The 127,193-nt window shown below is 50.1% G+C and overlaps 1 protein-coding gene across 1 annotated transcript; it reads left to right on the top strand.

Annotated features, from left to right (window-relative positions):
* Nucleotides 1-44,560: 44,560 nt before the first annotated feature.
* On the top strand, nucleotides 44,561-115,564 carry LOC144487692 (ras-responsive element-binding protein 1-like; the record flags this gene model as incomplete). The annotated part of the gene is made up of 6 exons (XM_078205774.1): nucleotides 44,561-44,582; nucleotides 56,383-56,520; nucleotides 60,999-61,201; nucleotides 70,586-70,675; nucleotides 72,932-73,095; nucleotides 115,420-115,564. Coding segments are annotated over exons 3-6 (507 nt in total), but the record flags the coding sequence as incomplete, so codon positions are not given.
* Between the last annotated feature and the right edge of the window lie 11,629 nt (nucleotides 115,565-127,193).

A 127,193-nucleotide genomic window follows, 5' to 3' on the forward strand; every position in this document is an offset into this window, starting at 1 on the left:
TGTTGTTCTGGGAGAGAGAGAGAGAGAAAGTTGTACTCTGCTGGCAAGGGGCTGGGTGTGAGGGTGGAAAGAAGGTTGCCTCTTTCCATTTGAACCTACAGCCTGAGGCAGACAGGTTCTTGAGGGAGACTTGCGACTCCTTGAATCACCGGCTGCAGATTCTGCCGCTGTCCGCTGAGAAAGCGCTAATCCCGGGTTGTGCAGCTGCGGGGGGGGGGGGGATAGGAACGTGGTCTTTTTGAGCTGGTTGCTCCTGTCTGCAACATGAAGCTTCAGCGAGCTCTCCCGGGGAAGGTGTTAAAAGCTGGCGGTTTGACAGTCTCTGCAAAAGGCCTAACAGCCGATGAGGAGAGGACCGGTTCCACTGGTTCATTCTCTCCGCCCCCTCTTCACCGAGGTGCAGCGTTGACGTGTTGCGTGGCTCCTTCTGCTGAGGGGATCTTAGAGAAAAGAGCCCATAAATGCAGAAATTCTGAGTGCCATTACCCAATCCCCCCCTCTTCCTACCCCATTTAACAGACAGGGACCCCCCCCCCCCCCCCCCAACTCCCTCGCTTCCCCAACCCCCTTTGCGGCAAGCGAGGGAGACTTAACTCGGTTTAGACAAACCCAACAGCAGCCCAGAAAATAAAATGGGTTACAGACGTCTTCATGGAGGCAAAGGTCAGCTTCTTTGTCTGTCCTTGAGGGTGAGGAGGCCTGTTTGCCAACAGCTGTACTCCTCTTAACCAACCGAGCAGAAACTTCCTTTGATTTGATTGATTCTTGTCACATGTGTTAACACACAGTGAAAAGTATTGTTTCTTGCGAGCTACACAGACAAAACATACCGTTCATAGAGTACATTAGAGAGAAGGAAAGGAGAGAGTGCAGAATGTAGTGTTACAGTCATAGCTCGGGTGTAGAGAAAGATCAGCTCAATATATTAGATTTATTATTGTCACATGTATTGGGATACAGTGAAAAGTACTTTTTCTTGCGTGCTATACAGACCGTTCATAGAGAAGGAAAGGAGAGAGTGCAGAATGTAGTGTTACAGTCATAGCTAGGGTGTAGAGAAAGATCAACTTAATGCGAGGTAGGTCCATTCAAAAGTCTGACGGCAGCAGGGGAGAAGCTGTTCTTGAGTCGGTTGGTACGTGATCTCAGATTTTTTTCCCAATGGAAGAAGGTGGAAGAGACAATGTCCAGGGTGCGTGGGGTCCCTAATTATGCCGGCTGCTTTTCCCGAGGCAGCGGGAAGTGTAGACAGAGTCAATGGATGGGAGGCTGGTTTGCGTGGTAACGGTGATTGAGATTTAGGTAGTAAGCTCGGAGGGACGATGGTGGGTGAGGGTTTGGTCTATCTGAACCGTCAGCGCAATTCCAGCTCTCGGGGGCTCAGGAACATCAACTGTTTTTATTTATTTTCCACAGCAGGGCACTCCGTTGTCATGTGGAAAGCTGCGCTGTAAAGTTTACTCATCCATTGTGTTGTACATTTTCACCTCTCGCTGGCCACGCCAGCATCCTGAAATTAAATTCAGTTCGATTTCAACTGTCAAGGGCTAACCTTGCTTCCTTTGATCACAAGACTGGAACTCAAGTCTCGGTTGCCTCTCCTGTATTCAGAGCACAGCAAGTTGCCATGACAGCCCTTCCACCACCCCCACACCCCCCCCCCCCTCCCCCACTCGCAGGTAAACCAGGCGAGGCTCCTATTTCCTGTGTATCACTTGTGGTACCTGTAATGTAACTGAAACCAGAGGTTGACTGGGACATCGCCACGACATTGTTCGGTCATAATAAGGGGTGGGGCAGGGGGGCCAGGGGAGATGGGGGTCCTAGTAAACGAGGCAGGGTAATAAGGGATCAATAAGGTGAAAGTACGGCCATTCAAATAGAAAGATCGCTCGTACAAACAAAGGAAGCCATGGTGGCACAGTGGTTAGCACTGCTGACTCACAGCGCCAGGGACCCGGGTTCGATGCTGTAAGGGAGAATATAGCACTGCCTATCCATCTAACCTTTGACTTGATTTATTATTGTCACATGTATTAGCATACAGTGAAAAGTATTGTTTCTTGCGCGCTATACAGACAAAGCATACCGTTCATTTGAGTCGGAAAGGGGAGAGTGCAGAATGTAGTGTTATGGTCATAGCTAGGGTGTAGAGAAAGATCAACTTAATGCGAGGTAGGTCCATTCAAAAGTCTGACGGCAGCAGGGAAGAAGCTGTTCTTGAGTCGGTCGGTCCGTGACCTCAGACTTTTGTATCTTTTTCCCGACGGAAGAAGGTGGAAGAGAGAATGTCCGGGGTGCGTGGGGTCCTTAATTATGCTGGCTGCTTTGCCGAGGTAGCGGGAAGTGTAGACAGAGTCAATGGATGTGAGACTGGTTTGCGTGATGGACTGGGCTTCGTTCACGACCCTTTGTAGTTTCTTGCAGTCTTGGGCAGAGCAGGAGCCATACCAAGCTGTGAACCTGCGATTCTTTTGATTGTGGGAAGAAATCGGAGCACCCGGAGGAAACCCACGCAGACACGGGGAGAATGTGCAGATTCCACACAGACAGGGACCCAAGCCGGGAATCGAACCCGGGTCCCGGGCACTGTGAGGCAGCAGTGCTAACTCTGTGCTGCCCTTTGAAGATGCTCCTTAACTGACGACCTAGAATATTATCTTAGTATCACATTCCTTTTGGCGTTTCAGGTACTCTTGTCGGAGGTTGCTTCCAGTCGCCATCAGAGGATGTTTTCTTCATTGAATCCCCACAGTGCAGAAGGAGGCCATTCGGCCCCTTGAGCCTGCACTGACCACAATCCCACCCAGGCCCTATCCCCGTAACCCCACATATTTATCCTGCTAATCCCCCTGACATTCGGGTCAATTTAGCACGGCCAATCAACCTAACCCGCACACCTTTGGACTGTGGGAGGAAACCGGAGCACCCGGAGGAAACCCACGCAGACACGGGGAGAACGTGCAGACTCCACACAGACAGTGACCCGAGGCCGGAATTGAACCCGGGTCCCTGGCGCTGTGAGGCAGCAGTGCTGACCACTGTGCCACCGTGCCGCCCTCATGTTTTTTTAAATGCTTAAGACTGTATTCCAGTGTGACACCCCATCCATCTGCATCCAACGACACCTCTTTAATAGAGTATTCTCAACACTGTCTCTCCCACGTGGACATGCTTCTTCTCATTGCTCCCTATTGGAGTGAGCTTTCCTTGCGAGTGCAGACGTGTGGGAAGCCTTGGGCGTTTAATATCTGTTCGCTGTCGGGGCAGAGCAGGCTCTTATTCAGTCAGCCCAGTTGTAGCTGTTCTGCTGAATAAGCTTTTAACGTCTTCTCTGTTGAGACAATGGCAGCTGGTAGATTGTAGGCAAGATCTGCTCAGAGTACGTCGTGGTGCACTGGCCTCTTTGTAAATGAATTTATGAGCAATTTATTTATCTTCTCTACTGATCTGATAATAGTTTGGATTGACGCATAAAACTGCCAGAGCACTTCAGGGGAATGACAAATGGTGCACTCAGACTCTAAAGGGAATCCTCAGCTCCCCCGATGGCTGCGTCAGTTTATCTGGCCAGTAGCTGACACGTGTCGTCTTGAATGTCGGAGCTATGTCCATGGGAAGTGCTGCGTACCTGACCTCAGTGCCCAGGGGAGGCAATAGGAGCAGGAGTAAGCCATTTGGCCCCTCAAGCCCGCTCCGCCGTTCGATAACGTTGATTGTGCCCTTAACTTCACTTTGCTTGTTCCTTTTAACCCTCGATTCCCTTGTCGATCAAAAATCTAACTCAATCATGAATAAATTCACTCCCCGGGGTGGAGAATTCCACAGACTAACCACCCTCGGAGAGAAGAAGTTCGTCCCCATCTCCGTCTTAAATGGGAGGCCCTTTAGTTTTAAACTGTGTCACCTTCATTTGAGATCTGATTTGATCTATTATTGTCACATATATTAACCTACAGTGAAAAGTATTGTTTCTTGCGCGCTTTGCAGACAAAGCATACTGTTCAGAAAGAAGGGAGTGCAGAATGTAGTGTTACAGTCATAGCTAGGGTGTAGAGAAAGATCAACTTAGTGCAAGATAGTTCCATTCAAAAGTCTGACAGCAGCAGGGAAGAAGCTGTTCTTGAGTCGGTTGGTACGTGACCTCAGATTTTTGTATCTTTTTCCCGACGGAAGAAGGTGGAAGAGAGAATGTCCAGGATGCGTGGAGTCCTTAATTATGCTGGCTGCTTTTCCGAGGTAGCAGGAAGTGTAGACAGAGTCAATGGATAGGAGACTGGTTTAAGTGATGGACTGGGCTTCATTCACAACCCTTTGTAGTTCCTTGCGGTCTTGGACAAAGCAGGAGCCATACCAAGCTGTGATACAACCAGAAAGAATGCTTTCTATGGTGCATCTGTAAAAGTTGGTGAGAGTCGTAGCTGACATGCCAAATTTCCTGAGTCTTCTGAGAAAGTAGAGGCGTTGGTGGGCTTTCTGAACTATAGTGTCAGCATGAAGGGGCCAGGTTGTTGGTGATCTGGACCTCTAAAAACGTGAAGCTCTCAACCATTTCTACTTCGTCCCCGTTGATGTAAACAGGGCCTCTCCTACGCTTCCTGAAGTCGATGACAATGTCCTTCGTTTTGTTGACATTGAGGGAGAGAGTATTGTCGTCCCACCAGTTCACCAGATTCTCTAGATTCCTCCCCAAAAGAGGAAACATCCTGTCTATTCCCTCAGAATCTTACATGTTTCAACTAGGTCACCTCCCATTGACCTGGAGCACCCGGAGGAAACCCACGCAGACACGGGGAGAACGTGCAAACTCCACACACACAGTGGCCCAATTGGGAATCGAACCCAGGTCCCTGGAGCTGAGAGGCAGCTGTGCTAACCACTGTGCCACTGTGATGCCCCCATAGGCCCAATCTGTCTGCCTTTCCTCATGACTTTCCTGTCCCAGACTTGAAACGTTAGCTCGATTCTCTCTCCACTGACGCTGTCAGACCTGCTGAGACTTTCCAGCACTTTCTGTTTTTAACCGCACAGTGGCACAGTGGTTAGCACTGCTGCCTCTCAGCGCCAGGGACCCGGGTTCAATTCCCGCTTGGGTCACTGGCTGTGTGGAGTTTGCACATTCTCCCCGTGTCTGTGTGCGTTTCCTCCGGGTGCTCCGGTTTCCTCTCTCAATCCAAAGATGTGCGGGTTAGGTGGATTGGCCAGGCTAAATTAACCCTAGTGTCAGGGGGATTAGCAGGGTAAATATGTGGGGGTTACGGGGATAGAGCCTGGGTGGGATTGTTGTCAAGGCAGACTTGATGGGCCGAATGGCCTCCTTCTGCACTGTCGGGATTCTCTGACTTTCACAGTAACTGTGTTAATGTAAGCCTACTTGTGAAAGTAATAAATAAACTAATAACTCAACTTAAACTAATCCCAGAGACTGATTCAGTGAGGCCTAGCTGTGTCACCTCCGAGTATATCCCTCCTTGAAATCGGGGGTGTGGTCGGGCTACAGAACTTTGCTCTTACCCATTGGTTTTGAGGGCTGCTTCGCCCTGTCTGTAGCCTGTCGCTGTCGGCCTGCTGTTGCCGCGTCTTGTAGGTTGGCGTCTGATTCTAATGCCTGGAGCTGCTGTTTCTGTCAGTTGTTGGGAGCTGCGGGGGATTGATGCACGTTGATGTGGGTAATCTTTCGACCTCTGTTTGGGAAGTTAGGGATGGTTGAAGTGCCTCATGGGAGTAAAGGGAGGAAGGGAGAACAAAATTCCTTCCACCGAACACTCTTCACACACAAAGGCCGGGGGTGGGGGGGTGCCGTGTGTAAATAATGCTTCACGTTTCTGAGGAAGTATCAGCAGCTTTTTCCTGGGTTTTGAAGGTGGCCGGAGAGGTGAAACAGAGCTGGGACGAGGAACAAAGAAAATTACAGCACAGCAACAGGCCATTCGGCCCTCCAAGCCTGCACCGACCATGCTGCCCAACTGAACTAAAACCCCCTACCCTTCCGGGGACCATATCCCTCTATTCCCATCCTATTCATGTATTTGTCCAGACGCCCCTTAAAACTCACTATCGTATCTGCTTCCACTACCTCCCCCGGCAGCGAGTTCCAGGCACCCACCACCCTCTGTGTAAAAAAAACTTTCCTCGTACATCTCCTTTAAACCTTGCCCCTCACACCTTAAATCTATGTCCCCTGGTAATTAACTCTTCCACCCTGGGATAAAGTTTCTGACTATTCACTCTGTCCATACCCCTCATAATCTTGTAGACTTCTATCAGGTCGCTCCTCCCTCATTCCAGTGAGAACAAACCAAGTTTCTCCAACCTCTCCTCATAGCTGATGCCCTCCATACCAGGCAACATCCTGGTAAATCTTTTCTGTACCCTCTCCAAAGCCTCCACATCTTTCTGGTAGTGTGGCGACCAGAATTGAACACTATATTCCAAGTGCGGCCTAACTAAGGTTCTATAAAGCTGTAACATGAAAGGAGAGTGACTCGGTGGGGGTGATGGTGGCGGGTGGGTGGGGGGGCGAGGGGGAGGTGTTGTTACATCTGGGTGCTGTCAACCGTTTTCCAGCTTTAAGACACAGGGGGGAAATTAGTTCTCCGACCGATTATCATCTTTTGGCTTCTAAAATAAAATATATGAAATGAGGTACGTTAGGTTATGGGTGGCACAGTGGGATTAGCACTGCTGTCTCCCAGCCCCAGGGATCTGGGTTCAATTCCAGCCTCGCGTCACTGTCTGTGTGGAGTCTGCACGTTCTCCCCGTGTCTGCGTGGGTTTCCTCCGGGTGCTCCGGTTTCCTCCCACACTCCAAAGAAGTGTCGGTTAGGTTGATTGGCCACGCTAAATTGCCTCTTGGAGTCAGGGGGACTAGCTAGGGTAAATGCATGGGATTATAGGGCCTGGGTGGAATAGTGGTGGGTGCAGACTAGATGGGCCAAATGGCCTCCATCTGCACTGTAGGGATTCTATATGAAAAAAAAAGATGCTGAGATATTGAACATAATCCATTCTGGACGCCACCATCAGCATCAAGGCTTCCCTCTGGGGTAGATTGCAGTTGAAAACAGATGACGATTCCTCGCACCCCTATTCCATCAGCGACGTATTGCAATGTTGGGCCCATGCTGGGGCAGTCGCCGTGCGCCCACACTCAGCGCGGTGACGTTTTGGGCTCCACCATTTGGCCTGTGTTGAGGCTGTCCACAAACTCACTTTCCGAAGGGCCTTCCCACTGGCCAGAAAGGGGGTTTTCTCATGCTGTCCTTTGCTGAAACATTGCCCCACCCGCCAGAAAAATGAATTCTCCCATGGTCCCGCTGGCGGGGTCGACGGCGGGGTGGGGAGCAGAATTGGGCGGGAGTGCAGAAATCGGTTTCACTCCGGATTCCCCACGATATCTTCCGCTGGTGCCCACGATGGCGGATCGCGAAACCCGCTGGAGGCCGGTGTGTAACTGATTCGCATTCTGCTCATGGGATGCTGATCAAAGCCCAACCAGAATCTTCCCCCACACCTGATTCTCCGCAACGCCAGTGGGAAAGCACGCCAATCCGAAACGAGTCTGGAACAACGTGGTGCGCAGATGCCGGGAGTCACCTGAACAATGCCCGGGGCTGCCGCTGGAGTTTGGGGGGGGGGGGAAGCATCTACTGATGAGTTTTCCAGATTCAGTATCCTAGAGCCAATCCATCGCCCAGCCGCAGAATGTTCCTGGAGATCCTCTTCACTTCCAGGGGTTCATCTTCTTTCTTCAATAGTGGGTCAGTGATGTTGGGGTCCTTTCAATATGGCGTCCAGATACGTCAGCCAACTACATGTTGGCGTAGCCCGCCATGGAATATGGTGCAAAACACCCAGTTGCATAATTACATAGACTTACATTGAATCCCTACAGTGCAGAAGGAGGCCATTTGGCCCATTGAATCTGCACCAACAACAATCCCACCCAGGCCCTATACCTGCAACTCCTGTATTTACCCTACGTGTCTTCCTGACACCAAGGGGCATTTAGCATGGCCAACCCACCTAACCCATACATCTTTGGACTGTGGGAAGAAACCTGAGCACCCGGAGGAAACCCACACAGACACAGGAAGAATGTGCAAACTCCACACAGACAGTGACCCGAGGCTGGAATTGAACCTGGGTCCCTGGTGCTGTGAGGCAACCGTGCTAACCACTATGCCACCGTGCCGCCCTGTTAATGAGGTCGGGCCTGGAAGATATGGCTTTGCAGCAGGAAAGCCCCCACGCTCCCGCTCCGGCCACGGGACTTGGCCGCAGGTGGGAAAATGTTTTGTCCATAGTCTTCGTTTAAACAGAATTCCTGTAGGTAAGGAATTGTTTCTAGTCTGCCTCAAGTGTCGTGGGTTGTTCTACGTATGAGTCTTTAGCACAGACAGTGGAAAGCAGGGGCCTCCTTGTGTGCCTGAATGTTCTATCAGAGTGACAGTGTACAATGGTGATTGGAGAAGTTACAGGTGAGATGATGGGGGTTGGGGTAATGTTAACTGGTGGGTGGTGCAGCAGCCTAAGAATTTAAATTGTTATTCAGGATTGAGTACGCACTCCTTATAGTTCCGGGAGCAGAATTTGAACTTTGGAGCTTACGTTATGACAAAAGTTGAGATGTGAAGCTTTCTTTTCTTACAGCCTACATGCTATCCCAGCCATGCCCAGATTCAATGTAGGGTCTGTATATATTAGTGTGTGTGTGGATGTGTGTGTAAAAAGGAGAGATAGAATGTGCGTGCGTGTGTAATCTTTGCTGTTTGCAATGGACGGAGGAGGATCCACAGTAAATAAACAGGCCTTCAATTCAGTATTAACAGCATTCTTGTGTAATATCTGCCGTACTGTGTGTGTCGGCTGCTGTGAAGTGTGCATAATGTCAACTGAATTACACAAAGTGAAACTCCCGAGGAACTTTCTGCATCTCACAGACCAACAACCGATGCATGAATCCATCGTAAACCCCCGCCCTACTAAGCAGCTAAATGAGTTTATGACTAAATATTTAACAGCAACTATAATATATTTGTCAATTAAATGACAAATTGCAGTCACCACAGCTGCCCTGCAAAGCGATGGAATGCACACGAGAGACTTCAGTCACGTCGTGCACGTCATATCAAAGAAAGGGTTGAGAATTTTATTAAATACTTTTTCAGTCGAGTCTAAATATAGATGAGCCGAGTGATTGAAATAGGGATGCTGCCTCTGATTAGTGAACAAGCTGCTCCTTGTTGTTCCCCGGTCCAATCAGTGCGGCCTTGTGATTTATTTTCCCCTTTGCTTTCCTTCGTGGGATGGGGGCATCGCCGGCATGGCCAACCTTTGCTGCTCTTGAGTGGAGTGGCTTGCGGGGCCAATTCAGAGGGCAGTTGAGAGTCGACCACATTGCTGTGGGTCTGGAGTCACAGGTAGGCCAGACCAGGTATATATAGAATATACAGATCAGGTACATGATGTTTAAGAAAGCCCACCAATGCCTCTACTTTCTCAGGAGACTAAGGAAATTCAGCATGTCCGCTACAACTCTCGCCAAGTTCTACAGATGCACCGCCGAAAGCATTCTTTCTGATTGTGTCGCCGCTTGGTATGACTCCTGCCAAGAGCGCAAGAAACTACAAAGGGTCGTGAATGAAACCCAGTTCATCGCTCAAACCAGTCTCCCATCCATTGACTCTGTCTACGCTTCCCGCTACCTCAGCAGAGCAGCCAGCAGAATTAAGGACCCCACGCACCCTGGAAATTCCCTCTTCCACCTTCTTCCGTCAGGAAAAAGATACAAAAGTCTGAGGTCACGTACCAACCGACTCAAGAACAGCTTCTTCCCTGCTGCTGTCAGACTTTTGAATGGACTTACCTCGCATTAAGTTTCTCTACACCCTAGCTCTGACTGTAACACTACATTCTGCACTCTCTCGTTTCTTTCTCTATGAACAGTATGCTTTGTCAGTGTAGAGCAGAAGAAAGAATAGTTTTCACTGTAAACCAATACATGTGACAATAATAAGTCACATCAAGGCAGGGATGGCAGATTTTCTTCTGCGAGTAAATGGGTTTTCCCAGACATCAATGATAGGCTCCTGGTCACTGAGACAAGCTGTCAATTCCAGATTTATTAATTCATTGAATTTAAATTCCTTCAGCCGCTGCCGTGATAGGAATTGAATCTCTAGGCCTTTGGATTATTAGTCCAGGGAAACTTGCGACTTCATCTCCTTCTCTCCATTAGATCTGAACTGCATCTCCAGTGCCATAAAACTCTTGTACATATTATGTTGTTACATTGAGTACTTGTAGTACATATGGACATTAGGTTGATTGGCTGTGATAAATTACCCCTTAGTGTCAGGGGGATTAGGACTGCAAATATGTAGGGTTATGCGGATGGGACCTGGGTGGGATTGTTGCCGGTGCAGGCTCGATGGGCCAAATGGCCTCCTTCTGCACTGTAGATTATATAAAATCACTTTGAGTGAACAATTGAAGCAATCCAAAAACAGAAAATGCTGGAAAAGTCTCAGCAGGTTGGCAGCATCTGTGGAGAGTCAACGTTTCAAGTCTGGATGACCCTTCGTCAGAGCTGCTTAAAACATTGGCTCTATTCTCTCTCCACAGGTGCTGTCAGACCTGCTGAGACTTTCTGTTTTTATTTCAGATTCCAGCATCCGCAGTGTTTTGCTTTTAACTTGAAACGGTTCCTCAGCTTCTGTTGAGATACTGTACTCACTAACAGAGTGGTTTTAATCCTAAACCCTGCATACTCATAGAATCCCTACAGTGCAGAAGGAGGCCACTTGGCCCATCACGTCCGCACCGACTGCAATCCCACCCAGGCCCTATTCCCGTAACCCCACACATTTACCCTGCTAGTCCCCCTGACACAAAGGGGCAATTTAGCATGGCCAATTAACCTAACCCGCACATCTCTGGACTGTGGGAGGAAACCGGAGCACCCGGAAGAAACGCACGCCGACATAGCGAGAACGTGCAGACACGGCATGGACAGTGACCCGAGGCCGGAATTGAACTCTGGTCCCTAGCACTGTGAGGCAGGAATGCTAGCCACTGTGCCACCCAAACATTTACCATGGCTAATCCATCTAACCTACACATCTTGGGACACTAAGGGACAATTTAGCATGGCCAATCCACCTAACCTGCGCATCTTTGGACTGTGGGAGGAAACCGGAGCACTCGGAGGAAACCCACGCAAACACTGGGAGAACGTGCAGACTCCGCACAGGCAGTTAATAAAACGTTATTAATTTGAGTCAGGAGTATTATGTAAGTTTTTAAAATGTCCATTGTAAACAAAGACTCTTCAGTGTTAGTTAAGTTGACCATCGGTTACTAAGGGAAATTGTAGAGCTTCCTTAAGGTTTCTGTAGTAGTTGCAAGTGTGTCCCAGTGAACTTAGCCGGTGGCCTCTCATTTTCCATCTGATTATTTTCTCCTTATCCCGTTCCCTCCTGCCCAGTGTCGACACTCCACCCCATGTACCTGCTTGCTTGTTGGGATTGACGGGTGTCAGACCAGTTGGAATGCGGGACTGTTTTGAAGGGCTGTGAGGATCACTCAGGTGTTTGGAGAACGAGACCTTGATCAGACCTGAACAACCGGAGTTCTGTGTGGACTCTGTACCAAGTTCAGGCACTTACTTGGGCGGCACGGTAGCACAGTGGTTAGCACTGCTGCTTCACAGCTCCAGGGACCTGGGTTCGATTCCCGGCTTGGGTCACTGTCTGTGGGGAGTTTGCACATTCTCCCTGTGTCTGCGTGGATTTCCTCCGGGTGCTCCGGTTTCCTCCCACCGTCCAAAGATGTGCGGGTTAGGTTGATTGGCCATTCTAAATTGCCCCTTAGTGTCCTGGGATGCGTAGGTTAGAGGGATTAGCGGGTAAGTATGTAGGGATATGGGGATAGGGCCTGGGTGAGATTGTGGTTGGTGCAGACTCGATGGGCTGAATGGCCTTTTTCTGCACTGTATGAAAGTTTGTTTATTCGTGTCACAAGTAGGCTTACATTAACACCGCAATGAAGTTATTGTGAAAATTCCCTAGTTGCCGCTCTCTGGCACCTGTTCGGGTACACTGAGGGAGAATTTAGCATGTCCAATGCACCTAACCAGCACGTCTTTCAGACTGTGGGAGGAATCCGGATCACCCGGAGGAAACCCACGCAGACACGGGGGGAACGTGCAGACTCCGCACAGACAGTGACCCAAAGCCAGGAATCAAACCCGGGTCCCTGGCGCTGTGAGGCAGCAGTGCTAACCACCGTGCCACCTCGTTTTAAAGATAAGCAGATGGTTTCTGATGCTTGAAGGTTATGGGCTGACTTATTTAATGCTGATTCTTAAACAACTTGTGTAAAAAGACAGCTGTGGAAAAGAAACTTGACTTACCTCAACAGGAGCTGTCTGAGACACACGAGATATGTTCCCATTCTACCCCTCCCCTTCTTTATTTCCTCATCTGAACACAGGAGAGGAACCGCGTGGGTGCGCAAATCATGATTTTCTTTGTACAAATTTGTTAAATAGTCATAAAATTGTCACTGGTCTGACCTATTTGGGGCGGCACGGTAGCACAGTGGTTAGCACTGCTGCTTCACAGCTCCAGGGTCCTGGGTTTGATTCCCGGCTCGGGTCACTGTCTGTGTGGAGTTTGCACATTCTCCTCGTGTCTGCGTGGGTTTCCTCCGGGTGCTCCGGTTTCCTCCCACAGTCCAAAGATGTGCGGGTTAGGTTGATTGGCCAGGTTAAAAATTGCCCCTTAGAGTCCTGGGATGTGTAGGTTAGAGGGATTAGCGGGTAAATATGTGGGGGTAGAGCCTGGGTGGGATTGTGGTCGGTGCAGACTTGATGGGCCGAATGGCCTCCTTCTGCACTGTAGGGTTTCTATGATTTCTATGATAACCCTCCATCCTATTAAGCTCCATGTACTCATCCAGGAGTCTCTTAAAAGACCCTATTGAGTTTGCCTCCACCACCACTGACAGCAGCCGATTCCACTCGCCCACCACCCTCTGTGTGAAAAACTTACCCCTAACATGATTTTCTTTGTACAAATTTGTTAAATAGTCATAAAATTGTCACTGGTCTGACCTATTTATGCAGGACAGAGGGAACTGCTCTGTCGGTGGGGGAGTCCATAACTAGGGGTCACAGTTTGAGGATAAGGGGCAAATCTTTTAGAACTGAGGTGAGGAGAACTTTCTTCACCCAGAGGGTGGTGAATGTGTGGAATTCACTACCACAGAATGTAGTTGAGGCCAAAACATTGTCTGATTTCAAGATTAAACTAGATAGGGTGGCACAGTGGTCAACACTCCTGTCTTGTTCAGCGCCGGGGACCTGGGTTCCACTGTCTGTGTGGAGTCTGCATGTTCTCCCCGTGTCTGCGTGGGTTCCCTCTGGGTGCTCCGATTTCCTCCCACAGTCCAAAGGACCTGCTGGATTGGCCATGCTAAATTCTCCCTCACTGTACCCAAACAGGCGCCGGAGTGTGGCAACTAGGGTATTTTCACAGTTACTTCATTGCAGTGCTAATGTAAGCCGACTTGTGATACTAATAAATTAACTTTAACTTTTTTATGTAACTCTTGGGTATAAAGGGGACGAGGGATATGAGGGGAAGGGGGGAATCTGGATATTGAATTTGATGATCAGCCATGATCAAGCTGAATGGCGGAGCAGGCTCGATGGGCTGAATGGCCTACTCGTCCTTCTAGTTTCTATGTCTCATACTGTCGTTCTAGTGTGTAGGCTGGCTCTCTCCAAGCCTGACGCTCGGAAGAATATGTTACGTGCCTTAATTGAAAGTTTCCTGTCAATGCAGTTGCCGCTAATATCCCGGTTTTGGAAGTAAAATAGGCAGTAGGCTTGTGATGATGATGTAGTTATCTTAAAATTACAACAGGGTGCTCCTATGTGGGGTGTTGCCGCTGAATGTGATTGCGATGTGTAAAAAGGATCCCTTACTGAAGGAATGATGGCTCCGGCTGGATTCTGTAACTTTGTGAAATCTGTTTTCAGTTTGCTAATGAGTGTGCAGCCTTTTGTTACCATGGCAGTGACCATCCGGAACTTCCCACAATGTTCGACCTGTCAAGATCCAAGGAAAATAGCTGGGAGAGGAGTTAGGATGATAAATGAGCCTTCAATAGATCACAAACCCTGGATTAGAGAGTGCCAGTCACAACTCACCTGAGAACACAATCTTTCCAGTCCTGTGCCTGCTTTACTCACCAAAGTTAGTTTTTATTCTTAAACCATTGACGTGCTGGATTGTTTTTTAAAATCGTTCCTGGGATGTGAGTGTCGCTGGCGAGGCCCAACATTTATTGCCCATCCCTAATTGTCCTTGGCTTTGAGAAGGTGAGCTGCCTTCTTGAGCCACTGCAGTCCCTGTGGTGTAGGTACAGCCTCTCTGACCCAGCGACGGTGAAGGAATGGCGATATAGTTTCCAGTCAAGATAGTGTGTAACTCGGAGGGGAACTCCCAATGAGTGGTGTTCCCACCCCTCTGTTGCTCTTATCTTCTAGGTGATAGATTTGATTTATTATTGTCACATGTATTAGTACACAGTGAAAAGTATTGTTTCCTGCAATTCTAGACAAAGCATACCTCTCATAGAGAAGGAAAGGAGAGAGTACAGAATGTAGTGTTACAGTCATAGCTAGGGTGTAGAGAAAGATCAACTTAATGCGAGGTAGATCCGTTCAAAGGTCTGACAGCAGCAGGGAAGAAGCTGTTCTTGAGTCAGTTGGTATGTGTCCTCGAACTTTTGTGTCTTTTTCCCGACGGAAGAAGGTGGAAGAGAGTATTTCCGAGGTGCGTGAGGTCCTTAATTATGCTGGCTGCTTTGCCGAGGCAGCAGGAAGTGTAGACAGATTCAATGGATGGTAGGCTGGTTTGCGTGATGGATTGGGCTACATTCCCGACCCATAGTAGTTTCTTGCACTCTTGGGCAGAGCAGGAGCCATACCAAGCTGTGATACATAGAACATAGAACAGTACAGCACAGAACAGGCCCTTCGGCCCACGATGTTGTGCCGAGCTTTATCTGAAACCAAGATCAAGCTATCCCACTCCCTACCATCCTGGTGTGCTCCATGTGCCTATCCAATAACCGCTTAAATGTTCCTAAAGTGTCTGACTCCACTATCACTGCAGGCAGTCCATTCCACACCCCAACCACTCTCTGCGTAAAGAACCTACCTCTGATATCCTTCCTATATCTCCCACCATGAACCCTATAGTTATGCCCCCTTGTAATAGCTCCATCCACCCGAGGAAATAGTCTTTGAACGTTCACTCTATCTATCCCCTTCATCATTTTATAAACCTCTATTAAGTCTCCCCTCAGCCTCCTCCGCTCCAGAGAGAACAGCCCTAGCTCCCTCAACCTTTCCTCAAAAGACCTACCCTCCAAACCAGGCAGCATCCTGGTAAATCTCCTCTGCACTCTTTCCAGCGCTTCCACATCCTTCTTATAGTGAGGTGACCAGAACTGCACGTAATATTCCAAATGTGGTCTCACCAAGGTCCTGTACAGTTGCAGCATAACCCCACAGCTCTTAAACTCCAACCCCCTGTTAATAAAAGCTAACACACTATAGGCCTTCTTCACAGCTCTATCCACTTGAGTGGCAACCTTTAGAGATCTGTGGATATGGACCCCAAGATCTCTCTGTTCCTCCACAGTCTTCAGAACCCTATCTTTGACCCTGTAATCCACATTTAAATTAGTCCTACCAAAATGAATCACCTCACATTTGTCAGGGTTAAACTCCATTTGCCATTTTTCAGCCCAGCTTTGCATCCTATCTATGTCTCTTTGCAGCCTACAACAGCCCTCCACCTCATCCACTACTCCACCAATCTTGGTGTCATCAGCAAATTTACTGATCCACCCTTCAGCCGCCTCCTCTAAGTCATTAATAAAAATCACAAAGAGCAGAGGACCAAGCACTGATCCGCTAGCAACCTTCCTCCAGTCCGAAAATTTTCCATCCACCACCACCCTCTGTCTTCGATCAGATACAGTAAGAAGTTTAACAACACCAGGTTAAAGTCCAACAGGTTTATTTGGTAGCAAAAGCCACCTTTTGCTACCTTTTGCTACCAAATAAACCTGTTGGACTTTAACCTGGTGTTGTTAAACTTCTTACTGTGTTTACCCTAGTCCAACGCCGGCATCTCCACATCATGACTTCGATCAGATAGCCAGTGAGAACCAGAAATACAACCAGAAAGAATGCTTTCTATGGTACATCTGTAAAAGTTGGTGAGAGTTGTAATGGACATGCTGAATTTCCTTAGTCTTCTGAGAAAGTAGAGGCGTTGGTGGACTTTCTTAACTATTGTGTCGGCATGGGGGGACCAGGACAGGTTATTGGTGATCTGGACACCTAAAAACCTGAAGCTCTCGTCCATTTCTACTTCGTCCCCATTGATGTAGACAGGATCGTGGTTAGAGGTCGTGGGTTTAGGAGGTGCTGTCAAAGGAGCTTTGGCGAGTTGCAGCAGTGCATCTTGTAGATGGTACAGACTGCCGTGCATCATTGTTGGAGGGAGTAAATGTTTGAGGTGGTGGATGGGGTGCCAATCAAGCAGGAGTCACTCTGTCCTGGATGGTGTCGAGCTTCTTAAGTGTTGTTGGGGCAGAACCCATCCAGATAAGTGGAGAGTATTCCATCACACTCCTGACTTATCACTCGTAGATGGTGGGGAACGCAGTTAATATCTCTCAGAGCCAGAGAGCTTTAGAACACAGAAAGTGGCTAAGGTTTTCTTTTGATTTTTGACTCCTTCTTTTCCCTCCTGAAGCTATTTAAAAATAACAATTGTTTGATTGAAATAACTCCATCTCTGTTTTTCATTCTGGAGGTGGATTGGTTCGGCTCAGGTTAGTTTCCTCACAGCAGGGGGGAACCTGACCGAGGTGTACAAAATTATGAGGGACACAGGGTAGATTGGAAGAAGCTTGCCCCTTAGTAGAGGGGTCAATAATTGGGAGGCACGGATTTAAAGTAAGGGGCAGGAGATTTAGAGGTAATTTAAGGAAAATCTTTTTCATCCATAATCATAGATTCATAGAGTACAGAAATGGTCCTGCAGTCCATCGAGTCTGCTCCGACAAACTGCACTAAATGTACACTAATCCCACTTGCCAGCACTTGGCCCGTAGCCTTGAATGTTACCGTGCTACCTTGAGGGCGGCACAGTGGTTAGCACGGCTGCCTCACAGCGCCAAGGACCCGGGTTCAATTCCTGGCTTGGGTCACTGGCTGTGTGGAATCTGCACGTTCTCCCCGTGTCTGCGTGGGATTGCTCCGGATGCTCCAGTTTCCTCCCACAGTCCAAAGATGTGCAGGTTAGGTTGTTGGCCGTGCTAAATTGCCCTTTAGTGTCCCGGGATGTGTAGGTTAGAAAGATTAGTGGGGTAAAACATAAGAACATAAGAAATAGGAGCAGGAGTAGGCCATCTAGCCCCTCAAGCCTGCTCCGCCATTCAATAAGATCATGGCTGATCTGATAGTGGGTTCAGTTCCACTTACCCGCCCGCTCCCCATAACTCTTAATTCCCTTGTGTGGGGTTGTGGGGATAGGGCCTGGGGTGGGATTGTTGTTGGTGCAGACTCGATGGGCTGAATGGCCTCCTTCTGCACTGGAGGGATTCTATGTTTCTATGTTATGGCATTTCAAATGATCATTCGGGTATTTTTTTCAAGGTTGTGAGGTTCCCCACCTCTGCTACCCTCCCAGACAGCGCATTCCAGACTCCTCTGGGTGAGCATTTTTTTCTCAGGTCCCCTCATTACCCCTCACCTTAAAATTATGCCAATCGTTATTGAGGTGAGCATGTGGAACTCGCTGCCTGTAAGGGTGGTAGAGGTGGGAACCCTCACATGTAAGAGGCATTTAGGTGAGCACTCAACGCCATGGCATACAAGTCTAAAGACCAAGTGCTGGAAAATGGGATTAGACTAGATAGGTGCTTGTGAGTCAGTGCAGTCTACTGAGGTAGTATGGGCTGAGGTAGAAACAGGAAAGGAGAGGTCACCCTGTTGGGAGTTTTCTATAGGCCTCCAAAAAGTTCCAGAGACGTAGAGGAAAGGATTGCAAAGATGATTCTGGGTAGGAGCGAAAGTAACAGGGTAGTTGTTATGGGAGACTTTAACTTTACAAATATTGACTGGAAAAGCTATAGTTCGAGTACTTTAGAGGGGTCAGTTTTTGTCCAATGTGTGCAGGAGGGTTTCCTGACACAGTATGTAGATAGACCAACAAGAGGCGAGGCCACATTGGATTTGGTATTGGGTAATGAACCAGGCCAGGTGTTAGATTTGGAGGTCAGTGAGCACTTTGGTGATAGTGACCACAATTCGATTACGTTTACTTTAGCAATAGAAAAGGATAGGTATATACCAAAGGGCAAGAGTTATAGCTGGGGGAAAGGAAATTATGATGCGATTAGGCGAGATTTAGGATGCATTGGTTGGGGAAGGAAACTGCAGGGGATGGGCACAATTGAAATGTGGAGCTTGTTCAAGGAACAGCTACTGTGTGTCCTTGATAAGTATGTACCTGTCAGGCAGGGAGGAAGTGGTCGAGCGAGGGAACCGTGGTTTACTAAAGAAGTTGAATCTCTTGTGAAGAGGAAGAAGGAGACTTATGTAAAGATGAGATGTGAAGGCTCAGTTAGGGCGCTTGAGAGTTACAAGTTAGCCAGGAAGGACCTAAGGAGGGAGTTAAGAAGAGCCAGTAGGGGACATGAGAAGTCTTTGGCAGGCAGGATCAAGGAAAACCCTAAAGCTTTCTATAGGTATATCAGGAATAAAGGAATGACTAGGGTAAGATTAGGGCCAGTCAAGGACAGTAATGGGAAGTTGTGCGTGGAGTCTGAAGAGATAGGAGAGGCGCTAAATGAATATTTTTCGTCAGTATTCACGAAGGAAAAAGACAATGATGTCGAGGAGAATACTGAGATACAGGCTATTAAATTAGACGGGATTGAGGTTCATAAGGAAAAGGTGTTAGCAATTCTGGAAAGTGTGAAAATAGATAAGTCCCCAGGGCCGGATGGGATTTATCCTAGGATTCTCTGGGAGGCTAGGGAGGAGATTGCAGAGCCTTTGGCTTTGATCTTTATGTCGTCATTGTCTACAGGAACAGTGCCAGAAGACTGGAGGACAGCAAATGTTGTCCCCTTGTTCAAGAAGGGGAGTAGAGACAACCCTGGTAATTATAGACCGGTGAGCCTTACTTCTGTTGTGGGCAAAGTTTTGGAAAGGGTTATAAGAGATAGGATTTATAATCATCTCGAAAGGAATAATTTGATTAGGGATAGTCAACACGGTTTTGTGAAGGGTAGGTCGTGCCTCACAAACCTTATTGAGTTCTTTGAGAAGGTGACCAAAGAGGTGGATGAGGGAAAAGCAGTTGATGTGGTGTATATGGATTTCAGTAAAGCGTTTGATAAGGTTCCCCACGGTAAGCTATTGCAGAAAATACGGACGCATGGGATTGAGGGTGATTTAGCGGTTTGGATCAGGAATTGGCTAGCTGTAAGAAGACAGAGGGTGGTGGTTGATGGGAAATGTTCATCCTGGAGTTCAGTTACTAGTGGTGTACCGCAAGGATCCGTTCTGGGGCCACTGCTGTTTGTCATTTTTATAAATGACCTGGATGAGGGCGTAGAAGGATGGGTTAGTAAATTTGCAGATGACACTAAAGTCGGTGGAGTTGTGGACAGTGCGGAAGGTTGTTGCAGATTACAGAGGGACATAGATGAGCTGCAGAGCTGGGCTGAGAGGTGGCAAATGGAGTTTAATGCAGAAAAGTGTGAGGTGATTCACTTTGGAAGGAGTAACAGGATTACAGAGTACTGGGCTAATGGTAAGATACTTGGTAGGGTGGATGAGCAGAGAGATCTTGGTGTCCATGTGCATAGATCCCTGAAAGTTGGCACCCAGGTTGATAGGGTTGTTAAGAAGGCGTACGGAGTGTTAGCTTTTATTGGTAGAGGGATTGAGTTTTGGAGCCAGGAGGTCATGTTGCAGCTGTACAAAACTCTGGTGCAGCCGCACTTGGAGTATTGCGTACAGTTCTGGTCACCGCATTATAGGAAGGATGTGGAAGCATTGGAAAGGGTGCAGAGGAGATTTACCAGGATGTTGCCTGGTATGGTGGGAAGGTCTTATGAGGAAAGGCTGAGGGGCTTGAGGTTGTTTTCGTTGGCGAGAAGAAGGTTAAGAGGTGACTTAATGGAGGCATACAAGATGTTCAGAGGATTAGATAGGGTGGATAGTGAGAGCCTTTTTCCTCGGATGGTGATGGCTAGCACGAGGGGACATAGCTTTAAATTGAGGGGTGATAGATATAGGACAGATGTCAGAGATAGGTTTTTCACTCAGAGTAGTAAGGGCGTGGAATGCCCTGCCTGCAGCAGTAGTGGACTCGCCAACATTCAGGGCATTTAAATGGTTATTGGATAAACATATGGATGATATTGGAATAGTGTAGGTTAGATGGGCTTTAGATTGGTTTCTCTGGTCGGCGCAACATCGAGGGCCGAAGGGCTTGTACTGCGCTGTAATGTTCTATGTTCTATGACATGATGGGCTGAAGGGCCTCTTTCTGTGTTCTAAAACTTTGAGATGTTAAACTTGAGTCCTGCGTAAAAGATCGCCTGGCGTTACCTGGAAGAAGAGCAGGTCTCTGGACCAATGTTATCTCTGAACCAACATCACAAAAAGCCGGTTGTCGGGTATCACGTTGCTGATTGTGGGATCTTGCTGTGCACAAATTGGCTGCCACATTTCCTACATTACAACAGGACTACACTTCAAAGACAAAGCCCCTCGCTGGTTGGGGAGTGTCTTCAGGTGTTTGGTGGTTGTGAGAGGGCTTTATAAATGCAACACTTAATTTTGCCTTTCTCTTTCGCCGTTGGAATAGTTGCAGTTTGATATTACAGCCGAGTGTGTGTGACCAGTTATTAACGTGGGGGCAGGGTTGATGGCAGCTTGAGACTTGACCCTCTTTGGGTATTTACTTGGGCCTCACTCCACATGGCACAGCGTGACTTTCCCACAATCTCATGGCTGGAGTAGGGAAGGGTTTGCATAGCTCGGTGGTGGGCTGCAGGTCAGGGGTGGGGGTGTGGGATACTATGACAGCACCCGAAGCCAAGATATCCTTGTTGAGTGCCCCCCAACCTCCCCCTGCCCCGCCAACTGTGCCAGGTGGTGATTTAAAAAAATTCTCTGCAACTTTGGTGGCATCAGCTGGCGTTGAGATGGCTTCTCACTGGAAACTCACCTTCCGGGCAGGCCAGGTGAACCTCACTGGAGGTGGGCATGGCTTTGCAAGGGGTTGTGGTTGGGGGGGGCTGACAGAGAGGGTTTGGGATGGGGTGGGTTGTGTTGTAGAGTGAGGGAGGGGGTTTGGAATGGGGTGGGCGGCGATTCCGGCGCGGCGACTTGCTGTCTACCCAATGGGACAGCTATAAATCATGGCTGCTCGGCTGTAGGGTGGATGTCCGAGTGGGAGTTGCCCTCCCCCCCTCGCTGCTATCAGCTGAGCGCTGTTGAGTTGAAATTCCACCCCCCCGCCTTGTCCTCTTCCCCCCACCTCGACCCATTCCTCCCCTCCTTGTCCCCTTCCCCCCCCTCGTCCCCTTCCCCCCCTCCTCGTCCCCTTCCCCCCTCCTCGTCCCCTTCCCCCCCCTCCTCGTCCCCTTCCCCCCCTCCTCGTCCCCTTCCCCCCCTCCTCGTCCCCTTCCCCCCCTCCTCGTCCCCTTCCCCCCCCGCCTCGTCCCCTTCCCCGCCTCGTCCCCTTCCCCGCCTCGTCCCCTTCCCCCCCCTCCTCGTCCCCTTCCCCCCCTCCTCGTCCCCTTCCCCCCCTCCTCGTCCCCTTCCCCCCCTCCTCGTCCCCTTCCCCTCCTCGTCCCCTTCCCCGCCTCGTCCCCTTCCCCCGCCTTGTCCCCTTCCCCCGCCTCGTCCCCTTCCCCCGCCTCGTCCCCTTCCCCCGCCTCGTCCCCTTCCCCCGCCTCGTCCCCTTCCCCCGCCTCGTCCCCTTCCCCCGCCTCGTCCCCTTCCCCGCCTCGTCCCCTTCCCCCGCCTCGTCCCCTTCCCCCGCCTCGTCCCCTTCCCCCGCCTCGTCCCCTTCCCCCGCCTCGTCCCCTTCCCCCGCCTCGTCCCCTTCCCCCGCCTCGTCCCCTTCCCCCGCCTCGTCCCCTTCCCCCGCCTCGTCCCCTTCCCCCGCCTCGTCCCCTTCCCCCGCCTCGTCCCCTTCCCCCCCTCCTCGTCCCCTTCCCCCCCTCCTCGTCCCCTTCCCCCCCTCCTCGTCCCCTTCCCCCCCTCCTCGTCCCCTTCCCCCCCTCCTCGTCCCCTTCCCCCCCTCCTCGTCCCCTTCCCCCCCTCCTCGTCCCCTTCCCCCCCTCCTCGTCCCCTTCCCCCCCCCGCCTCGTCCCCTTCCCCCCCCCGCCTCGTCCCCTTCCCCCCCCGCCTCGTCCCCTTCCCCCCCGCCTCGTCCCCTCCTCCCCCCACCTCGTCCCATTCCCCCCCTCCTCGCCCCCTTCCCCCCCCTCGTCCCCTTCCCCCGCCTCGTCCCCTTCCCCCGCCTCATCCCCTTCCCCCGCCTCGTCCCCTCCTCCCCCCGCCTCGTCCCATTCCCCCCCCGCCTCGTCCCCTTCCCACCCGCCTCGTCCCCTTCCCCCCCGCCTCGTCCCCTTCCCCCCCGCCTCGTCCCCTTCGCCCCCCCCCATGGCACTGGGCTGGCTTTGTGCAGGCTGAAGTCTGTCTCCTCTCTCATTGAAGAACAGGAGGCTCTGTTTAGTTGGCAGGCAGTTCCTAAAAGTCTGCCGAGTGAAAGGGAATGTCAGCGATATCTGGAGTGGTCGCCCCTTTTCCGCTCCCCAGTTTGACTTTAGGAACTAAGCCTGTCGGGCTGTGTTCATATCCAACACAATCTCGCTCTGAAATCCTCTCCCTCCCCATCGCTGATGAATGGGGTAGAGTTTCACCATCTGCGTATCGTCATGTTCCTGAACTCCCGCACTATCCCTGAGCAGATACAGACCCCCCCCCCTCCCTCCCTCACTCTGCCTCTAGGAAAGGTACCCGGGAGGAAGGAGTGGTGATGGCGTCTCCCTTACGTGTTTCCCTTGCTCCCTGAAAGGGCAGGTGGACAACCCCGAGTGTGACGGGAGGGGGGAACGCGACACCCGTTAGCCTGGATGCAAGTCACTCCTGCTCGATATCTTGCAGCATTTGTTGCGAAGGCGGTTTGAAAGGGTGTCGAGGAGTTGCCTTGTCTGGGCAGCTCTCCAACACTCTCCGCGCTCATCCAACTGAGTGAACTGACCTCTAAACTGACAGCAGTAAATCTAGAAAGTTCTGCTGCAGCTCGGCGAGCAAGAGATGCCGTATTCTCGAGATGTGTAGGTGTATGCATACCTGCCTGTACTTTGTTGTTGATCTTGAGGGCACTTTAGGGTCATCATTGGATACTGAAGCAGGCCATTCGACCCTAACAGCCCATGCTGGCGTTTGTTCCTCCATCTTTCTTTTCTCATCCGTGTACACCATTGTAACCCACGGTAAGTAGTCTCACGACACCAGGTTAAAGTTCAACAGGTTTATTTGGTAGCACAAGCTTTCGGAGCGCTGCTCCTTCATCAGGTGAGTCAAGGAGCAGCGCTCCGAAAGTTCGTGCTACCAAATAAACCTGTTGAACCTTAACCTGGTGTTGTGAGACTACTTACTGTGCCCACCCCAGTCCAACGCCAGCATCTCCACACCGTTGTAACCCTTAACCGCCTCCTCCCTCAAATACGTATCTAGCTTCCCATTAAATGCATCAACCCTTGTCTGAAGTAGTTCGCACCACATTCTCACCACACTTCACCGAAGAGATTAAGCAGAAAGGAGCAAGGATCATATTCCCACATTCCAGGGAGAGGGGTGGGAACTTCTGGAGGCTCGGCATCCAGGCCTACTCTAGGCCCTGTTTTCCACACTAAACCTCTCCAGGGTCAACTGTAACTGGTTTGGCCATTCTAAATTGCCCCTTAGTATCAGGGGGATTAACAGGGTAAATGCATAGGGTTAGGGCCCAGGTGGGATTGTTGTTGGTACAGTCTCAATGGGCTGAATGGCCTCCTTCTGCACTGTAGGGATTCTGTGATTCATACCTTTGATAGGGAAACAGCACTCCTCCCATCGCACAAAGAAAGATCTTGACAAAAACGGCAGTGTTAAATGTTTAAGATGTTGTTAAAAGTACAAAAGACACGTCTAACTTTACAAACTGTAATCCATTGGGATAATCAATGAACCGGCTCACAGAAAACTAAGTCATGAGTTTATTGGAGGGTGGTTAGATTCTGTCCGTCCTAACCCCCCATCCCGCCCCACTTGTGGACATTACGCTGAGAGAATAACTTGAATTTATATAGCGCCATTCACAACCCTTGGCACTTTGCGGCCAGTGAAGTCGTTTTTGAATTGTAGTCATTGTTTCGATGCAGGAAACGCAGCAGTCAATTTGCACACAGCAAGATCCCACTACCATTGCGGCATGGTGGCACAGTGGTTAGCACTGCTGCCTCACAGCGCCAGGGACCCGGGTTCAATTCCGGCCTTGGGTCACTGTCTGTATGGAGTTTGCACATTCTCCCCGTGTCTGCGTGGGTTTGCTCCGGCTTCCTCCCAAAGGTGTGCGGGTTAGGTGGATTGGCCATGCTAAATTGCCCCTTAGTGTCAGGGGGGACTGGTAGGGTAAATATGTGGGGTTGCGGGGATAGGGCCTGGGTGGGATTGTGGTCGGTGCAGACTCGATGGGCCGAATGCGCTCCTCCTGCACTGTCGGGATTTACGATTGCGTTGTGAGCTATTCAGAGGAGGTTCACTCGACTAATTCCTGGGTTGGAGCGGGGCGTTGTCTTATGAGGAAAGACTGAGCAGGCCGAGCCTGGACCCACTGAGAATTTAGAAGATTGAGAGGTGACCTTTGTGAAACATTTAAGATCCTGAGGAGACTTGACAGGGTGGGGGCTTCGAGGATGTTTCCCCTTCTGATGGAGTCCAGAACCAGGGCACACAGGTTAAAAATGTGGGCGTCTCCCGTTTAAGACTGAGATGAGGAGAAATGTTTTCTCTCAAGGTTGTTAATCGATAGAATTCTCATCCTCAGAGAGCAATGGACACTGGGTTATTGAATATATTCAAGGCTGAGTTATATATTTTGATTTGATTTATTATTGTCACATGTATTAAGATACAGTGAAAAGTATTGTTTCTTGCGCGCTATACAGACAAAGCATACCGTTCATAGAGAAGGAAACGAGAGAGTACAGAATTTAGTGGTACAGTCACAGTCATAACTCGGGTGTAGAGAAAGATCAACTTAACACGAGGTAGGTCCATTCAGCAGTCTGACGGCAGCAGGGAAGAAGCTGTTCTTGAGTCGGTTGGTTCGTGACCTCAGACTTTTGTATCTTTTTCCCGACGGAAGAAGGTGGAAGAGAGAATGTCCGGGATGCGTGGGGTCCTTGATTATGCTGGCTGCTTTGCCGAGGCAGCGGGAAGTGTAGACAGAGTCAATGGACGGGAGGCTGGTTTGTGTGACTGGGACTGGGCTTCGTTCACAACCCTTTGACTGACAAGGAGTCCAAATTTATTGGTGGGTTGGCGAGGGGGGTGGTGGGTTGGGGGGGGGGGGGTGTGGGGGTAACTGGAAAGTGGAGTCGAAGCCACAATCAGATCAGCCATGATCCAGTTGAACAGTGGAGCATTCTCGATGGGCTGAACGGCCTCCTCCTCTTTCTTTGTGACACAGTGTGCCTCACACTGCTTGGAACGGTATCAAAAAGAGGCAAAACAAAACATTTAAAATGTGGTTGGTGAAGGAACCTGCCTTTCTACTTCAGTTTAGTCAGTTTGGTTGGGTGTGTGGGGGGCGGGGGACCTTACTGAGGGGATCTGTTTGCTGATCTTTTTCTAATTGGCTGGCGTCTGAATGAGCATACCTGCCTCCTCTGAATCCAATGCCAATTCTTAGCAGACAACTTGACTGTTGACTTTCTGCAGACAATATTGTCAGTCTGTGTTTGAGTTTGAGCACAATATGTTTCCCTCTTGCTCCACCCTACAAAGTTTCCTCCAAACAAAACACCCATCAGCACAATTATCATCACTTATGAAAATCCGGCGCTGCGACTGCTTTGTGTCTTCAAAAAAAAAAAGGTGCTTTTATATTTATTCAGTCCTCCAGTGGGCCTGGTGCCTATTGGTCCAGGATTTTATGAGGGACATGGATAGAGTGGATAAGAAGCAGCTGTTCCCTTTAGTTGAAGGGTCAGTCACGAGGGGACACAGGTTCAAGGTGAGGGGCAGGAGGTTTCGATTTTGATTTGGTTTATTATTGTCACGTGTTTTAACATACAGTGAAAAGTATTGTTTCTTGCGCGCTGTACAGACAAAACATACCGTTCATAGAGAAGGAAAGGAGAGAGTGCAAAATGTAGTGTTACAGTCATAGCTAGGGTGTAGAGAAAGATCAACTTAATGCAAGGTAAGTCCATTCAAAAGTCTGACAGCAGCAGAGAAGAAGCTGTTCTTGAGTCGGTTGGTACGTGACCTCAGACTTTTGTTTCTTTTTCCCGACGGAAGAGAGAATGTCCGGGGTGCGTGGGGTCCTTGATTATGTGAGCTTGAGGCAGCGGGAAGTGTAGACAGAGTCAATGGACGGGAGGCTGGTTTGCGTGATGGATTGGGCTACATTAGGATGGGTTTATGAGGAAAAACTCTTTTACCCAAAGGGTGGTGACGGTCTGGAATGCGCTGCCTGGGAGGGTGGTGGAGGCGGGATGTCTCACATCCTTTAAAAAGTACCTGGATGAGTACTTGGCACATCATAACACTCGAGGCTACGGGCCAAGTGCTGGCAAATGGGATTAGAAGGGAGTTCAGGTGTTTCTATTGTGTCGGTGCAGACTCGATGGGCTGAAGGGCCTCTTCTGCGCCGTATGATTCTATGATTCTCTGATTTTCTGTCAGAATGATGTTGAGGCCAATGATGTATGTGTCTGTGGAAGGGACGGCAACTTCAGGTGAAGCTCAAGACACGAGATTAAATGCGAAATGCAGTTTCTATCCTCCGTGTTTGCTCACTCCGTTATTAGTGTCACGAAATCTGCATAATGCTGCCCCATATACGCAGAGAGTTTTATAAAGTTTATTTATTAATGTCACAAGTAGGCTTACATTAACACTGCAATGAAGTTACTGTAAAAATCCCCTAGTCGCCACACTCTGGCGCCTGTTCGGGTACACTGAGGGAGAATTTAGCACGGCCAATGCACCTAACCAGCACGTCTTTTGGATTGTGGGAGGAAACCAGAGCACCCGGAGGAAACCCACACAGACATGGGGAGAACGTGCAGAGTCCGCACAGACAGTGACCCGAGGCCGGAATTGGACCTGGGTCCCTGGCGCTGTGAGGCGGCAGCGCTAACCACTGAGATGCCCAGAGGGTATCAGGGCCTTGTTTAATATCTCATCCAACAAACGGCACCTGCGACAGCCTCTGGCCGGATGTATGTTCTGGGAGACGCTGGGCGGAAGTGGCATCACTGAACCGGGAGGTGTGGCGCGAGTGGGTTCCAAGAGGTGGCCACCAACAGAGGTGCAGCAACCTGACACCTCGGAGTTGTTGGTGAGGAATAAAGGGGCGGGAAAGGAGAGACTGGGAACATTGGCGCCAAGAACATCTCAATCTCAACTGAGCACCCGGCCCTCTGTCAAATGCGTACCCAGCCGCTAATCTCACCCGGTATCTGAACAGCCGCCATTTCACTCAAAGTCACGTCGCCAAGCTCCTCCCCCACCCCCAGTGTCCTCTGGGATATGTCAGCTGCGTGCTGCCCAGTTTCCTGCTTTGTCTTCACGCACAGATAGAGACTCCCAGCCAGTAAGACGGGGACTTTAATTCCTGGTTTTGGTGGGGGGGGGGGTGGTTTATTGGGAGGGGAGGGGCTGGTGATGTGATGATATTTGTGGCCCAACTCACTCAATGACGTTGACATACATAAATAGAAACATACATCGAAACTAGAAGCAGGAGGAGTCCATTCGGCCCTTCAAGCCTGCTCCACCATTCATTATGATCATGGCTGATCATCAAATTAAAATTCCGAACCCCCCCTTCCCCATATCCCTTGATCCCTTTAGCTACAAGAACATTATCTATTTTTTGCTTGAAATCACGCTGTGTTTTGGCCTTGACTACTTTCTGTGGTGGTGAATTCCACACATTCACCATCCTCTGGGTGAAGAAGTTTCTCCTCACCTCAGTACTCATCTGGGTGAAGAAAGTTCTCCTTCCCTCAGTCCTAAAAGGTTTACCCATTATCCTGATGGTGAACTACTGTTTTCGGATTCCCTGCGAGGCTTTATTTGGCCGCTGGGTGATTGATGCTGAATCCAGGAGGCTCCTGGCCATTCTGAGAGGGGTTGGAAATCCCAGGCAGTGCTGCCCTCCCTCAGTACCGCGCTGGAGTGTCGGTCTAGATTTTTGTGCTCACATCGTTGGTCTGGGACATGAAATTAGAAGCGTCTGATTCAGAGATGAGAGTGCCACTGATTGAGTCTCTGCTGAATCATGTACCAACCTGTCGACTAAAAGGAAGAGTAAGCAGTTACGGAAGAGGTAGTTGGCAGCTTGAGAAGTTCTGAGTGTCTGGGATGGTTGTCTGCTGCTCATTGGTGATTCATCAGGAATTGTGTCTCAGATCTGCTCTCTCGCCTTCCCACTGGGTCCAGTGCCAGGATTTCCATCATGGCCGACTCATTCAATGAGTGGCGTAGTAGATTTGTCACCAGACTCATAACCCAGACACCCAAGGGAATGTCCTGAGGGGGTCATAGAGTCATAGAGGTTTACAGCATGGAAACAGGCCCTTTGGCCCAACTTGTCCACGCTGCCCTTTTTTTAAAAACCCCTAAGCTAATCCCAATTGCCCGCATTTGGCCCATATCCCTCTATACCCATCGTACCCATGTAACTATCTAAATGCTTTTTAAAAGATAAAATTGTACCCGCCTCTACTACTACCCCTGGCAGCTTGTTCCAGACACTCACCACCCTCTCTGTGAAAAAATTGCCCCTCTGGACACTTTTGTATCTCTCCCCTCTCGCCTTAAACCTATGCCCTCTAGTTTTAGACTCCCCTACCTTTGGAAAAAGATATTGACTATCTACCTTGTCTATGCCCCTCATTATTTTATAGACCTCTATAAGACCACCCCTCAGCCTCCCACGCTCCAGAGAGAAAAGTCCCAGTCTGTTCAGCCTCTCCTTATAACTCAATCCATCAAGTCCCGGTAGCATCCTAGTAAATCTTTTCTGCACTCTTTCTAGTTTAATAATATCCTTTCTATAATAGGGTGACCAGAATTGCACACAGTATTCCAAGTTTGGCCTTACCAATGTCTTGTACAACTTTAACAAGACGTCCCAACTCCTGTATTCAATGTTCTGACCGATGAAACCAAACATGCTGAATGCCTTCTTCACCACTCTGTCCACCGGTGACTCCACTTTCAAGGAGCTATGAACATGTACCCCTCGATCTCTTTGTTCTGTAACTCTCCCCAACGCCCTACCATTAACTGAGTAAGTCCGGCCCTGGTTCAATCTACCAAAATGCATCACCTCGCATTTGTTTAAATTAAACTCCATCTGCCATTCGTCAGCCCACTGGCCCAATTGATCAAGATCCCATTGCAATTGGAGATAACTTTCTTCACTGTCCACTATGCCACCAATCTTGGTATCATCTGCAAACTTACTAACCATGCCCCCTATATTCTCATCCAAATCATTCATATAAATGACAAATAACAGTGGGCCCAGCACTGATCCCTGAGGCACACCGCTGGTCACAGGCCTCCAGTTTGAAAAACAACTCTCTACAACCATCCTTTGGCTTCTGTCAAGAAGCCAATTTTGAATCCATTTAGACACCTCACCCTGGATCCCATGAGATTTAACTTTATGCAACAACCTACCATGCGGTACCTTGTCAAAGGCCTTGCTAAAGTCCATGTAGACAACATCAACTGCACTGCCCTCATCTACTTCTTGGTTACCCCTTCAAAAAACTCAATTAAATTTTTGAGACATGATTTTCCACTCACAAATCCATGCTGACTGTCCCTAATCAGTCCTTGCATCTCTAAATGCCTGTAGATCCTGTCTCTCAAAATACTTTCCAACAATTTACCCACCACAGATGTGAGGCTCACTGGCCTGTAGTTCCCAGGCTTTTCCCTGCAGCCCTTTTTAAACAAAGGCACAACATTTGCCACTCTCCAATCTTCAGGCACCTCACCCGTGACTATCGATGATTCAAATATCTCGGCTAGGGGACATGCAATTTCCTCCCTAGCCTCCCACAACGTCCTGGGATATACTTCATCAGGTCCCGGGGATTTATCTACCTTGCTGCGCTTTAGGACTTCTAGCACCTCTTTCTCTGTAATGTGTACACTCCTCAAGACATCACTATTTATTTCCCCAAGTTCCCTAACATCCATGCTTTACTCAACAGTAATACTGATGAGAAATATTCATTTAGGATCTCACTCATCTCTTGTGAATCTGCACATAGATGACCTTGTTGATCCTTAAGAGACCCTACTCTCTCCCTTGTCACACTTTTGCCCCTTATGTATTTGTAGAAGCTCTTTGGATTCTCCTTTGCCTTATCTGCCAAAACAATTTTGTGTCCCCTTTTTGCCCTCCTGATTTCTCTCTTAAATACTCCTACACCCCCTATACTCCCAGCTGCCTATGCATGTCATGTGTCTCTTTCTTCTTCTTGACCAGGGCCTCAATATCCCGAGTCATCCAGGGTTCCCGACTTCTGCCAGTCTTGCTCTTCACTCTAAGAGGAATGTGTTTACCCTGAACCCTGGTTAACACACTTTTGAAAGCATGCCACTTACCAGACGTCCCTTTGCCTTCCCACAGACTCCCCCAATTAACTTTTGAAAGTTCCTGCCTGATACCATCAAATTTGGCCTTGCCCCAATTTAGAAATTTAACTTTTGGGCCAGACCTATCACTCTCCATAGCTATCTTAAAACTAATGGAATTATGGTCACTGGTCCCAAGTGATCCCTCACTAACACTTCTGTCACCTGCCCTTCCTTATTTCCCAAGAGGAGGTCAAGTTTTGCCCCTTCTCTAGTCGGGCCATCCACATACCGAATGAGAAATTCCTCCTGAGTACACTCAACAAATTTCTCTCCATCCAACCCTCTAATACTATGGCTGTCCCAGTCAATGTTGGGAAAATTAAAATCTCCGACTTTTTCCACCCTATTGTTCTTGGAGCTATCTGTCATCTCCTTACATATTTGCTCCTCAATTCCCCGCTGACTATTTGGGGGCCCATAGTACAACTCTATCAAAGTGATTTCTCCCTCCTTATTTCTCAGTTCTCCCCATATAGACTCAGTGGCTGAACTCTCGGATATATCCCCTCTCAGGTCACAGGTTTGAATCCCACCACGGCAGATTGTGAAATTTGAATTCAATAAAAATCTCGAATTAAAAGTCTAATGATGACCATTGTTATAAAAACCCATCTGGCTCAGTAATGTTCTTTAGGGAAGGAAATCTCACCCAGTTTGGCCTACATGTGCCTGTAGATCCACAGCAATGTGGTTAACTCCTAACTGCCCCCGCAAGGCCAACAAATGCTGGCCCAGCCGGTGACACACATGTCCAATGAACAATTCTTTTTAAAAACGCAGTTATAGAATAAACCCTGCCCATTCAAAATACAGGACTGGCGCACATACATCCCTGAGGGAACACGGCAAGCTCACATAACAGATGGTGATTGCTTTGAAGTTTTTAAGTTTATTTATTAGTGTCACAAGTAGGCTTACATTAACACTGCAATGATGCTACTGTGAAAATCCCTTAGTCGCCACACTCCGACGCCTGTTTGGGTACACTGAGGGAGAATTTAGCACGGCCAATGCACCGAACCAGCGCGTCTTTCAGACTGTGGGAGGAAACCGGAGCACCCGGTTAAAACTAAAACATGCTACCGTGCAAAGGGACCTGGGGGTCCTTGTGCATGAGACGCAAAAGCCCAGTCTGCAGGTATAACAGGTGATCAAGAAGGCAAATGGGATGTTGGCCTATATTGCGAGGGGGATAGAATATAAAAGCAGGGATGTCTTGATGCACCTGTACAGGGCATTGGTGAGGCCGCAGCTGGAATACTGTGTGCAGTATTGGTCCCCTTATATGAGGAAGGATATATTGGCATTGGAGGGAGTGCAGAGAAGGTTCACCAGGTTGATACCGGAGATGAGGGGTTTGGATTATGAGGAGAGGCTGAGGAGATTGGGTTTGTACTCGTTGGAGTTTAGAAGGATGAGGGGGGATCTTATGGAGACTTATAATCCTCAATGCCAGGAGGAGGGGTAAGAAGCAATCGGGAAGACAATCCCCTGGGGCGGTTCCCCTCCATAATAGGTTTTCGGTGCTGGAGGCTACAGTTGAGGAGGAATCAACTGAGCATAGAGAGCAGATCTCTGGGGGTGAGCCGAGTGAGAAAGCTCAGGTGGTTAGGGGCTGTAAAAGACTGGGCCTTGTGATTGGGGACTCCACAATTAAGGGGACAGATAGGAGGGTCGGAACTAAAGGTAGGGACTCAGGGTTGGTGTGTTGCCTACCAGGGGCTGGGGTCCGGGATGTGTCTGACAGGGTATTCAGGACTCTTAGGGGGGAGGGAGATAAACCACAAGTTATTGTACATGTGGGGACACACGACATAGGGAGGATAGGGGAAGGGGATATTAGGCAGGGATTTATGGAGTTGGGGTGGAAACTAAAGGCCAAGACTGACAGAGTGGTTATCTCTGGACTCTTGCCTGTACCACGGGATAGTTTAGAGAGGAATAGGGAGAGGGAAGGTTTGAATTCATGGCTGAGGGGATGGTGCAGGAGGGAGGGGTTCAGGTACTTAAGCAATTGGGGCTCGTACTGGGGAAGGTGTGACCTCTATGAGAAGGATGGTCTACACCTTAATCAGAAAGGGACCAATATCCTGGGGGGTAAATTTGCTAAGGCCATGCAGGGAGGTTTAAACTGATTCGGGGGGGGGGAGGGATCCTGAGTAGTGGGGCTGAAAGTGAGGGATGCATGGATGGGGTGGAGCAGGGTTTGAAATGTGTATACTTCAATGCCAGGAGTATTCGCAATAAAGTGGGTGAACTTGCAGCGTGGATCAGTACCTGGGACTTCGATGTTGTGGCTATTTCAGAGACATGGATAGAGCAGGGGCAGGAATGGATGCTGCAGGTCCCGGGGTTCAAATGTTTTAGTCGAAGTAGGGAAGGAGGTAGAAGAGGGGGAGGGGTAGCATTATTGGTCAGAGATTGTATCACAGTGTCAGAGAGGAGGTTTGATGAGGACTTATCTGTTGAGGTAGTATGGGCGGAGATTAGAAATAGGAGAGGAGAGGTCACCCTGTTGGGAGTCTTTTATAGACCTCCTAAAAGTTCTAGAGAGGTTGAGGAAAGGATTGCGGAGTCAATCCTGCTTAGGAGTGAAAGTAATAGGGCAATTGTTATGGGGGATTTTAACTTGACTAATATTGACTGGAATTGTTATAGCTCTAGCTCGTTAGAGGGGTCAGTTTTTGTTCAAAGCGTGCAGGAAGGTTTTTTGACTCAGTATGTAGACAGGCCAACTAGAGGTGAGGCTATATTGGATCTGGTGCTGGGAAATGAGCCAGACCAGGTGCTAGACTTGGAAGTTGGCGTGCATTTTGGTGATAGTGACCACAATTCGGTTACGTTCACCTTAGTGATGGAAAGGGATAGGCATGAACCTCGGGCCAATGGTTTTAGCTGGGGGAAGGGTAATTATGAGGCTATTAGGAGAGAATTAGGAAACATAGGTTGGACTAGGAGATTACAGGGACTGGGAACGTCCGACATGTGGAGTTTTTTCAAGGAGCAGCTACTGCGAGTCTGTGATAGGTATGTCCCTGTCAGGCAAGGAGGAATTGGTAGGGCTAGGGAACCGTGGTGCACCAAAAAAGTTTCTTTGTTGGTTAAAAAGAAAAAGGAGGCTTATGTTCGGATGAGACGTGAGCACTCGGGTAGTGCACTAGAAAGCTTTAGATTGGCTAAGAGGGAGTTGAAGAGCGAGCTTAGAAGGGCTAAAAGGGGACATGAGAAGACTTTGGCGGATAGGGTTAAAGAGAATCCTAAGGCGTTCTATAGGTATGTCAAGAACAGAAGGTTGGTTAGGGCAAGTTTAGGGCCAGTTATAGATGGCAGAGGGAAGTTATGTGTGGAACCGGAGGAGATTGGTGAAGCATTGAACCAATATTTCTCTTCGGTGTTCACGCAAGGGGACATGAATATAGCTGAGGAGGACACTGGGTTGCAAGGGAGTAGAATAGACAGTATTACAGTTGATAAGGAGGATGTGCAGGATATTCTGGAGGGTCTGAAAATAGATAAATCCCCTGGTCCGGATGGGATTTATCCAAGGATTCTCTGGGAGGCAAGAGAAGTGATTGCAGAGCCTCTGGCTCTGATCTTCAGGTCGTCGTTGGCCTCTGGTATAGTACCAGAAGATTGGAGGTTAGCGAATGTTGTCCCATTGTTTAAGAAGGGGAACAGAGACTTCCCCGGGAATTATAGACCGGTGAGTCTCACTTCTGTTGTCGGCAAGATGTTGGAAAAAATTATAAGGGATAGGATTTATAGTTATTTGGAGAGTAATGAATTGATAGGTGATAGTCAGCATGGTTTTGTGGCAGGTAGGTCGTGCCTTACTAACCTTATTGAGTTTTTTGAGAAAGTGACCAAGGAGGTGGATGGGGGCAAGGCAGTGGACGTGGTATATATGGATTTTAGTAAGGCGTTTGATAAGGTTCACCATGGTAGGCTTCTGCAGAAAATGCAGATGTATGGGATTGGGGGTGATCTAGGAAATTGGATCAGGAATTGGCTAGCGGATAGGAAACAGAGGGTGGTGGTTGATAGTAAATATTCATCATGGAGTGCGGTTACAAGTGGTGTACCTCAGGGATCTGTTTTGGGGCCACTGCTGTTTGTAATATTTATTAATGATCTGGATGAGGGTATAGTTGGGTGGATTAGCAAATTTGCTGATGACACCAAAGTCGGTGGTGTGGTAGACAGTGAGGAAGGGTGTCGTAGTTTGCAGGAAGACTTAGACAGGTTGCAAAGTTGGGCCGAGAGGTGGCGGATGGAGTTTAATGCGGAGAAGTGTGAGGTAATTCACTTTGGTAGGAATAACAGATGTGTTGAGTATAGGGCTAACGGGAGGACTTTGAATAGTGTGGAGGAGCAGAGGGATCTAGGTGTATGTGTGCATAGATCCCTGAAAGTTGGGAATCAAGTAGATAAGGTTGTTAAGAAGGCATATGGTGTCTTGGCGTTTATTGGTAGGGGGATTGAATTTAGGAGTCGTAGCGTTATGTTGCAACTGTACACAACTCTGGTGCGGCCGCACTTGGAGTACTGTGTGCAGTTCTGGTCCCCACATTACAGGAAGGATGTGGAGGCTTTGGAGAGGGTGCAGAGGAGGTTTACCAGGATGTTGCCTGGTATGGAGGGGAGATCCTATGAGGAGAGGCTGAGGGATTTGGGATTGTTTTCGCTGGAAAGGCGGCGGCTAAGAGGGGATCTTATTGAAACATATAAGATGATTAGAGGTTTAGATAGGGTGGATAGTGATAGCCTTTTTCCTCTGATGGAGAAATCCAGCACGAGGGGGCATGGCTTTAAATTGAGGGGGGGTAGTTATAGAACCGATGTCAGGGGTAGGTTCTTTACCCAGAGGGTGGTGAGGGATTGGAATGCCCTGCCAGCATCAGTAGTAAATGCGCCTAGTTTGGGGGCGTTTAAGAGATCCGTAGATAGGTTCATGGACGAAAAGAAATTGGTTTAGGTTGGAGGGTCACAGTTTTTTTTTTTAACTGGTCGGTGCAACATCGTGGGCCGAAGGGCCTGTTCTGCGCTGTAATGTTCTATGTTCTATGTTCTATGTTCTATAAGATAATGCGGGGGCTGGATAGGGTGGAGGCGGAGAGATTCTTTCCACTTAGTAAGGAAGTTAAAACTAGAGGACACAGCCTCAAAATAAAGGGGGGTCAGTTTAAGACAGAGTTGAGGAGGAACTTCTTCTCCCAGAGGGTGGTGAATCTCTGGAATTCTCTGCCCACTGAGGTGGTGGAGGCTACCTCGCTGAATATGTTTAAAGCGCAGATGGATGGATTCCTGATCGGTAAGGGAATTAAGGGTTATGGGGATCAGGCGGGTAAGTGGTACTGATCCACGTCAGATCAGCCATGATCTTATTGAATGGCGGGGCAGGCTCGAGGGGCTAGATGGCCTACTCCTGCTCCTATTTCTTATGTTCTTATGTTCACCCGGAGGAAACCCACGCAGACACAGGGAGAACGTGCAGACTCCACACAGACAGTAACCCAAGCCGGGAATCGAACCCAGGTCCCTGGCGCTGCGAGGCAGCAGTGCTAACCACTGTGCCACCATGCACAGTGGTTAATGACAACTTCATGCTAACTTTTATTTTCTTCACGCGCGTCCTCCCCCCACTATCATACTATAATGTATATTGTAATAGTCTGGAGTGAGGCTGAATCTCTGGATCCAGGTTCACACATTGCATTGAGGAGTGGAGGAATGATCTAATCCTCTTCATTAAAAGCTGTGTTACCCAATCCCAAACTTGCAGAGTACCTAACGTATTGTGTCATTAATAATTTTAAGAGCAATATATGACCATTTTAAGGAATGTGTGATGGCCGTGAGGTCTGATCAACATCTATAATGACAATACGCAGTCTTTGCCTCTCTGCGTTCTTCTGATTGGTTGGTGGGCAGAGCCAAGTGCATGAGGAGGTACGTGGGCTGCGCGGAGAACCTAGAGCGTGTGGCGCACACGGGACTGTCGACGGTGATGGGGACGGGGCGGTGGGGCGTGGGTAGTTGGTGGGGGTAGGGAGGGAGTCCACACATTGTTTCTCTGGTTGGAGGGATGAGGCAAGGGGAACGGCATTGGGTGGTATAGGATGTGGGGTGTGGACATGGGAATGGTATTAGGTGGTATAGGATGGTGGGGAGATGGCATTGGGTGTGGAGATGGGAATGGCATTGGGTGGTACAGGGTGGGGGGAGGGGAATGGCTCTGCACAGTACAGGATGATGGGGGCATTGGGTGGTATAGGAGGGGCTTGGGCTGGGTGCGGATGGCCCAGGAGGAAGGGTTGTGATATGCAGTTGGGATTGGGATGATAGAGGACGAATAACAGGAATGGAATGGGTGTGGTGTGTGGAACAGTTTGGGAAGATAGTACTGTTGCAATAAAGACACTAATTACTCACCAATGTTCGTGGCTCTCTGCTAGTGGAGACAGAACTTGTTTGAAGCTTGTAGTTATTTCTTTGTTCAAGAGCCGTCACTTTAGGATTGGGGAAGCAGTTCTTATCAGTTAAACCATCTGTCTTTGACTTTGCACTGACAGTGTTAGTAGCCTGTGTTCTAAACATAACTCGCCCCAGGTGTGCGTATTGCCACAGGGCTCCTTTGGGCTGTAGTCGTTTTTGGGCTGAGTGAGGGGCTCCCGCAAATGCCAGCTAGAAACCTGACATTGTTAAATGTCCGCTGCTGCAGGGCTGAGTTCTCTCCAGCCCCGTCTTGCCCCTCCAGCCCCTCCGCCCCCCCGCCGCGCCCCTCCGGCCCCCCGCCGCGTTCCTCCAGCCCCCGCCGTGCCCCTCCAACTCGATACTGTGGCTGATACTGGCCTCCAAACTAGTGAAGAGATTGAAATGCTTCAATTGGTCTTGGTGTCCAGGGCTGAGAAGGGGAAAGAGGGCATGGAGCAGACTCGATGGACCTAATGGCCCACTTCTGCTCCTTCGTCTTGCATCTAAAGATCACCGAGGATCTTCCTCCACCATCCACTTAATGGCTGGTTCCTCCTGAGGGAGACTGAGGGCTCTGACCCTCCCCCAGCTCCTCTGTGGGATAGCCTCCTGGTAGCCAGATCCAGGTTCAGACAGTACAGGGTGGACCCTGCAGTTCAAAGCCATTCAGCCCATCTTTGTTCCTCTACCCCGAAACAGAAACAATGTCTTGCATTTATATAGCGCCTTTAACTTAATTTTTTTTAAAAACTGTTTCACCGGAATGCTATTAAACAAAACTAGATGCCAACAACAACCTAGATTTATGGAGCAGCACCTTTAACATCATGAAATATCCCAAGGTGCTTCACAGGAACATGATGCAACAAAGAAAGGTACAGCACGGGAACAGGCCCTTCGGCCCTCCAAGCCTGTGCCGATTGTGATGCCCTGACTAAATTTCTTCTGCCCTTACTCGATCTATTCCCTCCCTCCCTATTCATGTACCCATCCAGATGCCTCTTAAATGTTGCCAATGTGCCTGGCAGCATGTTCCAGGCACCCACCATTCTCTGTGTGAAAAATACACATCTCCCTTCAACACTTCACCTCTCACCTTGAACCTGTGCCCCCTTGTAATTGGCACTTCCACCCTGGGAAAAAGCCTCTGACTATCCACCCTCTCATAATTTTGTAGACCTCTATCAGGTCTCCCCTCAGCCTCCATCTTTCCAGTGAAAACAATCCTAGTTTATTCACCCTCTCCTCATCGCCAACACCCTCGAGACCCAGGCAACATCCTGGTGAAGCTTCTTTGCACTCTCTCCAAAGTGTGACACCAAGGCACATAAGAAGATATTTGGTGAGGTGACCAAAAGCTCAATCAATGGGTAGGTTTTGAGCAGCATCTTAAAGGAGGAGAGAGGGAGAGAGGGGCAGACGGAGTGATATAGGGAGATGTAAGACATTGGACTTGGGGCCTAGGCAGCTGAAGGCACAGCCACCCATTGGTGGAGCGTCTGAAATTGGGGATGCGCAAGAGGCCGGAATTAGAGGAATGTTGAGCTCTCAGAGGGCTTTGGGGTCTGTGGAGATTGCAGAGATCGGGAGGGAGGGGGGAGAAGCCTGGGAGGGATTTAAAAACGAGGATGAGAATTTCAAACTTGCCATTTGCGGTCTCCGTCCCATGCCCAGTAGGAGCTCGTGTGTGGATAGTGACACTGTTAGCTGACTACCGAAACATTGCCGTGTTGCTGTTTGTGGGAGCTTGCTGTGCACAAATTGGCTGTCGAGATGCCCAAATTAAAACAGTGACTCCACTTCAGAAGTACTGAAGAACGTAAGAACTAGGAGTAGGCCGTCTGGCTCCTCGAGCCTGCTCCGCCACTCAATAAGATCATGGCTGATCTTTTCATGGACTCAGCTCCACTTACCCGCCCGCTCACCATAACCCTTAATTCCTTTACTGTTCAAAAATTTATCTATCCTTGTCTTAAAAACATTCAATGAGGTAGCCTCAACTGCTTCACTGGGCAGGGAATTCCACAGATTCACAACCCTTTGGGTGAAGAAGTTCCTCCTCAACTCAGTCCTAAATCTGCTCCCCCTTATTTTGAGGCCATGCCCCCTGGTTCTGGTTTCACGATGTGGAGATGCCGGCGTTGGACTGGGGTGAACACAGTAAGAGTTTTAACAACACCAGGTTAAAGTCCAACAGATTTATTTGGTAGCAAATACCATTAGCTTCCGGAGCGCTGCTCCTTCGTCAGATGGAGTGGAAATGTGTGTCACCCGCCAGTGGAAACAACCTCCCTGCTTCTATCTTATCTATTCCCTTCATAATCTTATATGTTTCTATAAGATCTCCCCTCAGTCTTCTGAATTCCAATGAGTATAGTCCCAGTCTACTCAGTCTCTCCTCATAAGCCAACCCTCTTCATTGGCTGCAAAGTACCATGGGGCATTTTGAGGTTGTGAAAGGGGGCTACCTAAATGCAAGTTTTTCCTCCCAGGCTCCGCATCGTAAATCAGTGTTCAGATAAGGTGCAGAGTATTGGCAATATGGGTTTAAACTCTCATGGGCCCTTTGAGTGAAATATCAGTGAGCAGTGCAGACTAAACGCTCGGGACAGCCCTGCATTGAGGCCAGTGGGTTTAATTGTTGTACAAGTGAAGGTTCAGGTAGATTAGAGTTTAACTGATGTTTGTCTGGGAACTTGGAGGATTGGAATGTGCTGGCTAGTTCCAGGCTGTACCTTGGAAGATCCCCAGCATCTTAAGAAAGTTTTGCAGTTGCAACGAGAGTTTGATAGTTGGAGTGTGATGTCTGCGTACACGTTAGACACATCTATTAATATATCCACAAAAAATGCATGCCAAGCCTGTGCGGACTTGCACCCCAGGTATCGCACTTCCTTACAGATGCTAAACAGCCTTCAAATGCTGGACACTTTGAAATCATAGAATCCCTACAGTGCAGAAGGAGGCCATTCGGCCCATCGAGTCTGCACCAACCACAATCCCACCCAGGCCCTATCCCTGTAACACCACGTATTTACCCTCACTAGCCCGCCCCCTGACACTAAGAGGGCAATTGAGCATGGCCAATCAACCTGACCCGCACATCTTCGGACTGTGGGAGGAAACCGGAGCACCCGGAGGAAACCCACGCAGACACGAGGAGAACATGCAGACTCCACACAATCACCTGAGGCCGGAATTGAACCCGGGCCCTGGCACTGTGAGGCGGCAGTTCTAAGCACTGTGCCACCCTGCATTTGCAACTTGCAGCTTAACAAAGTGTGGAGCAATTCATCAAATGACGGAACAACAATGAATACTTATTGACTGGATGTTTTTATTTGGTTTGATTTATTATTGTCACATGTATTAGCATACAGTGAAAAGTATTGTTTCTTGCGCGCTATACAGACAAAGCATACCGTTCATAGAGTACATAGGGGAGAAGGAAACGAGAGAGTGCAGAATGTAGTGTTACAGTCATAGCTAGGGTGTAGAGAAAGATCAACTTAATGCAAGGTAGGTCCATTCAAAAGTCTGACGGCAGCAGGGAAGAAGCTGTTCTTGAGTCGGTTGGTATATGACTCCAGACTTTTGTGTCTTTTTCCCGACGGAAGAAGGTGGAAGAGAGAATGCCCGGGGTGCGTGGGGTCCTTAATTATGCTGGCTGCTTTGCCGAGGCAGCGGGAAGTGGAGACAGAGTCAATGGATGGGAGGCTGGTTTCCGTGATGGATTGGGCTACATTCGCGATCCTTTCTAGTTTCTTGCGGTTTTGAGCAGAGCAGGAGCCATACCAAGCTGTGATACAATCAGAAAGAATGCTTTCTATGGTGCATCTGTAAAAGCTGGTGAGAGTCGTAGCGGACATGCTGAATTTCTTTAGCCTCCTGAGAGGCGTTCCTAACTATAGCGTCAGCATGGAGGGACCAGGATAGGTTGTTGGTGATCTAGACATTTCGGAACTTGAAGCTCTCGACTATTTCCTCTTCATCCTCGTTCATGTCGTCCTCTACGCTTCCTGAAGTTGATTTACTGAAGTGGCTATAACAACAGCTTGCATTTATGTAGCCTCTATAACAGAAATCATCCCAAGTTGCTTCAAATGTATGTTCAAAAGCAAATCTGAGCCACATAAAGTGATAAGCGAGGTAGATGATCAAAAACCTGCTCAAGGAGTCATACATAGAAACTGGAAGCAGGAGTAGGCCGTTCGGCCCTTCGAGCCTGCTCCGCCATTCATTATGATCATGGCTGATCATCAAATTCAAGATCCTGATCTCCCCTTCCTCCCTTTAGCCCCACGAACTATATCTAATTTATTCTTGAAATCACATAATGTTTTGGCCTCAACTACTTTCTGTGGTAGGGAATTCCACCACTGTCTGGGTAAAGAAATTTCTCCTCACCTCAGTCCTAAAATGTTTACCCCCTTATCCTCAAACTATGACCCGTAGTTCTGGACTCCCCTACAATTGGGAACATTCTTTCTGAATCTACCCTGTCGAACCCTGTTAGAATTTTATAAGTGTCTATGTGATCCCCTCTCACACTTCTGAACTCCAGTAACGCTTTGACAAAGTTCATCTGGACTCGAAACGTCAGCTCTTTTCTCTCCTTACAGATGCTGCCAGACCTGCTGACATTTTCCAGCATTTTCTCTTTTGGTTCCAGTGGATATAATCCTAACCAACTTAGTCTCTCCTCATATGACGGACCTGCCATCCCAGGAATCAGCCTGGTAAACATTTGCTGTACTCCCTCTATAGCAAGGACATCCTTCCTCAGATAAGGACACCAAAACAGCACACAACACTCCAGGTGTGGCCTCACCGACGCCCTATACAATTCCAGCAAAACATCCCTACCCTATACTCAAATCCTCTCGCTATGAAGGCCAACATACCATTTGCTTTCTTTACTGCCTGCTGTACCTGCGTGCTTACTTTTAGAGACTGATGTATGAGGACTCCAAAGTCTCGCTGAGTATCCACCTCTCTCAATTTAAAGGAGGAAGGCGGGAGAAACAGAGAGGCGGACTAGTTTAGGGAGGGAGTTCCAGAGCTGAAGGTGCGACCACTAATGGTGGAGTGAATAAAGTCCGAGATGCTCAAGAGGGCAGAATTTGAGGATAGCAGGTACCCCGGAAGAAGGAAGTTTCAGAGATGGGGGGAGGGGGGCGGGGGGGTTGTGGGCAGGGGTGCGAGGCCGTGGTGGGATTTGAAAAGGAGGTTTGAGTATTTCAAAATCAGGGGATGGGGGGTGTTATTTTAAACAGGAAGCAATGTAGTTTCAGCAAGGGATACATTGACAAATCAATATATCATTCATTATGTTGTTCAACATCCCTCCTCTGATAAAACTGAATACAAAGTGACTTGCCAGGAGCAATGCCACGTGAGATCTACTAATAGCATAATGGGCGGCATGGTGGCACAGCGGTTAGCACTGCTGCCTCACACGCCGGGGACCCGGGTTCAATTCCGGCCTTGGGTGACTGATTTGATTTCATTTAGAAAAGTATTGTTTCTTGCACGCTATACAGACAAAACATACAGTTCATAGAGAAGGAAACGAGAGAGCGCAGAATGTAGTGTTACAGTCATAGCTAGGGTGTAGAGAAAGATCTACTTAATGCAAGGTAGGTCCATTCGAAAGTCTGACAACAGCAGGGAAGAAGCTGTTCTTGAGTCGGTTGGTACGTGACCTCAGACTTTTGTATATTTTTCCCGACGGAAGAAGGTGGCAGAGAGAATGTCCGGGGTGCGTGGGGTCCTTGATTATGCTGGCTGCTTTGCCGAGGCAGCGGGAAGTGGAGACAGAGTCAATGGATGGGAGGCTGGTTTGCGTGATGGATTGGGCTTCATTCACGATCCTTTGTAGTTCCTTGCGGTCTTGGGCAGAGCAGGAGCCATACCAAGCTGTGATACAACCAGAAAGAATGCTTTCTATGGTGCATCTGTAAAAGTTGGTGAGAGTCGTAGCTGACATGCCAAATTTCCTTCGTCTTCTGAGAAAGTAGAGGCGTTGGTGGGCTTTCTTAACTATAGTGTCAGCATGAGGGGACCAGGACAGGTTGTTGATGATCTGGACACCTAAAAACTTGAGTTTGTATGTTCTTCCCGTATCTGTGTGGGTTTCCTGAGTGCTCGAGTTTCATTGAATCATAGAATCCCTACAATGCAGAAGGAGGCCTTTCGGCCCCTTGAGCCACAGTCCGAAAGGCATGCTGGTTAGGTGGATATGCCATGCTAACTTGCCTCTTAGTGTCCTAGGATGTGTAGGTTAGGGGGATTCGCCATGGTAAATGCGCGGGGTGACAGGGATAGGGTGGGGGAGAGGGGCTGGGTCAGATGCTCGGTCAGAGAGTCGGTGCAGACGCAATGGGCCAAATGGCTTCCTTCTGCACTGTAGGGATTCTATGATTCATGTACCACCCATGACATTGCCCCTTAGTGAGTTGGGAAACATTTGTTCCCTCCAGTGTCCATCATCCTCGTGTCATTAGAAGTGAATGGCATTCTGGGTATGCCATCCTTGCTGCGTGTGTCTATTTTACACTTTGTCTTTAACCTTTGAATATTCTCTTTGCTGATATTTTGAATATATTTGTCTCTTTTCTGCTTGTGCCTCTTGTCTCACCTCTCCAGCCTGGGGGTTGAGCAGGTCAAGAAGGTAGGGAGTATTTCACTGTTTGTGAAGAGCTCTCATCACTCTCGGGAACCATACCAACGAGGCTTGGGATAGTTTTGGTGCTGGAGCATCACTTACCTTCAAGCTAAGTGTAAAAGGTTAGAAGGCAGCAAATTGGACAAACAAACCAAGTGTGGTAGATCAGGCGTGACAAAGATGCACGAGATGTCTGAACTTTAACAGGAAGTTTGTGCGAAGTGTAATATTTTTAATACAGTGAAATCTGTCACACTTCAGATGTCATTCTTTTCCGCACCAAACACCAGAGAAAGACCTTGCACGTTTTTTTAATTTTAAAAAAGCAAGTTTCCAGAACGTGAGACGACTAAGTAGGTCACCGTTTATCTCGAGGTGCGTGTTACAATTTAGACCACCCTTGACCTCAGAATGTGCCTATTCATGCTCATGTAGACTGTGTAATCCCCCAGGGATTGGGGAGGTTAAGTGTGGCTCTAATTTAGCAGCCGGATAATACGTTGGGTGGGATTTCTCGGCTCTTCCTGCCGGTGGGATCTTTCTGCTCTCACTAACGGCGAGCCCCTGGCAGCGAGCAACGCAAATGGCCATTGACTTCGGCGGGTCTGGAAGACCCTGCCGTTGGCCAATGGCGCGCTGCCTCCCCTGCCCAGTGTGTGTACATTGAGGGGAGACGTACATGATTACAGCCGGAATTTTCCGACGGTTCATGACCCCCAGCGAGGATGGAGAACTGGGCGCTGAGGGAGAAGGAAGAGATTGTGATGATGATACGTTCCGGTGCAAAAAGATGGGAGCGGGCGGGGTGCAGCATAAATACCAGCACGGATTGGCTGGGCCGAATGGCCTGTTTCTTTCCAGCATGGATTGGCTGGGCCGAATGGCCTGTTTCTGTTCCAGCATGGATTGGCTGGGCCGAATGGCCTTGTTCTGTTCCAGCATGGATTGACTGGGTTGAATGGCCTGTTTCTGTTCCAGCATGGATTGGCTGGGCCGAATGGCCTGTTTCTATTCCTGTGCAGGTAATCTGGCCTCCGACCTTCAGCAAAGTTGAAGAAAGGTCATTAAGACAGAAGTGCTCGGTGACAGCACAAGACAGTTCCCAAATTCTGGGGTTTGTCCCCAGTGTATTGATGGTGTTGAGAGTAGTCGGGGTAATCAGTGCAAGGCGAGGCTCGTAAAATCCCACCCAAGGGCAACGGAGAATTCCGTTCTGCAAGCCTCGCTCGCCCCGGAATAGGTAAAACTCCGACCAATGTCGCCAGGGCGGCACGGGGGTGGCACAGTGGTTAGCACTGCTGCCTTACAGCGCCAGGGACCCAGGGTTCAATTCCGGCCTCATGTCACTGGCTGTGTGGAGTTTGCACATTCTCCCCGTGTCTGCGTGGGTTTCCTCCGGCTCCTCCAGTTTCCTCCCACAGTCCCAAGATGTGCGGGTTAGATGGATTAGCCATGTAAATGTGTGGGGTTACGGGGATATGATGGGTGGGCCCGGGTAAGATGCTCTGTCCGAGAGTCGGTGCAGACCCGTTGGGCCAAATGGCAGTAGGAATCTATGATCCTGAATTTCCCTGCTGGATTTCTGGGTGGGTATCTTAGAATCCTAGAATCCCGACAATACAGAAGGAGGCCATTCGGCCCACCGACTTTGCACCGACCACAATCCCACCCAGGCCTCATCCCTGCAACCCCACGTGTTCACCCCGCCAATCCCCCTGACACTAAGGGGCAATTTAGCACGACCAATCAACCTAACCCACACATTCTTGAACTGTGGGAGGAAACCGGAGCATCCGGAGGAAAACCACGCAGACACGGGGAGAACGTGCGGACTCTGCACAGACAGTGACGCAAGCTGGGGATTGAACCCGGGTCCCTGGCGCTGTGAGGCAGCGGTGCTAACCACTGTGCCACCGTGCCGCCCATCTTGTCTAATGTTGATGGCCTCTGGTCACGCTCTTCCCCACATTCGATGTGTGCGTCCATTCTCGCGAAACGTTTCCCAATTTTAAATATACCTGTTCGGTCCCAACTCGATTTCTCAGAGATCCAGCCTGCCAACCTTTTGAGTGATTTGATTTGATTTATTATTGTATTAGTATATAGTGAAAAGTATTGTTTCTTGCGCGCTATACAGACAAAACATACCGTTCATAGAGAAGGAAAGGAGAGAGTGCAGAATGTAGTGTTACAGTCATAGCTAGGGTGTAGAGAAAGATCAACTTAATGCGAGGTAGGTCCATTCAAAAGTCTGACGGCAGCAGGGAAGAAGCTGTTCTTGAGTTGGTTGGTACGTGACCTCAGACTTTTGCACCTTTTTCCCGAAGGAAGAAGGTGGAAGAGAGAATGTCCGGGGTGCGTGGGGTCCTTAATTATGCTGGCTGCTTTGCCGAGGCAGCGGGAAGTGTAGACAGAGTCACTGGATGGGAGGCTGGTTTGCGTGATGGACTGGGCTATATTCACGACCTTTTGTAGTTCCTTGCGGTCTTGGGCAGAGCAGGAGCCCCATACCAAGCTGTGATACATCCGGAAAGAATGCTATCGATGGTGCTATGTTTTCTATGGGTGATATGTCTACCTTCCAGACACTTCCATTGATTTTGATTTGATTTGATTTATTATTGTCACATGTATTAGTATACAGTGAAAAGTATTGTTTCTTGCGCGCTGTACAGACAAACCGAAGAAGAAAAGCCAGCGTGAACTGGATTAGGAGTTTTTAAAATGACCCAAACCAGCTAAATTCGGAGCTGCTGGGGGTTTTACTCTGTGGGTCTGATCCACACGGAACCTGCGCTGTACAGACTTGTCCTGGATTTTCTGGTTTTGGGCCTGGGTCACATGGCTGTCAAGGTGTCAGCCTTGTTGCTGCAGCTGATGAAGCGGATGCAGCCTTGCTGACATCCACGCCAGGGCTGTAAGAGATATTGTACAAGACATTGGTAAGGTCACACTTGGAATACTGTGTACAGTTCTGGTCACCCCATTATAGAAAGGATATTATTAAACTGGAAAGAGTGCAGAAAAGATTTACTAGGATGCTACTGGGACATGGTGGATGAGGAGAGTTATGAGGAGAGGCTGGATAGACTGGGACATTTTTCCCCTGGAGCGTAGGAGGCTCAGGGGTGATCTTACAAAGGTCTATAAAGTAATGAGGACCATAGATCAGTTAGATCGTCAACACCTTTTCCCAAAGGTAGCAGAGTCTAAAACTAGAGGGCATAAGTTTAAGGTGAGAGGGAAGATACAAAAGGGTCCAGAGGGGCAATTTTTTTCACACAGAGGGTGGTGAGTGTCTGGAACAAGCTGCCAGAGGTAATAGTAGAGGCGGGTACAATTTTGTCTTTTAAAAAGCGTATGGACAGTTACGTGGGTAAAATGGGTATAGAGGGATATGGGCCAAATGTGGGCAATTGGAACTAGATAGTGTTTTGTTAGAAAAGGAGTGGCATGGACAAGTTGGGCTGAAGGGCCTGTTTCCATGCTCTCTGACTATCTACAGTAAGAAGTCTCACAACACCAGGTTAAAGTCCAACAGGTTTATTTGGTAGCACAAGCCACTAGCTTTCGGAGCGCTGCCCCTTCATCGGGTAAGTGGCGCTTACCTGACGAAGGAGCAGCGCTCCGAAAGCTAGTGGCTTGTGCTACCAAATAAACCTGTTGGGACTTTAAGCTGGTGTTGTGAGACTTCTTACTGTGTTTACCCCAGTCCAACGCCGGCATCTCCACACTATGACTATCTATTCAGGCCTAGGCAAGGTCAGCAGCAAGCCAGGGCCCTGCCTTTTCCTGTGCACAATCCATGTACATCTCCCCCCCCCCCCCCACAACCCCTTTCAAAACAGAACAGATTAATGCGGGCAGGCTCCAATCCCATTCCAATCAATCTGAAGTAACTCTTGTTAAACAGTTCTCTCTTAACAAGGTGAGATAACCGCCCTGCAGAGCGTCTCATTTCAGACGTCTGTCTTTCTAAACGTCGTCTAGCCACCAAGAGATCAGTTCCATTCTCCTTTCTAAAGATCCGCTAATGACTGTGGGATCATGTATGGTAATTGTGTCGGAGATAAGACATTCAAGCATTTGAAGACAATCTATTTAACAGTTATCTCCTCCTTTTATGTAAAAAGAAAAGGATTGTGCTGTGCTTTCTGATTTGCTTTGAAAGCATCCTTTCCCTAAGAGCCAGCACAAAAGAATTTGAGTTTCAGAGTAAGTGTGTTCAGGATTCACAGCAGGGAGGCTGAGGAGTAGTTTGAACCTGTTAAAACAAGCCAAGAAGCACTGCGTGTGTGTGTGTGTGTGGGAGAATGGCATTCTCATCACTCTCCTGTATTTAAATACTGTGCTTTCAAGGGTGGGGTCGGGCTGGAATCGGCCTGTTTTTTTCAGTTTGTGATGGCAGAGATCTGATTTGCAACACAAGCCACTTTTAAACATATCTCGCCTCGCTACCTACTTCCACTGGTCTCTTGTTCCGTACATCTGTTTTATAGAATGCCTACGGTGCAGAGAGAGTCTGTTTGGCCAAAGGAATCTGCACCGACTGTCTTGCCCAACCCCACACCCACGCCCTAACCCCAAAACCCCACAAAGTTACCATGGCTGACCCACCTAATCTGATGGGACGGCACGGTGGCACAGTGGTTAGCACTGCTACCTCACGGCGCCAGGGACCCGGGTTCGATTCCTGGCTCGGGTCACTGTGTGTGCGGAGTCTGCGCGTTCTCCCCGTGTCTGCGTGGGTTTCCTCCGGGTGCTCCGGTTTCCTCCCATAGTCCAAAGATGTGCTGGTTAGGTGCATTGGCCGTGCTAAATTGCCCCTCAGTGTACCCGAACAGGCGCCGGAGTGTGGCAACTGGGGGATTTTCACAGTAACTTCTTTGCAGTGTTAATGTAAGCCTACTTGTGACTAATAAATAAACGTTTAACCCGCCCATCTTTGGAGTGTGGGAGGAAACCGGAGCACCCGGAGGAAGCAGACACAGGGCGAATGTGCAAATTTCATACAGACAGTGACCCAAGGCTGGAATTGAACCCGGGTCCCTGGCGCTGTGAGGCAGCGATGCTAACCACTGTGTCACCCGTGCCACCCCTTACGTTTTATGTTCATGATTTGATATCAGGCTCTGATTTGAACCCAAGGAAATCCCACCTCCTGGCACCAGAGTTCAAAGTGGGCTTTATGAGGTGTTGAGGTTGCTCCAGAGGCACTAGATGCAGAATCTTTTCTTGGCTCCCGCCTCAGTTGGGGGTACAAGATGTTTACTGCTGCTCTGTTTTCTCTGTAGCCTGCACATCTGTCTTTTTATGGAGGAGGCTGTAATGAGCTTCAGTAACTTGTGGTGCCGTGAGGTGTGACCCAGTGTGGCGACTAATAGATAACGCTTGTTTTAATCTCGTGCTGTGCCGAGGGAGAGTTAGCATCCTTTGAACGCAGCTGTGTACTTTCACAGCACACTCGAAAGCAGCCTCGCTGGGCGCCTGGGCGGAAGATACTCAGTCTGCTCACCTCCATCAGGGGTGGATGCTGATGAAAGGTCATCAGCCTGAAACGTTAGTTGTTTTTCTCTCTGTACAGATGCTGCCTGACCTGCTGAGTGTTTCCAACATTTTTTTTTTGTTTTTAATTACAGACTGTGTGTTTTTAAGTTGAGTCCAAAGATGTGCAGGTTGGGTGGATTGGCCACGCTAAATTGCCCCTTAGTGTCCTAAGATGTGTAGGTTAGATTAATCATGGGACGTGCATGGAGATAGGGTGTGGGTGGGCCTTGGTAAGATGCTCTCTCGGAGAGTCAGTGCAGACTCGATGGGCTGAATGGTCTTCAGCCTATATCAGTTCGAGATAATTTTATTCTGGTTCCCACCTTCTGCTCCCCCCCTCCCCTTAAACACCTGACTCTGGAAAAACAAGTGCGTTTTTCCTAACCTGAGAATGAACAATCCACCTTCACAAGTTAAATCGTTTAATGGCTTCTGGCGACAGTGGCAGTGCCTCTTCGATTAAGTGATGGGTTGTCTCGAGTGTTAGCCCGAAATCAGCCATAAGCCCTGGTGAGCCAGGTACCAGCGCAGTACTGAGGGAGTGCTCCATCGTTAAGGTTGCCATCTGTGATCGAAGAGGAGGCGATGGCCTAGTGGTGTTATCGCTAGACTATTAATCCAGAATCTCAGCTGATGTTCCGGGGACCCGGGTTCGAATCCCGCCACGGCAGATGGTGGGATTTGAATTCAATAAAAAAAATCTGGAATTAAGAATTTACTGATGACCATGAAACCGTTGTGGGAAAAACCCATCCGGTTCACTCATGTCCCTTAGGAAAGGAAATCTGCCATCCTTACCTGGTCTGGCCTACATGTGACTCCCGAGCCACAGCAATGTGGTTGGCTCTCAACTGCCCTCCAAGGGCAACTAGGGATGGGCAATAAATGCTGGCCAACCAGCGACACCCATGTCCCATGAATTAATAAAAAAAAGTATTCCTGAAGGTTTCACCACATGACTTGCCCCAAACTGCAGCTATTAGTCTCCAACACCTCCATCCTTGTGACGCACTGCCTTCTTACTCTAATTGGAAAGCAAAAAGACTCTACGCAATTGACTGTCAGCCAAACAACCACTCCTCCCCCACCCCGCCATTTTAAAGATTTTTATAAATACTCCAATCATTTTTTTCACGCCCAGATGATTTTTCTCCAGGCTGGCACACAGCAGTGTCCTGGAGATTGGTCTTCAGTTCCTTGGAGGGGTTGGCATCTCTGTCCATCGTCAGTCAATGCCATCTTCCAACACCTGCCCAGGTGAACATCAAAAATCCAGGTGGCAGCACCCGAGATGGTGCCAGGGTGGTTCTCCCAGTGACTTGGCCAACATCTACCTGTCAACTCACATCACTCAAAACAGGTTAAACTGTACATGGCAGGTGGAACCAGTTGCACTGGCAACCGCCACATCATTGTCATAAAGCAATGACCCCCCCCCTCCCCATTGGATGTGCAAGGTGCTATATCAATCCAAGTCTTTTCCTTTTCTCCCTAACTGACATGAGTGTTTTTGAAGCCTATTTTATTTTTGTGTTTTATTCCCTCCTTTTCCTCTTCCTGGAACACTGGGAATTGGGTCCACAGACGCAGGAAGCTGTGTCGAACCTCCCCCAGACAGTGATTTTAAATTAAACTGGGACTGGGCCAATGCGAAGACCAGGGAACCTTCTGCCCCTCTCTATTGGGGCAACTGCTTAGTGATTAGGACTAAGATCTATAATGTCTTGGGCTGCTTGCTTTACCCGAAGACAGCACAGGATACAGGAGATGAACCATATTTGTTGAGTGCAGGTCAGTGCTTATCACAGCGGGGAGCCATTATAGGGAGCACAGCATAATTCCTCCATGGCTAGGAGGAATTCTTGGTTCTGCAATGTAGGATGAGCTGGATGGTGGAGAAAAGTTGTTCTTTCTGCCTCTTTGGTGTGGCACGGTGGCACAGTGGTTAGCACTGCTGCCTCACAGCGCCAGGGACCCGGGTTTGATCCCCAGCTTGGGCCACTGTCTGTGCAGAGTCTGCACGTTCTCCCCGTGTCTGCGTGAGTTTCCTCCGGGTGCTCCTGTTTCCTCTCAAGTCCAAAGATGTGCGGGTTAGGTTGATTGGCCATGGTAAATTGTCCATTATCGTCAGGGGGTAAATACGTGTAGTTATGGGTATAGGGCCTGGGTGGGATTGTGGTTGGTTCAGACCTCGATGGGCCAAATGGCCTCCTTCTGCACTGTAGGGATTCTATGATTCTATTCTGGTTATTCTATGCTGGTTGGGTGCATTGGCCATGCTAAATTCTCCCTCAGTGTCCCTGAACAGGCGCCGGAGTGTGGCGACTAGGGGATTTTCACAGTAACTTCATTGCAGTGTTAATTTAAGCCTACCTGTGACACTAATAAATAAACTTTAAAAACTCCAGTTCAGATACCCCAGGGGTGCCAAATGAACATGAGGGAAGGCGGTGGTGTAGAGCTATTGTCGCTGGACTAGTAATCCAGAAGCAAAGGTAACCCTCTGGGAAACCTGGGTTCGAATCCCACCACGGCAGATGGTGAAATTTTAATTCCAGCAAAAATCTGGAATTAAGAATCTACTGATGACCATGAAACCATTGTCGATTGTCGGAAAAACCCGACTACTACTAATGCCCTTTAGGGAAGGAAATCTGCCGTCCTTACCCAGTCTGGCTTACATGTGACTCCAGAGCCACAGCAATGTGGTTGATTCTTAAATGCCCCCGGGCAACTAGAGATGGGCAATAAATGCTGGCCAGCCAGCAACGCCCATGTCCCATAAATGAATTAAAAAAACAGCAGGAGTTTGATGCAAATATCAGATCCCCACCCCCTCAACTTCTGGGTGGATATTTTTTTGATTTGATTTATTATTGTCACATGTATTGGTATAGAGTGAAAAGTATTGTTTCTTGCGCGCTATACAGATAAAGCATACCGTACATAGAGAAGGAAAGGAGAGGATGCTGAATGTAGTGTTACAGTCACAGCTAGGGTGTAGAGAAAGATCAACTTAATGGTGGCCATTGTACAACATTCAATCCAGTCACAATTCGAGTTTAGTGTCCAGGCTCGTGCAGGGGAAGGCCATTTCTATGTCTAACAATCGGCAGTAATTCAATGAGAAAGACAAGAAATATATTAAGATTCAGATCTGATCTATTCAGATCTGAACCCTTTGCCTTCATCAGCGTACAACCCTGAATGGTGTGGAGTAGTACATTTCATCCCTTAAGTCGCAAACTCCTTTGGATTCAACAATTTTAAGTCCCAGGAACAGTGCAATGAAACAGTTGCCCACAAGATCTTGCATTAATTATCACATTCTCAGCACTTGCTAAAGCTCTGTAAAACCAGTGCATTATTTTGGAAATGGCTGTTAAAGTTTTAAAGTTTATTTATTAGTGTCACAAGTAGGCTTAAGTTAACACTGCAATGATGTTACTGTGAAAATCCCCTAGTCGCCACACACCGGCGCCTGTTCGGGTAACACTGAGGGAGAATTTAGCACGGCCAATGCACCCTAACCTGCACGTCTTTCGGACTGTGGGAGGAAACCGGAGCACCCGGAGGAAACCCACGCAGACATGGGGAAAGCGTGCAAACTCCACACAGACAGTGACCCAAGCCGGGAATCGAACCCGGGTCCCTGGCGCTGTGAGGCAGCAGTGCTATCCACTGTGCCACTCATTATTTTCAAATTTGTCTACATGATTATGAGGAGCATGGACAGAGTGGATAGTCAGAAGCTTCTTCCTAGGGTGGAAGAGTCAATTAGTAGGGGGCAGAGGTTTAAAGGAGGTTTGAAGGAGATGTACGAGGCAAGTTTTTTACACGGGGGGGGGGGGGGGGGGGGGGGGGTGCCTGGAACTCGCTGCCGGGGAAGGTAGTGGAAGCAGATACGATAGTGAGTTTTAAGGGGCATCTGGACAGATACATGAATAGGATGGGAATAGAGGGATATGGTCCCCGGAAGGGTAGGAGGTTTTAGTTCAGTTGGGCAGCATGGTCGGTGCTGGCTTGGAGGGCCGAAGGGCCTGTTCCTGTGTTGTAATTTTCTTTTTTCTTGGTGAGTGAGGCCTGATAAACAGTGATCGAGTGACACAAGGATACAGCCAGTATAATTAGCCCACGCGGTGTGTACAGTGTCAAGTGATACGATTGTTAACTACTTGTATGACACAGAAGGAGGCTATTCAGCCCATTGAATCCATGCCGGCTCTCCGTGGAGCAACCCCGTCACTCCCATTCCCCCACCCGCTTCTCGGCCCTCTGTAAGTTTATGTCACTCGCGTGTCCGTCCAATCCCTTGTTGAAGTCATTGATCGTTTCCGCTTCTGCCACCCTGAAGTTCCACACCGTCATCACGGGGTGGGATTTTCCAGACGCACTCGCTCCAACACCGGAAATTCCCGCCTGAGGTCAACGACCTTTGTCTGGCCCGTGTCCCACCCACTACGGTTCCCGTGGCGGGAGGGATGGGAAAATTCTGCCCACAGTGCGTAAAAAATAATGTTCCTCACATTCCACTCTATCAAGGGCACTCCACGTATTTTCTAGTGACCAAAACTGGACACAATACTCTGGCATAGAATAGAATAGAATCCCTACAGTGGAGAAGATGAAGAAGGCCATTTGGCCCATCGAGTCTGCACCGACAATAACCCCACATATGTACCCTGCCAATCGGGTCAATTTAGCATGGCCAATCAACCTCACCCGCACATCTTTGGAGTGTGGGAGGAAACCGGAGCACCCGGAGGAAACCCACGCAGGCGTGGGGAGAATGCGCAAACTCCACACAGTGATCCAAGGCCGGAATCGAACCTGGGTCCCTGGTACTGTGAGGCCGCAGTGCTAACCACTGTGCTACCGTGCCGCCCAAGTTGTGGCCACACTAGAACTTTATTCGGGTTCAACATAACTTTCCTACTTTTGTACCTGAAACCCCTATTTATAAAGTCCAAGGTCCCATGCGCTTTGCTAATTACTCTCTCAATGTGTCCTGCCACTTGTGTCAAATGATAAGAAATAGGATAATTTGGTAGCAAAAGCCACACAAGCTTCGAAAGCTTGTGTGGCTTTTGCTACCAAATAAACCTGTTGGACTTTAACCTGGTGTTGTTAAACTTCTTACTGTGTTTACCCCAGTCCAACGCCGGCATCTCCACATCAAGAAATAGGAGCCAGGAACAGGCCATTCGGCCCATCGAGTCTGTTCCACCATTCAATAAGATCAGAGCTGATCTGGTTGTGGCCTGAAGTCTAATGCTTGTCCCCCATAACCCTTGACTCCCGTAGAGTCATACATGCAGAAAAGACCCTTTGGCCCATCGAGTCTGCACCGACAATATCTACCACTAAAGGTGCGCTAATCCCATTTTCCTGCCCTCGATCCTTGTCGATCGGAGATCTGTCTAACCCAGCACTGAATATATCCAAAGATGTGGAGATGCCGGCGTTGGACTGGGATAAACACAGTAAGAAGTTTAACAACCTGGTGTTGTTAAACTTCTTACTGTGTATATCCAAAGAGCCAGCCTCCACTGCTCTCTGAGGGAGGAAATCCCAAACAGCCCCCTCCAAAGGAAGAAGTTCATGTGTGTACAGACTCCCCAGGTCCCTCTGTCCCTGGTGCACACTTTTGTTTTAAAATAAAAAGTCCAGACAAAGAACAATACAGCACAAGAACAGGCCCTTCGGCCCACCAAGCCTGCGCCGATACGCGGCTTCTATCCCTCTGTTCGCCTCCCATTCATGAGTCTATCAAGATACACCTTGAATGTTGCTAATGTGGCTGCTTCCACCACCTCCACTGGCAGGCACCCAGTGGAGGAGGTGGAAGCACCAGTGAGTAAATTTAAGGAGGAGTTAGACAGATTTTTAATTGGTAATGGGTTGAAGGGTTATGGGAAGAAGGCAGGAAAATGGGGATGAGGAGCATATCAGTCACGGTCGAATGCGGAGCAGACTTGATGGGCCGAATGGCCTAATTCTGCTCCTGGATCTTACGAACTCATGAACCCTCTGTGTGAAAAACGTTCCCCGCACATGCCCCCTAAACTTTCCCCCCCTCACCTTTAACCTGTGTCCTCTTGTAGTTGACCCTTCCACTCTGGGGAAAAAGCCCCTGACTATCCACCCTGTCTGTGTCTTTCACCGTTTTATAGACTTCTATCAGACGAAGAGTATTAAAAGCTTGCTATCTCGGCAAGCAGGTTTCTGTGATACGGAGGAGTGGCCAGGAGGAATGAAAGGAACATCACACCCTTCTTGATAAGTAGCTTACTTTATGAGACACAGTAAAATGGCTGCAGAGTCTAAATGGAATCTGTGTTGGAGACTGGATCAGTTTGTACTTTGAGAAGGCCAGCAACATGTTTGTAACCAGTACTTGTAGCTATATTGGGACTGCCATGCCCGACGTTTAGAGAGCACCAGTCCATCACCTGACGTCACAACCATCTTAACCTCTTAGTGAGTAGGATTTGCTCCAGGAATCCCCGTGAGCTCACAGCCGTGTCTCTCTATCACTCCATCTCTACAGTTGCACACTTCTCTTTTGTCACCTCGCTGTTTATCCAGCCTGCACTCATTCTGCTTTTTCCCATCTTGTCTTTCACAGTGGGAGACAATGGCTCTGAGGAGAAAGGTGGTGTGGGTCGGCCATCTTGTGCTCAACTGACAACACTGGCTGATGGGAGTGGAAAACAGGAAGAAGATGATGCTGAGATTGACCCTAAAACCCAGGAGGGAAATGAAGGTAGCTGGTAACCCTCGGGGGGGGTTTCTGGATTTCTTTTCATTGCTGTTTTAGTAACTGAGACCCGTTAATATTGAGTGTTCCTCAGTAACATCCCTCAGTGCCCCCGGATTTGGGGGAAGTACTGCTTTTGATGTTTTTATGACTTACATTAAAGGGGAGGGGGGAAGGGGGGATGGGATGGGAATGTGAGATGATATGGGGTGGGGGGAGGGGGTGGGGAATGTGGAGGGGGAGGGGATGGGGTGGAATGGGAATGTGAGATGATACGGAGTGGGGAGGGGTGGGGGGAAGGGGGTGGGGGGAGAGTGGGAATGGGGAGGGGGAAAGGGGGTGGGGGGAGGGTGGGGAATGCGGAGGGGGTGGGGAGGGGATGTAGGGTCGGAGCTGGGATGTGGGGAGGGGATGTGGGGGGAGGGTGGGTAATGTGAAGAAGTACTTTTATTCGGCAGCCAGTGGTAATGACCTGGGGGCTTGTTGCCGTGGAGGCTGCAGGGAGCGGAGAGGGTGAATGATTTGGGGAGGAAATGAGGTGAGTTTTCAGGGATATGGGGAGAGTGCTGGGGGTTGGAGCTGATTGGATTGCTCTGCGGAGAGCTGGCATGAGCTTGATGGGCTGAACGGGCTCCTTCCGTGCCGTGATGACTCTCTACGACCCAATAGAGATGAGGCTAGTGGGCTGCAGCATCCAGTGTCGCAGTGATCCAGGTTTGAGCCGGGAGCTGAAGAGAGACAGATGTTGTCCAGCCAGGCTGGGATTCCCGGTTACAAACACAATCCGGGGACCTCTGCCGGAACAGCAACATCCGGTGAGATTGTGGAATGAAAGTGCCAAGTCTGCCTGCGATGCCCTATGCAGTTCAATAGCCACCTGGCACTCACTCAGCTGGCTCACTTGAGGTGATTGGGTGAGGCACTTTGAACTCTGGTGTCAATCAGAATCCTCAGGAGAGGTGGGAGAGCGAATAAATTGGAAAGCTGTTTATTTATTTATTGACACTTGAATAGAAGCATAAATACTTCAGATGCAAGAAACCTTAAACTTTCAATCCCTCCACCACTGACGCACAGTGGCAGCAGTTTGTACCATCTACAAGATGCACTGCAGCAACTCGCCAAGGCTCCTTAGGCAGCATCTTCCAAACCCATAACCACTACCATCTAGAAGGGCAAGGGCAACAGATACAGGGTAGCACGGTGGCACAGTGGTTAGCACTGCTGCCTCTCGGCGCCGGGGACCCAGGTTCGATTCCCGGCTTGGGTCACTGTCTGTGTGGAGTCTACACGTTCTCCCCATGTCTGCATGGGTTTCCTCCGGGCAGTCTGGTTTCCTCCCACAGTCCGAAAGATGCTGTTTAGATGCATTGTCCCTGCTAAATTCTCCCTCAGTGTTACCCGAACAAATCCCCCGGCGACTGGGGGGGATTTTCACACTAACTTCATTGCAGTGTTAATGTAAGCCTGCTTGTGACACTAACAAATAAACTTAAACTGAAAAATAAGTTAAACCTGGAAACACCACCACCTGCAAGTTCCCCTCCAAATCACTCACCATCCTGACTTGGAAACAAATCGGCTGTTCCTTCACTGTGGCTGGGTCAAAATCCTGGAACTCCCTCCCTAACAGCACAGTGGGTGTTCCTACAACACCTGGACTGCAGCGGTTCAAGAAGGCAGCTCACCCACCACCTTGTTGAGGGCAAGTAGGGATGGGGAATAAATGGTGACCTCGCCAACGATAAAACACATCCTATAAATAAATAAAAAGTAATCGGATATAAAAACCAAAAATGCTGGAAGTACAAAGCAGGCCATGCAGCGTCGATAGCGAGAGAAAGAGAGTTAACGGGGGAATTTTCCATCTCTCCCGCGGAATCGCCACGGGCAGGGAGGGGCAGTGGACCGTGCAAAGATCCATTGACCTCGGGTGGGATTTCCTGGTTTTGAGGTGAGCGCGGCTGGAAAATCCAGCCCAGGGTCAGTCCGGCTTGATTTCTCTCTCCGTAGATGCTGCCAGACCGGCCGAGTATTTCCAACGTTTGATCTTGTACAGGAAAGCCTTAAGCGCAGTCTTTTACTCAGCTGAAAATATCTTCACTTTTAGCATGTGGCTCTGAGGCCGTTTATTCCCGTCACCCAGTGGAAGTTTTGTACTGTTGTCTGTACATATTTGATGGCGAAAAATGAAAATTTCAACATGAGAAAAATTTCATTTGATCTGAAAATTTGCTTAGAAGCCCACAGGTGGCACGGTGGTACAGCGGTTAGCACTACTGCCTCACAGCGCCAGGGACCCAGGTTCGATTCCCGCTTTGGGTCACTGTCTGCGTGGAGTCTGCACATTCTCCCCGTGTCTGCGTGGGTTTCCACCGGGTGCTCCGGTTTCCTCCCACACTCCAAATATGTGTGGGTTAGGTGGATTGGCCACGCTAAATTGTCAGGGGGACTAGCTAGGGTAAATAATGTGGGGAATAGGGCCTGGGTGGGATTGTGGTCGGTGCAGACTCAATGGGCCGAATGGCCTCCTTCTGCACTGTAGGGATTCCATGATTCGATGAAACTGCACCTTGCTGAACATTCTTTGTTTTCTGCTACGAGGGTTCAGAGGAAATATTCTCCCTGATCAATATTTTGGTGTTTGAATAAATACTTGCTTGTTGACCCGGTGTCAACCTCAATCTTCCCATCAGCAGGTTCCAAGGATTCTAGTATTGGAGAGCGTTTGACTCTCGGACTGGTCCTGACTTGGAAAACATTTGTTTTCTTGGTCCTTTCAGTGTGTTGGTGTTGATTTTGAACTTGCCTTTTCTGCGCCGCACTGCATGTTTTACATTTAATATGGTTCTGTGTTGCCCATTGCGCACTTCAGGGGGAATTTTAAAGTTTATTTATTAGTGTCACAAGTTAGGCTTACATTAACACCACAATGACGTTACTGTGAAAATCCCCTCGTTGCCACACTCCGGCGCCTGTTCAGGTCAATGAGGGAGAATTTAGCACGGCCAATGCACCCTAACCAGTGCGCCTTTCGGACTGTGGGAGGAAACCGGAGCACCCGGAGGAAACCCATGCAGACACGGGGAGAACGTGCAAACTCCACGCAGACAGTGACCCAAGCCGGGAATCGAACCCAGGTCCCTGGCGCTATGAGGCAGCAGTGCTACCCACTGTGCCACCGTGTCGCCCACTGAAGGAAGTCTTCAGTGCAGTGATATATAATACAATAGGTGGCCTATATTACTGACCTCTCGACACATCCATTATAAACGCACATCACTACTTTTACACATGTGCAAAACTGGTCTAATTTCAACTCGGAATGGCAGTACCAAAAAAAACAGTCGGACATGGGCGGCACGGTGGCACAGTGGTTAGCACTGCTGCCTCTCAGCGCCAGGGACCCGGGTTCAATTCCCGGCTTTGGGTCACTGTCTGTGCAGAGTCTGCACATTCTCCCCGTGTCCACGTGGGTTTCCTCCGGGTGCTCCAGTCTCCTCCCACAGAAAGATGCGCGGGTTAAGTGAGCTGCGTTGGCCATGCTAAATTCTCCGTCAGTGTTAGCCGAACAGGCGCCGCCAACTAGAGGATTTTCACAGTAACTTCATTGCAGTGTTAATGTGAGACTACTTGTGACACGAATAAATAAACTTAAAAAACTTTCCTCCCACGCTCCAAAGATCTGCTGGTCAGGTGGATTGGCCATGCTAAATTGCCCCTTAGTGTCAGAGGACTAGCAGGGTTACAGGGATAGGGCCTGGGTGGGATTGTAGTTGGTGCAGGTTCGATGGGCCGAATGGGCTCCTTCTGCACTGTAGGGATTCTATGATGCCTCACACTTAGACCGCTCCAATATAATGCTTGTGCAACAATCCTAAAACACAATTGCTGCTCACCCTATCGTCATCAGTGACAGACTGTAATCATCAGTTGTTCTGGTACAAAACAGATCAAAATGTTCTGTCCAGACGCAGCCCGTGTTTGGAAGGACAGAATCCCGAATTGTACAACTGGATGTTTCTCTGAACAGTGTGAATGAGGATGGTGGAAGGGAAGTGCCCAAATCCAGTTTGTTTGTTTGGGCTGGATTGCGATCACACCGCCCGCCTTTCCTCATGTGTCCGATCCCGGATGTTGCCATGTTCTTGTCCAGTCTCTGTTGGCTCCTCTGTCCTGACTGGGATTGTTGTGTGGGGACCTGTGGTCAACCCCCTGCGGGTCTCTATAGCAGGATTAGGCTATTGAGTTGGACGATCAGCCATGATGGTGATGAATGGCGGAGCAGGCTCGAAGGGCCGAATGGCCTCCTCCCGCTCCTATCTTCTATGTTTCCATGTCTCAATCCGGACCTGACCGTGCCGATGCACTGTGCCACCGTGTGTAGCGCTGGTGGGAGTGGCGCCGGGCCGTTTAGAGTTCTGCTGCCAAATAATAGCTGGGACGTCCTTCAGTTAAGTGTTGTTGTTGTTGTTGTTCTCCAGCAGAAAGCGAGACCGAGGCAACCCCCACCAGCAAGGGCGCAGAAGTGATTTTACCGAGCCACCCCGAGGGTGACGACTTGTCTTCCGTAAAGTCCATGATGTCGACGGTGATGAACGTGGGAAGCCTGAGCGGGGAGGCAGGCGATCCTCCGAGTAACAAAAGCCCCTTGAAGTCTTCGGCAAGGCCTGGGAAAATCAAGCAGGTAGGCACTGAGGGGGGGAAAAGGCCGAAAGCCTGGAGGGAGGGCAAGGAACAGTGGACACCTTGCACAGACCCTGCTTCATTCTTCACTCTGTGGCCGGCACGGTGGCACAGTGGTCAGCACTGCTGCCTCACAGCGCCGGGGACCCGGGTTCAGTTCCCGGCTTGGGCCACTGTCTGTGTGGAATCTGCACGTTCTCCCCGTGTCTGCGTGGGTTTCCTCCGGGTGCTCCGGTATCCTCCCACAGTCTGAAAGACGTGCTGATTAGGTGCATTGGCCGTGCTAAATTCTCCCTCGGTGTACCCGGAGTGTGGCACCTCGGGGATTTTCACAGTAACTTAATCACAGTGTCAATGTAAGCCAACTTGTGACATTAAATAATCTTTAAACTTTAGTCCTGGGGATTTATTAATCTGATTTTTCCAATCAGATTCCAAGTGTCACATCTCCCTGCGTTCCAATAGGTTCTGGGCTCACCACTCCGGAGTGGGATCCAGTCTGATATTCTGATGCAGGATTGTGAGTATGCTGCATTGTCAGAGCTACTGTCTTTCAGACAAGGTGTTAGACAGAGGCCTGTCCCCTCGGGTAGCCATTAAAAGGTCCCATGACACTATTTCAGGTAGGTTTGGGGGAGGGGGGGAGGGGTAGTTCCCACAATGCCCTGCTCGACATTTATCAACATCACTAACACATCAGTCGACTGTACCAGAAAGCAGGTCATCTGGTTAATGTGCTGCTGTTTGTGGGATCTTGCTGTGCGTAAATTGGCTGTCATGTTTCCTACATTGCAACAGTGACTGCACTTCACAGGTTACCTCATCGGCTGTGAGTCCTTTGGGGAATGCCCCGGGATGGGGAAGGGTGCTACATAAATGTAAATTTTCATTCTTTCTCTCATCAAAATGGTGGTTCGACTTGTGCACCGATCCTTGTTCGGGGGTGTGGTCAGGGTTGGTCCCACCTTTCACTCTCCCTCCTTCACTTGACCCCCGGGGGTCAGGAGGTCCACTTCACCTTGTCGTGCAGTCAGTGTCCAGACTCTTCACTGTGTAGGGAAACCACAGCCTCTCCTGCCCCAGTGCTTCAACGAGTTAAAACTCCCCTCCCCTCCCCCTCTCCCCATCCCCCGCTTCCACCCCCCTCCCCCTGTCGTATCTTCCAGGTCCCCTCACGTGTAGCTCAGTCTAATCCAAAGGCAGGCTGAACCACTTCAATCAGACAAGGCCCAATAACGCTTGCTGAGGTGCTTTATTTTAAGGAGTGACCCTTGTAATCAAACTTCATCACTATGCAGTTAAACGACACAACCTTCCTCTGCAAACGGTCTGGAACTCTGTACCAGCCCTATCTCAGTAACCTCCTGCAACCCTACAATCCTCGAGAGATCCAACCCCCTGATAGCTGCACTTCTTTCGCTCTGGTCTGTTGGTGCATTGCTGATTTTAATTACTCTACCAGAAGTGATCATGCCTTCAACTGCCTAGGCCCTAAGCTCTGGAATTTCCTCTCTCAATCTGAATCTGTCGAGCCTCTATCTCTCGCTCTTCCTTTCAGCCAGTCCTCAAAACCTCCCCCTTTCAGTCATCTGGTGACCTGGCTTGGTGTCTGATTCTATATCTTAGTGCTCACGTGCCATGTCCTGGAATGGTTTTACGGGTGAGATTTTCCGCTCCCCCCCCGCCCCAGGAATCCAGGGGCAGAGGGGGGTCGCAGTTGACGGGACCAGAAGATCCCGCCGGCTGGAAAAGCCGGAAAAGTCTGGCCACTGTGTTACAGGCGCCATACAAATGCCAATTCTTGTGCCTAAAGAAGTTGAAGGACATTTGAAGGAGCTAATGCTTCAGAAGGTGAGAAATTGGAGCAGGAGACTTGACCCCATGAACCTGCTTTGCTCACCGCTGATCTTCTCCCTCAAGGCCACTTTCCCGCTTGCTCCCCCTCCCCCTTAATACTCTCTGGCGCGGTGGCACAGTGGCTAACACTGCTGTTTCACAGCGCCGGGGACCTGGGTTCGATTCCCGGCTTGGATCACTGTCTGTGTGGAGTTTGCACGTTCTCCCCGTGTCTGCGTGGGTTTCCTCCGGGTGCTCCGGTTACTCTGAAAGACGTGCTGGTTAGGTGCGTTGGCCGTGCTAAATTCTCCCTCAGTGTACCCGAACAGGCGCCGGAGTGTGGCAACTAGGGGAATTTCACAGTAACTTCATTGCAGTGTTAATGTAAGCCTATTTGTGACGCTATTAAATAAACTTTAAACAATCTCAGCCTTGAATAGATTCAGAGGGGCAGGGTGTGGCCGACACACCCACTACCCTCTGGAGTGGCAATTTTGAAGATGTTTCATTATGCTAAAGGTGCGATATAGTAACAAGTTGCTGTGGTAGATTGTAAATAGCTGAGGCTCCAACACTATTCCTTGTCACATTACCTACAGCCAGCTAACATGAAAATAGCCTCTTTATTCAGACCCCCTGCTTCCTGTCCCTTCAACTCTCCTCCAATCCGGACATCTTTCTGCCTTCAGTTTGCCTTGATCTCATACAGCGAGAGTAGGCCATTGTGATAGAGGATCAGCCATGATTATATTGAATGGCAGAGAAGGCTTCAGGGACTGAATGCTCCAAGTTTCTAATGATTCTTGAACTGAGTGGCTTGCTAGGCCAGTTCAGAGGGCATTTAAGAGTGAGCCACATTACTGTGACTCGGGACTCACACGTAGGCCAGACTGGGTAAGGACGGCAGATTTCTCTCTCTGGAGAATATCATAGAATCCCTACAGTGCAGAAGGAGGCCATTCGACCCATCGAATCTGCACCGATTACAATCCTACCCAGGCCCTATCCCCATAACCCTACCTATTTACCCTGATATTCAAGGTCAATTTAGCCTGGCCAATCAACCTAACCCAGGGCGGCACGGGAGCACAGTGGTTAGCACTGCTGCTTCACAGCTCCAGTGGTCCCGGGTTCAATTCCCGGCTCGGGTCACTGTCTGTGTGGAGTTTGCACATTCTCCTCGTGTCTGCGTGGGTTTCCTCCGGGTGCTCCGGTTTCCTCCCACAGTCCAAAGATGAGCGGGTTAGGTTGATTGGCCAGGTCAAAAATTGCCCCTTAGAGTTCTGAGATGCATAGGTTAGCGGGATTAGCGGGTAAATATGTGGGGGTAGGGCCTGGGTGGGATTGTGGTCGGTGCAGACTCGATGGGCCGAATGGCCTCCTTCTGCACTGTAGGGTTTCTATGATTTCTATGATTTCACACATCTAAAGTTTATTTATTAGTTACATGTAAGGCTTACATTAACATTGCAATGCAGTTACTGTGAAATTCCCCTAGTCGCCATATTCTGGCGCCTGTTCGGGTCACTGCACCTAACCAGCACGTCTTTCAGGCTGTGGGAGGAAACCGGAGCATCCGGAGGAAACCCACGAGGACACGGGGAGAATGTGCAAACTCCGCACAGACAGTGACCCGAGGCTGGAATTGAACCCGGGTCCCTGGTGCTGTGAGGCAGCAGTGCTAACCACTGTGCCACAGTGCCACTCTGATTCAGTGAACCAGGGTTTTTTTTTACAATGATCCATAGCAGCTTCATGGCCACCATTACAGAGACCAGTTTACAATTTATAATGACTTTAATCGGGCCATTGGGTTTGGCCTATTGGAGTATGAACTCTCTGATTAAGGATCCAATTGATGGGCCAATCCAATCAGGAAGTCTTTGCCTTGTATGTAACCGGGAGTGTCAGTCCCTCTGACACCCCCGGGGATGGGGGTGGGGGAGGTGGTCAGTGAGCCACACCCCACAATCTGAGTCAGCATCTTCAGAAAAAGAAACAGGCGCCAACCAAACATTGTGAGGGGGGGATGCTTTGGGGGGGGTGGTGGGACCTGGTTTGATTGAGGCTGCGCTGGGTATGTTAAAGAATGACTTGCATTTATATAGCGCCTTTCATAACCCACAGGGTGCCCCAACAAACTTTACAGCCAGTGAGATACTGCGTGAAGTGTAGTCAGTGTTGTAACGAACGGAGGAAACGCAGCAGCCAATTAGTGCACAGCAAGCTCCCAACAAAACCGCAACATGTTAGTGACCAGATCATCTCATTACATGATGTTAATTGAGGTCTAAATAGTGGACAGGACACCAGGGAAAAGTCTGTCATTATTTTATGAGAGAGACCTACGTTGGGCGCCATTTTTGGGGCGGCGCGGTGGCACAGTGGTTAGCACTGCTGCCTCTCAGTGCCAGGGACCCAGGTTCGATTCTGGCCTCGACTCACTGCCTGTGTGGGGTTTCTCCCCGTATCTGCGTGGGTTTCCTCCGGGTGCTCCAGTTTCCTCCCACAGTCCAAAGATGCGTGGCTTAGGTTGATTGGCCATACTAAATTGCTCCTCGTGTCGGGGATTAGCAGGGTAAATATACGGGGGTAATGCCTGTGTGGGATTGTGGTCGATGCAGACTTGATGGGCCGAATGGCCGCCTTCTGCACTGTAGCAACTCTGTGATTCTCTGAGGGGCAGGGCCTGTGGTTAATGTTTTCTCTGAAAGAGGGCACCACTGGCAGTGTAGCACTCCCTCAGTCCGCACTGGTCCAAAGATATGTGTGTTAGGTTGATTGGCCATGCTAAATTGCCCCTTAGTGTCCCAGGATGCGTAGGTTCGAGGGATTAGTGGGGTAAATATGTGGGGTTACGGGGATAGGGCCTGGGTGGGATTGTGGTGAGTACAGGCTCGATGGGCTGAATGGCCTCCTTCTGCACTGTAGGGGACTCTATGTTTCTATGGTGTGGCGGTCCTGGTTATCGTGCTTCAGTCCTGGATGTGGGGCTGCAACACAGACCTTTCTGAGCCACGGCTAATGCACAGAAAAGACAGCCATTGCGTTTAGTAACTGCGCAGAGGAAGCAAAGCAGCATTCCGATGGCGCGTCTGCGCTTTGATCCAGCCGGATTTGAGACTCACTGAGCAAAGGGCTGTAAAGTAATATCAACTCTAGACTCTGCTATCGAAAGTAGTTAACACTGGGCCATAAATGTGATCAGCCATGTGACGAGAATGGAGCGAACCTTTCGCACCCTTGGTCAATGTGCTTGAAGTATAGAACTGGGGTTTTTTTTTTCCTCTGGGTTTTGCGCCCAGCATTCTGTTTCTGACAACAAGAGTGGCGTTTCTGTTAAATCCTCCGCTCTGCTGGCGAGAGAAACAGTAGCAGCTGTGACGGCTGGTAAACATTTGCACTTTATCCCGCGGCAGAGTGTACCGTCCTTCCACTTGTTTGACTGACCTGCCCTGTGCTGTGTGCCATGTGCTGGTATGGGAGGCAGCTTTACTCCGAGTTAATGATAAACTGCAGAGTCAACATTCATGGGGCCAGGTAGTGTAGCTGCGTAGCTCTGATCTCCTGTCCAAGGTTAAACAGGAGGGAACGAGAAGGCGGGTGGGGGGAGCCAGAGAGAAAAGCATGCCCAAGTCGGACTGTAGAGTTGAAATGTCCCAAAGTGCAGGCATCCCGAACCTGCAGCTGCACATCTCTTCACCGAGTTTATTGGTTCAGTTGGGTTTTTTTTAATTTCTAAGAGAATGAGCTGGGGTGTCAGACACCAGCCCATTAGGTGTAGCAGTGGGCTAGAGACCGAGAGATGCCCCACGCTGCGTCCCCTCAGCGGCAGCCTCACTTGCTGCAACAACACCCATCGTTTCTAGTGGACTAGGTCAACGAGGTATTTTTAAAACTGTGGCAGAGATTCTGACGCACCCCGGGTACACACTGCAGCACAGACCTTGGCTGACCCGGCTGCTTGTTGGCAGATTCCCAAGCGCTCAGTCTTCCACTTGTGACTGTTCCCTCTGGTAGCAAAACACAGGGAGGGGTTTCAACTTCAATGTTCTGGGAGTGTAGGTCTTTGACAGAGTTGTTTTTAAAAAAAATTTCACTCTTCAACACGGAGTTGCCTTTCTGTGCAAGCGAGCACTGAACACTGTTGTGGGTGACTGCACACTGGCCGAGATGGGTAACTGGAAGTTTATTTATTAGTGTCACAAGTAGGCTTACATTAACACTACAATGAAGTTGCTGTGAAAATCCCCAAGTCGCCACACTCCGGCGCCTGTTTTGGTACACTGAGGGAGAATGTAGCACCCTAACCAGCACGTCTTTCAGACTGCGGGAGGAAACCGGAGCACCCGGAGGAAACCCACGCAGACACGGGGAGGAAGTGCAGACTCCGCACAGACAGTGACCCAAAGCCGGGAATTGAACCCGGGTCCCCCGCGCTGTGAGGCAGCAGTGCTAACCACTGTGCCACCCATAGCTATACTCCTTGGTTTGCATTCTTCTGTACGCTCTGACCCTGAGCTATTATACAGTTCATGTCCCAATCCAAAATGCGTTCTCTGAATAAGCATGGAAATATTACGCAGGGCAGTGCAGTGAAGAATGCTGCTGATCTCATACTCCATGGCCAAGTGGATTTTGGAATGGCATTCGAGCCACTCCCAAAAGCTTTCAGCTTTCCCTAATCTTACCCACAAAATGGCTCCCTGTCATCTTTCTTTCTTTTGCCAATATTCTCCCCACTGTTTTTATTTTTCTCCCAGCCTCCCTCTCCTGAGGTATTGACTTCTTTTAGAGGTAAGAGTCCACTTGTAGTGTTGCCCTCCAACCGCGCCCCCCCGCCCCCCCCCACACCCCCTCCAAATGACCCTGTCCAAGTGGTCATCATCAACGGTGGCACTGTGGTTAGCACTGCTGCCTCACTGCGCCAGGGACCCGGGTTCGGTTTCAGTCTCAGGCGACTGTCTATGTGGAGTTTGCATGTTCTCCCCGTGTCTGCGTGGGTTTCCTCTGGCTGCTCCAGTTTCCTCTCACAGTCCAGGTTAGGTGGATTGGCCATGGTAAGTTGCCCCTTAGTGTCCAAGGATGTGTGGGTTAGATGGATTAGCTATGGTAAGTGCGCAGGGTTATGGGGATAGGGTGAAGGCATGGGCCTGGGTAAGATGCTCTTTTGGAGAGTCAGTACAGACTCGATGGGCTGAATGGCCTCCTCCTGCATTGCAGGGATTGTATGGATGGATTCTGCTCAAATGTGACCCTGGACAGTGGGTGCTGTGAGGTTATTTGAGTGCGATAGGCATTGCAATAGTTCACATGTGGACTGTGTCACAGCCTTCACTTTCTGTGAGTGTGGCGAGACAGATTAGCCAATGGTCCGAGTATCCTTCCATCACAGATGTGAAAAAACGCGAATAAATTTCAGAAAAAACATACAAAAGTGAAGAGAGCCCCCAGTGGAACACATACCTCTGCCGCATTGTAGTAACTCGAAGTTAAGCAATGGAGTAGTCACCTCTGTTTCTTTAATACAAGCATACTGCACCTCCTTGAGGTTCCTCCCTGCCTGGTTGACGCACTGTAGCTGCAAAACTCAAGAAGGAAACCATTTTGTTTTAATCAAGAACTTCCATCTCACAGAGGAGGCTTCAGATCAATCCACATGCAACAACCTGCTCTGAAAACTCTGCTCACATTTTGACAGCTGTGACAAATTCCACCACAACAGCTGAGGCAATCTATAACATACTAAAACAATCAACAGTTTTCCAAATAAAACAATGTTATTTAGTCAATTTGCCCCATCTCGAGATGATAACAGATCCTTTAAAAAAAAATCCAAGCTCTGAATCTGCATCTTCTCCAAAAACTAATCAGTTTTCCCTGATCTGTGTACCAAGTTTTGTTGAAATTGGTCCATTAGTATTTGAGATTTGCTTATAAATAAGGGTGAACACTTATCTCCGCCCATCTTCAGTAGTGGAAGTACAAATATACACTCAGAGACATATAGGTGTACACATATACATATGTGTGCACATTTACACAATCATTTACACAAGCACAAGTGTGTTCAATCTTTACCTGAAATGCTACTGGGTTGCCCCTTTAAAGGTCTGGCACGAGCCTGATGGGCCAAGTGGCCTTCTCCTGTGCTATCCCATTGTATGATTTGCCTGAAAGCATGGCAGTGGAAACAGATTCCATGGTAACTTAGAAAAGGAAGTGGGGGAAAAGGAAGGAAGGGCTTGCAGAGCTGTTGTGAGGGGACAGTCGAGTGGGGATAATTGGGTAGCTAATTGCAAGGAGCTGGCACCAGCAGGGTGGGCCGAATGGCCTCGGAACTGCGCGATGTGATTCTATCACCCATCCCGTTTGGGGGGGAAGTGAAGCGTTCGGGTCGCTGAGATCTTCTGATCACCCGAGGGTGCACCCCCGCTGCGGGTTTCATGGTGGTGTGGGGTTCATTCAGCGGAAACCCCATTGACATGACATGCCCCCTTCCCCCCCCAACAATGATTTGCATGGTAAATCCCGCCCTCTTATTTTTGTGGGCAAGGCTACTGTTTGATTGAATCAATTCATGGATGCCCCTTGTTTGGTTGATGTCACGGTAGCCGTTTCCCACCCTGGTCGATGGGCCGAATGGCCTAATTCTGCTCCAATATCTTATGGTCTTACGGTTATGTCCTTATGATCAAACAACCCTTATTCACAACTGCATTCCACTGGCAATTTTCAAGTTACATGTCTTTTGTTTTAAAAAACAAAAACTTTCTTTGTCTTTCATAGTTGTTAAGATACCCGCTTTATTTTTAAAAAAAGGAACATTGAGTCAGAGCCACGATGCTGTATCTTTGTAGGTATTTTGCAAATAGGTCAGACAATTGGATGGCACACAGGTGGCACAGTGGTTAGCACTGCTGCCTCACAGCTCCAGGGACCTGGGGTCGATTCCCGGCTTGGGTCACTGTCTGTGCGGAGTCTGCACATTCTCCCCGTGTCTGCGTGGGTTTCCTTCGGGTGCTCCGGTTTCTTCCCACACTCCAAAGATGTGCGAGTGAGGTGCATTGGCCATGCTAAATTGCCCTTTAATGTCCTGGGATGTGTAGGTTAGAAGGTTTAGCGGAGTAAATATGTGGGGTTACGGGGATAGGGCCTAGGTGGGGTTGTGGTCGGTGCAGACTCAATGGGCCGAATGGCTGCTTCCTGCACTGTAGGGATTCTATGAATTGGAGCAAGTTGTCCTACGTTCCCAGGCTGACTGTCCCATGAGTGCATTGGCAGAGGAGGCGCACACTGTTAACAGCCAGCGTGGAAACTGCTGGCTTTTAGTTAGTTACTCTCCACACAGGGGTAGCGGGGAAGCATCTTTCAAAGAACCCTCCACTTCTAATGAGGAACACACGCTGGCAAAGTTCATGATGCTGCATGTGACCGTGACTCACTCCTCTTTGTGAAGCGGTGCTCTGCTCTCCGTAGACGCTTTCTGACTCTGGTTTTCACACGTGCTTCTGCTCACATGTACATATCAATCTTCTGCCCACTACAGGAAGCCAAAGAAGAGAAGTCTTTCTTCATTTGCCCTCTGTGTGAGAAGAACTGTGGGACACAGCACCAGTTAACCATGCACATTCGACAGGTATGTTGTGGCTGCTTGCATCATCCTCTGCAGCTGAGACACTTCAAACCGAGCACTATTTTATCGTTAGCTGCGTGGGCTTTGATGTGGTGAAAATGTTATAGCCTGCATCGCGAGCCTCCACCATAAGTCAAGTCTTTCTCAAATTAGTAAAGCCACGTTACAAAGACATAAAAAGAAAATGCACAGTTACACAATTCCTTAGAAACTGCACTCTCAGAACTTTGTAGGGCTAGGAAGATGCAGCAGCTTTGGGTTTGCAGGCAGCATGAGTGATGCTGGCTGACCTCTGTCAGGGCAGGAACTTGTCATGTGCTGCAGTACGGCAATACCCTACTAGGAGCTTGCCACCGGGGTCAGTACCCAGCCTGCCATCAGGGTCAATACTCTGCCCCTTACCAGGGTCAATAGCCCACCCCTTACCAGGGTCAGTACGATGCCCCTTTCCAGGGTCAATACCCTGCCCCTTACCAGGGTCAGTACGATGCCCCTTACCAGGGTCAGTACGATGCCCCTTACCAGGGTCAGTACGATGCCCCTTACCAGGGTCAATACCCTGCCCCTTACCAGGGTCAATACCCTGCCCCTTACCAGGGTCAGTACGATGCCCCTTTCCAGGGTCGGTACTCTGCCCCTTACCAGGGTCAATATCTTGCCCCTTACCAGGGTCAGTACGATGCCCCTTTCCAGGGTCAGTACGATGCCCCTTTCCAGGGTCAGTACGATGCCCCTTTCCAGGGTCAGTACGATGCCCCTTTCCAGGGTCGGTACTCTGCCCCTTACCAGGGTCAATATCTTGCCCCTTACCAGGGTCAGTACGATGCCCCTTTCCAGGGTCAGTACGATGCCCCTTTCCAGGGTCAGTACGATGCCCCTTTCCAGGGTCGGTACTCTGCCCCTTACCAGGGTCAATATCTTGCCCCTTACCAGGAGGGCAGCTGCTGGATTAATGTGCCAAGCCTCACCATGTTGTACTTAAGTTACAAGTGCCATCCATTGGATAAAGTGACAGTGCTCCATGCATCATCAGCACTGCACACACACTAACAACTGTCTGGTTTGTGCCACATAGCCTCCCAGCGTGGTGGTTAGTCGCCACTCTCGATGAGCTTCCATCACAGAAAGGATTCCATTTTCAGTCCCATTGTTTTGAACAGAAATGAAATCTGAGCTGCCGCTGTAACTGGGGGATGGGAGGGGTGGGGAGGGAGCGGCCAGGCCGGTGTTCTGTCCACATGGTGAGATTAAAATTAACCCACATTTTCCATTATAAATTCTGATGTCTGCAGTAGGAATAGAAACCCTCCACATAAACCCGTCAGTGTGTGCAACCCTACAGTGCAGAAAGAGGCCATTCAGCCCATCGAGCCTGCACCGACAGCAACCCCACCCAGGGCCTATCCCTGTAATCCCACGTATTTATCCTGCTAATCCCCCTGACACTAAGGGGCCAATCCACCCAACCCGCACATCTTGGAGTTGTGCAATTTGACCCACTCACCAAAGCAGCACCTTCCAAACCCACGCCCACTACCATCTAGAAGGACAAGGGCAGCAGGCACATGGGAACACCACCACCTGGAAGTTCCCCTCCAAGTCACTCACCATCCTGACTTGGAAATAAATCCCCATTCATCGAGTCAGATGTTGACTATCATACCTTATCTGTGCCCCTCATTATTTTATAGACCTCTATAAGATCACCCCTAAGCCTCCTACACTCCAGGGAAAAAAAGTCCTCTTCCATCCAGCCTCTCCTTATAACTCAAACCATCAAGACCCGGTAGCATCCGAGTAAATCTCTTCTGTACTCTTTTCTAGTTTAATAATATCCTTTCTATAATAGGGTGACCAGAATTGCACACAGCCATGTCCAATCCCAAGAGGTTAAGTCTGTTTCTCTCTCCGCGGATGGTGTCAGGATCTGTGGAATTTTTTCCAGTGGAACCCTTTATTATTTCGGTCTTCCAGCATCTGCAGCATTTTGCTTTTATCTTGATGCTAACGCGAGCTCCCGTTCTAGTTATCGATTTCATTTCGAAAACTTTCTGTTCCGTACCATGGAAAAGAATGGCAGTCGGTGCCCCCTGTTCTGGGAGGCCGGGAATTCCGTGGGGTTTTTTTGCGTTGGGAGGGATGAGGCGGAAAATCCAATGGGGTGCATCAAGCCGAACGAATGTCATGTGATCCGACAACTTGAGGTCATGATCTTTGCTCTTGTGGTCCAGAGTTCTAACTGGAACTCTTTTTTTGCAGCACAACACAGATAGTGGAGGGAGCACCCATTCCTGCAGCATTTGTGGCAAGTCCCTGAGTTCAGCCAGCTCTCTGGATCGCCACATGTTGGTGCATTCCGGGGAGCGACCGTACAAGTGCACAATCTGTCACCAGGCCTTCACCACCAACGGCAACATGCACAGGTGAGTGCTGGTCGGCGCGGGGACCGTGGCGTTGTGGGAATGTCACCGTGATCCAGGGGCCCAGGCTAATGCTCTGGGGGCATGGGTTCAAATCCCACCACGCCAACTGGTGGAATTTCAATTCAATTTATCTATAAAATCTGGAATTCATAGAATCATAGAATCCTTACAGTGCCAAAGGTGGCCATTCGGCCCATCAAGTCCACACCAACCACAATCCCCACCCAGGCCCTATTCCCATAACCCCACATATTTCCCCAGCTAATCCGCCAAGGGACAAATTAGCATGGCCAATCAACCTAACTCGCCACACTCCGGCGCCTGTTTGGATACACTGAGGGAGACTTTAGCACGGCCAATACACCTAACCCGCACATCTTTCGGACTGTGGGAGGAAACTGGATCACCCAGGGTAAACCCACGCAGACATGGGGAGAATGTATTGACTCCTCAGACAGTGACCCGAGGCTGGAATCAAACCCGGGTCCCTGGCGTTGTGAGGCAGCAGTGCTAACCACTGTGCCGCTGGAATTGAAAAGTTAGTCTCAGTAATTTTGACCATTACCTAGTCCAGCCTACATGTGACTCCAGACCAATAGCTAATGTTTATTTATTAGTGTCACAAGTAGGCTTACATTAACACTGCAATGAAGTTACTGTGAAAATCCCCTAGCCGCTGCATCCTGGCCTCTGTTTGGATAAACTGAGGGAGAATTTAGCACGGCCGATGCACCTAACCAGCACGTCTTTCGGACTGTGGGAGGAAACTGGAGCACCCGGAGGAAACCCATGCAGACATGGGGAGAATGTGCAGACCCCGCACTGACAGTGGCCCAAGCTGGGAATCGAACCCGGGTCCCTGTCGCTGTGAGGCAGCAGCGCTAGCCACTGTGCCACCGTGTCGCCCAATGTACTTGACTCTTAACCGCCTGCTGAAATGGAGAGTGCCTGGAGAGACACTCAGTTCAAAGGTGAGTAGGGAGGAGTAGCAAACGTGGATTTGTATCGCATGGAAGACTGAATAAAAGAGTTGAAGAGAGGTTGTCCCTGAAGTGATGGTGCCGGCTGTACTGTGGTTTATCTTTGCTTTAATGGATGTGGTTTAGGATTTGAAATGTATTGCCTTTTGAAGATTCAGTGCTAACCTTAAAAAGGGAATTGGATAAATACGTTAAGGAGAACAAAATGGCAGGGGAATGAGGAAAAACTCGAGAGTGTGACTAACTGAGAGAGCCAGTGTAGACATCGATGGGACGAATGGCCTCTTCCTGGGCTGATTCCAATGCTGTTCTGGGATATCTCGGCTGAGAAATAATTCCCAGCTTTCCTTTCCTGCCTGCCTGATTATTGATCGTTTCCGGTCCGTCAAATTTCGAGGGGCTTCACTTGAGGGGCGGGAATTTCCAGCTGCGCTCGCCCCAAGACGGGAAAATCCCACCTGAGGTCAACGGACCTTGGCATGGCCCGTGTCCTGCCAACTACGATTCCCGTGGTGGGTGGGACGGGAAAATTCCGCCTGAGATCTTTTCAGTCGCGGAGTTGAGTTCCGTCATTGATTTGATTTATTATTGTCACCTGTATACAGTGAAAGGTATTGTTTCTTGCGCGCTATGCAGACAAAGCATACCGTTCATTGAGAAGGAAACGAGAGTGCAGAATGTAGTGTTTCAGTCACAGCTAGGATGTAGAGAAAGATCAACTTAATGTAAGGTAGGTCCACTTAAAACTGATGGCAGCAGGGAAGAAGCTGTTCTTGAGTCGGTTGGTACGTGTCCCCAGATTTGTATCTTTTTCCCGACGGAGGAAGGTGGAAGAGAGAATGTCCGGAGTGCGTGTGATCCTTAATTATGCTGGCTGCTTTCCCGAGGCAGTGGGAAGTATAGACGGTGTCAGTGGATGGGAGGCTGGTTTGCGTGATGGACTGGGCTACATTCACAGCCCTTTGTAGTTTCTTGTGGTCTTGGGCAGAGCAGGATCCATACCAAGCTGTGATACAACCAGAAAGAATGCTTTCTATGGTGCATCTGTAAAAGTTGGTGAGAGTTGTAGCGGACTTGCCAAATTTCCTTAGTCTTCAGAGAAAGGAGGAGAGGCATTGGTGAGCTTTTTTAACTATAATGTCGGCGCAGAGGGACCAGGACAGGTTGTGTGGTTGTTGCAATGAAGATTCCTCCTCCTCCAGCTGCTGTGATGTGGTTTTATGTCTGTCACAGTCGGGGAGCTGATACATGGAGACCCATGTGCTTTTCCATTTATGGGGCTAAGAGAGAGAGGCGTCACTGACCACCCGTCCTCACGGCCAGCTATAGAGTGGTGACAGAGTGCAGGGGAATGTCACCTGCTCATCCTGTCAGTCTGGGAGCAGTTTCTCAGATGTCGGAGGGCAGACTGAAGGGAAGAAAATGATTTGAAAAATTGAACGTTTAGTTTCAGTAAGCGAAACGTGATTGAAAACAGAACAGGTGCCTTGTGAAGGAGCGACCTTTCCCCTTGAAAATGAAGAGAGTATGTCTGAGAGAATCCCAGCGAAGAATCCTATACCAAGCTCATTTCCCGTGGCTCATCTTCCCTGTCACGTGACACCAGTGTTGGAACGTTACAATGGAAGGATGCCGTGCCTCGTGCTTGTAAACCAAGCAGCGACACTGTACAGAGCGTGTTTACTTCACATCTTGTAGATACTTTGTTCACGCTGACTCTCTTTCCCTGCAAAGCCCTACCCCTTTACGAGGTTGTCGGCTGTCGTGGATGCTGTTGTGGACTTTGATACAAGTCCTGCTCTCTCCGAGAGGATAACTCCCTCTCGCTGATTAGCCGGCTTTGATATTTCCTGAGGCGATCTTGCAGCGGAGGGTATTGGACTGAATGAAGTGGCAGAATTTACAGAGGAAGCTGTAACACATTCAGGAACAGAGACCGTAGCAGCTTAACATCTTAATAACATAGTTTGTACACACACGGTAGCACGTGCGCACACACACACACCCACACATACATGAACACTTTGCCAAGCATACTTGAGTGCGCACAGTGAAAACGTGTGCGTGTGAACGTGCACACACCCGAACGCACGCTCACCCAAACACGCACACACCCAAACGCACGCTCACTAAAACACGCACCCACCTGAACACACGCTCACCCAAACGCACGTTCACTAAAACATGCACACACCCAAATACGCACACACCCGAACGCACGCACACCCAAACACACGCTCACCCAAACGCACGCTCACTAAAACACGCACACACCCGAACGCACTCTGACCCAAATGTACGCTGACCTGAACGCACGCTCACCCAAACGCACGTCACCTGAACACGCAAACACCTGAACGCACGCTCACCCAAACGCACTCTGATCCAAACGCACGTTCACCTGAATGTACGCTGACCCAAACGCATGCTCGTCCAAACGCACGCTCAGCAGACACCTGCATGTACACACGTCTGAACATGCACTCCCCCAAACACGCGCACACCAGAATGCATGCACACACCTGAGCACATACTCACTGGAATGTACACACACCAGAATGTACACACTCCCAAACACACACACAGCAAAATTGTGTCTGGGATCAGAGTTTGCCTGTGCAAGTGTTTTGGTGACAGTTTTTGCTGCAGTCTGTAAATTCAGTTAGTGGCTGACCCTAGGGAGAGGTCAAACCAAAGGCCTGCTCTTGCTGACCACAGCCTTGTTTCCATGGTTACCTGTGCATACTGTCCTGGGAAACAGATGCTTCCAGAAAAACAAACGGTGCAGATTACGGCCACCAGCGGCTGAAGCCACAATGGATGTGGTTTCCGAATTCAGTCGCCAATTTCTGTTCCCTGATTCAGATGCAGTGGTCAAGACCGTACAGTCTCGGGATTGTTGGAGATTGGACAAGATGTGGTTTGGGACCCCTGGGAAGTCCATGGGAATTTTAAACTTCTGATGCTCAATTCCCCTGTTCCTCAGGACCCACCAAAAACAGTCTCCAACTCTGAGTTAGAGGTTCTGACTTATTTATCTGGATAGTTACCCCGGAGACAGAAAAATCCGAGTCTACCTCCTGGGTAATGTTACAACTGGCAAAGGTCCAACTACAGGCCATTTTCCCTGCCCCCTCGGGCATTTTGGTAGCAGACAGTGGCATAGAGAGCCTTCATTAGCTGTCATCTCCTCTCGCTAAACTCTTGATAAAGTTTATTTATTAGTCACAAGTAGGCTTACATTAACACTGCAATGAAGTCACTCTGAAAATCCCCTAGTCGCCACACTCCGGCACCTGTTCGGGTACACTGAGGGAGAACTTAGCATGGCCAATGCACCTAACCAGCACGTCTTTTGGACTGTGGGAGGAAATCAGAGCACCCCGAGGAAACCCACGCAGACACGGGGAGAATGTGCAGACTCTGCACAGACAGTGACCCAAGCCGGGAATTGAACCCGGGTCTCTGGCGCTGTGGCGCAGCAGTACTAACCACTGTGCCACCATGCCGCCCTTGACCTTGCAATACGGCAGTGGAATTCAGACCTCCCACCCAAGGGTGCTGGCCACCTGAGAAGCTCTCCAGCGACCAGGCCTCCCCTCTACTTCTGGAGAGACCCTGCCCAGCGTATGTCCCAGTGGCATGTCCCGCTTGATAAAACCTGCCCACCAACTCTCTCTCCCCCCCCCCCCCCCCCCCCCCCCCCCCGCTGGGTAAATGTCGCAGTGCATCAACAATGTGTTAAAAATTGAGAAACAAAAAATAACAGAGGGAGCTTTCACATCCTGGTTTACAATTTCAGGAGAGAATTAAGAAAAGAAATGTGGTCACGAAATCGAAAAGCTCAGCAAAGCATCTGGGCCCTACAATGAGCAAAGTTTGTCCTTGTACAGAGGATGTGCAAAATTGTTACATAGAAACATAGAAAAACTACAGCACAAAACAGGTCCTTCGGCCCCACAAGTTGTGCCGAACATATCCCTACCTTTTAGGCCTACCTCTAACCCTCCATCCTATTAAGTCCCATGTACTCATCCAGGAGTCTCTTAAAAGACCCTATTGAGTTTGCCTCCACCACCACTGACGGCAGCCGATTCCACTCGCCCACCACCCTCTGTGTGAAAAACTTCCCCCTAACATTTCCCCTGTACCTACCCCCAGCACTTTAAACCTGTGTCCTCTCGTAGCAGCCATTTCCACCCTGGGAAAAAGCCTCTGAGAGTCCACCTGATCTATGCCTCTCAACACCTTGTATACCTCTATTAGGTCTCCTCTCATCCGACGTCTCTCCAAGGAGAAAAGACCGAGCTCCCTCAGCCTATCCTCATAAGGCATGCCACTCAATCCAGGCAACATCCTTGTAAATCGCCTCTGCATCCTTTCAATCTTTTCCACAACCTTCCTGTAATGAGGCGACCAGAACTGAGCACAGTACTCCAAGTGGGGTCCGATGAGGGTCTTATATAGCTGCATCATTATTCCCGGACTCCTAAACTCAATCCCTCGATTGATAAAGGCCAGCACACCATACGCCTTCTTAACCACCTCCTCCACCTGCGGAGCTGATTTTAGAGTCCTGTGGACCCGGAACCCAAGGTCCTTCTGATCCCCTACAGTACCAAGAGTCTTTCCCGTTATATTGTACTCCTTCATCCCATTTGACCTGCCAAAATGGACCACTACGCATTTATCTGGGTTGAAGTCCATCTGCCACTTCTCCGCCCAGTCTTGCATCCTATCTATGTCCCTCTGTAACTTCTGACATCCCTCCAGACTATACACAACCCCACCAACCTTCGTGTCGTCGGCAAACTTACCAACACATCCCTCCACTTCGTCATCCAGGTCATTTATGAAAATGACAAACAGCACGGGTCCCAGAACAGATCCCTGGGGCACACCACTGGTGACCAACCTCCATTTAGAAAAAGACCCATCTATACACACTCTCTGCCTCCTTTGGGCAAGCCAGTTCTGGATCCACAGGGCAGCAGCCCCTTGGATCCCATGCCCTCTCACTTTTTCTAGAAGCCTCGCATGGGGGACCTTATCGAACGCCTTGCTAAAATCCATATAAACCACATCTACCGCTTTCCCTTCGTCAATGTGTTTAGTCACATTTTCGAAGAACTCCACCAGGCTCGTAAGGCACGATTTGCCTTTGACAAAGCCATGCTGAGTATTCTTGAGCATACTAAACCTCTCTAAATGCTCATAAATCCTGTCCCTCAGGATCTTCTCCATCAGCTTACCAACCACTGAGGTTAGACTCACCGGTCGGTAATTTCCTGGGCTATCCCTATTCCCCTTCTTGAAAATAGGAACCACATCCGCAATCCTCCGGCACCTCCCCCGTTTCCATCGACGACGTAAAGATCATCGCCAGAGGCTCTGCAATCTCTTCCCTCGCCTCCCCCAGTAACCTGGGGTACATCCCATCCGGACCCAGTGACTTATCTATCTTGATGCCATTCAAAGATTCCAGCACAACCTCTTTCTTAAATTCCACATTGTCGGGTGCAATCTTTCAAATTTGTTTTTTAAGAATCCCTTCAGTGCAGAAGGAGGTCTTTTGGCCCAACGAGTCTGCACTGACCACAAGCCCCTCTCCCTGTAACCCCGTGTATTTATCCTAGCTAGTCCCCCTGACACTAAGTGACAATTTAGCATGGCCAATCCACCGAACCCACACATCTTTGGACTGTGGGAGGAAACCAGAGCACCCGGAGGAAACCCAGGCAGACACGGGGAGAACGTGCAAACTCCACACAGACAGTGACCCAAGTCGGGAATCGAACCTGAACATGCCGGCAAGTTAGAGCAAGGAGCGAGAGTTGAAATTCTGTTCGAAGCAATATATATTTCTGACTCGTATCCATTTCCTTCCATCTGACTCCTGCCCTTCTTTATGAACGAGATCGGTTCTTAAAGAAGGGCAGCACGGTGGCACAGTGGTTAGCAGTGCTGCCTCACAGCGCCAGGGACCCGGGTTCGATTCCCAGCTTGGGTCACTGTCTATGTGGAGTCTGCACATTCCCCCCGTGTCTGCATGGGTTTCCTCCGGGTGCTCCGGTTTCCTCCCTCAGTCCGAAAAGTTAAAGTTTAAAGCTGATTTATCCGTGTCACAAGTAGGCAATGAAGTTGCTGTGAAAATCCCCTAGTCGCCACACTCCGGCACCTGTTCGGGTAACACTGAGGGAGAATTTAGCACGGCCAATGCACCTAACCAGCACATCATTCGGACCGTGGGAGGAAACCGGAGCACCCGGAGGAAACCCACGCAGACACGGGGAGAACATGCAGTCTCCACACCGACAGTGACCCAAGCCGGGAATCGAACCCGCTGTGAGGCAGCAGTGCTAACCGCTGTGCCACCCGTGCTGCCCTAACCCTAACTCTAAAATGAAGAGCACGGAAAAAGGATTGCAATAATATATAAGAAAAAGAAAGAGGCCCAGGAGACGAGAAGACAACAAGCCACAAGATAAGGGCAGAGCATCATGGGGCAGCAAGGGTTAGATGTGGGCCGAAAGGAAAGTGGCAGAACACGAAGAAAAGGGGTCAAGTCCTCTCTCTGTCCGAGTCCAAAAACCTATCGCCGAACAATGTGCTGGTTAGATGCATTGGCCGTGCTAAATTCTCCCTCAGTGTACCGGAACAGGCACCGGAGTGTGGCAACTCGGGGATTTTCACAGTAACTTCATTGCAGTGTTAATGTAAGCCTTACTTGTGACACTAATAAATAAACTTTAAGCTTCTTTCCACCTAAAAGAAGTGAATGCAGGAGGTAGAATGCTTGCATTACTCCTTGATCAAAATTACAGGTCAATGATGATGTAAAGAGTATAGTCCCTAAATTCAGGGATTCCCTCCCTAAACCCCTCGACCTCTCTCTCCTCAGGACTCTGTAAAATCTCCCTCTTTGACCAAGTTTCTGGTCACCTCTCCCTCATATCTCCTCACGCGGCTCAGTGCCAACCTTGCTGGGTTGAGTTTCCCTTGGAGCATCAGAGCACTTTATAAATCTGAGTCGGGGTGACTGTAAAGGAATGGACCACCTCATCATGGAAGAGTTTGGAAAGGACGAGCCCATCTTAACTCCTTGGTTCGGAATGTCGCTCGCTATCCTCATCATTATTCCACCGGCGATGATGCCAGAGGGGGGGGGTTTGGCTGCTGTTGCTGGCAATGCCTCCCCCCTGCCAACTCGAGGGTGAATCCTCCGAGGATTCTGGTCAGGAACGAAGGGGTTCCGCTACAGCTTCACTGCACAAAGGCAGTAGTATCTTTCAGGGAAACGTGGAATTTTTTTCTTGGGAACAACAACTGCATCTGTCAGCCAGCTGCCCACAAACGACAAGTGGTGGATCTGTGCGACTGGCTAGCTGTGTGCGTTAAAAAGTGTGGAATCCACGAGGCAGGATTGCTGGGGTTGCAATTCTCCAGTGTGTAGTTCCTTTGGAACAAGAGTATCTTCATGTGTAGCAGCCAGAGACATCTTTATTAGCACTATGCACCTTTCTGACCCTGCAGAGAGATACCCGAAGTACAACACTGATTAGACTGAGCAGAATTCTAGTGGGGAATGCTGGGGGTGCCATGTACCTCAAATTAATTTGGCATTCAGTAGGTAAACTGAAGACTTTCATTGTAGTTGTTGCCACAGACATTGTTTACTGTCACAGGCTCCAAGTTGTGTTTGTGGTTCTTGACTCTGGCCGTCACAGGGAGGGAGATACTTGTTGCCAATCCAGTCATGATTGACCTCCCACGCATCTGCACCAACAACAATCCCACCCAGGCCCTATCCCCGTAACCCCACGCACTTACCCTGCCAATCTCCCTGACACTGAGGGGCAATTTAGCATGGCCAATCAACCTCACCCGCACATCTTTGGACTGTGGGAGGAAACCGGAGCACCCGGAGGAAACCCCACCCGCAGACACGGGGAGAATGTGCGAACTCCACACAGACAGTGTGACCTGAGGCCGGAATTGAACCCGGGTCCCTGACGCTGTGAGGCAGCAGTGCTGACCACTGCGCCACCGTGCTGCCCAGTGTGTCAGGCTACCCGAGGATGTCTCAATCCTGCCTCTCCCACTGTACGTGAGCTGTCATTGCTGAATCTTAGAGCTGCCCTTTGTGCTTCCTTCAGCAGTGCTGGGAGAAAGGCAGGGAGAGCGCTGAGTGATTTGAAACTCTTAGACTGTTGCCAAATTGTATAGCATCCTCCTGGGCCCAACCAGAATTTCCAGTTTTGGCCTTGCTTGTTGGTTCAGACAGAAGAGTGCCATGCATTTTAAATACTTCACTCAGTGCCTGACCCTCTGGACAGCTTCCAGCCATCGCAGTTGATGGCTGCTCCCAAAGCTGACACTCTCCGTGACCTTGTGGCATTGCGGGCTGTGGTGTTCATATTTCATGAGGTGACTGGGCAGAAGGGATGCTTTTTTAAAAATCTGCCCCCACCTGTTTCCCATCTTCTGATGTTGCCCTTGTTGTGGTAATTGAGAATGGGTAGGAGTTTTGGGACTGGATAGGGGTGAGTGCTCAAGGTGAGGGTTGGCAGGGGGGACGGACGGACGGGTTGTTGTTGGCATAATGATTGGCACTGTTGTCCAGTGTGCTAGTTATTAAAGTTAAAATTTATTTATTAGTGTCACAAGTAGGCTTACATTAACGCTGTAATGAAGTTACTGTGAAAATCCCCCTAGTCGCCACAGTCCAGCACCTGTTCGGTTACACTGAGGGAGAATTTGGCACGGCCAATGCATCTAACCTCTATATTTCTGGACTGTGGGAGGAAACCCACGCAGACACGGAGAGAATGTGCAAACTCCACACAGACAGTGACCCAAGCCGGGAATAGACCCCAGGTCCCTGGCGCTGTGAGGCAGCAATGCTAACCACTGTGCCACCCTGCTGTAGGGTTGTTAGCTTTAACCCTAAAAGGGTGGGATGGGGATTGGAGTTGGGTAGCCAATTAATGACTGTTAAAGGCCTATTAAGACTGCCCCACTCCCACCATGGCATTGGGGAATGGGCCAGATGCCTGTGGGGGCAGCCTCCTGAGACGGGGGAGGATGTCAGTGCTCTAGGTAGGCCCAGAGGCCCTCCCCACCTGCCCGAGTCCTCCAGCAGCCACAGACCATCCTGTAGGGGATGGGGCTTCCTCCCCCAACATACCCAGCGATGAGGACTTGGCAACAAAGTCTTGCCTTAATTTAAACTTGGAAAACGTTAGGGGGGGGGGGGGAGAGAAGAGCCTCCATTGTAAAGCACCTGCTCTCGCACTGATCTGCCACGGCATCTTGCTGGTCCCTTCAGGCTGTGGGGGGGGGAGCCTCAGAGCCCATCCACCATCCTTAATTGGACGGCAAGCCTACCCTCTGGCCACCGTTTCAGTGGGGGGGAGGGTGGAATCTCAACGAGCGACTGTTCCTCACATGGTGCGGGCTCTGACCCTGGTGTCAGTCGGGGCTTCGAAACACTCGGGGGAAAATCTGACCCTGCCCATGTTTCCAAAAACATGGAGACCTGCAAACAAATGAGTCGCAAATATTTGAGATATAAGGGGCGGCGCAGAGGTTAGCACTGCTGCCTCACAGCGCTAGAGACCCGGGTTCAATTCCCAGCCTCAGATCACTGTCTGTCTTCGTGGAGCTTGCACGTTCTCCCCGTGTCAGCGTGGGTTTCCTCCGGGTGCTCCGGTTTCCTCCCACAGTCCAAAGATGTGCAGATTAGGCGGATTGGCTAAATTGACCCTAGTGTCAGGAGGATTAGCAGGGTAAATGTATGGGGTTGGGGAATAGGGCCTGGGTGAGATTGTGGTCAGTGCAGACTCGATGGGCCGAATGGTCTCCTGTAGAGATTCTGTTTTGTTATTTTCCATTCCTATGAATTCCCGATGTTCCAGGTTGGGCAGCTCTCGTTGGTAGTTCTCTCACACCTCCCACGTCCGAAGGATGTGGGTTGAAGTCCCAGTCTTGTGGGGCACTGAGCACATCATTCAGAGTGACACTCCTGTGCGGTACTGAGGGAGGGCTACGTGGTTGCAGCTGCTGTCTTTTAGATATCGGACTGAGCGGCCTCTGCTGCCCCTTCAGGTGGATGTCCAGGATTGCACATCCAGGTCTTGAAGGAAAACAGCAAAGTTCTCCAGTGTCCTGGTCAACAGTTATCCTCCAACCAACATCAGTAAAAAGTTTTAATATTTAAAGTTTACTTATTAGTGTCACAAGTAGGCTTACTGTGAAAATCCCCTAGTCGCCACACTCCGGCACCTGTTCGGATACATAAGAACTAGGAGCAGGAGTAGGCCATCTGGCCCCTCAAGCCTGCTCCGCCATTCAATAAGATCATGGCTGATCTTTTCATGGGCTCAGCTCCACTTACCCGCCCGCTCACCATAACCCTTAATTCCTTTAATGTTCAAAAATTTATCTATCCTTGCCTTAAAAACATTCAATGAGGTAGCCTCAACTGCTTCACTGGGCAGGGAATTCCACAGATTCACAACTCTGTGGGAGAAGTTCCTCCTCAACTCAGTCCTAAATCTGCTCCCCCTTATTTTGAGGCCATACCCCCTAGTTCTGGTTTCACCTGCCAGTGGAAACAACCTCCCTGCTTCTATCTTATCTATTCCCTTCATAATCTTGTATGTTTCTAGAAGATCTCCCCTCATTCTCCTCGCAGACTGAGGGAGAATTTAGCATGGCCAATGTACCTAACTTTAAACTTTAAAAACTTTAAACCTTAAGAATAACGCCAGTGCTCCCATGAGGGATTGGGTAGTTTTCAATGGGAATTAAATTCGGACCGTCTCTGTAATAGACAGCTGATCCGCAATGGGCTGTTTTACACCCGGGCACCAACTGAAAGTCTACCCCAGTAGATTGGCCAGAGTGCTATTCGTGGGTTCTTGCTGTGCACAATTTGGCAGCCGCGTTTCCAACTGAGACCGAGCTTCAGAAGAACCTCATTGGCCGCCAAGTGCTTTGGAGCGCCCTGGGGGATGAGAAAGTTGCTATGGGAATAAACAAAGAACAAAGAAAATTACAGCTCAGGATCAGGCCTTTCAGCCCTCCAAGCCTGCACCGACCATGCTGCCCGACTGAACTAAACCCCCACACCCTTCCGGGGACCATATCCCTCCATTCCCATCCTATTCATGGGAATTGCAGGTCTAGATTTTATTTGAGAAATTTGTACCTCTCTCACTCCATGCAAAGAGAAAGCAGCTTGTGTGTGGGGAGCTGAATCCCGGGGAGCGTCCCAGATCTTTCCTGGAAGGAGCTAGTGTTATTCATTCAGCATCTTTTCCCTCGTTGGTTGCTGAACGTATTAGCTCCAGTTACACTGCCAGCAGATGTGGCTGAGAGTGAGTGAGGTCCCTCTAACTCCTGCCTCCCTCTGGGAGCTCGCTGTTGAGAGGGTTAGCTCCCACATGCCGGCCTTCCTGAGATTGGACACTGAGGTGGCGGTACAGGCCGTCGCTGCGGAGTAGCTGAGGCGGGCACTTTCCAAAGTTCTCTCAGTTTTTTTTTTCCCGTTGGAGTTCAGGGAGATGTTTTGGCAGTTAGCTACGAGGGGAAACAGTAAAGACTGATTGAATTGCTTTAAAACATCCCGGCGATCATATCTTCCCCAGCAGGCCATGCTGGTTGGAGCAGATAAACACACTCTTCCTGTTCAGCTGCACATGTTTACAGCCTAATGGCTTTCTGGAATATAGCAGTCAAAAAGCAGACAAGCTGAAGGCGCACAGGGGAAGGACTGGACCACTGCTAGGAGCACAGAACAATAGACAAAGCTTTCCTAACACGCTGTCTGTGTGACTGAGATTAACCTCTTCATTAATGCATGATGTAGGGAGACCACCTCGCAGCTTTCCAAACGAACTTGATGCCCATCAGACTGTTTTGTGAGGTTTTATTTCCCATCTCCCCTTGCCGTGTGCTCTACCAGTCCCCGGTCAGGAGCCCACAGCTCTGAAAGCTGCAAGCAGCTGCGGGAAGGAATGCAAGAGCAGGCCTGAGATAAAATGTTCCAGTCTTGCCCTCCGCCCACCGATCGCTCTCTCTCTCTCCTGGAGGCGTTCACTCCTGGCTGGGTGAGATTCCCCGCTTGTTGGGCATCTCCCAGTATCTCCTCCAAATGGAACATCTATCCATTGGTGAGATTTAACAGTGGGTGGTGCCCTCGGGGTAATAGTGACTCTTTGTTAGCCGAGCCGAGCCCTGGCCTCTCCATGGTGCATTTCTGAAGAATACTCAGGCAGGGAGGCTGTCGATGGATCTTCCCGACTCTCGGGAATTCGAGGGGTCTCTCGCCTGCTTGGGGGCGCGGGGGGGGGGGGGGGGGGGTCTCACCTGCTTTCATCCCACCCCCAAACCCGCCAGCGTGAGGGTTGAGGCCATCAAATACCAACCTTCGTTCCAATCCCGATACCGTGACGTGAAACATCCTCTTTTCAAAGTAGCTGAACTGTGTCGGAGATTTCCTTCCCCTTTCACATTCGCCTCTTGAGTTGGAAGTGTGTAAGAGTTCAGCCTCTGCAGGTGGAGCTGGGTTTGCCTCACACATCCCCATTGCTGCAACAGGAAAGGCCTCCATTCACTGACTAGGCCCAGGCTCACATCTCAGAGTGGAATCTTATCACCGTTCCCGACGGCAGGATTTTCCCATCCAGCTGCCATGAACAGAGATTTGCCTGGCCGCCAAATTCTCCGACCTCGATGCAACAGGCGTGAATGGCAGGTTTTAAAAAATTCATTCATGGGACATGGGCGTCGCTGGCTGGCCAGCATTTATTGCCCATCCATAGTTGCCCGTGTTCAGAGGGCAATGAGAGTCAACCACATTGCTGTGGCTCTGGAGTCATGTAGGCCAGACTGGATAAGGATGGCTAAATTGTTCTGAGATCGCGTACAAACCGACTCAAGGACAGCTTCTTCCCTGCTGCGATCACGTGTGAGGGATGTGGGAATGGGGTCCCTCTCTCTGTTGTTCTTGTCCCATTTCCCCCTGCCCGTTCCCCCATGCTCACTGACTCACCCTGCCTCCCAGGCATTCTAAAGAGAATTCTAAAATTCTCATCCTTGTTACACTCCCGCCCCCATCTCTGTAATCTCCTCCAGCCCCTCCATCCCTCCGACATATCCACACTCCCCTCATTCTCCGCGTGTGCGATCCTAATTTAACTCCACCATTGCTGGCCACACCACAGCTGAATAGACCCTAAACTCCGGAATTCCCTTATTCACAGAATCCTACAGTGCAGAAGAAGGCCCATCGAGTCTGCACCGATCACAATCCCACCCAGGCCATATCTCCATAACCCCATGCATTTACCCCAGCTAGTCCTCCTGACACTCAGGGGCAATTTAGCACGGCCAATCAACCTGACCCACACATCTTTGGACTGTGGGAGGAAACCGGAGCGCCCGGAAGAAACCCATGCAGACACGGGGAGAACGTGCAGACTCCGCACAGACAGTGACCCGAGCCGGGAACTGAACCCGGTCCCTGGTGCTGTGAGGCAGCAGTGCTAACCACTGTGCCATCGTGCCGCTCCTTCTTAAACCTACTTACCTTTCTACGCCACGTTCCGTCTTTGAGATTCTCCTTCAATTCTACCTCATCTACCGAGTTGTTAGTCACTTCCGAATAGCACCTTGTGTGGTTCAGTGCCAGGCTTTGTTTGATAAGGCTCGTGTGCCAGCACCGCAGAGTGACTATATTAATGTGGGTTGCGGTGTTTTGTACTCAGTGCTTGGGCAAGGTTGACTGATACCCGACCTCCCCGGTGCAGCTCAAGTGCATGTCGAATTGAGGCTGAAGGCGCAATCACAGGGGAGGCAATGGCCTAGTGGTATTAATCTATTAATTTAATCTATTAAGGACTATTAATCCAGAAACTCAGCTAATGTTCTGGGGACGCGGATTCAAATCCCGCCACGGCAGCTGATGGAATTTGAATTCAATAAAAAATATCTGAGAAAAAATACCAAAGAATCTACTGATGGCCATGAAACCATTGTCGGAAAAACCCATCTGGTTTCATTAATGTCCTTTAGGGAAGGGAATCTTAGATTTGATTTTATTATTGTCACATGTATTGGGATACAGTGAAAAGTATTGTTTCTTACGCACTATACAAACAAAGCATACCGTTCATAGAGTACATAGAGGAGTGGGAAAGGAGAGGGTGCAGAATATAGTGTTACAGTCATAGCTAGGGTGTAGAGAAAGATCAGCTTAATATATGGTAGGTCCATTCAAAAGTCTGAACGCAGCAGGAAAGAAGCTGTTCTTGAGTCGATTTGTACGAATCTCAGACACTTTAGCCGTCAAAGAACAAAGAACAGTACAGCACAGGAAACAGGCCCTTCAGCCCTCCAAGCCTGTGCCGCTCCTTGGTCCAACTAGACCAATCGTTTGTATCCCTCCATTCCCAGGCTGCTCATGTGACTATCCAGGTAAGTCTTAAACGATGTCAGCGTGCCTGCCTCCACCACCCTACTTGGCAGCGCATTCCAGGCCCCCACCACCCTCTGTGTAAAAAACGTCCCTCTGATGTCTGAGTTATACTTCGCCCCTCTCAGCTTGAGCCCGTGACCCCTCGTGATCGTCACCTCCGACCTGGGAAAAAGCTTCCCACTGTTCACCCTATCTATACCCTTCATAATCTTGTATACCTCTATTAGATCTCCCCTCATTCTCCGTCTTTCCAAGGAGAACAACCCCAGTCTACCCAATCTCTCCTCATAGCTAAGACCCTCCATACCAGGCAACATCCTGGTAAACCTTCTCTGCGCTCTCTCCAATGCCTCCACGTCCTTCTGGTAGTGCGGCGACCAGAACTGGACGCAGTACTCCAAATGTGGAGCTGTATAGAACCAGCGTTCTATACAGCTGCATCATCAGACTCCAGCTTTTATACTCTATACCCCGTCCTATAAAGGCAAGCATACCATATGCCTTCTTCACCACCTTCTCCACCTGTGTTGCCACTTTCAAGGATTTGTGGACTTGCACACCTCGGTCCCTCTGTGTTTCTATACCCGTCCTTACCCGGTCGGGCCTACATGTGACACCCTGGACCCACTAAGTTGCCCCTTAGTGTCAGGAGGACTAGCTGGGGTAAATGCATGGGGTTATGGGGATGGGGCCTGGGGTGGGATTGTGATCGGTGCAGACTCGAGGGGCCTCCAGTTCTGCAATGTAGGACTCTCAACTACCCTCTGAACAAGGGCTGCTGGGGTTGGGCAATGACTGCTGGCCAGTCAGCGACATCCATATCCCATGAATAAATTTTTTTTAAAAACCTGCCGTTCACGCCACGCTGCCGCTCCAGCGAGGTCGGAGAATTTGGCGGACAGCCAAATCTCCGTTGACGGCAGCGGGATGGGAAAATCCCACCCCGCGTGAACGGTGATAAGATTCTGGCCTGAGATTTGAGCCTGGGCCTACTCAGTGAACGAAGGCCTCTCCTGTTCCAGCAATGGGGATGTCCCGAATGAACTGAGGCCCTTTCTCGCTGAAACAAAGAGAAGCCTTTAGAAGATAGCAGGAAACTTGGCTGCCAGTCAGTGAGGTCGTCAGGAAGCGACAGATGTGTTTCCTGCAACGTTTTTCATCACCAAAATCTCATCAATGAAACAAGTACACGTGACCAGCTTCAGGTGCTGTATCATTGGAATGGGACTTTTATTTTCCCCAATGAGATGTGAAGTGGCCCGGCCAGTAACTGATATCACAGTTGTTTTGAAAGCTCAAGGAAAAAAATTCAGAGGAAACTTCGACCAGTTTTGTTCTTTTTATATTGTACTTTCCACGTTTATTTTCTCCCCTTCGTTCGGCCCTCTCAGCCTGAGGGAAAGCTGCCTTGCGCTGGCTGCCTTATTTTGCTGTGGGGCAGTTGGCTCACCCCTACCCAATCGGCCATCTTTCCTGGGAAAGTGGCCTGTTTGATCCTGGAGGGCATCGAGGCTGATTCCTGGTCCTTTGAGGGATGTTTTAAAAAAAAATTATTTATTAGTCACAAGTAAGGCTTACATTAACACTGCAATGAAGTTACTGTGAAATTCCCCTAGTCGCAACAGTCCGGCACCTGTTTTGGGTCAATGCACCCTAACCAGCGCGTCTTTTGGACTGTGGGAGGAAACCGGAGCACCCGGAGGAAACCCACGCAGACACGGGGAGAATGTGCAAACTCCACACAGACAGTGACCCAAGCCGGGAATTGAACCCGGGTCCCTGGCGCTGTGAGGCAGCAGTGCCAACCACTGTGCCGCCGTGCCGCCCCTTGGGGTGGTTGGGGTGACTGCTGGGAAAATAAGGGAAATCTGGGTCAGGGAAGATCCCAGGGCTGGGCTGGGCTGCAGGTGGGTCGCCAATTAGTCCAATTGAGGCCCCAGTCAGGGGGCCATTTTGTGCAGGTGCTGTGGGCGGCACGGTGGCACAGTGGTTAGCGCCGCTGCCTCTCAGCGTCAGGGACCCGGGTTCGATTCCCGGCTTGGGTCACTGACTGTGTGGAGTTTGTATGTTCTCCCCGTGTCTGCGTGGGTTTCCTCCCACAGTCTGAAAGAGGTGCTGGTTAGGTGAATTGGCCATGCAAAATTCTCCCTCAGTGTACCCGAACAGGCGCCGGAGTGTGGTGACTAGAGGATTTTCACAGTAACTTCATTGCGATGTTAATATAAGCCTTACTAGTGACACTAATAAATCAAATTATTTTAGCAATGTCAGAGCAGCCTCCTCCACCTCCTCCGCACCGTCCCCAACCCCCTTCTCCCACCATGTGTGGGAGGCGGTCGTCTGGCAGCAGGTCAAGGGTCACTTGGAGGGCTCCGTACCCAATGACGGGTCACGGGGGTGAAAGGCCACTCTACCCCACCATTCCTACTGGCTCTGGGCCTCCAAGTTTCATGAAATCCTTGCACGCCACTGAGGTCATCTCCACGATGACATGCTCACACGGGCCCACCTCCCCCGGCAGCACCCACCTCTCAGGGACAGTTGGCCTGGCGTCACTGCGGATCCCCAGGACCACCAGCTTCAGGTGCCCCCTGCAGAGCGGCGAGCGCAGAAGCAGGCAGTTAGGAGGTCACCTCTCCCGAAAGCTCAGCCACAGGGCTGGGCCCCAAACGGCCTAGTAAGCTGCAGGAAAATCCAGCCTTTAACTTCCGGCCTTGGCCTACGTTCTGCAGTGGATTCCAGGAGCTGGGTTAGGAGTGAGAACCCTGTATTCTCCCTAAAACAGCAATGTTGCCGGGGGGTCACAGCACCTTAATGTCACCATGCAGCCAACTTTAATCATTCCTGTTCCCGAGAATGAAAAGCTTAACGTACGAGAAGTGTCTGAGGACTCTGGGTCTGTACTTGATGGAGTTTAGAAGGATGGAAGGGGGGGAAATCTCATTGAAACTCACAGAATACAGAAAGGCCTGGATAGAGTGGACGTGGGGAAGATGTATCCATTAGGAGAAGAGACTAGGATTCCGAGGACGCAGCCTCAGAGTAAAGGGACGACCCTTTAGAACTGAGATGAGGAGGAATTTCTTCAGCCAGAGGCTGGTGAATCTGTGGAATTCATTGCCACAGAGGGCTGTGAAGGCCAAGTCAGTGGGTGTATTTAAGCCAAAGATAAATAGGTTCTTGATTGGTAAGGGGATCAAAGGTTACGGGGAAAAGGCAGGAGAATGGGGTTGAGAAACTTATCAGCCATGATCGAATGGCGGGGTAGACTCAATGGGCCGAATGGCCTAATTCTGCTCCTATATCTTAGTGTCTTGCCATTAATGATCTGGTAACAGGGATGGAATTGGGTGGGGAACCAAACTCCCTTTGAAAGTAAATGTATGGATCTCTGTCGGTGAATGAGCCACATTTTCCTTTGTCCTAGAAGATGATGAAAAATTCAAAATAAACAGGAATGAGGGTGTCAGGTTTGGAACCGAGTACAAAGGCGAGCTTCTTGGTACTCTGGGCTATCTCGCGCTGACAGACTTTGCTCAGCAATAAAACCCAACTGCTGTGGATGACCCCTCCCTAAGTCTGGAGGAACACAGCACAAAGCCTTGCCTTGCTGTGACACTGCGGGGTTCCTTCGTAATGAGTTTATTGGCCTGCTTACAAGTATTGTTCCTTACAAAGCTTTGTGTGTGTTGCAGATAGACTGTATCAGAGGTGTGACGTCCAACTTTGCCGCAGGGGGGAGGGGGGGTGTCCAGAAGAGCCCACTACTGGCCAATGTCAGGCCACCTCCTGCCGCAGTGAAAACATGACGGGTTGCGTGGAAAATCCGACCCAATTTTCCACTTCCGCCCAAGTCAGTGGACTTCTGAATGGCTTGCCGCATTTTCCAGCCCCACGTCCTCCACGACAGAGCCACAAAATTCAGGCCAATGCCTCCATGCAACACCCCCTCAGCACTGCACTGGTGCATCAGCCTTGCTTCTTGTGTTCAACCCCGGGCTGGAATTTTCCAGCCCTTCACACCGGCGGGATCTTCCAGTCCCGTCACTGAGAAGGGAGGTTTCAATGACTCGCTGGTCTCTCCGTGGGGAAACCCTGGAAAAGCCACGGGAAAATTCCGGTTCCGGAGTGGGACTTGAACCCAGAACCTTCTCAAGTGCAACTGGGGAAGGACGTTGAATGCTGGTCTAGCCAGCGATGCCCGCATCCCAGGAATGAATAAATATAAACAAAAATCCTTGTGATTCAGAGGTAAGTTACCAACGGAGCCACAATTGATGCACAGGTGATACACAGGGGTGGCACAGTGGTTAGCACTGCTGCCTCACAGCAGCAGGGACCCGGGTTCGATTCCCGGCTTGGGTGACTGTGTGGAGTCTGCACATTCTCCCCGTGTCTGCCTGGGTTTCCTCCGGGTGCTCCGGCTTCCCTCCACAGTCTGAAAGATGTGCTGGTTAGGTGCATTGACCATACTGTGATACAACCAGAAAGAATGCTTTCTATGGCGCATCATACAGCTTAATTTTACCCTCTTAGAGGGATAGGCAACATCTGCTGTGCTCTCCTGTATGATTTCAAAATGGATCTCTCATAGCTGTGTTGGGAGATTTAAAGTGGATTTCCTGTTCCTTTGTATGTTGCTTCTTCTGCAGACTGTCTGGACAGCACGGTGGCACAGTGATTAGCACTGCTGCCTCAGAGCCAGGGACCCGGGTTCGATTCCCAGCCTGGGTCACTGTCTGTGTGGAGTCGGCAAGTTCTCCCCGTGTCTGCATGGGTTTCCTCCGGGTGCTCCGGTTTCCTCCCACACAGTCCGAAAGACGTGCTGGGTTAGGTGCATTGGCCATACTAAATTCTCTCTCAGAGTACCCGAACAGGCGCCGGATTGTGACGACTGGGGGATTTTCACAGTAACTTCATTGCAGTGTTAATGTCAGCCTACTTGTGAGACTAACAAATAAACTTCAAAAATGAAGGTAGGCAGGCAACATTAACGTACATGAGGGTGAGGCGAGGGGAGGGTGGGGATAGCTGTGGAAGGGAGAAACATTTAAGTTCAAGCTTTCAATTTGTATTTGAACTGAAGAATCTTCCCACATTCTCTCTGACAAACTGTACCAACCTGAAGTGAAGGTTCACTGTGTTTGAGGGCAAACTGCCAATGGCAGCTCCTACCACTGGGATGGGGATTTGTTTTTTTCAGTGCGTTGACAACCCTTGTCCCTGAGGTAGGAGCTACTGTTCCGCCACTGCTTGTTTCATTGGCTTGTGTGGACAGAGGTTTGGAAACTACTGCAACTTTCAGTCTACCTAAAAACCAGCGGCCCCAAATTGTCGTTAGATAGCTGGGCAGCCAATCAATCTGCCTTCTCCATGTAGGGCGGCACGGTGGCACAGTGGTCAGCACTGCTGCCTCACAGCGTCAGGGACCTGGGTTCAATTCCGGCCTCGGGTGACTGTCTGTGTGGAGTTTGCACGTTCTCCCCGTGTCTGCGTGGGTTTCCTCCGGGTGCTCCGGTTTCCTCCCACAGTCTGAAAGCTGTGCTGGTTAGGGTGAACAGGCGCCGCCGGAGTGTGGCGACGAGGGGAATTTCACAGTAACTTCATTGCAGTGTTAATATGAGCCTTTGCTTGTGACGAATAAATAAACTTTAAACTTCATCGCAAGCTCCAACAATTCGACATCACTCGACCCAAAACCATAAAATCCCGCCCAAGGACTATGGACTTTTCCATGGTCCACCCCTCGCCTGCTCCAGTTCCCGTGGCGGGGGGAATGGTAAAATTCTGGCCCTTGATTTGATTTGATAGAAACATAGAAGATCGGAGCAGGAGGAGGCCATTCGGCCCTTCAAGCCTGCTCCGCCATTCATCGCAATCATGGCTGATCGTCCAACTCAATGGCCTAATCCTGCTTTTTCCCATAACTTTTGATCCCATTCACCCCAAGTGCTATATCCAGCCGCCTCTTGAATGAAATTTGATTTATTATTGTCACATGTATTGGGATACAGTGAAAAGTATTGTTTCTTGTGCGCTTTACAGACAATGCATACCGTTCATAGAGTACATAGGGAAGAAGGAAAGGATGCAGATTACAGTCACAGCTAGGGTGTAGAGAAAAATCAGCTTAATATGTGATAGGTCCATTCAAACGTCTGACAGCAGCAGGGAAGAAGCTGTTCTTGAGTCGGTTGGTACGTGATCTCAGACTTTTGTATCTTTTTCCTGACGGAAGAAGGTGGAAGAGAGAATGTCCGGGGTCTATGGGGTCCTTAATTATGCTGGCTGCTTTACCGAGGCAGTGGGAAGTGTAGACAGAGTCACTGGATGGGAGGCTGGTTTGAGTGATGGACTGGGCTTCGTTCACAACCCTTTGTAGTTCCTTGTGGTCTTGGGCAGAGCAGGAGCCATACCAAGCTGTGATACAACCAGAAAGAATGCTTTCTATGGCACATCATACAGCTTAATTTCACCCTCTCGGAGGGATAGGTAACAACTGCTATTCTGTCCAGTCTAACTTCAAAATGGATCTATCATTATTGTATTGGGAGATTTAAAGTGTATTTCCTGTTCCTTTGTATTTTGCTTCTTCTGCAGACTATGTCTGGGCAGCATGGCGGCACGGTGGTTAGCACTGCTGCCTCACAGCGCCAGGGACCCGGGTTCGATTCCCAACTTAGGTCACTGTCTGTGCAGAGTCTGCACATTCTCCCCGTGTCTGCGTGGGTTTCCTCCGGGTGCTCCAGTTCCCTCCCACAGTCCAAAAGACGTGCTGGTTAGGGTGCATTGGCCACGCTAAATTCTCCCTCAGTGTACCCAAACTGGCGCCAGAGTGTGGCAACTAGGGGATTTTCGCAGTAACTTCATTCCAGTGTTAATGTAAGCCTACTTGTGACACCAATAAATAAATAAACTCAACGTGGCAGGGGCAGGTGCATAGACTCGGAATGAGGGGGACGTGGGAGGGAATGTGGCAGCATCTCTACACTACCCACCCCTGGGACCCATATTGCAAAAAAAAATGTTATTGTCGTAATTCAAAATAATTTAAAAATACTCCTGCCTTTCCTTTGGAGTCCAGGCCATCTTCCAGCATCTCATTTGAATCCGGGTCTCTTTAAGAGGGCAACATGAGCAGGATAAAAGCAAATTACTGCGGATGCTGGAATCTCCCGGGCGGGGGGGTTGGAATGAGGCATTTAAGAGGGCATTAATCATTTGACTCATTGGTAGTTGGTAGGTGAGTGGGCAGCTCAATGCCACTCTTGCCACTGGTTGAACCAGACTGGGGGGGTGGAGGGGGAGGCAGATTCGTGATGGATAGGTCGCCCACAGGATCTAATATGCCCCTTCCCCCCCCCCCCCCCCCGACACAACTCCCCTGCCTTCAAATCTATGGGCAGGGGAGGGTTAAGCCCTGCTCTATGTTGCTAAACCAGCAGTCTGGAGGCCAATGGAACGCTGGCCTTGAAATCTGGAGGGCTGGAGCATAAGGACACAGAAGTTATGCTGCAGTTACACAAACCCCGATTAGACCCTACTTAGAGTCACTGTGAGCACCGCACCTTAGGAAGGAGTTATGGGTCCTGGAGGGAGTGAGCGTAGGTTTACCAGAATGATACCTGGAATTCAAGGGTTAAGATACGAGGAGACATTATGCAAATTAGGCCTATTTTCTCTAGAATTTAGAAGTCTAAGCGTGATTCAAAGTCTTCACGATATCAACAGGAAAAGGCAGGGTAGATGAAGATAAGCTATCAACCCTGGTTGGCGATTCTAGAACTAGGGGGCTGGTCTCATTAGGGGTGGACTGTTCAGGACAGATGTCAGGAAGCACTTCTACACACGAAGGGTGACAAAGGGTTGGAACTCTTCCACAAACAGCAAGCAATACTAGATCAGTTGCTAATTTTAAGTCTGAGGTAGATACATTTTTGTTAAGCAAAGGTATTCAGGGATATGGGCCAAAGACAGGTATATATGGAGTTAGGCCACAGATCAGCCCTGATCTCAGAATGGTGGGACAGTCTCGAGGGGCTGAATGGTCTACTCCTGTTCCTATGGAGGAGTGAACCAGAGACTTAAGTTCAAATGCCACTGTAACGCCACTTGCGGGGAATTTAATTTCAATTAATTAAATACATTTGGAATTAAAAAACCACAGACCGGTAATGGTAACTATGCAACTATCATTGATTGTGATTAAAAGCCCATCACTAATATCCCTTTAGGGAAGGAAATCTGCCGTCCTTACCTGGTCTGGCCTACATGTGACTCCAGAGCCACAGCAATGTGGTTGACTCTCAACTGCTCTGAAATGGCCCAGCAAGTCACTCAGTCGCATAGAATCCCTACAGTGCAGAAGGAGACCATTCAGCTTATTGAGTCTGCACCGACCACAATCCCACCCACGCCCTATCCCCATAACCCCACATATTTACCCTGCTGATCCCCCTGACACTAAGGGTCAATTTTAGCATGGCCAATTAAGCTAACCCAGACATCTTTGGACTGTGGGAGGAAACCGGAGCAACCCGGAGGAAACCCACGCAGACACGGGGAGAACGTGCAAACTCCACACAGACAGTGACCCGAGCTGGGAATCGAACCCGGGTCCCTGGCGCTGTGAGGCAGCGGTGCTGACCACTGTGCCACCGTGCCATCCATAAAGATAGAGATGGGCAATAAATGTTGGCCTTGCCAGCAACCGCCCACATCCTGTGAATGAATATGAAGAAAATAATATCTCCTTGGGAATGGGAGTAAAATCTGTTCACCGGCCAGCCTCTTTCACCAGGGTGAAGCCGTCAGAAACCTAATGAGAGCCATGGCTAAGGGCCAGAGCGTTTAGCCTGAGGCTCTTTGTGCAATCTCAATGGACTGATCTTCACAAGATGGTTCCTGTATAATGGCTCGCGCCTCAGTCTAACTGGTCCAGTTGGTTGTCAGAAGCAGCTGACGTGACACTATTTACTGAATGACGGAAAGGCACTCTCATTCACAAAGACCCGAGTGCGGCAAGAAAGCTTCTTTACGGATGAAGAGCGCCATCGGCCTACCCAGTTCACGCTCTGCGGGGACACCCGCAGAATCCCCATCACAGGAATCTTTTACCTGCTCCCCGAATGATTCAGACACATCGGTCAGACCGGGTGAGGACAGAAGATTTCCTTCCCTAAAATTTAACTTCAGTTCAAATTCACAAATTTGGCGTGGTTGTGGTTAGATTTGAATTCATACTTCCGGCACGGTGGTTAGCGCCACTGCCTCACAGCGCCAGGGACCCGGGTTTGATTCCGGCCTCGGGTCACTGTCTGTGTGGAGTTTGCACGTTCTCCTTGAGTCTGCGTGGGTTTCCTCCGGGTGCTCCGGTTTCCTCCCACAGTCCAAAGATGTGCAGGTTAGGTGGATTGGCCATGCTAAATTGCCCCTTAGTGTCCCAGGATGTGTATGTTAGGTGGATTGGCCATGCTAAATTGCCCCTTAGTGTCCCGGGATGTGCCGGTTGGGGGGATTGGCCATGCTAAATTGCCCCTTAGTGTCCCAGGATGTGTATGTTAGGTGGGTTGGCCATGCTAAATTGCCCCTTAGTGTCCCAGGATGTGTAGGTTAGGTGGATTGACCATGCTAAATTGCCCCTTAGTGTCCCAGGATGTGTATGTTAGGTGGATTGGCCATGCTAAATTGCCCCTTAGTGTCCCAGGATGTGTATGTTAGGTGGGTTGGCCATGCTAAATTGCCCCTTAGTGTCCCAGGATGTGTATGTTAGGTGGGTTGGCCATGCTAAATTGCCCCTTAGTGTCCCAGGATGTGCAGGTTAGGTGGATTGGCCATGCTAAATTGCCCCTTAGTGTCCCGGGATGTGCAGGTTGGGGGGATTGGCCATGCTAAATTGCCCCTTAGTGTCCCAGGATGTGTATGTTAGGTGGATTGGCCATGCTAAATTGCCCCTTAGTGTCCCGGGATGTGCAGGTTGGGGGGATTGGCCATGCTAAATTGCCCCTTAGTGTCCCAGGATGTGTATGTTAGGTGGATTGACCATGCTAAATTGCCCCTTAGTGTCCCAGGATGTGTAGGTTAGGTGGATTGGCCATGCTAAATTGCCCCTTAGTGTCCCAGGATGTGCAGGTTAGGTGGATTGACCATGCTAAATTGCCCCTTAGTGTCCCAGGATGTGTAGGTTAGGAGGATTGGCCATGCTAAATTGCCCCTTAGTGTCCCAGGATGTGTAGGTTAGGTGGATTGACCATGCTAAATTGCCCCTTAGTGTCCCAGGATGTGCAGGTTAGGTGGATTGACCATGCTAAATTGCCCCTTAGTGTCCCAGGATGTGTAGGTTAGGAGGATTGGCCATGCTAAATTGCCCCTTAGTGTCCCAGGATGTGTAGGTTAGGTGCATTGGCCATGCTAAATTGCCCCTTAGTGTCCCAGGATGTGTAGGTTAGGTGGATTGACCATGCTAAATTGCCCCTTAGTGTCCCAGGATGTGTAGGTTAGGAGGATTGGCCATGCTAAATTGCCCCTTAGTGTCCCAGGATGTGCAGGTTGGGGGGATTGGCCATGCTGAATTGCCCCTTAGTGCCCCGGGATGTGCAGGTTGGGGGGATTGGCCATGCTAAATTGCCCCTTAGTGTCCCAGGATGTGTAGGTTAGGGGGATTGGCCATGCTAAATTGCCCCTTAGTGTCCCGGGATGTGCAGGTTGGGGGGATTGGCCATGCTAAATTGCCCCTTAGTGTCCCGGGATGTGCAGGTTGGGGGGATTGGCCGCCTCAGCGAGGTCCCCGGAGGAGGAGGTTGCCGGTGCAGGTTGTAGTCAAATTGTTTTTTTGGCACAGTCTGCTCTGGGAGCAGGATCCACCTGAAAAACTGCACACCTCAATCAGGGGCGCCCATCTCCAGCTGAACACACAGCACACCACACCCATCTCTGACTGTTTCTTGTTGCAAATAATACACACTGAAAATGTCCAACTCTGCAAACGTTTCTGAACGATTGCAGGGCAGGGTGGGAGAGAAAGAGGAGGGAGCGAAGCAGGAATTGCGGGAGATGTGTCCCCCATGACTGAAAATTGCTGACCTTGTCCCCTGCCTCTCCCAAGCTGAGCTCAATCGCTGGAGGAAGTGTGAAGCAGGGAAAGGCTGGAATTTTTCAGTCTGTCTCCTGGCCTCCCGAGGCTTTGGAGACCAGGACGGCTCCCTCAGGAAGAGGAGAAAGACGGGGAGGTCGTGTTCCGCACAGGCCTGAGGCCTTCCCTGCCTTCAGTTCCAGTCTAGGCCGTCCTCCACAACTGTGGCCCAGCTGCTGAATGCTTTTTTTAAACTTTTTAAAAAGTTGGCGAGAGGGCACCTCCGTTTCGAGGCCCCTAAGCTTCAAGAGTCCACCCACAGCCCTTAGTGAGCCCATCCTCTGGCCCCTAATCAGCCAATTGGGGGATAACCGCTCGCTGGGTGGCACGGTGGTTAGCGCGGCTGCCTCACGGCGCCAGGGACCCGAGTTCAATCCGAGCCTCGGGTGACTGTCTGTGTGGAGTTTTGCACATTCTCCCCGTGTCTGCGTGGGTTTCCTCCGGGTGCTTCGGTTTCCTCCCACTGTCCAAAGATGTGCAGGTTAGGCGGATTGGCCATGCTAAAATTGCCCCTTAGTGTCCCGGGATGTGTAGATTATGAGGATTAACCATGGTAAATGTGTGGGGTTACGGGGAAAGGGTGGGGCTTGAGGCCTGGATGCTCTGTCGGAGAGTCAGGGCAGACCCGATGGGCTGAACGGCCTGCTCTACACTGTAGGGATTCTATGATCCCCACATGGTGTAGTCTTCTGACCCTCAGGCCAGAAAAATCCCACCCGGGGCTTCAGAAGCCTGTTGGCCTTTCTACAGGATCCTAAGTTGTGGGCCGCTACTTGTAGAAATTCTCAGTTTGGAGGGGTCCTGTGATCCTCATCAAAAAGGTTAACGAGCAGCATCGCTGATGTGGGTCTTTGGGCTTGTCCAGGTGGAAACTAAAGGATTGTGCAGAGTTGCGTCAGACAAGTGTCAGCCATTGGGTTTGAACACAAGAGACTTTGAGAGAGGGAACAAAGAACAAACAAAGAACAATACAGCACAGGAACAGGCCCTTCGGCCCTCCAAGCCCGCGCCGCTCCTTGGTCCAAACTAGACCATTCTTTTGTATCCCTCCATTCCCACTCCGTTCCTATGGCTGTCTAGATAAGTCTTAAACGTTCCCAGTGTGTCCGCCTCCACCACCTTGCCTGGCAGCGCATTCCAGGCCCCCACCACCCTCTGTGTAAAATATGTCCTTCTGATATCTGTGTTAAACCTCCCCCGCCCTTCACCTTGAACCTATGACCCCCTCGTGAACGTCACCACCGACCTGGGGAAAAGCCTCCCACCGTTCACCCTATCTATGCCTTTCATAATTTTATACACCTCTATTAAGTCTCCCCTCATCCTCCGTCTTTCCAGGGAGAACAACCCCAGTTTCCCCAATCTCTCCTCATAACTAAGCCCCTCCATACCAGGCAACATCCTGGTAAACCTCCTCTGTACTCTCTCCAAAGCCTCCACGTCCTTCTGGTAGTGTGGCGACCAGAACTGGACGCAGTATTCCAAATGCGGCCGAACCAACGTTCTATACATCTGCAACAGGGAGAGGGAGCTAATTTTTTTATTTATTCATGGGACATGGGCGTCACTGGCTGGCCAGCATTTATTGTCCATCCCTAGTTGCCCTTGAACTGAGTGTCTTGCTGGGCCATTTCAGAGGGCAGTTGAGAGTCAACCACATTGCTGTGGCTCTGGAGTCACATGTAGACCAGACCAGGTAAGGACAGCAGAATTCCTTCCCTAAAGGACATTAGTGGGCGGCACTGTGGCACAGTGGTTAGCACTGCTGCTTCACAGCTCCAGTGACCTGGGTTCGATTCCCGGCTTGGGTCACTGTCTGTGTGGAGTTTGCACATTCTCCTCGTGTCTGCGTGGGTTTCCTCCGGGTGCTCCGGTTTCCTCCCACAGTCCAAAGATGTGCGGGTTAGGTTGATTGGCCATGCTACAAAATTGCCCCTTAGTGTCCTGAGATGCGTAGGTTAGAGGGATTAGCGGGTAAATATGTCGGGATATGGGGGTAGGGCCTGGGTGGGATTGTGGTCGGTGCAGACTCGATGGGCTGAATGGCCTCTTTCTGCACTGTATGTTTTCTATGATTCTATGATAGTGAACCAGATGCGTCTTTCTCACAATCGACCATGGTTTCATGGTCATCAGTAGATCCTTAATTCCGGATTTTAAAAAATTCAATTCAAATTCCACCATCTGCCGTGTCCCCAGAACATTAGCTGAGTTTCATAGATGAATAATCTAACGATAATGCCACGAGGCCATCACCTCCCCCTCATGGGCAAGTCACACTCAAACTCCTTATATATATATATATATATATAATTTAAAGTGGAACGTGAAGATGATGAGAGGTTTTTCCTGCGACTCTGCCAAATTAAGTCTCTAAGAAGACCCAAAGGCAACAATACTTTAAAGGAAAATCTACCTTCATTGTGCAATACTTTGCCATGGCAACACACGATGAATTGAGTAAGAGCTGCAGTTCCCCCCCCCACCCCCCTCCCTCCCTCTGGCGTATCAGGTGGTTTGAGTGTTTGCTACTCATTGTTGGCGACCTCTGCCTTTGTGATTTATTATTCAAAGCGCGTTTCAAGCCTGGGCCTATTGTGTAAGAATTCCTCCAACCTCCCTTCCCATGCCGTACGCAGGCTGGCATGGCCCCCGCTTCACCCAGTATCAAGCGTTGGGTAAATGAGGCCACTCTTGATTATCGTGGCATCCATGCCAGTCACACCACAGGCCTCGTAATCTCCGTGGTCGCTGCTGGTTTGTTGACGGGTTGGCCGACTGAGCCAATCACCCGCCATCCCCACAGGCCCGAATGCAGCGACGGGATTGGCCGGGTGGGAGAGTGTGCAGGGCATCGATTGGCCAGACCAGGAGGGGGGGGGGGGGAAGAAACACAAACACCTTTGGAATGTAGAATGGATGCAGGAATTGCTGGAAACACTCAGCGCGTTGGGCAGCATCTGTGGAGGAATGGGGTGAATGTGTCGTCGGAACTGGAAAAGATGCAACTGGGGTTTCTTTTTTAAAAGACCGGGAAGGAAAGGTCTTGCATTCAGATGGCGCCTGCCACGCCCATCGGACGTCTCCAACCACTTCCCAGCCAATGAAGTACTTTTTGAAGTGCAGTCACTGTTGCGGTGTAGGAAACAGTGCAGCTAATTTATACACAGCAAGATCCCACAAAGCGCAATGCGGTAACCATCAGGCCGCCTTCAGGCTTTCATCACGACCCCGATTCTGGGAGGTGGGCGGGGTGGGGGTCGGGTTTGAGAGTGAAATGTCCGAGTGGAAACATAATGAAACCTGATGTCTGGGGACCGAGGTTTTTTTTAGGTTCTGCTGCCAGGCACTTGAAGGTGCTTCCCAGATACAGTTTGCTGCATTAGTTTAATCTCATTGAGCCTGTACTGTTCTGCAGCACCTATCGGAAGCTCGTTACGAGCACCCGCCCGCACTCTCACTTCTTTCGAGCAGAGAATTATTAATATGACAGACAGCTCTGGAGGGAACTCGAGGACTTCACAGAGGCTTCCCACACCGTGATCACCCAGCCTGTGTTTGGTCTGTGTTTGGGGGCGGCACAGTGGTTAGCACTGCTGCCTCACAGCGCCAGGGAGCCGGCTCCGATTCCGGCCTCGGGTCACTGTCTTTGTGGAGTCTGCCCGTGTCTGCATGGGTTTCTTCCAAGTGCTCCGGTTTATTCCCACGCTCCAAAGATGTACAGGTTAGGTGGATTGGCCATGCTAAATTGCCCCTTAATGTCCAAAAGATGTGTAGGTTAGATGGATTGGCCATGGTAAATGTGTGGGGTTACGGGGGTGGGGTGATTTGATTTGATTTATTATTGTCACGTGTATTGGGACACAGTGAAAAGTATTGTTTCTTGCACGCTATACTGACAAAGCATACCGTTCATAGAGTACATAGGGGAGAAGGAAAGGAGAGGGTGCAGAATGTAGTGTTACAGTCACAGCTCGGGTGTAGAGAAAGATCAACTTAATAGAAGGTAGATCCATTCAAAAGTCTGATGGCAGCAGGGAAGAAGCTGTTCTTGAGTTGGTTGGTACGTGACCTCAGACTTTTGTATCTTTTTCCCAAGGGAAAAAGGTGGAAGAGAGTAGCCGGAATTCTACCGCCTTGCCCGTCACGGAATCGGAGCAGGCGAAGGGCGGACAGTGGAAATATCCAATGACCTCAGGCAGGATTTTCTGGTCTCGCTCAAGCAGGACTGTAAAATTCCGTCCACTATGTCCGGATGTGGGGTGGGCCTGGGTAAGATACTCTTTCAGAGAGTCTGTGCAGGCCCGATTGGCTTCCTTTTGCATGGGAGGCATTCTATGGTTCTATCTCCTTACTATCAGGCCTTGTGGCAGCTTACAGAGCTTGTGGTGTGGGTGTTCTGTCACTGGGGGAAAATCGAGGCCTTTATACCTCTGCAAAAATGGGCAGCAGGACAAACTGACTGTCCCAGTCTTGAAAGGGTGGCACAGTGGTTAGCACTGCTGCCTCACAACTCCAGGGACCTGGGTTCGATTCCCGGCTTGGGTCACCGCCTGTATAGAGTCTGCACATTCTCCCCGTGTCTGCGTGGGTTTCCTCCGGGTGCTCCGGTTTCCCCCCACAGTCCAAAGATGTGCGGGTTAGGTTGATTGGCCATGCTAAATTGCTCCTTAGAGGGTTAGAGGGACACTAAGGGGCAATGTTGGGTTACGGCGATAGGGCCTGGGGAGGGATTGTTGTCGGTGCATTCTGGATGGGCCGAATGACCTCCTTCTGCACTGCAGGGTTTCTTTCTAATAGCTGCTTGGCGTGGGTCTAGTGGTTTCACTAAAATGGTACCCGGCGCACAACCCCTGCCCGTGATAAACCTGAACCTTCCCACTCTTGTATTTTGCATCTGGGATCTGTGTTTAAACCTCTGCTGTGCCTCCAGGACAAACTGTGGTTTCACTGTCCCTGCCCTTCCTTTTGTCTGCAAGCCGTGTTGAAGATGTCTTTCTGCAAAGACTTGAATCAAATGAATGCTTTTAAGAAAAGTTAGCTTTGTTGAAAGAACGATTGCAATTGGAGTTAACGACGGAAGCATTTCAATGAGAAGGCTGGGGGGGGCTGGATGGATTAAAATAGCATTTTGGAAGTTTGCACGCACTTGTAAAAGGCCTCTGCAGCCCGGCCTGGGAAAGGGATCTGGGGGCTGAGCTGTCGAGAGTGCAAGCAGCAGAATCACGGGAGGGTTTGGAATGCAGTAGTTCAGTGCAACATGCCCTGACGTGCATGTGCCACCCAGGAGTCAGGCAGCAGGGAGCTAGCTACCTTCCCAATGTACCTGCTTCATCAGAATTCCCACCGTCCTGTTCACTCATGAATGCTCGGGTGGGGAGAAAAACAACAACTTGTATTTCTGTAGTGCTCTGAGTGTCACGAAAGGCTCCAAGGCCCTTCGCAGGAGCAGTACTATCCCATGTTTCTTTAGAAGGAACTCTTCAAAAATCCAGATAACGAAAGTACAACAAAACTTACTCCAACTTACAAATCAAAGAAAGGGTTTAATAAAGAAACATCTTTTTTTTTTGTTTATATCCAATTCAATCCAATTCAAAGTCTCAGCAAGTGATACGTTCCAGGTCAAAGCTGACAAGATAGGCTGACCACTTCCTGTCTTGGACTTGATCTACTTGATCCAAGCTGATTAGAGTAGGCATTGCACCTCATCCAAGGCTTGATCTCATTTGCATCTTAGCCAAAAGGCCGAGATGCCAAATTGCTTCAAATAAAGCTTCAGGGCCTCACCCCGGGCCTCTCCAAGCTCCCTACAATTCTACATAGTTTCTTCTTTATCGTGAATCAGCTGGTCAGCTGACTATTACATCACTCTGTAATTGGTTCCATGGTTCATTGGGTTGGCTGACCCTTACATCTTGTTCCCATTGGTCACATTACATCCAATACAAAGTTGTCACACCGGTTTACATTCTAACATCCCAAGGGGATATTAGGTCAGAGAGAAACATAGAAACTAGAAGGAGGAGCAGGCCATTCGGCCCTTCGAGCCTGCTCCGCCGTTCATTATGATCATGGCTGATCATCAAATTCAATATCCTGATCTCCCCCTTCCCCCCCATATCCCTTGATCCCTTTAGCCCCAAGAGCTATATCTAATTTCTTCTTGAAATCACACAACGACATTCTGTGGTAGTGAATTCCACACATTCACCACCCTCTGGATGAAGAAATTTCTCCTCACCTCAGTTCTGAAAGGTTTACCCCGTATCCTCAAACTGTGGGCGGCACGGTGGCACAGTGGTTAGCACTGCTGCCTCACAGTGCCAGGGACCCGGGTTCGATTCTGGCCTCGGGTTATTGTCTGTGTGGAGTCTGCACGTTCTCCCCGTGTCTGAGTGGGTTTCCTCCGGGTGCTCCGGTTTTCTCCAATACTCCAAAGATGTGCGGGTTAGGTTGATTGGCCATGCTAAATTGCCCCTTAGTGTCAGGGGGATTCGCAGGGTAAATATGTGGGGTTACAGGAATAGGGCCTGGGTGGTATTGTGATTGGTGCAGACCCGATGGGCCAAATGGCCTCCTTCTGCACTGTAGGGATGCTATGATCCCTAGTTCTGAACTCTCCCACCATCAGGAACATTCTTTCTGAATCTAATGTCTAACTCTGTTAGAATTTTATAAGTTGCTATGAGATCCCCTCTCACTCTTCTAAACTCCAGTGAATATAATCCTAACCGACCTAGTCTCTTCTCATATGGCAGACCTGCCATCCCAGCTGGCCAAAACCTGAGTTAAAGAGGAGCTTTTTAAAGGAGCATCTTAAAGATGGAGAGCGAAGTAGAGAGGCGGAGAGGAGTAGGGAGAGAACTCCAGGACTTGGAGTCTGGGCAGCCAAAGGCACAACTAGCCCAGTGTGGAGCGATTACTATGGGAATGCACGTAGGGCCAGGGTTAGAGGGGGCGCAGAGATCCTGGAGGGTGGTGGGACTGGAGGAGATTCCAGAGACAGGAAGGAGGCAAGGCTTCTGTTCTCCGTTTTCAAATCTAATCCTCTCTCGAATGCTGCCTTACGTTGGGGGTTCTGTACCACAGGCATTCCAAGACCCCCACTATTATTAATATGTGAGTCTAGACAGTGATTGTCGGAGGAGGGGAGAGGCTGAATTAGTTCCCACCAGATGTTTGTCACAAACACAATTTTCACGCGATTGAGCCAGGGACTGATTTCCTTCTCGTGTGTTTTCACAATGCTTTTATTTTCATTCAAATTAACAATGACAAGACCACATGTGGAAGAGCAAAGGCAATGTGGTGAGCAGTTCGCAATGTGATCGAGTCTGAACTTACATTAAAGCGTCTTTATAAATTCTAAAGGAGATGGAGAGACGAGAGAGGAAGCTGGGAGGAAAAGCCCTCTCTTCCCCGCCTACTTGTCACTTCCCCCGCTCCCCACATCCCTTCCCCGCTCCCCACATCCCTTCCCCGCTCCCCACATCCCTTCCCCGCTCCACACATCCCTCCCCCGCTCCCCACATCCCCTCCCCGCTCCACACATCCCTCCCCCGCTCCCCACATCCCCTCCCCGCTCCCCACATCCCCTCCCCGCTCCCCACATCCCTTCCCTGCTCCCCACATCCCTTCCCCGCTCCCCACATCCCTTCCCCGCTCCCCACATCCCTTCCCCGCTCCCCACATCCCTTCCCCGCTCCACACATCCCTTCCCCGCTCCACACATCCCTCCCCCGCTCCCCACATCCCCTCCCCGCTCCCCACATCTCTTCCCCGCTCCACACATCCCTTCCCCGCTCCCCACATCCCTTCCCCGCTCCACACATCCCTTCCCCGCTCCCCACATCCCTCCCCCGCTCCCCACATCCCCTCCCCGCTCCCCACATCCCTTCCCCGCTCCCCACATCCCCTCCCCGCTCCCCACATCTCTTCCCCGCTCCACACATCCCTTCCCCGCTCCCCACATCCCTTCCCCGCTCCACACATCCCTCCCCCGCTCCCCACATCCCTCCCCCGCTCCCCACATCCCCTCCCCGCTCCCCACATCCCCTCCCCGCTCCCCACATCCCCTCCCCGCTCCACACATCCCTCCCCCGCTCCCCACATCCCCTCCCCGCTCCCCACATCCCTTCCCCGCTCCCCACATCCCTCCCCCGCTCCACACATCCCCTCCCCGCTCCCCACATCCCCTCCCCGCTCCCCACATCCCCTCCCCGCTCCACACATCCCCTCCCCGCTCCCCACATCCCTTCCCCGCTCCCCACATCCCCTCCCCGCTCCCCACATCCCCTCCCCGCTCCACACATCCCCTCCCCGCTCCCCACATCCCTTCCCCGCTCCACACATCCCCTCCCCGCTCCCCACATCCCCTCCCCGCTCCCCACATCCCTTCCCCGCTCCACACATCCCTTCCCCGCTCCACACATCCCTTCCCCGCTCCACACATCCCTTCCCCGCTCCACACATCCCTTCCCCGCTCCACACATCCCCTCCCCGCTCCACACATCCCTCCCCTGCTCCACACATCCCTTCCCCGCTCCACACATCCCTCCCCCGCTCCACACATCCCTCCCCTGCTCCACACATCCCTTCCCCGCTCCACACATCCCTTCCCCGCTCCACACATCCCTTCCCCGCTCCACACATCCCTCCCCCGCTCCCCACATCCCTCCCCCGCTCCCCACATCCCTCCCCCGACTATAACACTTCACCAATGAAGTAAACATTCTTCAATCTTCGTTGGAGATCTGAATTTTCAGCCACTTTATGCTTCAGGAGGAGCCTTGATGAATGTGAATTCTCAGCATCTTCCAGAGTGTCTTCTTCCATAAACTGAGGGACAAATGCATGGCACGGCGGCACAGTGGTTAGCACTGCTGCCTCACAGCTCCAGGGACCCGGGTTCGATTCCAGCCTCTGGGTCACTGTCTGTGTGGAGTTTGCACATTCTTCTCGTGTCTGCGTGGGTTTCTTCCGGGCGCTCCGATTTCCTCCCACAATCCAGATGTGCAGGTTAGGTGGATTGGCCATGCTAAATTGACCCTTAAGGTCCCAAGATGTGTAGGTTTGGGGGGATTAGCGGGGTGGGGTTATGGGGATACGGCAGGGTTGGATGCTCTGTTGGAGAGTCGGTGTGGACTGGCTGGGCCGAATGGCCTCCTTCTGCACTGTGGGCAGTCTACTCTATGATTCTGAGCCGGATGTTCGTCGCAAAGTGGCAAGACAACGTGGTATTTTTAGTTTGATTTCAGCGCTCATCCAACCCCAATTCCAACCAGCGTTCCTAGCACTGAGTAACCGAGCTCAACATGTAGCTTCAATGCGGAGTTGCTCACTGGAGATACCCCGGAACACAGCTGTAATCTGTGTTATCAGCATCTGGACGCAAGGGTTGATTAACTGGAGGACGTGTCCATGGTGCTGTCTGGGCGACGCTGCTGCCAAGCTAGGTCCTGGGTAGCAGGAGGGCGCGCAGTTCGTGCCTGCGTGTGGAAAGTATTCCCTTGCGCTGAAGGTGTTACGGGAATGCAAGTTGTTGTTGTATGCACGCCACGCTACGGCCAGAATTTTACTGGCACCCCGCCCTGATTCCGGGGGCGGGTGAGGCTCGGAGAACGGCATTCTCCGTTGGCCTTGGGCTGGATCATACGGACCTCGGACAGACGTGCCGGTAACATTCCACCCTACAATTCTCGGAATAGCTGGCAAATGGCCTCAAAGAAAGACAGCTCCTGAAGAGAGAGAATGTAGACCCTCCATTTAGGAACTCTCACCCGAATCTGCACCCCGCTCGCCCAACCTCACCCCTGACTGACGATCTGGATTACAGAGGTGGCCCAAGCTCCAGAGATGCCTGCTCCCTTGCTTTGGATTCCGGGGGCTAAGCGTTTTTCTTTTTGTGAAAGGGGTTGTAAGTTTTGGCCCTTGGTCCTTATTGTTTGGTGCATTTTTCAGTGCGCTTTGAAAAGAGAATGGTGAATACAGATTCCACCCCCTCCCCCCCGCCAGAATTTGGGATGGGATACAGAGGTCGTGTGCCCCTTTAAGGCTCAGCGGGTCATGTGACCTGTTCATAGAATCATAGAATCCCTACAGTGCAGAAGGAGGCCATTCGGCCCATCAAGTCTGCACCGACCACAATCCCACCCAGGCCCTACCCCCACATATTTTACCCATTAATCCCTCTAACCTACACATCCCAGGACTCTAAGGGGCAATTTTTAACCTGGCCAATCAACCTAACCCGCACATCTTTGGACTGTGGGAGGAAACCGGAGCACCCGGAGAAAACCCACGCAGACACGAGGAGAATGTGCAAACTCCACACAGACTGTGACCCGAGCCGGGAATCGAACCCGGGACCCTGGAGCTGTGAAGCTGCAGTGCTAACTACTGTGCTACCGTGCCGCCCAACCACTGTGCTACCGTGCCGCCCGTTCGGCCAACAGTGCTGGAGTTGAACTGGGGGTTTTTCTTGCAGTTAGGAGTCTGGAGTCGTGGAGCGCGGTAACCTTTATCTCACTCTCTGTAAATAGTTATTTATCTTAATAAACCATCCATTCGGTAATCTAGCTGGTAGTCATTCATCTTGGCAAGATACTACAGATACGGACCTGCCCATTAATAGTTTAAAGCTTATTTATTAGTGTCACAAGTAGGCTTACATTAACACTGCAATGAAGTTACTGTGAAAATCCCCGACTCACCACACTCCGGCGCCTGTTCGGGTACACTGAGGGAGAATTTAGCATGGCCAATTCACCTAACCAGCACGTCTTTCAGACTGAGAGGGGAAACCGGAGCACCCGGAGGAAACCCACGCAGACACGGGGAGAACGTACAGATTCCGCACAGACAGTGACCCAAGCCGGGAATCGAACCCGGGTTCCTGGCGCTGTGAGGCAGCAGTGCGAACCACTCCCCTCCCCCATTCTTCCCTTGATCCACCGGGAATCACAAGCCCCTCCTGAAATCCACCTCACCAGCGCTTCCTGTTCTTTCTGCGGCCTTGGTGCAAATACAAGAACACAGCAGGCCATTCGACCCATCAAACCTGCTCCACCGTTTGATAAGATCATGGCTGATCTGATTGGGGGGGAGGGGGTGGCGAGAATTCCAAAGGCCAGTGACCCTCTGCGAATGAGAGAGAATTTCTCCTCTTATTTTCTTATTCATTCGTGGGATATGGGCGTCGCTGGCTGGCCAGCATTTATTGCCCATCCCTAGTTGCCCTTGGAGGGCAGTTGAGAGTCAACCACATTGCTGTGGCTCTGGCGTCACATGTAGGCCAGACCGGGAAAGGACGGCAGATTTCTTTCCCTAAAGGAACCAGATGGTTTTTTCCGACAATCGACAATGGTTTCATGGTCATCAGTAGATTCCTAATTCCATATTTTTTTTATTGAATTCAAATTTCACCATCTGCCGTGGTGGGATTGGAACCCGGGTCCCCAGGACATTAGCGGAGTTTCTGGTTTGATAGTCTAGCGATAATTCCATGAGGCCATTGCTTCCCCATCTCAGTCCTTTAATGGGAGACCCATAATTTTTGAACTGTGGCCCTCTAGTTCCAGACTGCCCCTCACAGGAAGGGGGCGGACAAGAGGCCCAGCGATTGTTCTGAAGGTGACGAGCCGGCGTGGCTGAGGTCACAGAGGCTGCAGTCAGCAAGGAGCTCATACTTTTGAAGACAGAGGAGCTGCTCTGTGTTCTGCCTTGTGATGTCAGAATTACTGGTTCCGAGAACGAGAGAGGTCTATTCTGTCACTCCTCTGGAACCTCAAGCCCCCACAGCATAGTAACTGTTTGAATCTAAATAATCAGCCACGTGTTGGAGGTCGCAGACCCGTAACCACACCATGTGACTCTGAGAGCGAAGGGAGAGGCCCGTGAGGGGCCTAGCATCCAGGTCAGTTCTTTGTTTCTTCGGTAGAAACCCTTGGCTGAAGAAAAGCTAATAGGTAGCTCCAGGCAATGGTTTGAGGCTTCTTCGGGAAGCGGGTCTTGTTGAGACCGAGTCCTTTAAAAGGTGAAAACCTTCTTCTTTTACATGGTGAGTTGTTGGGATCGGGACTGCGCTGCCTGGAAGGCCGGTGGAAGCGGATTCAGCGGCAATTTTCAAAAGGGAACTGGGTGAATGTTTGAAGGGAAGGGAGTTGAAGTGCTGTGGGGAGAGAGCCTGGAGATTGGGAGTGATGGGATATCTGTGCCAAAGATCCTTTCCTCAGTGCCTAGAATGAAATAGCCAGTTGGTGAGTGTATTCCAGTACGCACCAACATGCTCTGTCAAAAAGGAAGTGTTTCCTGAAGATGCCTCTCACTCTATAGCCAGATAGCTTCATGCTCTGGTTACCGACCCTCCTGCCAACGGGAACCAGTTTCTTCTTCTTCGCTTTATCTCACGATTGGAACAGCTCTACCCTGTCCCCTCTTAACCTTCTTGGCTCCAATGAGAACAGCCCCAGCTTCTGCAGGCCTTCAGCAAACACATCCTGATTTATTCCAAATTTATCATTGACTTTTGGCCTCCACTTATCCCCTTGATTGTTGAGTCTGGAAATTAGACCATTAAGAAAATAGGAAAAGAGACCTCAGGCAGAATTTTCCAGCCGCGCTCGCCTCAAAATTGGAAAGTCCCACTGCCCCAACCCGCGCCGATTCCCGTGGCGGGCGGGACAGGAAAAGTCCACCGCCCCCCTCATCTCCCCCCGATTTTTAAAATCTGAAACAAAATGTGAGTTTTCAAAGATCCCTGAATGAAAACAGAAAATGCTGGTAAAACTCAGCAGGTTTGACAGCAACTGTGAAGCAAGAAAGAGAGTTAACGCTTTGATTCCATATGGCTCTTCACAGATGACCAGTTCCGAATTCGTCGAATCCCTACAGTGCAGAAGGAGGCCATTCAGCCCATCGAGTCTGCACTGACAACAATCCCACCCATGACCTATCCCCATAACACCACATATTAACCCTGTTAATCCCCTGACACTAAGGGACTAAGGACACTTAGCATGGCCAACCAACCTAACCCGCACATCTTTGGACAGTGGGAGGAAACCGGAGCACCCGGAGGAAACCCACGCAGACACGGGGAGAACGTGCAAACTCCACACAGACAGTGACCCAAGCCAGGAATTGAACCCGGGTCTCTATTCACACAGAGAATCCCTCTCCACACAGAGAATTATTAGGGCTCAGAAGGGAACCATTGTATCCACTGGACTCCACCATTGGTGACTGTGTATTCAGCTGCCGAGGCCTCTCTACCTCGCTTTCCTCCAAGAGGCACCTCAAAATCTATCTTTGTAACATCTGCCTTCATATCTCCACCTGTGAATTGGTGTCAACTTCTGTTTTGTAATGTTCCCATGGGATGTTTGATTGGATTTAATTTGATTTATTATTGTCACATGTATTAGTATACAGTGAGAAGTGTTGTTACTTGCGCGCTATACAGACACAAGATTATATTCACTGGAGTTTAGAAGAGTGAGAGGGGATCTCGTATAAACTTATAAAAGGGTTAGACGGGGTAGATTCAGAAAGAATGTTCCTGATGGTGGGGGAGTCCAGAACTAGGGGTCATAGTTTGAGGATAAGGTGTAAACCTTTTAGAACTGAGGTGGGGAGAACTTTCTTCACCCAGAGGGTGGTGAATGTGTGGAATTCACGACCACAGAATGTAGTTGAGGCCAAAACGTTGTGTGATTTCAAGAAGAAATTAGATGTAGCTCTTGGGGCGAAAGGGATCAAGGGATATGGGGGGAAGCGGGGGATCAGGATATTGAATTCGATGATCAGCCATGATCAAAATGAATGGCGGAACAGGCTCGAAGGGCCAAATGGCCTCCTCCCTGCTTCTAGTTTCTATGTTGCTATGTCTATGTTTCTAAAGCATACCGTTCATAGAGAAGGAAAGGAGAGAGTGCAGAATGTAGTGTTACAGTCATAGCTAGGGTATAGAGAAAGATCAGCTTAATGCGAGGTAGGTCCATTCAAAAGTCTGAGGGCAGCAGAGAAGAAGCTATTCTTGAGTCGGTTGGTACGTCATGACGTGAATATAAGTTGGTACCGTTGGCTTTATTTATACATAACCTGGTTTAATGGTTTGAAGGATCAAGTATAATAACCGCAGTGCGTCACACGACATGGTAATGACATCACCAGCTCCCAGTCTTATCCTATCTGCTCCTTTCATCCCCTTTCTTGTGTGAAGCTCTGTTCGTGTGTTCACAGATCGATGTCCACCCGTGAACATTTTTGCTTTGGTGCGTGTGTGTTGCATTGTTCTATCCACCAGAAGTTGCCCATCCATCCTTGTGATGTACTGCCTTCCTACACCAATTGGAAAGCAGGAAGACTCATTACCCGACTATCAGCCAAACAGCAAATTCCCCCATTTTCGATATACTTATATCTGGTTAGAAAAAATGTTCAAAGAAAAGTCCAAAGATGTGCGGGTTAGGTTGATTGGCCATGCTAAAACTGCCTTTAGTGTCCTGAGATGTGTAGGTTAGAGGGATTAGTGGGTAAAATATGTAGGGGTATAGGGGTAGGGCCTGGGTGGGATTGTGGTCGGTGCAGACTCGATGGGCCGAATGGCCTCTTTCTGCACTGCAGGGTTTCTATGATTTCTATGAAAATGAGAGAAAATTAAAACAGCTTCTTTTTTTTTTGCTCCGGGGTTGAACACAGCAGTGTCCTGGAGATTCATCATCAATCCTGGAAACTCCAGGCCAATCCTGAAGATTCCAGACCATTCCTGGAGACTCTAAGCTGTGGCACAGTGGTTAGCACTGCCGCCTCACAGCGCCAGGGACTCGGGTTCGATTCTGTGTTTGGGTCACTGTCTGTGTGGAGTCTGCACATTCTCCCCGTGTCTGCATGGGTTTTCTCCGGGTGCTCCAGTTTCCTCCCACAGTCCAAAAACAGTGCTGGTTAGGTGCATTGGCCAGGCTAAATTCTCCCTCAGTGTACCCGAGCAGGCGCCGGAGTGTGGCGACTAGGGGATTTTCACAGTAACTTCATTGCAGTGTTAATATAAGCCTACTTAGAATACATAGAATACCCACAGTGCAGAAGGGGGCCATTCGGCCCATCGAGCCTGCAATAGCAACAATCCCACTCAGGCCCTATCCCCGTAACACCACATATTTACCCCACCAATCTCCCTGACATCCCCCAAACACTAAGTAGCAATTTTGCATGGCCAAGCCACCTAACCGGCACATCTTTGCATTGTGGGAGGGAACCAGAACACCCAGAGGAAATCCATGCTGACACGGGGAGAATGTGCGAACTCCACACAGATGGAGTCCAAAGATGTGCGGGTTAGGTTGATTGGCCAGGTTAAAAATTGCCCCTTAGAGTCCTGAGATGCGTAGGTTGGAGGGATTAGCGGGTAAATATGTGGGGGTAGGGCTTGGGTGGGATTGTGGTCGGTGCAGACTCGATGGGCTGAATGGCCTCCTTCTGCACTGTAGGGTTTCTATGTTTCTATGATGGTGGCTCAAGCCAGGAATCGAACCCGGATCCCTGGCGCTGTGAGGCAGCAGTGCTAACACGCTGTGCCACCTTGCTCCATTTGGCATCCTCGCCCCCCTCACTTCCTCCCCCTACTCTGACGCCCAGAGCACTCGGCCGCCCATGTGTTGCTAAGAGGCAAGCTGCCTCCCAAACTGTGAGTGATGACTGAAACTTGTCCCCTCGTTGTCTTTGCCCAGGCACATGAAGATCCATGAGAAGGAGCCCGCCAGCGCGATGGGCTCCAGCCCCCAGTCCCCCACCAAACGCCGAAGGCTCTCGGTCAAAAGGAAACTGAGCCAAGAAGAAGGGGAGGCGAAGGAGGAAGAATCGCTCAGCAAAAAGGTACTTGAATCTCGTTTGTGTTCCATTGGCAGATGTCCACTTTTCCCATCCCGGTGCAGCCAGTGCTGCCCATTCGCTGAACTGTATCTGACATTTTGTTTTTGAGCTTGAGTGTGGGCTGGTTGAATAAGGTTTAACACAGTAAGAAGTCTCACAACACCAGGTTAAAGTCCAACAGGTTTATTTGGTAGCAAAAGCCACGAGCTTTCAGAGCGCTGCTCCTTTATCAGGTGGCTTTTGCTACCAAATAAACCTGTTGGGACTTTAACCTGGTGTTGTGAGACTTCTTACTGTATTTACCCCAGTCCAAAGCTGGCATCTCCACATCATGAGTAAGGTTTACCAGACCAGGAACAGGCGGGTCGTCTTAGGAGGAGAGGTTAGGTTTTTATCCACCAGTGTTTAGAAAATAAGAGGCTACTTGATCAAAACCCTTAAGATCCTGAGGGGGTATTGACAGGGTGGATGTGGAAAGGATGTTTCTTCTTGTTGGAGAATCTAGAACGAGGGGTTGACTGATTAAAAATAACACGTCATTCATTTACATAACACGTCCAAAGATGTGCGGGTTAGGTTAATTGGCCAGGTTAAAAAATTGCCCCTTAGAGTCCTGGGATGCGTAGGTTAGAGGGATTAGTGGGTAAAATATGTGGGGGTAGGGCCTGGGTGGGATTGTGGTCGGTGCAGACTCGATGGGCCGAATGGCCTCCTTCTGCACTGTAGGGTTTCTATGATTTCTATGATTTAAGATACAGACGAGGAGAATTTTTTCTCTGAGGGTCGTGAGTCTTTAGAACTCTCTCTGATTTGATTTGATTTATTATTGTCACATATATTAGTATACAGTGAAAAGTATTGTTTCTTGCACGCTATACAGACAAAGCATACCGTTCATAGAGAAGGAAACGAGAGAGTGCAGCATGTAAAAGAGCTAGGATAAAGTTTTAGAAGCATAGAACAAGAGTTAAAGATAGGATTAGAAGGTTTGCTGGGCACAGCTTGCAAGAAGTTCCATTGGCAACAATGGAACGCTCTCCGACGCCGTCTTGGTTCAGATTCCTCTTGGTTCTTTCTCAGTGGAAACAGAGTCTTTGAATATTTTTAAGGCAGCACTAGGTAGATTCTGGTTTAACAAGGGGTGGAATGTTATCAAGGATAGGTAGGAATGTGCAGTTGAGGTTACAATCAGGTCAGCCATGATCCTGTTGAATGGTAGAAGAGGCTGGAGGGGCTGAGTGGCCTACTCCTGCTCTGAATTGGTAAGTTTGTGTGTCTACACGCTGCCCATTGAATAAAATAATTTTCTTTAATCTGCCTCCTCCGAGTAATGCTGATCAGGTAGGAAACAGTCTGAAGTAGTCCCTTACGATCTCGATAGGGCAAAAGGACATCTTGTTAGGGTATAGTCACTGCTGTAAGGTAGGAAACACAGCAGCTAATTTGTACATAGCAAGCTCCCACACACGGCAACGTGATAATGATCAAGTAATCTGTTTTTTGAGTTGTTGGTTGAGGGATAAATATTGGCCAGGACACTGGGGATAACTCCCCTGTTGTCCTTCGAAATAGTGGCCATGGGATCCTTTACACCCCTCACCCTGAGCAGATACGTAGGACCTCAATTTAAGTCTCACCCGAAAGATGGCATCTCAGACCGTGCAGCACTCCGGCAGTACTGCACCGGAGTGTCAAGCTTAGATTTTTATGCTGGAACCTTGGGATGGGGCTCAAGTGAATGAAAGGCCGGTGTTAGTTTTCAGGAGAGAAACACTTTCCCCTTTCAGGCAGGCTGTGGGGCAGCTTAGAAACCAAAGAGACTTAGAGGAGTCCAAGATGGGATCCTGGGTAGGCCCTGCCTTTTAGTGCAAGATGCTGTTTTGGTAAAAGAGTTTAGACATGAGAATGGTCATCCCAAAGCCCGCCATTACTGTTTCCAGGCCCACTGGAGACACGCCAGGAGACACTTTATCGCTAGACTATTAATCCAGAAACTCAGCTAATGTTCTGGGAACCCGGGTTCAAATCCCGCCACGGCAGATGGTGGAATTTGAATTCAATTAAAAATAACTGGAATTAGGAATCTACTGATGACCACGAAACCATTGCTGGAAAAACCCATCTGGTTTACTAATTTCCCTTTAGGGAAGGAAATCTGCCGTCCTTACCTGGTCTGGCCTACATGTGACTCCAGAGCAACAGCAATGTGGTTGACTCTCAACTGCCCTCGGGCAACTAGGGATGGGCAATAACTGCTGGCCAGCCAGTGACGCCCGTGTCCCATCATTGAATAAAAAGAAGACTTCACCCAAAGCTCTGTTATCGATGCCTCACGGAATTCACTGAAGTCAGTGCATTATTGGAGTCACCAGAAGATAGGGAGAGCTGGTGGGGGGATCTTTCTCAGGGGTCCCCGTGACCTAGAGGGGAAATGGGAAGAGATCAGCCCCCCCCCCCCCCCGCCTCGCCCCAGAGCAGCAGCAGCTGGAGGTGGCGAAAGGGGCAGGAGTGCCCTCAACAGGACACCCTCCCGGAGTTCTCAAGAACTAAGACAAGTGCCTGAGAAAAGGGTTGTGCTTTACACTGGAGAGCCAGTGTACAGTGTACACAGGCCAGATCTGTGGCCTGGTGCTGGGAAGACTGGTAGATCTCTCGGACACAATTTCCAATGTCAGCAAAGGCCACAACAGCATTTAATCAATCACCTCTCCCACTCCTCTGCCTTCTAAATAAGGCTGTGTTAGTGTGAGGCCTCTCTCTCTCTCTCTCTCTCTCTGCCCCTAAGCCACGCCGACACATGCCGTTGTCTGTCAGGCAGTGCACGCTGCGTCTCCCTCTGCCCTCAGGAGAGAGAGTCTTATTTTCCAGGGGAGTTAGAAACACTGCCAGAACTACCTCAGGAAGAATGTTTGAGGTGGGGGGAATTCTCCCTGGTGCCTGGAAGTAATTCTTCCCCTGCCACTACTGATAACCAGAATGGATGCGTGCCAAGCAGTGTGTATCTGAGAAATATACTGAATGTAGAAACTCAGAAAACAGGCCCCTCTATTTCCTTTCTACATCATTTCCTGTGGAGTGAAGCCTTGCTTCCAGTTAAAGCATCGTTCCCACCCCACAATAGCCTGACTGAGTGCAGGAATGCAGCACAAACTGTGTGTGTCTGTGTATCGTGTGTCTGCATATCGTGTGTGTGAGTGTGTGTATTTCTGTGTGCATCTGACTGTCTCTGTCTTTGTGCACATCTGTGTGAGAGTCACTGTGTGTCACTGTGTATCTGTGTGTTTGTGTGTGTGCACGTCTGTGTGTAGTTCTGCATGTGTGTATTTCTGTGTTTGTGCACATCTGCGTGTGTGTGTGTATTTCTGTGTGTGTGCAAGCGTGTGTATATGTGTAGCACTGTCTGTGTGTGTGTGTTTGTGCGTGTGTGGTTGTACGTGTGTGTGTGTTTGTGTGTGTGTGTGTTTGTACGTATCTGCGTGTGTAGCTCTGTGCGTATGTGTTTGTGTTTATGTGTGAGTGTGTGCGTGAGTGTGTTTGTGCGTGTGTGTTTGTGCGTGCGTATGTGTTTGCATGCATACGTGTGTGTTTGTGCGTGCGTGCGTGTGTGTGTATTTGTGTGTGCATGTGTGTTTGTGTATTTGTGTGTATGTGTGCGTCCATTTGTGTGTGTGTATGTGTGCGTGTGTTTGTGCGTGTGTTTGTGCGTGTGTTTGTGCATGTGTGTGTGTGTGTGAGTGTGTGTGTGAGTGTGTGTGTGTGTGTGTGTGTGAGTGTGTGTGTGAGTGTGTGTGAGAGTGTGTGTGAGAGTGTGTGTGAGTGTGTGTGCGTGAGCGTGTGTGCATGAGCGTGTGCGTGAGCGTGTGTGTGTGTGTGTGTGCATGTTAGCTGCGTTCAGTATGTACTTGACAGGCACATCTGCATTTATACCTGGCTCTGAGTAACCGAGTGAGTTTGTGAGGTTTGTGCAGAGCACAGTGAGGGCCGACCACATCCAGGTCAGAGTGGGCCGCGTTACTGAAGCCCTTGGGGTTTTTTTCACACGACACGGTCATTTGTCTTTCTGCTGATCTCAGCTGGAGCATAGCTGAGATTATTGAGTTGATGTTGGAATGTGAACTCTGAACCTCTCGAGTTACCCGTCCACTACAGGCTGAGATAGTGTTGTCTCAGCCTGCACAAATCCGTTTCCAAACACAAAATAATGCAGGGGGCTTGATTCAGTGATCACCCCTCTGAATCTCTGCCACAGGCGAGTGGATTGAAGTCCTCCTCTGAAGGAGTGAGCCAGTAATATGGGCTGTGTAGTACTGACTGGGTGATGCGTTTTGCTAAAGTGCCTCTCGGGTGAGATGTTCATCTGGGGTCCGGTGGCCCCTCTCGGGCAGATGTCTAAGGTCGTCCGCCCAGATTGAAATCACAGATGGATGCTCACCAGGAAGTGTTGCCAACAGTTTCTGGAGGTTTAACCACATGACTTCGCCAACACCCTAGCCATTAGTCAGCCAACACATCGATCCTTGTGACATACTGTCTTCCTGCACCAATTGTGTATGTTGGCCTCCATTGTGAGAGGTTTTGAGCACAGGAGCAGGGATGTGTTGATGCAATCATACAGGGCCTTGGTGAGGCCACACCTGGAGTATTGTGTGCAGTTTTGGTCTCCTTTTCTGAGGAAGGATGTTCTTGCTCTCGAGGGAGTGCAGCGAAGGTTTCCCAGGCTGATTCCGGGGATGACGGGATTGATATATGAGGAGAGATTGACTAGGTTAGGATTGTTTTCGCTGGAGTTCAGACGAATGAGGGGGGTGGGGGATCTCATAGAGACTTATAAAATTCTAACAGGATTAGACAGGGTAGATGCAGGGAGGATGTTCCCGATGGTGGGGGAGTCCAGAATCAGGGGTCACAGTCTGAGGATTCGGGGTAGACCATTTAAGATGGAGATTAGGAGACATTTCTTCACCCAAAGAGTGGTGGGCCTGTGGAATTCATTACCACAGGAAGTAGTTGATGCCAAAAGAGGCAGCTGGATATAGCACTTGGAGCGAATGGGATTAAAGGTTATGGGGAGAAAGCAGGATTAGGCTATTGAGTTGGATGATCAGCCATGATGGTGATGAATGGTGGAGCAGGCTTGAAGGGCCAAATGGCCTCCTCCTGCTCCTATCTTCTATGTTTCTATGTAAGTGGAAAGCAAAGATACTCATGACCCAACTGATGATGCTTGACTGTAGCCAAACTGCCTCTCCCCACCATTTTCAATATTGTGATATAGGATAAAGAGAAATGTGTTCCAAAGCTTCACAACCCTCTGAGTGAAGACATTTCTCCCTGTCTCGGGTTTAAATGGCTGACCCCCTTATTTGAAGCTCTTCCCCAGCCAGGGTAGACATCTTCTCAGTTTTTAGTCAAGCTCTTTAAGAATTTTGACATGTTTCAGCGAGATTGCAGCTCATTCTTCCAAATCCTCAGGAATATTGGACTAGTCATCTCGCCTCGCGGGATAATCCCCTCGTCCCAGGAATTGCTTCATTGAACCTTCATTATGCGACTCTAAGGAGTTACTGGGTTGGTCATTCATCTCATTGCTGTTTGTGGGAACTTACTTTGTGCAAATTAATAGCAGTGCCCCTTCTACCCAACCCCTTGGTCCCCTTATCCCCATGCCACTCTCTCCAACCCAATGCCCTTCATACGCGCTATGCTCATCCCGTGGCTCTTTGTAGCCTCTGTGCCAATGTAGTGCCCTTCTGCCCTACCCCCCATTGCTGTCATAGTCCCGTGCCAACTTAGTGCCCATAACCTAATGTGAACCCATGCTCCCTACCACAGCCCTTTGCCCCCTGCCACCACCCTTTGCCCCCTGCCACCACCCTTTGCCCTTGCCTCCATTATGCCAACTCACCTGGTATCCCAGTATCCACCATGAGCATATCTCAGGAGCCAGGATGACAAAGTCTGTGTCTGTTGATGATGTCATTATTTGAAACAAAAGCCCTCTCATTGATCAACATGCAATGTAATCCATAAAGCTCCTTCAATTATTCTGTCACAAAAACAAACTTGTTTGAAAAAAAGACAAATACATGAATAGGATGGGAATAGAGGGATATGGTCCCCGGAGGGTAGGGGGTTTTAGTTCAGTCAGGCAGCATGGTCGGTGCAGGCTTGGAGGGCCGAAGGGCCTGTTCCTGTGCTGTAATTTTCTTTGTTCTTTGTTCAAACATCTCTATTCTGTAACCACTTAGACCTGTCAATCAAGCTGCTCACTTAACAGGCTCTCCCCATCTCCCTCTCTGTCCCCTTTCTCTCTCCCTCTCTCTCTCTTTCACCCCCTCTCTCTCTCCCCCCCATCTCTCTCTCTCTCCCCCCATCTCTTTCTCTCCCCCCCCCATCTTTCTCTCTCCCTCCCATCTCTCTCCCCATCTCTCTCAGTGTCCTCTCTCTTTCACCTCCTCTCTCTCTCCTCCTCTTTCTCTCTCCCACCTCTCTCTCTCACCCACCTCTCTTTCTCTCTCTCCCCTGCTCGTTCTCTCTCTCTCCCCCTGTGTGTGTGTGTCTCTATCTCTCTCTTTCCATCGCTATCTCTATTTCCCTATCTATTCCCCACCCCTCAACCCCACAATAATTTAATCACTGCCACAGAAGCTGTGAATGTGCGATGCTAGATGGTGTTGTGTATTTTCCTCTGAACCCATTTCACCGTTTGCAAAGATTAGCCGCGGGAGAGAAAAACAAGCAGGAGACAAAGTGTGGAATTGGGAGCTTTGAGAGTTGAGCAGAGCAACATCTCTCCCTCTCTCTCTCTCTATTCCCCCCCCTCTGCCCCTCCACCCGCAGTGTTATGAGTTCAGTTGAATTCAAGGTGTGGATGCAGTCGGCTGCAGTTAAAGAGCCCATTCACTCCCAGCCATGAGACAAAGCCATCAACGTTGCTGCAATGTTGAAAAGTGAGGCGGAATCTGCCCATCTCTCTCTCTGTTCCTACGCAAAGGAGCCATCATGTTTTTTTTTTGATTTTTGAATAATATTACGTTACATCGCACAACAAAGGAGCACACTGTCTCCTGGAAGTGACAGCTGGGAGGTGGGAAAGTTACTCGCTGCCCTGAATCTCCACCTGTCTCCCACTGAATTACTGTAATCTCTAGAAAATACACAAGGAGCACTTTGCAGTGAAGTGCTTGCTGGGAGAAGTGACTCGAGCACTCAGAGGAAGACAAAGAGCTCTCGGAAACGCTAAGGCCTAAATCGCTGTGCAACCTCCAGTCAGAATTCCTTTACTAACGAGATCTGGAGAGAGATGAGGTGGTTTATGTCTAGGTTCATCCCACACAGCGCCATGACGCAAGACTCTGCGCTCTACGGGCTGTTCCGAGGGACAGGGGACTCTGTGCTCTAAGGACCGTTCCCAGGGACGAGGACTCTGTGCTCTACGGGACCATTCCCAGGGACGGGGGACTCTGTGCTCTACGGGACCGTTCCCAGGGACGGGGGACTCTGTGCTCTACGGGACCATTCCCAGGGACGGGGGACTCTGTGCTCTACGGGACCGTTCCCAGGGACGGGGACTCTGTGTCTACGGGACCGTTCCCAGGGACGGGGACTCTGTGTCTACGGGACCGTTCCCAGGGACGAGGACTCTGTGTCTACGGGACCGTTCCCAGGGACGGGGGACTCTGTGCTCTACGGGACCATTCCCAGGGACGGGGGACTCTGTGCTCTACGGGACCGTTCCCAGGGACGAGGACTCTGTGTCTACGGGACCGTTCCCAGGGACGGGGACTCTGTGTCTACGGGACCGTTCCCAGGGACGAGGACTCTGTGTCTACGGGACCGTTCCCAGGGACGGGGGACTCTGTGCTCTACGGGACCGTTCCCAGGGACGAGGACTCTGTGTCTACGGGACCGTTCCCAGGGACGGGGACTCTGTGTCTACGGGACCGTTCCCAGGGACGGGGACTCTGTGCTCTACGGGCTGTTCCCAGGGACGGGGGACTCGGTGCTCTACGGGCTGTTCCCAGGGACGGGGACTCTGTGCTCTACGGGCTGTTCCCAGGGACGGGGACTCTGTGCTCTATGGGCTGTTCCCAGGGACGGGGACTCTGTGTCTACAGACTGTTCCCAGGGACGGGGACTCTGTGTCTATGGGCTGTTCCCAGGGACGGGGACTCTGTGTCTATGGGCTGTTCCCAGGGACGGGGACTCTGTGTCTACGGGCTGTTCCCAGGGACAGGGACTCTGTGTCTATGGGCTGGTCCCAGGGACGGGGACTCTGTGTCTACGGGACCGTTCCCAGGGACGGGGACTCTGTGCTCTACGGGCTGTTCCCAGGGACAGGGACTCTGTGCTCTACGGGCTGTTCCCAGGGACGGGGACTCTGTGTCTACGGGCTGTTCCCAGGGACGGGGACTCTGTGCTCTATGGGCTGTTCCCAGGGACGGGGACTCTGTGTCTATGGGCTGTTCCCAGGGACGGGGACTCTGTGTCTATGGGCTGGTCCCAGGGACGGGGACTCTGTGTCTACGGGCTGTTCCCAGGGACGGGGACTCTGTGCTCTATGGGCTGTTCCCAGGGACGGGGACTCTGTGTCTATGGGCTGTTCCCAGGGACGGGGACTCTGTGTCTATGGGCTGTTCCCAGGGACGGGGACTCTGTGCTCTATGGGCTGTTCCCAGGGACGGGGACTCTGTGTCTATGGGCTATTCCCAGGGACGGGGACTCTGTGTCTATGGGCTGTTCCCAGGGACAGGGACTCTGTGTCTATGGGCTGTTCCCAGGGACGGGGACTCTGTGCTCTACGGGCTGTTCCCAGGGACGGGGACTCTGTGTCTATGGGCTGTTCCCAGGGACGGGGACTCTGTGCTCTACGGGCTGTTCCCAGGGACGGGGACTCTGTGCTCTACGGGCTGTTCCCAGGGACGGGGGACTCTGTGCTCTACGGGCTGTTCCCAGGGACGGGGGACTCTGTGCTGAACGGGCTGTTCCCAGGGACGGGGGACTCTGTGCTCTACGGGCTGTTCCCAGGGACGGGGGACTCTGTGCTCTACGGGCTGTTCCCAGGGACGGGGACTCTGTGCTCTACGGGCTGTTCCCAGGGACGGGGGACTCTGTGCTGAACGGGCTGTTCCCAGGGACGGGGGACTCTGCGCTCTGTGGGACCGTTCCCAGGGATGGGGACTCTGTGCTCTATGGACCATTCCCAGGGACGGGGACTCTGTGCTCTACAGGCTGTTCCCAGGGACGGGGGACTCTGTGCTCTGGACCGTTCCCAGGAATGGGGACTCTGCGCTCTACAGGCTATTCCCAGGGACAGGGACTCTGTGCTCTACGGGCTGTTCCCAGGGACGGGGACTCTGTGCTCTACGGACCATTCCCAGGGACAGGGACTCTGTGCTCTACAGGCTATTCCCAGGGACGGGGACTCTGTGCTCTACGGACCATTCCCAGGGACAGGGACTCTGTGCTCTACAGGCTATTCCCAGGGACAGGGACTCTGTGCTCTACAGGCTATTCCCAGGGACGGGGACTCTGTGCTCTACGGACCATTCCCAGGGACGGGGACTCTGTGCTCTACGGGCTGTTCCCAGGGACGGGGACTCTGTGCTCTGGACCGTTCCCAGGAATGGGGACTCTGTGCTCTACGGGCTGTTCCCAGGGATGCACTCCGAGACAGACATCAGCTGCTGCTGGAGGGTCATGAACTTGGTGAAAGACTCCCTTTGGTCTGTCCAAGACTTTGTTGGTCTCTCAGCGCAAAGAGTCTCTGGTCGAGTGTTGCAGACTGGCACATTCCAAAGCCCAGGACCACGTGCTGAGGGACGCACTCAAGCTTGGGGCAGCCACTGCAGAGACGCAATGGGGAAAGGTCGCTGTCTAAAACCTTCCAACCACAGTGCACTGAGGGGTAGGGAATTGTACAGAACCTCCTGGCGCTGTATGACTCACATTGAATGTGACTTACCTGACACTTACCTGACGAAGGAGCAGCGCCCCGAAAGCTAGGGGCATTTGCTACCAAATAAACCTGTTGGACTTTAACCTGGTGTTGTTAAAACTCTTACTGTGTTTACCCCAGTCCAACGCCGGCATCTCCACATCATCACATTGAATGTATACAGTGAATATTTACATATATCACAACTATATGGAAGCATATAATTGTCAAAGTGCAACTTGCTCGAGGTAGACAACTTAATACCATAGCACCATTCATAATGATCACTTTGAATGGTCTGTAATGTCTCTGACTCTATTGAAACATCTCAGGGAATACAACATGATGCATGTATAGAACCTATGGGTGGCACGGTGGTTAGCACCGCTGCCTCACAGCGCCAGGGACCTGGGTTCAATTCCTGGCTCGGGTCATTGTCTATGTGGAGTTTGCACATTCTCCCCATTTCTGAGCGGGTTTCCTCCGGCTGCTCCAGTTTCCTCCCAAGGCTGGGGGACCTTACATCACCGAGGCAGCCTGGACAATGCCTGAGTGAATTGCTGCTCAGGTGATTCAATTCTTTTTGCAGAGAAAATGTACTTTATTCATAAAATATCTGGAAGAACTCCAAAGATGTGCGGGTTAGGTTGATTGGCCATGCTAAATTGACCCTAGTGCCAGGGGGATTAGCAGGGTAAATGCATGGGATTACGGGAATAGGGCCTGGGTGGGATTGTGGTCAATGCAGACTCGATGGGCTGAATGGCCTCCTTCTGCACCGTAGGATTCTATGAACCTGAATGTTTGTGCGATGGCCATTTTGAAATGTTTGTAATGTCCACAGGATCCCTTAATGCAGAAGGAGGCCATTCGGTCCCACCCAGGTCCTATCCCCGTAACCCCCACATATTTATCCTGCCAATCCCCCTGACACTCGGGTCAATTTAGCATGGCCAATCAACCTAACCCGCACATCTTTGGAGTTCTTCCAGATATTTTATGAATAAAGTACATTTTCTCTACAAAAAGAATGGAATCACCTGAGCAGCAATTCACTCAGGCATTGTCCAGGCTGCCTCGGTGATGTAAGGTCCCCCAGCCTTGGTATGGGTGTCCGCAGCACCACAGGTTAATGCTTCTCTTGCTGTGACCAGCTGCCCTCCCTGCTTTCAAAGGCCCGCACCGAAAAAAATACTTTTTCCAACAGATTTCCCCCTTCTCAACGTTTTCTCCTCCTCGTTCCTGGCTTCTGGTTATTCAGGGAATCACTTTATGGCTCCTTGTTTGTGCACACGAGAAGGTCTTGTGGAAACCATGTTCATGGTGTGTGTACAGTCGGAAGCAGCTAATGGACCCATTAACTGCCAGCCACTCAGTAACCACTGTGACAGAGCTATATCCGAGAAACCTTTTCACCCAGAGGGTGGTAGGAGTCTGGAACTCGCTGCCTAAATGGGTGATCATAAAATAATACAATCCCTACAGTGCAGAAAGGGGCCATTTGGCCCATCGAGCTTGCACCAGCAATAATCCCACCCAAGCCCTATCCCCGTAACCCCAAATATTTACCCTGTTAATCCTCCTGACACTGAGGGACCACTAAGGGCTGCATGGCCAATCCACCTAACCTGCGTCTTTGGATTGAGGGACGAAATTGGAGCACCCGGGGGAAACCCAGGCAGACACGGGGAGAAT

The sequence above is a fragment of the Mustelus asterias genome, unplaced genomic scaffold (genome assembly GCF_964213995.1).
Source record: "Mustelus asterias unplaced genomic scaffold, sMusAst1.hap1.1 HAP1_SCAFFOLD_979, whole genome shotgun sequence".
Taxonomy (NCBI): Eukaryota; Metazoa; Chordata; class Chondrichthyes; order Carcharhiniformes; family Triakidae; genus Mustelus; species Mustelus asterias.